We start from the raw sequence: 144,179 nt of genomic DNA on the forward strand, positions 1-144,179 counted from the left end.
AGAGAAAATCACGATAGGAGGCACTAGCAGGACTCTGGGTAAGGCTTGCCGATGGGGCAGGATCCAGTCTGCTGTTTCTGTAGCGTGAGGCATCTTGATGTAGAAGTACACTCACTGGGACAGGATGCTGTGGTAGCCTGGTGGTTAGAGGGTTGGGCCAAGGTTGCTGGATCGAATCCCCGAGCTGACAAGGTAAAAACCTGTCGTTCTGCCCCTGAGCAAAGCAGTTAACCCACTGTTCCCTGGGCGTCAAAGACGTGGATGTCGATTAAGGCAGACCCCCGCACCTCCCTGAATTAGAGGGGTTGGGTTAAATGCGGAGACATTTCAGTTGAATGCATTCAGTTGGACAGGATGCTGTGGTAGCCTGGTGGTTAGAGGGTTGGGCCAAGGTTGCTGGATCGAATCCCCGAGCTGACAAGGTAAAAACCTGTCGTTCTGCCCCTGAGCAAAGCAGTTAACCCACTGTTCCCTGGGCGTCAAAGACGTGGATGTCGATTAAGGCAGACCCCCGCACCTCCCTGAATTAGAGGGGTTGGGTTAAATGCGGAGACATTTCAGTTGAATGCATTCAGTTGGACAACTGACTAGGTATCCCCCTTTCCCTTTCCCTGTGGGATCAGTAGTCATATTAGTGCTGTGGAAAGAGAGGCCTGAGATGATGTGTATTTATTATGGATCCACATTAGTTCCTGCCAAGGCAGCAGCTACTCTTCCTGGGGTCCATTAGTTCCTGCCAAGGCAGCGGCTACTCTTCCTGGGGTCCATTAGTTCCTGCCAAGGCAGCGGCTACTCTTCCTGGGGTCCATTAGTTCCTGCCAAGGCAGCGGCTACTCTTCCTGGGGTCCATTAGTTCCTGCCAAGGCATCAGCTACTCTTCCTGGGGTCCATTAGTTCCTGCCAAGGCATCAGCTACTCTTCCTGGGGTCCATTAGTTCCTGCCAAGGCAGCAGCTACTCTTCCTGGGGTCCATTAGTTCCTGCCAAGGCAGCGGCTACTCTTCCTGGGGTCCATTAGTTCCTGCCAAGGCAGCAGCTACTCTTCCTGGGGTCCATTAGCCTCTCCTACCTTATCTTAATTCTCAACACCTCACCTCTCGTCCCCTCCCGTCCCCTCCCGTCCCCTCTCGTCTCTTTAACTTGCGTCACCTCAACTGTCCTACCTTACTTCACCTCTCCTCTCCCTCACCTCAACTCTCCTGTTAGAGGACAAGATACCGAGGGCTCACCTCAACACTCCTGTTAGAGGACAAGACACCGAGGGCTCATCTCAACTCTCCTGTTAGAGGACAAGATACAGAGGGCTCATCTCAACTCTCCTCAACACTCCTGTTAGAGGACAAGACACCGAGGGCTCATCTCAACTCTCCTGTTAGAGGACAAGATACAGAGGGCTCATCTCAACTCTCCTGTTAGAGGACAAGATACCGAGGGCTCATCTCAACTCTCCTGTTAGAGGACAAGATACAGAGGGCTCATCTCAACTCTCCTGTTAGAGGACAAGATACCGAGGGCTCATCTCAACTCTCCTGTTAGAGGACAAGACACCGAGGGCTCATCTCAACTCTCCTGTTAGAGGACAAGATACAGAGGGCTCATCTCAACTCTCCTCAACACTCCTGTTAGAGGACAAGACACCGAGGGCTCATCTCAACTCTCCTGTTAGAGGACAAGATACCGAGGGCTCATCTCAACTCTCCTGTTAGAGGACAAGATACAGAGGGCTCATCTCAACTCTCCTCAACACTCCTGTTAGAGGACAAGACACCGAGGGCTCATCTCAACTCTCCTGTTAGAGGACAAGATACCGAGGGCTCATCTCAACTCTCCTGTTAGAGGACAAGATACAGAGGGCTCACCTCAACTCTCCTGTTAGAGGACAAGATACAGAGGGCTCATCTCAACTCTCCTCAACACTCCTGTTAGAGGACAAGACACCGAGGGCTCATCTCAACTCTCCTGTTAGAGGACAAGATACAGAGGGCTCATCTCAACTCTCCTGTTAGAGGACAAGATACCGAGGGCTCATCTCAACTCTCCTGTTAGAGGACAAGACACCGAGGGCTCATTTCAACTCTCCTGTTAGAGGACAAGATACAGAGGGCTCATCTCAACTCTCCTGTTAGAGGACAAGACACCGAGGGCTCATCTCAACTCTCCTGTTAGAGGACAAGATACCGAGGGCTCATCTCAACTCTCCTGTTAGAGGACAAGATACCGAGGGCTCATCTCAACTCTCCTGTTACAGGACAAGACACCGAGGGCTCATCTCAACTCTCCTGTTAGAGGACAAGACACCGAGGGCTCATCTCAACTCTCCTGTTAGAGGACAAGATACCGAGGGCTCATCTCAACTCTCCTGTTAGAGGACAAGACACCGAGGGCTCATCTCAACTCTCCTGTTAGAGGACAAGATACCGAGGGCTCATCTCAACTCTCCTGTTAGAGGACAAGACACCGAGGGCTCACCTCAACTCTCCTGTTAGAGGACAAGATACCGAGGGCTCACCTCAACTCTCCTGTTAGAGGACAAGATACAGAGGGCTCATCTCAACTCTCCTGTTAGAGGACAAGATACCGAGGGCTCACCTCAACTCTCCTGTTAGAGGACAAGACACCGAGGGCTCACCTCAACTCTCCTGTTAGAGGACAAGATACCGAGGGCTCACCTCAACTCTCCTGTTAGAGGACAAGATACAGAGGGCTCATCTCAACTCTCCTGTTAGAGGACAAGATACCGAGGGCTCATCTCAACTCTCCTGTTAGAGGACAAGATACCGAGGGCTCACCTCAACTCTCCTGTTAGAGGACAAGATACCGAGGGCTCACCTCAACTCTCCTGTTAGAGGACAAGATACCGAGGGCTCACCTCAACTCTCCTGTTAGAGGACAAGATACCGAGGGCTCACCTCAACTCTCCTGTTAGAGGACAAGACACCGAGGGCTCACCTCAACTCTCCTGTTAGAGGACAAGACACCGAGGGCTCACCTCAACTCTCCTGTTAGAGGACAAGACACCGAGGGCTCACCTCAACTCTCCTGTTAGAGGACAAGATACAGAGGGCTCACCTCAACTCTCCTGTTAGAGGACAGGATACCGAGGGCTCTCAGCACTATGACCATCCGTAACACAGAGTTGGTTCAACACAGCAACATTCACACGTACAGCAAGCTGCACACATCATACACAACACATGCATTCATAACGCAGGGATAAAGGATGGAAGTTTGAACACTGATGATTAAACGCAACCTAAAACAGTAGTCCGGCATGTGAAGAGTCATGATGAGAAGAGAAGAATCATTATGAGAAGAGTCATGATGAGAAGAGTCATGATGAGAAGAGTCATGATGAGAAGAGTCATGATGAGAAGAGGAGAATCATGATGAGAAGAGTCAGGATGAGAAGAGGAGAATCATGATGAGAAGAGTCATGATGAGAAGAGGAGAATCATGATGAGAAGAGTCATGATGAGAAGAGTCATGATGAGAAGAGACATGATGAGAAGAGGAGAATCATTATGAGAAGAGTCATGATGAGAAGAGTCATGATGAGAAGAGGAGAATCATTATGAGAAGAGTCATGATGAGAAGAGTCATGATGAGAAGAGGAGAATCATGATGAGAAGAGTCATGATGAGAAGAGTCATGATGAGAGGTATCATGATGAGAAGAGTCATGATGAGAAGAGGGGAATCATTATGGGAAGAGTCATGATGAGAAGAGGGGAATCATTATGGGAAGAGTCATGATGAGAAGAGGGGAATCATTATGAGAAGAGTCATGATGAGAAGAGAAGAGTCATGATGAGAAGAAAAGAGTCATGATGAGAAGAGTCATGATGAGAAGAGTCATGATGAGAAGAGTCATGATGAGAAGAGTCAGGATGAGAAGAGTCAGGATGAGAAGAGTCAGGATGAGAAGAGTCAGGATGAGAAGAGGAGAATCATGATGAGAAGAGTCATGATGAGAAGAGGAGAATCATGATGAGAAGAGTCATGATGAGAAGAGGAGAATCATGATGAGAAGAGTCATGATGAGAAGAGACATGATGAGAAGAGGAGAATCATGATGAGAAGAGTCATGATGAGAAGAGGAGAATCATTATGAGAAGAGTCATGATGAGAAGAGTCATGATGAGAAGAGTCATGATGAGAAGAGGAGAATCATGATGAGAAGAGTCATGATGAGAAGAGTCATGATGAGAAGAGTCATGATGAGAGGTATCATGATGAGAAGAGTCATGATGAGAAGAGGGGAATCATTATGAGAAGAGTCATGATGAGAAGAGAAGAGTCATGATGAGAAGAGAAGAGTCATGATGAGAAGAGAAGAGTCATGATGAGAAGAGAAGAGTCATGATGAGAAGAGAAGAGTCATGATGAGAAGAGAAGAGTCATGATGAGAAGAGGAGAATCATGATGAGAAGAGTCATGATGAGAAGAGTCATGATGAGAAGAGTCATGATGAGAAGAGTCATGATGAGAAGAGTCATGATGAGAAGAGTCATGATGAGAAGAGGAGAATCATTATGAGAAGAGTCATGATGAGAAGAGTCATGATGAGAAGAGTCATGATGAGAGGTATCATGATGAGAAGAGGGGAATCATTATGAGAAGAGTCATGATGAGAAGAGGGGAATCATTATGAGAAGAGTCATGATGAGAAGAGAAGAGTCATGATGAGAAGAGAAGAGTCATGATGAGAAGAGAAGAGTCATGATGAGAAGCGAAGAGTCATGATGAGAAGAGGAGAATCATGAAGAGAAGAGTCATGATGAGAAGAGTCATGATGAGAAGAGTCATGATGAGAAGAGTCATGATGAGAAGAGTCATGATGAGAAGAGTCATGATGAGAAGAGGAGAATCATTATGAGAAGAGTCATGATGAGAAGAGTCATGATGAGAAGAGTCATGATGAGAGGTATCATGATGAGAAGAGTCATGATGAGAAGAGGGGAATCATTATGAGAAGAGTCATGATGAGAAGAGGGGAATCATTATGAGAAGAGTCATGATGAGAAGAGAAGAGTCATGATGAGAAGAGAAGAGTCATGATGAGAAGAAAAGAGTCATGATGAGAAGAAAAGAGTCATGATGAGAAGAGTCATGATGAGAAGAGTCATGATGAGAAGAGTCATGATGAGAAGAGTCATGATGAGAAGAGTCATGATGAGAAGAGTCATGATGAGAAGAGTCATGATGAGAAGAGTCATTATGAGAAGAGTCATTATGAGAAGAGATGAGTCATGATGAGAAGAGAAGAGTCATGATGAGAAGAGAAGAGTCATGATGAGAAGAGAAGAGTTATGATGAGAAGAGAAGAGTCATGATGAGAAGGGTCATGATGAGAAGAGTCATTATGAGAAGAGAAGAGTCATGATGAGAAGAGAAGAGTCATGATGAGAAGAGAAGAGTCATTATGAGAAGAGAAGTCATTATGAGAAGAGAAGTCATTATGAGAAGAGTCATGATGAGAAGAGAAGAGTCATTATGAGAAGAGTCATTATGAGAAGAGTCATTATGAGAAGAGTCATTATGAGAAGAGTCATTATGAGAACAGAAGAGTCATTATGAGAACAGAAGAGTCATTATGAGAACAGAAGTGTCATTATGAGAAGAGTCATTATGAGATGAGTCATTATGAGCCAGGCTATTAAGAGTGATGGATGGAGAGGCTGGTCTGCCACTGTGGCTGCACAACACACTGATGTTTATGTGAACCATTAAATCTCCTCTGTACTTAGTGCTATAATGACATGTGTTTCAGAGAGACCAAACCACCAGAGACCAAACCACTCAGAACAGGTCCAGCTCTGTCTCCATTAGGGCTGCAAACTGTTCAAAAGAGAAACGAGAAAGAAAGAGAGGGAGAGAAAAGAAAAGCTGTCCTCCAAACATTCAGCTCCATGTTCAGTACTGTGTACTACTAGACAGTACTGCATGTTCAAACCATCAGGTGAACACTAGGGTTGGGTGGGAACCCGATGTTCATATGGTCCTATGTGGCTCAGTTGGTAGAGCGTGGCATTTGCAACACCAGGGTTGTGGGTTTGGTTCTCACCGGTACGAACAAATATGAAAATGTATGCACTCACTACTGTAGGTTGCTCTGGATAGGAGCTTCTGCTAAATGACCAAAATGTAATATGTCTTTCTCATACATCCTTAAGGTTATGACTGGCTTTGTACATAAGGGGGTGCTAAAACACACAGAAAAAAACTGTTGGGTGTATATTACCAGAACGCTAACAAGTACTAGCACAAGTACTAGTGCATTTCCATAGAAGCTGCTAGCTAAAAAACGATTTGGCCTAATTAGGCTAGGCAACCACTACATATGTCCAGTATCACATTTTCCTAAAGGAAACCTTGGGGTACACGCTGTGACTGTGTTGAGTCGCTAGGGCAACAGGCCTAACTGCTTGGAGAAGGTGGGGGGCAGACTGAGGGAACAGAGGAGAGAAAAACGCAAGGAAATCAAGATAGCAGTGGCAGCTGTATAAATAACTCTTCCAAAGCAATTTGACTTCTCAAATAGGGCAGAAAGCTAACACTATATGATGCCCCGTCTCTTTATTCATTCAGCCACCTACTGAACATAGCTAGCTAAGGCTGTAACGTAACAATGTGTAAAAAGTCAAGGGGTCTGAATACTTTCCGAAGGCACTGTATATGGTTTAACTGCCAGCAGCATACTGCATACCACTGCTGGCTTGCTTCTGAAGCTAAGCAGGGTTGGTCCTGGTCAGTCCCTGGATGGGAGACCAGATGCTGCTGGAAGTGGTGTTGGAGGGCCAGTAGGAGGCACTCTTTCCTCTGGTCTAAAAAATATCCCAATGCCCCAGGGCAGTGAATGGGGACATTGACCTATGTAGGGTGCCGTCTTTCGGATGGGACGTTAAATGGGTGTCCTGACTCTCTGAGGTCATTAAATATCCCATGGCACTTATCGTAAGAGTAGGAGTGTTAACCCCGGTGTCCTGGCTAAATTCCCAATCTGGCCCTCATACCATCATGGCCACCTAATAATCCCCAGTTTACAATTGGCTCATTCATCCCCCTCCTCTCCCCTGTAACTATTCCCCAGGTCCTTGCTGTAAATGAGAACGTGTTCTCAGTCAACTTACCTGGTAAAATAACGGTAAAAAAATAAATAAATGAACACTGGCAAGCTAGCTATTCAGACTGCTTGACCTTTAACACATTTTGTTACGTTACAGCCTTATTCTAAAATTGATTAAATAAATACAAATCCTCCTCAATCTACACACAATACCCCAAAATGACAAAGTGAAAACAGGTTTTTAGAAATTTTTGCAAATGTATTTCAAATAAAAAACAGAAATACCTTATTTACATAACTATTCAGACCCTTTGCTATGAGACTCGAAATTGATCTCAGGTGCATCCTGTTTCCATTGATCATCCTTGAGATGTTCGAGGGAGAAGGGTCAGGGAGGTGACCAAGAATCCGATGGTCACTCTGACAGAGCTCCAGAGTTCCTCTGTGGAGATGGGAGAACCTTCCAGAAGGACAACCATCTCTGCAGCACTCCACCAATCAGGCTTTTATGGTAGATTGACCAGACGGAAGCCACTCCTCCGTAAAACACACGACAGGCCACTCGGAGTCTGCAAAAAGGCACCTAAAGACTCTCAGACCATGAGAAACAAGATTCACTGGTCTGATGAACCAAGATTTAACTCTTTAGCATGAGCGTCATGTCTAGAGGAAACCTGGCACCATCCCTACGGTGCAGCATAGTGGTGGCAGCATCATGCTGTGGGGATGTTTTTCAGCGGCAGGGACTGGGAGACTAGTCAGGATCGAGACAAAGATGAACGGAGCAATATACAGAGAGATCTTTGATATACACTGCTCAAAAAAATAAAGGGAACACTTAAACAACACAATGTAACTCCAAGTCAATCACTCTTCTGTGAAATCAAACTGTCCACTTAGGAAGCAACACTGATTGACAATAAATTTAACATGCTGTTGTGCAAATGGAATAGACAAAAGGTGGAAATTATAGGCAATAAGTAAGACACCCCCAAAAAAGGAATGGTTCTGCAGGTGGTGACCACAGACCACTTCTCAGTTCCTATGCTTCCTGGCTGATGTTTTGGTCACTTTTGAATGCTGGCGGTGCTCTCACTCTAGTGGTAGCATGAGACGGAGTCTACAACCCACACAAGTGGCTCAGGTAGTGCAGCTCATCCAGGATGGCACATCAATGCGAGCTGTGGCAAGAAGGTTTGCTGTGTCTGTCAGCGTAGTGTCCAGAGCATGGAGGCGCTACCAGGAGACAGGCCAGTACATCAGGAGACGTGGAGGAGCCCGTAGGAGGGCAACAACCCAGCAGCAGGACCGCTACCTCCGCCTTTGTGCAAGGAGGTGCACTGCCAGAGCCCTGCAAAATGACCTCCAGCAGGCCACAAATGTGCATGTGTCAGCATATGGTCTCACAAGGGGTCTAAGGATCTCATCTCGGTACCTAATGGCAGTCAGGCTTCCTCTGGCGAGCACATGGAGGGCTGTGCGGCCCCACAAAGAAATGCCACCCCACACCATGACTGTCCCACCGCCAAACCGGTCATGCTGGAGGATGTTGCAGGCAGCAGAACGTTCTCCACGGCGTCTCCAGACTCTGTCACGTCTGTCACATGTGCTCATGTGCTCAGTGTGAACCTGCTTTCATCTGTGAAGAGCACAGGGCGCCAGTGGCGAATTTGCCAATATTGGTGTTCTCTGGCAAATGCCAAACATCCTGCACGGTGTTGGGCTGTAAGCACAACCCCCACCTGTGGACGTCGGGCCCTCATACCACCCTCATGGAGTCTGTTTCTGACCGTTTGAGCAGACACATGCACATTTGTGGCCTGTTGGAGGTCACTTTGCAGGGCTCTGGCAGTGCACCTCCTTGCACAAAGGCGGAGGTAGCGGTCCTGCTGCTGGGTTGTTGCCCTCCTACGGGCTCCTCCACGTCTCCTGATGTACTGGCCTGTCTCCTGGTAGCGCCTCCATGCTCTGGACACTACGCTGACAGACACAGCAAACCTTCTTGCCACAGCTCGCATTGATGTGCCATCCTGGATGAGCTGCACTACCTGAGCCACTTGTGTGGGTTGTAGACTCCGTCTCATGCTACCACTAGAGTGAGAGCACCGCCAGCATTCAAAAGTGACCAAAACATCAGCCAGGAAGCATAGGAACTGAGAAGTGGTCTGTGGTCACCACCTGCAGAACCATTCCTTTTTGGGGGGTGTCTTACTAATTGCCTATAATTTCCACCTTTTGTCTATTCCATTTGCACAACAGCATGTTAAATTTATTGTCAATCAGTGTTGCTTCCTAAGTGGACAGTTTGATTTCACAGAATTGTGATTGACTTGGAGTTACATTGTGTTGTTTAAGTGTTCCCTTTATTTTTTTGAGCAGTGTTTTTATTATGGATCCCCATTAGCATAGAGTCCAGCAAAATGAAGGCAGTTAATACAATTTTTTTTAAATGACAAGATACAGAGGAGAGGAGAGGAGAGGAGAGAAGAGGAGAGGAGAGGAGAGGGGAGGAGGGAGGGGAGGAGAGGAGGGGGGAGCGGAGAGGAGGAAAGGAGGGAGGGGAGGAAAGGAGGGAGGGGAGGAGGGAGGAGAGGAGGAGGGAGGAGGGAGGAGAGGAGGAGGGAGGAGGGAGGAGAGGAGGGAGAGGAGGAGGGAGGAGGGAGGAGAGGAGGGAGGGGAGGAGGGAGGAGAGGAGGGAGGAGAGGAGGAGGTATGGGCGGATCCATACGATGCTGCATCAGTCAGTCTCTGAAGCAACAAGGTAACAAGACATAATCCTAACACTGAGGAACATAGCCAGGAGAGGAGGGAGACATACGATGCCATATCTGGGACACAACCGTGGTTCAAGAGTCATCTACACTTAAGGCCCCACATTAAAACTCAATGCTGCCTGCCTGCTATATCTGGCTGCATTTATCACATCATCTAAAAGACAGACCTCATCCAACACCATCACAGTAAAGCCAATAGGAGGTATGCATTCCAAATGGCACCCTATACCCTATGTAGTTTACTACGGTACTTTGGACCAGGGCCCATAGGGCACTATATAGGGAATAGGTTGCCATTTGGGACGCATATGCATTCCAAATGGCACCCTATACCCTATGTAGTTTACTACGGTACTTTGGACCAGGGCCCATAGGGCACTATATAGGGAATAGGTTGCCATTTGGGACGCATGCAAGGGTGCATATACAATAGATATGAAGTTGATAGTACACTCTCACACACAGTGTTTATCATATTATGTAGGATACTATCCTAATAATTATCATTTGGTGGGTTTGTATTTGTCCTATTTTATACATGTACAAGTGTGTATCAACACTCACAACCTAATACCCAGCTTCATATCCCACCTCTCCCTGACACACCTTGGAGAATGAGGTCACGGCCTAATACCCAGCTTCATATCCCACCTCTCCCTGAAACACCTTGGAGAGTGAGGTCACGGCCTAATACCCAGCTTCATATCCCACCTCTCCCTGAAACACCTTGGAGAGTGAGGTCACGGCCTAATACCCAGCTTCATATCCCACCTCTCCCTGAAACACCTTGAAGAGTGAGGTCACGGCCTAATACCCAGCTTCATATCCCACCTCTCCCTGAAACACCTTGGAGAGTGAGGTCACGGCCTAATACCCAGCTTCATATCCCAGCTCTCCCTGAAACACCTTGGAGAGTGAGGTCACGGCCTAATACCCAGCTTCATATCCCACCTCTCCCTGAAACACCTTGGAGAGTGAGGTCACGGCCTAATACCCAGCTTCATATCCCACCTCTCCCTGAAACACCTTGGAGAGTGAGGTCACGGCCTAATACCCAGCTTCATATCCCACCTCTCCCTGAAACACCTTGGAGAGTGAGGTCACGGCCTAATACCCAGCTTCATATCCCACCTCTCCCTGAAACACCTTGAAGAGTGAGGTCACGGCCTAATACCCAGCTTCATATCCCACCTCTCCCTGAAACACCTTGGAGAGTGAGGTCACGGCCTAATACCCAGCTTCATATCCCACCTCTCCCTGAAACACCTTGGAGAGTGAGAAACGGCCTAATACCCAGCTTCATATCCCACCTCTCCCTGAAACACCTTGGAGAGTGAGGTCACGGCCTAATACCCAGCTTCATATCCCACCTCTCCCTGAAACACCTTGGAGAGTGAGGTCACGGCCTAATACCCAGCTTCATATCCCACCTCTCCCTGAAACACCTTGGAGAATGAGGTCACGGCCATGCACCATGGGTGCGTGTATTTCATGATACTTGGGTGCATGTATTTCATAATAGTTGGGTGCATGTATTTCAAGATACGTGGGTGCATGTATTTCAAGATACTTGGGTGCATGTATTTCAAGATACTTGGGTGCATGCATTTCATGATACTTGGGTGCATGCATTTCATGATACTTGGGTGCATGCATTTCATGATACTTGGGTGCATGTATTTCAAGATACTCGTTTGCCACAAAACCTTGCTGAAACAAGGAGCATCAACCCTGTAAAGAGTCCATGTTACAATGGGAATGGACTCAACCAGCACGTCTTCAGTCAGCTGTTCCTTCCACAACACAAAATGCTAAAACTGGCTAGGTTTACCTCTCCTTATCTCGGCATTTAGATGTGAACCACGCTTACTTTTACTTTACTTCTTTTGGGTAAAGTTTCTCGACTTGAAAATGAACTTCATAATTTTTTTAATCCATAACTGCCGGTTACACGATTATATAATTACAAAACTCTCCATTAGAAATGTGTTGTGTAGAACAGAAATGATCTGTCAGCTATAGTCATTCTGTTCCTATCGGCAACGTTCCATTTCACTGAACACACCCCTGATGTCCCTGTCTGATGAGAAGAGAGCCTTCAGGCTGTGTCTGTCTCCGGAGAAGCAACGAGGTGATAGACAGACACAACCCTGACACATTACAGGCAAGATGACAACACACCGAGGACATTAGCCCGGAGAGGAATGTTAGCTGTATCAAAACACTACAGTCAAACGCGGACCTAAGCACATATCACTGCACAACTGATGAATTATCTTGACCATAACTGTGAGAGATGCACCAAGACAATTGGTTTTTGGTAGGGATGGTTTAGCCTACTGCTGGGGTGAGGTTTGTCCTTGAACAGTAGTATGATGTACTGGTGGAGTGCAGATGGGCCTTCCAATAATGGACTCCAACTGAGTGGCCGGCTGTGTTCTCATAAAGTGCACGTGCCGTGCATACCCACTACCCAGCCAAAGCACTGGGTTTGGTTCTGGACAGCCAGGCACTGGGTTTGGTTCTGGACAGCCAGGCACTGGGTTTGGTTCTGGACAGCCAGGCACTGGGTTTGGTTCTGGACAGCCAGGCACTAGGTTTGGTTCTGGACAGCACGGCACTAGGTTTGGTTCTGGACAGCCAGGCACTGGGTTTGGTTCTGGACAGCCAGGCACTGGGTTTGGTTCTGGACAGCACGGCACTAGGTTTGGTTCTGGACAGCACGGCACTAGGTTTGGTTCTGGACAGCCAGGCACTAGGTTTGGTTCTGGACAGCCAGGCACTGGGTTTGGTTCTGGACAGCCAGGTAGATGGCAGTCTGTATATAATCCTACAATTGCAGAGCAAACCCAGTTCAACAGCCTCACCCACTGGGCAGCCAGACTAAACTATTATGCATGGTTTCTATTATGAATACTTGTTTCCCCTGCCAGTCACTCTGCCCTCCTTGCCCTGGCACGAACCAGACCCGTCATTGGCTGGAGTGGTTGTCCTTCACTGCAGCACCACAGAGGATGGAGGTCTATCTGTCTGCCTGTCTGTCTGTCTGTCTGCCTGTCAGATCCCATTACTCCATGTCTACAGAGGCACAGCAGAGCAACAAGGTCAGCTGAGGCCACCCATGATGCCCTGTGGATGCTCAGAGTAGAGGTTGCCCCTAGCCCCACAGCTGTAGGATCAGCTGAGTTTACCCAAACACTGACATTAAGGAATGAGGGGCCCACACAGCACACAGAATATTCCTGCACCCAAATATAGGATTCAACTTCACATAAGTCTTACCCAAATGCAACCATAACCATTAAGGAGGAAAACACAAAGACTGACCTTGGATCAGTATACAGGGCAATGTCCTACTCATCTTACCCTCCTATGGGAAACCTAGGATGCTTCCTGTCATTTGGGACGCAGGCTAATTAAGGCAAGAATACGCAGTGGTTTAGTTAGCCTTCCACTCTGATGTCAGAGATAACCGTCAACACACCAGAACACAGGACCCCATACAGTCCATAATACCATAGATCATCTCTCTGTAGTACCACACACGGGAGCCATGACGACCAACGTGCAAGGGGAGGAGTGGCCTTTCTCCTTGGGAATGGGACTACCCATAGAATTAGATTCTATATTCTAGATCTATGGGACTACCACACAGACAGGACTACCCATAGAATTAGATTCTAGATCTATGGGACTACCACACAGACAGGACTACCCATAGAATTAGATTCTAGATCTATGGGACTACCACACAGACAGGACTAGCCATAGAATTAGATTCTATATCTATGGGACTACCACACAGACAGGACTACCTTTAGAATTAGATTATATATTCTAGATCTATGGGACTACCACACAGACAGGACTACCTATAGAATTAGATTCTATATTCTAATTCTAGATCTATGGGACTACCACACAGACAGCACTACCTATGTTACTGCAGTTGCTGAGTTCCCCAGCAAGTGACACAGCTTGTCCCACACGGTGGAAAGTACTGGGAACCCAACAGCCGTCACAGGCCAATGAAAAGACATATTATTGTCCGTCATGTATTAATGATGGCTTGTGCTGTACTGCATGTGTGGGTACCAAGTACAATGTCACTGTGTTGTGCGTCAGTGGGTAGATGAGGCTGTCGGTCCACTGTGGACCATGACTCATGAGGTTAGCCTGTGGATTGGGATCAGTTCAGTGGACCACAGACAACTACTACCACAGGCAGAGACCTGACATATGGAGACCTGGACAGTAGACAATACTATTGCAGGCCAAGGCACAGAGGCAGAGAGACGAGGAGAGAAAACATGCAGTTAGTGGGAGTAGATCAGAGCAGTAGTGCTGGTCTATAGGGTAGACTACAGAGATGATGGAGTGGTAGATCAGAGCAGTAGTGCTGGTCTATAGGGTAGACTACAGAGATGATGGAGTGGTAGATCAGAGCAGTAGTGTTGGTCTATAGGGTAGACTACAGAGATGATGGAGTGGTAGATCAGAGCAGTAGTGTTGGTCTATAGGGTAGACTACAGAGATGATGGAGTGGTAGATCAGAGCAGTAGTGCTGGTCTATAGGGTAGACTACAGAGATGATGGAGTGGTAGATCAGAGCAGTAGTGTTGGTCTATAGGGTAGACTACAGAGATGATGGAGTGGTAGATCAGAGCAGTAGTGCTGGTCTATAGGGTAGACTACAGAGATGATGGAGTGGTAGATCAGAGCAGTAGTGCTGGTCTATAGGGTAGACTACAGAGATGATGGAGTGGTAGATCAGAGCAGTAGTGCTGGTCTATAGGGTAGACTACAGAGATGATGGAGTGGTAGATCAGAGCAGTAGTGTTGGTCTATAGGGTAGACTACAGAGATGATGGAGTGGTAGATCAGAGCAGTAGTGCTGGTCTATAGGGTAGACTACAGAGATGATGGAGTGGTAGATCAGAGCAGTAGTGCTGGTCTATAGGGTAGACTACAGAGATGATGGAGTGGTAGATCAGAGCAGTAGTGTTGGTCTATAGGGTAGACTACAGAGATGATGGAGTGGTAGATCAGAGCAGTAGTGCTGGTCTATAGGGTAGACTACAGAGATGATGGAGTGGTAGATCAGAGCAGTAGTGTTGGTCTATAGGGTAGACTACAGAGATGATGGAGTGGTAGATCAGAGCAGTAGTGCTGGTCTATAGGGTAGACTACAGAGATGATGGAGTGGTAGATCAGAGCAGTAGTGCTGGTCTATAGGGTAGACTACAGAGATGATGGAGTGGTAGATCAGAGCAGTAGTGCTGGTCTATAGGGTAGACTACAGAGATGATGGAGTGGTAGATCAGAGCAGTAGTGCTGGTCTATAGGGTAGACTACAGAGATGATGGAGTGGTAGATCAGAGCAGTAGTGCTGGTCTATAGGGTAGACTACAGAGATGATGGAGTGGTAGATCAGAGCAGTAGTGCTGGTCTATAGGGTAGACTACAGAGATGATGGAGTGGTAGATCAGAGCAGTAGTGCTGGTCTATAGGGTAGACTACAGAGATGATGGAGTGGTAGATCAGAGCAGTAGTGCTGGTCTATAGGGTAGACTACAGAGATGATGGAGTGGTAGATCAGAGCAGTAGTGCTGGTCTATAGGGTAGACTACAGAGATGATGGAGTGTGCCTGTCAGGCATTCATGTCAGACAGACACACAGACAACGGTTCCTCACAGACAGACGTAAAGGCTATGAGGTCATAGAAGAGAGAGTGGGCACTGGAAAAGACAGTGAGTCATGACTGGACCAAGACATGACAAGAGGCTTGTTCTTCTGGACAACAGAACAACATGGCCATTAACCCTCTAGAGTCTAAGCCGGGGGGGGTTCTAAGCTAACACATGGAATTGTTTTAAGATGGTCATTCCAATGATCATTTAGCTATTTGATTTGAAATATCAGAGATATAAGAAAGATCAGGAAACTATTCATGTTTTTACACGTATTTATTCCCTTATTTTAGAAACTAAACTACATGACCAAAAGTATGTGCTCATCTCATTCCAAAATCAGGGGCATTAATATGAAGTTGGTCCCCCCTTTTCCACTATAACAGCCTCCACTCTTCTGGGAAGACTTGCCACTAGATGTTGGAACATTGCTATGGGGATTGCTTCCATTCAGCTACAAAAGCATTAGTGAGGTCGGGCACTGATGTTGGGTGATTAGGCCTGGCTTTCAGCCAATTCATCCCTAAGGTGTTCAATGTGGTTGATGTCAGGGTTCAGTGCAGGCCAGTCAAGTTCTTCCCCACAGATCTCGACAAACCATTTCTGTATGATCTCCCTTGGTGCACAGGGACATTGTCATGCTGAAAGAGGGAAGGCCGTCCCCAAACTGTTGCCACAAAGTCACAAGCACTGCATCGTCTCCAGAATGGCATTGTATGCTGTAATGTTAAGATTTCCCTTCACTGGAAACAAGAGGCCTAGCCAGAACCATGGAAAACAGCCCGAACCATGGAAAACAGCCCGAACCATGGAAAACAGCCCGAACCATGGAAAACAGCCCGAACCATGGAAAACAGCCCGAACCATAGAAAACAGCCCGAACCATAGAAAACAGCCCGAACCATAGAAAACAGCCCGAACCATGGAAAACAGCCCGAACCATGGAAAACAGCCCGAACCATGGAAAACAGCCCGAACCATGGAAAACAGCCCGAACCATGGAAAACAGCCCGAACCATGAAAAACAGCCCGAACCATGGAAAACAGCCCGAACCATGGAAAACAGCCCGAACCATGGAAAACAGCCCGAACCATGGAAAACTGTGGACTTCAGGAAACAGCAGAGGGAGCACCCCCCTATCCATATCGACGGGACAGTAGTGGAGAAGGTGGAAAGTTTTAAGTTCCTCGGTGTACACATCACGGACAAACTGAATTGGTCCACCCACACAGACAGCGTTGTGAAGAAGGCGCAGCAGCGCCTCTTCAACCTCAGGAGGCTGAAGAAATTCGGCTTGTCACCAAAAGCACTCACAAACTTCTACAGATGCACAATCGAGAGCATCCTGTCGGGCTGTATCACCGCCTGGTACGGCAACTGCTCCGCCCACAACCGTAAGGCTCTCCAGAGGGTAGTGAGGTCTGCACAACGCATCACCGGGGGCAAACTACCTGCCCTCCAGGACACCTACACCACCCGATGTCACAGGAAGGCCATAAAGATCATCAAGGACAACAACCACCCGAGCCACTGCCTGTTCACCCCGCTATCATCCAGAAGGCGAGGTCAGTACAGGTGCATCAAAGCAGGGACCGAGAGACTGAAAAACAGCTTCTATCTCAAGGCCATCAGACTGTTAAACAGCCACCACTAACATTTAGTGGCCGCTGCCAACATACTGACTCAACTCCAGCCACTTTAATAATGGGAATTGATGGAAATGATGTAAAAATGTATCACTAGCCACTTTAAACAATGCCACTTAATATAATGTTTACATACCCTACATTACTCATCTCATATGTATATGTATATACTGTACTCTATATCATCTACTGCATCTTGCCATCTTTATGTAATACATGTATCACTAGCCACTTTAAACTATGCCACTTTATGTTTACATACCCTACATTACTCATCTCATATGTATATACTGTACTCTATACCATCTACTGCATCTTGCCTATGCCGTTCTGTACCATCACTCATTCATATATCTTTATGTACATATTCTTTATCCCTTTACACTTGTGTGTATAAGGTAGTAGTTGTGGAATTGTTAGGTTAGATTACTTGTTGGTTATTACTGCATTGTCGGAACTAGAAGCACAAGCATTTCGCTACACTCGCATTAACATCTGCTAACCATGTGATTGTGACAAATAAAATTTGATTTGATTTGAACCATGGAAAACAGCCCGAACCATGGAAAACAGCCCGAACCATGGAAAACAGCCCGAACCATGGAAAACAGACCATTATTCCTCCTCCACCAAAATTTACAGTTGGCACTATGCATTGGGGCAGGTAGCATTCTCTTGGCACCCATCAAACCTAGATTAGTACGTCAGACTGCCAGATGGTGAAGCGTGATTCATTACCCCAGAGAACGTGTTTCCACTACTTCAGAGTCCAATGCCGGCGAGCTTTATGCAACTCCAGCCAACACTTGGCATTGCGCATGGTGATCTTAGGCTTGTCTGCAGCTGCTCAGCCACGGAAATCCAGTTCATGAAGCTCCAGACGAACAGTTATTGTGCTGACCTTGCTTCCAGAGGCGGTTTGGAACTCGTTTGTGAGTGTTTCAACAGAGGACAGATGACTTTACGTGCTCCACACTTCAGCACTTGGTGGTTCTGTTCTGTGAGCTTGTGTGGTCTACCACTTCCTGGCTGAGCTGTTGCTCCTAGACATTTCCACTTCACAATAACAGCACTTACAGTTGACTGAAGCAGCTCTAGCAGGGCACAGATTTGACAAACTGACTTGTTAGAAAGGTGGTATCCTATGACGATGCCACGTTGAAAGTCACTGAGCTCTTCAGTAAGGCCATTCTACTGCCAATGTTTGTCTATGGAGATTGCATGGCTGTGTGCTCGATTTTATACACCGTCAGCAACGGGTGTAGCTGAAATAGCTGAATCCACTCATTTGAAGGGGTGTCCACATACACTATATATACAAAAGTATCTCCATATATACTTCCATGCATTTTTTTAAATGGTACCGGGGACCCTCAGTCGAGTCTTGTGAGGATTGTGGGTGTCCTAGAGCAAAAGGGAGAGCGCCATCGTGTTGGTGAGAGTCATCTTTCCATAGAGTGGTCATAATACTTTTTAGGCCAAACAGACGTTTTTGTGAGAAGACCCGATTTTCAAGATGTCTCCTGGTCTGTCAAACACCGCTCTGCCACCTTTCACCTCAGATGGGATGTCTCCTGGTCTGACAAACCCCGCTCTGCCACCTTTCACCTCAGACGGAGAAGGGTGATATCGGCGGATGCGGTGGATTGAGACGCAGCCCATGCAAAAACAGATATCGCTAGCTTAGACAGATTTTGATGGGGATGTTAATTAGATTTCCACATGGGTGTGGAAATTGTAGGCTAAGGGTTTTAAAGGACTTCATCAAGACAAATAGCTACTATACTCTACCTACTATAATTACTGACAAGATGACTGGAGCTGGACTGCCCTGTGTGCATAAAATATCACATTTTCCAAATAATTAAGCAATTTTAATTTTCACCCTTTGATTCACATGCACAGCAGCATCAGACTTGTTAGGTTAGCAGTGTTTCTGTAGCACACATGTAATTGCAGAGTTTGCAAAACAAATCGCCACTGGATTGATGCAAATAAGGTAGGCTAGTTTGTAGTTAGGATTTAATTGATAAGGTTATTGGGAAAGCCTTTCATCTATCAGAATACCGTCATTATTAGCATCATCGCTAACGGCTACACACAGACCGGGGCATTCCTGCATTATTAGCATCATCGCTAACGGCTACACACAGACCGGGGCATTCCTGCATTATTAGCATCATCGCTAACGGCTACACACAGTCCGGGGCATTCCTGCATTATTAGCATCATCGCTAACGGCTACACACAGACAGGGGCATTCCTGCATTATTAGCATCATCGCTAACGGCTACACACAGACAGGGGCATTCCTGCATTACTAGCATCATCGCTAACGGCTACACACAAACCGGGGCATTCCTGCATTACTAGCATCATCGCTAACGGCTACACACAGACCGGGGCATTCCTGCATTATTAGCATCATCGCTAACGGCTACACACAGACAGGGGCATTCCTGCATTATTAGCATCGTCGCTAACGGCTACACACAGACAGGGGCATTCCTGCATTATTAGCATCATCGCTAACGGCTACACACAGACAGGGGCATTCCTGCATTACTGGAATCATCGCTAACGGCTACACACAGACAGGGGCATTCCTGCATTATTGGAATCATCGCTAACGGCTACACACAGACCGGGGCATTCCTGCATTATTAGCATCATCGCTAACGGCTACACACAGACCGGGTCAATCCTGCATTTCCTCTTCAGAAAGTTAAAAAGGAAAATACGAATCAATGATGCATTTTGTTCATGTCTTTTGATAAGTTTGGGCTAATTCATTTTCTAATAAGTTAGTTGATTTCCTACTAAGTGCAATAAATTTTTGAATATTGTTGAATTCCATTTTAATGTCTGGATTCCGTGATTCCGTCCACATTCTCTGTATCACGGATTTTAAAAGGGTCCTTCGATACGTATTGCGATTCTCACGTTTCTATATGTATTGAGATTCGATACTGCAACTGTATTGTGATTTGATGTTCCAAACATACGGCTCACCACAGCCTGTCTGCTGCAGAGGCCAGAGAGCATGAGAAAACAAGTTTTGATCAGTTATGGGGAAAAAAAAGTGCTGAAAACATGTTGGCTCACTATTTAAAAAGAAGCTAGGATGAGTATTGGCGGAGGTACAGCCGACTAGCGCTAGCTAACGCTACCTAGCAAACAAACAAAATCAAAGTGTAAATAATTACATCGTCCACAATAATATCGACCCCCCCATCACTAAAGATTGAGGACACTGCAGTGGTGCTTCACAAAACGTTTCTCATGTCAACTGCACAGAAACTCACACCACATAAAAACACACCCTACAGGGAACACAAACACACTAACGACCTACAGAAAGATGAGTGAAAGGAATCTACAGTAGGCCATCTTAAGATTCCTGGCATTACTCAACAGTTGGCCAGACTTCACATAGGAGTACATGCTGTCTGTCAGGTCCTGTGACAGCTATCAACAACACAGCAACATGTGCTGAGAGGCCAAACAGTGCAGTGCAGTGCAGGAGAGCAGAGCACAGCATGATATGGCACGGAATGACAGGGTTCAACGACAAACAGCTCAGAATCACATTATAATCACAGCTGCCAACAACCGGATCCAAACCGGATGTGGAAACTCCACTGAGGTGTTTTCTTTACCACTTGTCCACATGACTTCTCTTCAAATAGGGAAGCTTATTAGCAGGAAGACCCACAGGCACTGTCAGTCTTCAACAGACTGACATGAAATATAAAGAGGCATTGCCTGACAAAGAAAAGGAAAGGAAGGGAGGGAGGGAGGGAGAGAGGAGAAAGAGCGGAAAGAGTGATATTGACAGAGAATGATTGTAAGAGAGTAATTGGCTAAAGGTTGAGGAAGGCTAAAGCTTTACAGGTAGGTTAGGGTCCCTGGCTGTTTCCCTCTGGTGCCACCACCCGGGAGATAGCCCAGCTACCACCCGGGAGATAGCCCAGCTACCACCCAGGAGATAGCCCAGCTACCACCCAGGAGATAGCCCAGCTACCACCCAGGAGATAGCCCAGCTACCACCCAGGAGATAGCCCAGCTACCACCCAGGAGATAGCCTAGCTACCACCCAGGAGATAGCCTAGCTACCACCCAGGAGATAGCCTAGCTACCACCCAGGAGATAGCCTAGCTACCTCTTTGTAGATAGCCTAGCTACCACCCAGGAGATAGCCTAGCTACATCTCTGTAGATAGCCTAGCTCCATAACTGTGGAAGCAGGGAATATGCAGTACAGGAAGCTGAATATTCTGCTAGGTTACAAGATGTCTGAGCTGTGATTGCACAGTGGAATGAATGTACTCCTTATACAGCCTCACTATGCTTCTCTCCAGGGACATATAACGCATAGACACTATAAAGATATGAAGACTGTCAGGTACTGCTGGCTCTGCTGACTGGCTGGGCTGGAAGCTTCAGTTGAGCCAGAGACACTCAGTCCTTTCTCATAAAGCAGTGGCTTGGCCTGATGCCGTGTCAGACGTGCACCATAAAATGTGTGTGTGTGTGTGTGTGTGTGTGTGTGTGTGTGTGTGTGAGGTCAGGAACAGGCTTCTATCACTCGTCTTCATTGAGCTAGGTTTCTATTTTTAGCCTTGATTTCGACTTATCTGTAGCAGGAGTACAGGAGTACAGTACAGTCTTTGTGCCTCTGCCCACAGTACCTAGACACTGCAAAAGCGATTCCTGTTGAATTTCCATGCTAGGGTTTAGCACAGCTACATTCCCTGTTACTGTAGCTGCATCCTGACAACTGAGCCAACACTTTGGACTTGCTCAACTGGTTTTGAGGAGTTTGTTCTGTGTTGCCGTCTCAGAGACCAGATAGTAATGCGTTTTGTTCTATTAACACGCTAGACCAGAAATACAGGTTTGACAGTCGAATGACAGAAATGGATAGAGAACCGTTTTCAAGGACTGGCAGACAGTTGGGATTTGAAAGCGCATGAATGACTATGAACACAAATCAAAGTCTTGAAGTATTGCAAACCTTGACTGACTGCCTACGATGTCCATTTTACTCCAGGTCAAAAAAAGCCCATGGTAAAACTGCTTCATAACCTAGCCTCTACTTTTACTACGCAATCTGCATCTCAACTGGTACTCTATTCCCTTTATAGTGCCAAACTTTTACCCAGAGTTCATAGCACGATAGAGACAATCGGGTGCCATTTGAGATGCACCATAACGGTGTATCAGATTAACGAGAGTAGCGCGATGGGATAGAGAGAGAACGCCTAATCTTCCCCCTCTGTTCTGTAGTGTCTCACTGCAGCCAGCCTCACAGCCCCAGCCTCTTGATGTAGCCTAGCAACACAGTAGTTCTGTCCGTCAGCAGACTGAGGAGATGGGGGTGGAGTCAGCAGCACTGAGCAGCAAAAGAACAGGAAGTGGAGACTGTTGAGAGACACTGCCCCAGTACTTCTTTGTATCTGGGTGTATCCCAATGGCTCCCTATTCCCTATATAGTGCACAACTTTTGACCAGGGCCCATAGCACCCTATTCCCTATATAGTGCACAACTTTTGACCAGGGCCCATAGCACCCTATTCCCTATATAGTGCACAACTTTTGACCAGGGCCCATAGCACCCTATTCCCTATATAGTGCACTACTTTTGACCAGGGCCCATAAGGGATAGTGTATCATTTGGTTAGCAGCCTCCGTGTCTGTCACCAGCATCTCAGCCTTGGTGCTGCTGCTGTGTTTTGACAAGAGCCTGTTAATCAGCGGCCTGAATGTCCCTGAGTGGGAATACCTCCCTCCTACTCAGACCAAGAGATAGAGAAAACACGAGAGAAAGAGAGAGAGAAAACACGAGAGAGAGAGAGAGAGTAAACACGAGAGAGAGAGAGAGAGAGAGAGACAGAGAGAGTGTGATATGTTCCAGGTTCAGCCGATAAAAGGATTTGCTCCTAATATCTAGCATAATATATCATATGTCAAATGATTTAGACATTTGAGAAATTTGAGAAATTTGACATTTGAGAAATTTGAGAAATTTGAGGAAGATGAACTAAAAATATAAAATCCTAACAATTTTTAGACTGACAAGTCAACTGGATAGCTAACAAGCTAAACAGTTGTTTATTGCTAGGGAGTTGCTAAGAGAGTTTCTTGTGTCTGGCTACCTGCTGTGAGCTAAAAACCCAGCTAACAAATAACAAAAACGACAATCAAAAACAGCAAAGGACAGGAAAACAAGTACATAAACTTACACAAGCAAGAGAAAACTATTCAGACAGAAAACAAGGTCGGCTTTGTTTACATTCCATAACCCCTAGCTACAACTAGCCAAGTGTAAACCAGCTGTAACATCTGCTACAACTAGCCAAGTGTAAACCAGCTGTAACATCTGCTACAACTAGCCAAGTGTAAACCAGCTGTAACATCTGCTACAACTAGCCAAGTGTAAACCAGCTGTAACATCTGCTACAACTAGCCAAGTGTAAACCAGCTGTAACATCTACTACAACTAGCCAAGTGTAAACCAGCTGTAACATCTGCTACAACTAGCCAAGTGTAAACCAGCTGTAACATCTGCTACAACTAGCCAAGTGTAAACCAGCTGTAACATCTGCTACAACTAGCCAAGTGTAAACCAGCTGTAACATCTGCTACAACTAGCCAAGTGTAAACCAGCTGTAACATCTACTACAACTAGCCAAGTGTAAACCAGCTGTAACATCTGCTACAACTAGCCAAGTGTAAACCAGCTGTAACATCTGCTACAACTAGCCAAGTGTAAACCAGCTGTAACATCTGCTACATCCAGCTGTAACATCTGCTACATCCAGCTGTAACATCTGCTACAACTAGCCAAGTGTAAACCAGCTGTAACATCTACTACACCCAGCTGTAACATCTACTACATCCAGCTGTAACATCTACCACATCCAGCTGTAACATCTACCACATCCAGCTGTAACATCTACCACATCCAGCTGTAACATCTACCACATCCAGCTGTAACCTCTACTACACCCAGCTGTAACATCTACTACACCCAGCTGTAACATCTACCACATCCAGCTGTAACATCTACCACATCCAGCTGTAACATCTACCACATCCAGCTGTAACATCTACCACATCCAGCTGTAACCTCTACTACATCCAGCTGTAACCTCTACTACACCCAGCTGTAACCTCTACCACATCCAGCTGTAACATCTACCACATCCAGCTGTAACATCTACTACACCCAGCTGTAACATCTACCACACCCAGCTGTAACATCTACCACACCCAGCTGTAACATCTACCACATCCAGCTGTAACATCTACCACATCCACCTGTAACATCTACCACACCCACCTGTAACATCTGCTACACCCAGCTGTAACATCTGCTACACCCAGCTGTAACATCTGCCACACCCAGCTGTAACATCTACCACACCCAGCTGTAACATCTACCACACCCAGCTGTAACCTCTACCACACCCAGCTGTAACCTCTACCACACCCAGCTGTAACCTCTACCACACCCAGCTGTAACATCTACCACACCCAGCTGTAACATCTACCACATCCAGCTGTAACATCTACTACATCCAGCTGTAACATCTACCACACCCAGCTGTAACATCTACCACATCCAGCTGTAACATCTACCACATCCAGCTGTAACATCTACCACATCCAGCTGTAACATCTACCACATCCAGCTGTAACATCTACCACGCCCAGCTGTAACATCTACCACACCCAGCTGTAACATCTACCACATCCAGCTGTAACATCTACCACATCCAGCTGTAACCTCTACCACATCCAGCTGTAACATCTACCATGCCCAGCTGTAACATCTAATACATCCAGCTGTAACATCTACTACACCCAGCTGTAACATCTACTACATCCAGCTGTAACATCTACTACATCCAGCTGTAACATCTACTACACCCAGCTGTAACATCTACCACACCCAGCTGTAACATCTACCACATCCAGCTGTAACATCTACCACATCCAGCTGTAACATCTACCACACCCAGCTGTAACATCTACCACACCCAGCTGTAACATCTACTACATCCAGCTGTAACATCTACCACATCCAGCTGTAACATCTAATACATCCAGCTGTAACATCTACTACATCCAGCTGTAACATCTACTACACCCAGCTGTAACATCTACTACATCCAGCTGTAACATCTACCACACCCAGCTGTAACATCTACCACACCCAGCTGTAACATCTAATACATCCAGCTGTAACATCTACTACACCCAGCTGTAACATCTACTACACCCAGCTGTAACATCTACTACACCCAGCTGTAACATCTACTACACCCAGCTGTAACATCTACTACACCCAGCTGTAACATCTACTACACCCAGCTGTAACATCTACTACATCCAGCTGTAACATCTACTACACCCAGCTGTAACCTCTACTACACCCAGCTGTAACCTCTACTACACCCAGCTGTAACATCTACCACACCCAGCTGTAACATCTACCACACCCAGCTGTAACATCTACTACACCCAGCTGTAACATCTACCACACCCAGCTGTAACATCTACCACACCCAGCTGTAACATCTACCACACCCAGCTGTAACCTCTACCACATCCAGCTGTAACATCTACCACATCCAGCTGTAATCAACTAAGATGGATACATTTACATGCTCCAAGCTCAGCAACCTTACAGTCAAATATGCAGCCGGCCTACCCTGACCTGTCAACCTCCCAGCCTGCCACAGCCGACCCCGACCTGTCAACCTCCCAGCCTGCCACAGCCAACCCTGGCCTGCCACAGCCGACCCCGACCTGTCAACCTCCCAGCCTGCCACAGCCAACCCTGACCTGTCAACCTCCCAGCCTGCCACAGCCGACCCCGACCTGTCAACCTCCCAGCCTGCCACAGCCAACCCTGACCTGTCAACCTCCCAGCCTGCCACAGCCGACCCTGACCTGTCAACCTCCCAGCCTGCCACAGCCTACCCTGACCTGCCAACCTGCCACAGCCTACCCTGTCAACCTCCCAGCCTGCCACAGCCTACCCTGACCTGTCAACCTCCCAGCCTGCCACAGCCTACCCTGACCTGTCAACCTCCCAGCCTGCCACAGCCGACCCTGACCTGTCAACCTCACAGCCTGCCACAGCCGACCCTGACCTGCCAACCTCCCAGCCTGCCACAGGCTACCCTGACCTGCCAACCTCCCAGCCTGCCACAGCCGACCCTGACCTGCCACAGCCGACCCTGACCTGCCACAGCCGACCCTGACCTGCCAACCTGCCACAGCCGACCCTGAACTGCCAACCTGCCACAGCCGACCCTGAACTGCCACAGCCGACCCTGACCTGCCACAGCCGACCTGACCTGTCAACCTCCCAGCCTGCCACAGCCGACCCTGACCTGCCAACCTGCCACAGCCGACCCTGACCTGCCAACCTGCCACAGCCGACCCTGACCTGCCACAGCCGACCTGACCTGTCAACCTCCCAGCCTGCCACAGCCGACCCTGACCTGCCAACCTGCCACAGCCGACCCTGACCTGCCAACCTGCCACAGCCGACCCTGACCTGCCAACCTGCCACAGCCGACCCTGACCTGCCAACCTGCCACAGCCGACCCTGACCTGCCAACCTGCCACAGCCGACCCTGACCTGCCAACCTGCCACAAAACAGGGCAGGGACTAGGGAGGAATGATCATGTGGTATACAACAGGGCAGGGACTAGGGAGGAATGATCATGTGGTATAAAACAGGGCAGGGACTAGGGAGGAATGATCATGTGGTATAAAACAGGGCAGGGACTAGGGAGGAATGATCATGTGGTATAAAACAGGGCAGGGACTAGGGAGGAATGATCATGTGGTATAAAACAGGGCAGGAACTAGGGAGGATTGATCATGTGGTATAAAACAGGGCAGGGACTAGGGAGGAATGATCATGTGGTATAAAACAGGGCATGATCATGTGGTATAAAACTTGGGAGGAATGATCATCTTTTCACCAGGGTCCATAGTCCCATGGTCAAAAGTAGTGCACTATATAGGGAATAGAGTGCCATTCCAGACTCAGCCTCAGTCTGCCCTGAGAATCAACCATCACCAGTCCTCATCTGGAGGAGCAGCCAGCTGGACCAGCCAACAACCCCCCTGAGAATAAACCATCACCAGTCCTCATCTGGAGGAGCAGCCAGATGGACCAGCCAACAACCCCCCTGAGAATCAACCATCACCAGTCCTCATCTGGAGGAGCAGCCAGATGGACCAGCCAACAACCCCCCTGAGAATCAACCATCACCAGTCCTCATCTGGAGGAGCAGCCAGCTGGACCAGCCAACAACCCCCCTGAGAATAAACCATCACCAGTCCTCATCTGGAGGAGCAGCCAGATGGACCAGCCAACAACCCCCCTGAGAATCAACCATCACCAGTCCTCATCTGGAGGAGCAGCCAGATGGACCAGCCAACAACCCCCCTGAGAATCAACCATCACCAGTCCTCATCTGGAGGAGCAGCCAGATGGACCAGCCAACAACCCCCCTGCCTACTGCTTTCTCCCTTCATTCAATTACTTTATTTTCTCCTTTTTCAATTAAACTTTTCTGCTGAGCTCTTTCATTTGTATTCCTTATTTAACTAGGCAAGTCAGTTAAGAACAAATTCTTATTTACAATGATGGCCTTCAAAAAGGCAAAAGGTCTCCTGCGGGGACGGGGGCCTGGGAAAAAAAAAAATACTAATAAAATATTGGACAAATCACACCAACAACAAGAGAGACAACACAACACTACATAAAGAGAGACCTAAGACAACAACATAGCAAGGCAGCAACACATGACAACACAACATGGTAGCAACACAACATGGTAGCAGCACAAAACATGGTACAAACATTAATTGGGCACAGACAACAACACAAAGGTCAAGAAGGTAGAGACAACAATACATCACACAAAGCAGCCACAACTGTCAGTAAGAGTGTCCACGATTGAGTCTTTGAATGAAGAGATTGAGATAAAACTGTCCGGTTCGAGTGTTTGTTGCAGCTTGTTCCAGTCGCTAAAATTGGTACATGGTGTTAAAATAGCCGTGGTAATACTAGAACCATGCTCTGCATACCCCTGCACTACTAGCCACTACTCTAAAGGCCTTCACTAAGGACTGTTTATCTCCACCTGGCTGAGGTGGGGCCCCTAGCGGCTATGAATCACTACATATTTTACTCTTAGTCCAACAGGCGTGCCACGTTTCCCCCCTAAATTCCTCTGTTATGCCTCCTCAAATGTTTTAGAAGGCAAGGTCTGACTTGGCCCATCTGCGTTCCAAATGGAACCCTTTCCCCTATATAGTGCACTACTTTTGAGCAGGGCCCATAGAGCTGTAGTCTAAAGTAGTGCACTATATAGGGAACAGGGTGCCATTTGGGACACAAGTTTAATCGTTTTCCCGTCCTCATACCATCCCTCTCTCCTCCTGTACTAAAGGTAGGGGTGTGCCGTTATAACCTGCCAGTGGATAGGGAGGGAGGGAGGGAGGGAGGGAGGGAGGGAGGGAGGGAGGGAGGGAGGGAGGGAGGGAGGGAGGGAGGGAGGGACACATCTTTCTCTGTTGCTGGAGGTGATGTTCCCTCACCTTTTCTCTTCATTCTTTCAGAAGAGGGGGACAAGTTGATGCATGAAGCAGTTAGGACGGGCAGAAGAGTGAAAAAAATGGCTCATGGAAGAGTAACTTCGAGAGAGATAGAGAAGATCGACTAGACTGAGGACGTCTCTCTTCCGCCCGCCAGCCAGCCAGCGCTGCGTTGTTGCTGACAGGAGAGGCCCACCTACGCTCACACTGCAGTGCCTCTGAACACAGATAGACTAGTGTCCCAAAGGAATGGGACAGGTCCCAAAAGACCCAGAGATGAACTAGACAAAGAATGAACAGTGTGTTGTAAAGTGGTCCCATAAATGGCCCACGAGGATCAGGAGGAAGAAGGCAAGCCTAATAGAATAATCTACTAATCTGATCTAAGATTGAGTCAGGTGATTTGACCAGGAGGGACCTGGCAATGTACCAATCAGACAGCAGACCAGTCACTTCCTGACTATAAACCAATCAGACAGCAAACACGGACCAGTCACTTCCCTCACTGGGATGTCACATGTCTCTCTGTTCATACGTTGCACATTAACTTTTCAAAGAAGAAGATTCCCGGATCAGTGTGTCTTTACCCTATCACCCAATATGTGCTGAGACAGAGTCAAGGATCATCCCTTATGTCACCTCAGTCCGATGAATAGACTGGGCTCTTCTCATCCCACGACCCTTGACCTTGCGTGGTCATAATATTGCTCAGGCTGGACGCCTGGCATTCATTGACTCCCCCTCCACACGTCCGATACAGTAATCTGTGGCAGTGACTCAGTGACAGTAGCAGTTGGGGGGGTCAGGTGGTAATGACGTCAATAAGACTCTCAGAATCTCCCTAAGCTGAGTGATAACTAGACCTTTATAATTGAAAGATAAAACCCAGTCAAAATACTGAGGACTGCCGCTCTTCAATCAAGCTGCAGCCAGAAACAGTCACACAATCAGAGAACGTAGCGAGCTCAGAGGACGTGAGTTACGACAGGGAGGAAGGAATAAGGCAGGCAGAAATAGATGTGGACAAGCCTGGTGCCACATCTGTTTTTAACTGCCAGTTCTATACGTGTTGATTACTTGCTCTGCAACTGCAGTTTTAAAATAACTGATTTGCAACTTCATTGCGTGTGTGAGTGTGTGTGTATATTGTGTGTGTGTGTGTGTGTATATATATTGTGTGTGTGTGTAGTGTGTGTGTGTATAGTGTGTGTGTATATATTGTGTGTGTGTGTGTGTATAGTGTGTGTGTGTGTATATTGTGTGTGTGTGTGTGTGTGTGTGTGTGTGTGTGTGTGTGTGTATATAGTGTGTGTGTGTGCGTGTGTGTGTGTATATTGTGTGTGTGTGTGTATATATTGTGTGTGTGTGTAATGTGTGTGTGTATATTGTGTGTGTGTGTGTGTAATGCATGACTGTAGAGCACCACTAAGCTTAAAGTTACATGTACACTGAGTGTACAAAACATTAAGAACACCTGCTCTTTCCATGACAGACTGACCAGGTAAAAGCTATGATCCTTTATTGATGTCCCCTGTTAAATCCACTTCAATCAGTGTAGATGAAGGGGAGGAGACAGGTTAAAGAAAGATTTTTAAGCCTTGAGACAATTGAGACATGGATTGTGTGTATGTGTGCCATTCAGAGGGTGAATCATTCAGAGGGTGAATGGTAGGAACAAGAAGGTGAATGGTATTTACAAGAGGGTGAATGGTAGGGACAAGAGGGTGGAATCATTCAGAGGGTGAATGGTAGGAACAAGAGGGTGAACGGAAGGGTTTTTCACGCTCAACAGTTTCCCGTGTGTATTAAGAATGTTCCAGCCCTCTAAGGACATCCAGCCAACTTGACACAACTGTGGGAAGCGTTGGAGTCAACATGGACCAGCATCCCTGTGGAACACATGACACCTTGTAGAGTCCATGCCCTGACGAATTGAGGCTGTTCTGAGGGGGACTCAATATGAGGAAGGTGTCCTTAATGTTTTGTACACTCAGTATATACATGCTAACAGAGCTTGTGTATAATAATGTGGTATTTTATGTCATACATGAAGTATTATAAAATACTGTAGCAGCCCAATTCTGATAAATGGTCTAGTGCTCAGAGTGCAGAGAGAGACAGTACACCTTCATTTGAAAGTGCCAGCTGGCTTGTTGTGCATCCGTTTCATTTGTTGTCGACGGTCCTCGGTGCTGCCGACGGTCCTCGGTGCTGCCGACGGTCCTCGGTGCTGCCGACGGTCCTCGGTGCTGCCGACGGTCCCCGGTGCTGCCGACGGTCCCCGCTGCTGTCGACGGTCCCCGGTGCTGTCGACGGTCCCCGGTGCTGTCGACGGTCCTCGGTGCTGCCGACGGTCCCCGGTGCTGTCGACGGTCCCCGGTGCTGTCGACGGTCCTCGGTGCTGTCGACGGTCCTCGGTGCTGTCGACTTTACTCTGTTGTTCCTGTTTGCTATTGTTCATGCTATTGATAGCCATGTGTGTGTGTGTGTGTGTGTGTGTGTGTGTGTGTGTGTGTGTGTGTGTGTGTGTGTGTGTGTGTGTGTGTGTGTGTGTGTGTGTGTGTGTGTGTGTGTGTGTGAGAGATGAAGCCAGCATTCTTACCGTAACTGTCTCGTCGGTTGGGTACATGGCGTCCCTATTAGAGTGATGCAGTGATCTATCCTGTAGTGCTGTTGCAGAGGAGAGCCAAAACCCCACTGCAGCCCCCGTTCCCTCTCACCGACTAACCCTGAGGAACGCTAGATAGGTACTGCTGCAATAGGGAAGGACAGCCAGCTACAAACACATTGACACAGTCCAATACACTGTCATAGAAAAAAAGAGCATGCCATCTGAGCTCAATGTCTCTCCTCTCTCTGTCTGGCACAACATACTCTCTGTCTCTCCTCTGTTTGTCTGGCACAACAGACTTTGTCTCTCCTCTATCTGGCACAACATACTCTCTGTCTCTCCTCTCTCTGTCTGGCACAACAGTCTCAATGCATCTCCTCTCTCTGTCTGGCACAACAGATGTTCTGTCTCTCCTCTATCTGGCACAACAGTCTCAATGTATCTCCTCTCTCTGTCTGGCACAACAGTCTCAATGTATCTCCTCTCTCCGTCTGGCACAACAGTCTCTGTCTGGCACAACAGACTTTCTGTCTCCCCTCTCTCTGTCTGGCACAACAGTATCTCTGTCTGGCACAACAGACTTTCTGTCTCTCCTCTCTATGTCTGGCACAACAGTCTCTCTGTCTGGCACAACAGACTTTCTGTCTCTCCTCTTTCTGTCTGGCACAACAGTCTCTCTGTCTCTCCTCTCTCTGTCTGGCATAACAGACTCAATGTTTCTCCTCTGTCTGGCACAACATACTCTCTGTCTCAATCTGACACAACAGTTGTTCTGTCTCTCCTTTCTCTGTCTGGCACAACAGACTCTCTTGTCTCTCCTCTGTCTGGCACAACAGTTTCTCTGTCTCCTCACTCTGTCTGGCACAACAGTCTCTCTGTTTTTCCTCCCTCTGTCTGGCACAACAGTCTCTCCTCTCTCTGTCTGGCACAACAGACTCTCTGTCTCTCCTCTGTCTCAACAGACTCTCCTCTCTCCTCTGGCACAACAGACTCTCTGTCTCTCCTCTGGCACAACAGACTCTCCTCTCTCCTCTGTCTCAAAAGTCTCTCTGTCTCTCCTCTGGCACAACAGACTCTCTGTCTCTCCTCTGGCACAACAGACTCTCTGTCTCTCCTCTGGCACAACAGACTCTCTGTCTCTCCTCTGGCACAACAGACTCTTCCCCCACCGACCCACGCCCGTCACTTCCCCCACCGACCCACGCCCGTCACTTCCCCCACCGACCCACGCCCGTCACTTCCCCCACCGACCCATGCCCGTCACGCTCCCTACTCACCCCCCACGCCCGTCACTTCCACCTCCACCGACCCACGCCCGTCACTTCCCCCACCGACCCACGCCCGTCACTTCCCCCACCGACCCACGCCCGTCACTTCCCCCACCGACCCACGCCCGTCACGCTCCCTACTCACCCCCCACTTCCACCTCCACCCCTCCTCTCTCCCACAGTCACTCTCCCCCCCCTCCACGCTCCCTACTCCCCTCCACGCCCGTCACTCTCCCTCCCCCACACCCGTCACTCTCTCCCCACCCTCACACCCGTCACTCCCCTCCACGCCGGTCACTCTCCCTCCCCCCCCGCCCGTCACCCTCTCCCCACGCCCGTCACTCTCTCCCCACGCCCGTCACTCTCTCCCCACGCCCGTCACTCTCCCTCCTCCCCCCACCCCTCACTCTCTAACCTCCCACCATCTACCTCCCCGTCTCCACTATGCTAAGCTCCTGAGCCCAGCTGTCTCCACTATGCTAAGCCCCTGAGCCCAGCCTTCTCCACTATGCTAAGCTCCTGAGCCCAGCTGTCTCCACTATGCTAAGCCCCTGAGCCCAGCCTTCTCCACTATGCTAAGCCCAGCCTTCTCCACTATGCTAAGCCCCTGAGCCCAGCCTTCTCCACTATGCTAAGCCCCTGAGCCCAGCCTTCTCCACTATGCTAAGCCCCTGAGCCCAGCCTTCTCCACTATGCTAAGCCCCTGAGCCCAGCCTTCTCCACTATGCTAAGCCCCTGAGCCCAGCCTTCTCCACTACGCTAAGCCCCTGAGCCCAGCCTTCTCCACTACGCTAAGCCCCTGAGCCCAGCCTTCTCCACTACGCTAAGCCCCTGAGCCCAGCCTTCTCCACTACGCTAAGCCCCTGAGCCCAGCCTTCTCCACTATGCTAAGCGCCTGAGCCCAGCCTTCTCCACTACGCTAAGCCCCTGAGCCCAGCCTTCTCCACTACGCTAAGCCCCTGAGCCCAGCCTTCTCCACTACGCTAAGCCCCTGAGCCCAGCCTTCTCCACTACGCTAAGCCCCTGAGCCCAGCCTTCTCCACTATGCTAAGCGCCTGAGCCCAGCCTTCTCCACTATGCTAAGCGCCTGAGCCCAGCCTTCTCCACTATGCTAAGCGCCTGAGTCCAGCCTTCTCCACTATGCTAACCCCAGCCTTCACCACTATACTAAGCTCCTGAGCCCAGCCTTCTTCACTATGCTAAGCCCAGCCTTTGGTCTCTTACATATATGTGCGTGAGTGAGAGAGAGAGCACAACACAGGAGTGGGCAGAGTGCCAGAGTCTCTCCCAAGAAAACAGAACATACCCCTCAGCCTTTACAAATCAGTCAGCCGCAGAGGAGGACAGCAGAGGAGAGGAGAGGACAGCAGAGGAGAGGAGAGCAGAGGAGAGGACAGCAGAGGAGGGGACAGCAGAGGAGAGGACAGCAGAGCCAGCAGAGGAGAACATAAAGTTCCTACAGACTGACATTCAACATGACTCACTGCTACAGTAGTGCACTGTAGTACAAAACAGTGCAGGGGTTGTACTGTATTTATCAAGCGTCTCAGAGTAAGACTGCTGATCTAGGATCAGTTCTCCTTTTTAGATCATACTGAATAAGATTACATGGACGGGGGGTGGGGGGGGGAACTAAATCGCCCTATCACAGAGGGAAAAGACACCTGGCAACCAAGACTGCAGAGTCATTCCAGCATTAGGCTACATCCCAGGCCAAAACAGAACCCGGTCCCTGTTCCCACTGCGTGTCCCCTTTAGAAAGCCCATACATCCCCCCGCCCTCATGTCACATAATAAACCTTTTAAAAAGAGAATGAGCAACATGACTGCAGCTGGCCAATCTCTGGCACATCTCAGCTCCCTCAGAGGGGTTCAGTGTCTGTCTGTCTGTCTGTCTGTCTGTCTGTCTGTCTGTCTGTCTGTCTGTCTGTCTGTCTGTCTGTCTGTCTGTCTGTCTGTCTGTCTGTGTCTGTCTGTGTCTGTCTGTGTGTGTGTGTGTGTGTGTGTGGTGTCCCCCTCTGCTACACAGGCAGAGAGAGTTGATTGAAATGTTTATTACAGCTGCCTGCCAGGAGAGATAGAGGAGAGTGATGGGGGATAAACTAGAGAGAGTGAGGAAGAGGAGAGGAGGAAGTGTGAGGGAGAGATAGAGGAGAGAGATGGGAGATAAACCAGAGAGAGGGAGGAAGAGGAGAGGAGGAAGTGTGAGGGAGAGATAGAGGAGAGAGATGGGAGATAAACCAGAGAGAGTGAGGAAGAGGAGAGGAGGAAGTGTGAGGGAGAGATAGAGGAGAGTGATGGGAGATAAACCAGAGAGAGTGAGGAAGAGGAGAGGAGGAAGTGTGAGGGAGAGATAGAGGAGAGAGATGGGAGATAAACCAGAGAGAGTGAGGAAGAGGAGAGGAGGAAGAGTGAGGGAGAGATAGAGGAGAGAGATGGGAGATAAACCAGAGAGAGGGAGGGGCTCGTTGACCGTTCTGATTAGACTACAAATATTGTCCTTAGTGCTTCTTTGACAGGAAAAAAAAGAGAGAGAGGGAGGAAGAGAGAGGCAGGGAGAGGAGGAAGAGAGATGGAGGGGAGGAAGAGAGTGAGGGAGAGGAGGAGAGAGGAAGAGAGGTTGTCTTTCTGCTGACTCACTGCCTTGGTAAAAATAACACATAGAAGGGCTGAGCAGGTTGAAAGAGGATAGAGAACAGAGGGATATGGAGGGAGGGTGTTAACTTGAACAATATGCCTAACAAGCATCTAGGGGACTTCCTGTTGCGTCCACGATAAGATACAATACCGTATTTCTCTAAGAACATGACTTAAAACAATGCACTCTATACATTACCCTTCATTATCTAGAATGATCTGCAAGTCATGTTGAAATCAGTTTCATTCAAAGCTAATGTTGATAAAAATGCTCTGTTTGCTACAGGAAACAGAAATATGGATTGAGCAACAGTTCTGCAGCATGCTTACTAAGGTTGCAATATTCCAGTAACATTCCCAAAATGCCCAGGTTTTAGGACAAAAGGTTTTAGGACAAAATATGTGAATCCTCCAACCAGGACTTCTGGAAAACCCGGGAATTATGGGAAATTTCCCTGAATTTCACAACCATATTCAAGTCATATAAATCTTGATAGATTATTATACTGCATTCTCAAAGTCCTTCCCAAGTGTTAGAAAAACAATAGCCTTCAGAAAAAAGGAAATCGATAATGGGCACTGATGCAGCAAATGAACAGAGGCAAGGAGACCTTGAGAACGTCTTTAGAGGAGCTGGATGGGGGGAAAATAGCATTCTGCAAGGATAAACACCACAATATATTATAATGACCTTTTTGATATCAAGAAACGTACACTAAAGTCTGAGTCCATGTCGGCAATATGGATTGGGCAACAGCAGGGTCTCCCAGGGATGAGTTCAACACAGGGTTGTCAGAATCTTGAGTCCATGTCGCTATTTGAGGATGAATCTGGAGACATTTCCTGAATACAACAGTGAGAAAATCTAAGAAAAGTTGGAGCCAGGCTAAGCTCCTAAAATATAGTGTTTAGAGCCCCCCCCCCTGTTATCCACTGAAGTGGGATACACGGGAGAGAGAAAGAGAGGAGAAAGACAGACAGAGAGAGAAAGGAGAAAGACAGACAGACCGACAGAGAGAGAGAGAAAGGAGAAAGACAGAGAGAGAGAGAAGAGAGAGAGAAAGGAGAAAGACAGAGAGAGAGAGAAGAGAGAGAGAGAAGAGAGAGAGAAGAGATAGAGAGAGAGAGAGAAGAGCGAGAGAGAGAGAGAGAAAGAGAGGAGAGAGAGAAAGAAAGAGAGGAGAGAGAGAAAGAAAGAAAGAGAGGAGAGAGAGAGACAGAGACAGACAGTACATCTCAAATGACCACCTATTCATTATGAAGTGCACTACTTTAGACCAGATCTCTATAGGCCCTGGTTAAAGTAGTGCATTAGATAGAGGATAGGGTGCCATTTTGGAAAGTGGTGGCAAACTAGGTCACAGTTTCTCCTCAAATACAGCTGATAAGAGAAATATACCAATGTTGGGAGGTCAGACAGATGTACACAGAGAGACCAGGGGGAAACAAACAGTAGTGCATTGAAACTAGGGCAGTCAGGCAGTCACTCAGTGTCAAACAGCTACAGCCTCTGAAGCGCCAACACACACACGTCCCTGAGACGGTCAGAGTGCAGCGCCAACACAGAGCTGATCAAGAGTTTAACTCACAAACAACCTGATTGTTTGTAATGCATGATTTGCCTCGGTGTACTTTTTTATACTCCCCCCCCCCCCCCCCCCCCTCCATATCCTCCAAACTCTGAACCTTTTCGTCTGGATCTTCACAACTAGCTAGCCGCCTACTCCTGGCTAGCGTTTCCATCCCGGAGCAAGCACCAATTAGCCTGAAGCTAGCCCGGGTAGGGCTCCTGTGCTACCACCGGAGCCCACTCCTGGGCTACAATATCCGGGACCCCTTCTACTGCCGGTACGGGGCACGGAAACCCACCGATCCTCTACGACTTGAATAACGACATAATTTGCCCGAGGATTCCAACAGGCCCCTCAGGCGTGACGTCCGCTGAAGGCCCATTCTGCTAACCGCGGCCTGCTAGCTACCTAGAGCTACTTGGAACACTACTAATCCACGACTGGTCTATCGACGTCACCGCACGGAGAGGCAAAAACAGACTCACCTCCATCGCGACATCCCCCAAAGGCGCTTCTGCTAATTTGCTAGTCCCGGTCTGCTAACTGCTAGCCTGCTTGCCCCGGTCTGCTAACTGCTTGCTTGCTAACCTGGTCTGCTAACTGCAAGCCACCTGTTTTGCTAACTGCTAGCTTGCTTGCCCCGGTCTGCTAACTGCTAGCTTGCTTGCCCCGGTCTGCTAACTGCTTGCTTGCTTGCCCTGGGCTGCTAACTGTTTGCTTGCTTGCCCCGGTCTGCTAACTGCTAGCTTGCTAGCCCCAGTCTGCTAACTGCTAGCTTGTTTAGCCCCGGCCTACTAACTGCTAGCTAACTGCTAGCTTGTTAGCACCGGCCTGCTAACTGTCTGAATCGCCGTGTCCCCAGCCAGCCCAACCACTCTCTGGACCCATATGTTCACTTGGCTACGCATGCCTCTCTCTAATATCAATATGCCTCGTCCATTACTGTCCTGGTTAGTGATTACTGTCTTACTTCACTGCTAGCGGAACCCCTCGCCAACAGCCAATAAAATTGCAGGGAGCCAAATACAAATCAACAGAAATCTCAGATCTAATTTCTCAAACATACAAGTATTAGGCATAATTTTAAAGATGAAATTCTTGTTAATCCAGCCACAGTGTCTGATTTCAAAAATGCTTTACGCCGAAAGCTCCACAAACAGATTATGTTAGGTCACCACCAAGTCACAGATAAACCCAGCCATTTTTCCCGCCAAAGAGAGGAGTCACAAAAAGCACAAAGAGATAAAATTAATCACTAACCTTTGATGAACTTCATCAGATGCCACTCATAGATTCAGTAGTTCCAAAACATGCAGTGATATTGCAGAGAGCCACATGAATTCACAGAAATACTCATAATAAATGTCGATGAAAATACAGCTATTATACATGAAACTTTAGATACACTTCTCCTTAATTCAACCGCTGTGTCAGATTTCAAAAAAACTTTACGGAAAAGCATTATCTGAGAACGGCGCTCAGAGCCCAAACCAGCCAGAGAAATATCCGCCATGTTGGGTAGTCAACATTATTCATATATAAATATTCATTTACCTTTGATGATCTTCATCAGAATGCACTCCCAGGAATCGCAGTTCCACAATAAATGCTTGTTTTGTTCGATAATGTCCATCATTTATGTCCATTTATGTCCAATAGCTTCTTTTGTTAGGGCGTTTGATAAAAAAGCGCGATCTGGTCCATTCGGACGAAACATTCAAAAAGTTATATTACAGGTCGAAGAAACTTGTCAAACTAAGTATAGAATCAATCTTTAGGATGTTTTTATCATAAAAGTTCAATACTGTTCCAACCGGAGAATTCCAATGTCTGTAGAATAGCACTGGAACGAGAGCAACCTCTCAAGTGAAAGCGCGTGACTGAGAACAAGGCTGTAGGCAGACCCCTTAGTAAAACATCTCCCATCCGGCCCCCCTTCACATGAGCAGCCTGAAACCACGTTCTAAAGACGGTTGACATCTAGTGGAAGCCTTAGGAAATGAAGAATAACCCATATCCCACTGTGTATTCGATAGGGGTAAGTTCAAAAACTACAAACCTCAGATTTACCACTTCCTGTTTGGATTTTTTCTCAGGTTTTTGCCTGCCATATGAGTTCTGTTATACTCACAGACATCATTCAAACAGTTTTAGAAACTTCAGAGTTTTTTTCCATCCAATAATAATAATATGCATATATTAGCATCTGGGACTGAGTAGGAGGCAGTTCACTCTGGGCATGCTATTCATCCAAAAGTGAAAAAAATACTGCCCCCTATCCCAAACAAGTTAAACATCTCTAGAGACTATATCTCTCTCATCAGTAATCAATGCCTAGGTTTACCGCCAATGTACTCACATCCTACCTTACATCCTACCTTGTCTGTACACTATGCCTTGAATCTATGCTATCGTGCCCAGAAACCTGCTCCTTTTACTCTCTGTTTCGAACGTGCTAGAAGGCCAGTTCGCATAGCCTTTAGCCGTACCCTTATCCTACTTCTCCTCTGGAGACCCGGATATTTTAGCCGTGTCTGAATCCTGGCTTAGGAAGACCACCAAAAACCCTGAAATCTCCATCCCTAACTATAACATTTTCCGCAAAGATAGAACTGCCAAAGGGGGCGGTGTTGCAATCTACTGCAAAGATAGCCTGCAGAGTTCTGTATTACTATCCAAGTCTGTACCCAAACAATTCGAGCTTCTACTTCTAAAAATTCACCTTTCCAGAAACAAGTCTCTCACTGTTGCCACTTGCTATAGACCACCTTCTGTCCCCAGCTGTACCCTCGACACCATATGTGAATTGATTGCCCCCTAACTATCTTCTGAGCTCGTGATACTAGGTGACCTAAACTGGGACATGCTTAACACCCCGGCCATCCTACAATCTAAGCTTGATGCCCTAAATCTCACACAAATTAGCAATGAACCTACCAGGTACAACCCCAAATCCGTAAACACGGGCACCCTCATAGATATCATCCTAACTAACTCGCCCTCCAAATACACCTCTGCTGTTTTCAATCAAGATCTCAGCCTCATTGCCTGCATCCGTAATGGGTCTGCGACCAAACGACCACCCCTCATCACTGTCAAACGCTCCCTAAAACACTTCAGCGAGCAGGCCTTTCTAATCGACCTGGCCCGGGTATCCTGAAATGACATTGACCTCATCCCGTCAGTAGATGATGCCTGGTTATTCTTTAAAAGTGCCTTCCTCACCATCTTAAATAAACATTCCCCATTCAAAAAATGTAGAACTAGGAATAGATATAGTCCTTGGTTCACTCCAGATCCGTCTGCCCTTGACCAGCACAAAAACATCCTGTGGCGTTCTGCATTACCATTGAATAGCCCCTGTGATATGCAACTTTTCAGGGAACAAATATACACAGGCAGTTTGAAAAAGCTAGCCTTAGCTTTCCTAAACAGAAATTTGCATCCTTTAGTACAAACTCAAAAAAGTTCTGTGACACTGTAAAGTCCATGGAGAATAAGAGCACCTCCTCCCAGCTGCCCACTGCTCTGAGGATAGGAAACACTGTCACCACCGATAAATTCACTATAAGTGAGAATATCAATAAGCATTTCCCTACGGCTGGCCATGCTTTCCACCTGGCTACCCCTACCCCGGTCAACTGCCCGGCACCCTCCACAGCAACCTGCCAAAGCCCCCACCATTTCTCCTTCACCCAAATCCAGATAGCTGATGTTCTGAAAGAGCTGCAAAATCTGGACCCCTACAAATCAGCCGGGCTAGACAATCTGGACCCTCTCTTTCTAAAATGATCTGCCAAAATTGTTGCAACCCCTATATATAGACCCAAACTGCTACAGACCTATATCTATCCTACCCTGTCTTTCTAAGGTCTTCGAAAGCCAAGTTAACAAAACAGATGACCGACCATTTCGAATCCCACCGTACCTTCTCCGCTATGCAATCTGGTTTCAGAGCTGGTCATGGGTGCACCTCAGCCACGCTCAAAGTCCTAAACGACATCATAACCGCCATCGATAAGAGACATTACTGTGCAGCCGTATTCATCGATCTGGCCAAGGCTTTCGACTCTGTCAATCACCACATTCTAATTGGCAGACTCGACAGCCTTGGATTCTCAAATGATTACCTCGCCTGGTTTAGCAACTACTTCTTTGATAGAGTTCAGTGTGTCAAATCGAAGGGCCTGTTGTCTGGACCTCTGACCTCTGTGTTAACTAACCTCCAGACGAGAATCAATGCCATACAACTCTCCTTCCGTGGCCTCCAACTGCTCTTAAATGCAAGTAAAACTAAATGCATGCTATTCAATCGATCACTGCCCGCACGTCCAGCATCACTACTCTGGACAGCTCTGACTTAGAATACGTGGACAACTACAAATACCTAGGTGTCTGGTTAGACTGTAAACTCTCCTTCCAGACTCACATTAACTTCTCTAGGGTAGGGGGCAGCATTTTCACGTTTGGATGAAAAGCATACCCAAATTCAACTGCCAGCTACTCATCCCCAGAAGATAAGATATGCATATTGTTAGTAGATTGATAGTTTTAGAAACTTCAGAGTGACTTCTGTTTGAATCATGTCTGTCAGTATAACAGAACTTATTTAGCAGGCGAAACCTCGAGGACAAACCATTCAGATTTTTTTTTTTTTGAGGTCACTCTCTTTTCAATGAGTTTTCATTGGGAAACCTACTTGCAGTTCCTACGGCTTCCACTGGATGTCAACAGTCTTGAGAAATTGGTTGAGGTTATTCCTTTGTGTAATGAAGAAGTATGGCCATCTTGAAGTCGAGTCACTCGAGGTGTCCTGTTAGATAGAAGCGCGTGAGCAGAAAGCTGGCTTTAGTTGGTTTTAATCCTGTATTGAACACAGATCATCCCGTCTTCAATTTTATCGATTATTAACGTTAAAAAATGCCTAAAGTTGTATTACAAAAGTAGTTTGAATTTTTTTGGCAAAGTTTACAGGTAGCCTTTGAGATATTTTGTAGTCACGTTTGAGCAATTTAGAAGCTGTGTTTTTCTGGATCAAACGCGCCAAATAAAATGGACATTTTGGATATATATCGACGGAATTAATCGAACAAAAGGACCATTTGTGATGTTTATGGGACATATTGGAGTGCCAACAACAGAAGCTCGTCAAAGGTAAGGCATGAATTATATTTTTATTTCTGCGTTTTGTGTCGCGCCTGCAGGGTTGAAATATGCTTATCTCTCTTTGTTTACAATGGTGCTATCCTCAGATAATAGCATCGTATGCTTTCGCCAAAAAAGCCTATTTGAATTCTGACATGTTGGCTGGATTCACAACCAGTGTAGCTTTAATTTAGTATCTTTCATGTGTGATTTAATGAAAGTTTGATTTTATAGTAATTTTCATAGTAATTCCTTTGAATTTGACGCTCTGTATTTTCTCAGGCTTTTTGCCAAGTGAGACAGTAGCGTCCCGCCTAAACTCATATTTTTGGATATAAATATGAACTTTACCGAACAAAACATACATGTATTGTGTAACATGAAGTCCTATGAGTGTCATCTGATGAAGATCAAAGGTTAGTGATTCATTTTATCTCTATTTCTGCTTTTTGTTACTGCTCTCTTTGGCTGGAAAAATGGCTGTCTTTTTCTGTGCTCATACCTAACATAATTGTTTGGTGTGCTTTCGTCGTAAAACCTTTTTGAAATCGGACACTTGCTGGATTTACAACAAGTGTATCTTTAAAATGGTGTAAAATACCTGTATGTTTGAGGAATTAAAATTATGGGATTTCTGTTGTTTTGAATTTTGCGCCCTGCAGTTTCACTGGCTGTTGACGAGGTGGGACGCTACCGTCCCACATACCCTAGAGAAGTTAAGCATCTCCAATCCAAAATTAAATCTAGAATCGGCTTCCTATATCGCAACAAAGCATCCTCCACTCATGTTGCCTAACATACCCTCGTAAAACTGACCATCCTACCGATCCTCGACTTCAGCGATGTCATCTGTAAAATAGCCTCCAACACTCTACTCAACAAATTGCTTTGTCACCAAAGCCCCATACACTACCCACCACTGCGACCTGTAAGCTCTCGTTGGTTGGCCCTTGCTTCATACTCGTCGCCAAACCCACTGGCTACAGGTTATCTACAAGTCTCTGCTAGGTAAAGCACCGCCTTATCTCAGCTCACTGGTCACCATAGCAGCACCCACTCGTAGCACGCGCTCCAGCAGGTATATCTCACTGGTCACCCCCAAAGCCAATTCCTCCTTTGGTCGCCTTTCCTTCCAGTTCTCTGCTGCCAATGACTGGAACGAACTGCAAAAATCACTGAAGCTGGAGAATCACATCTCCCTCACTAGCTTTAAGCACCAGCTATCAGAGCAGCTCATAGATCACTGCACCTGTACATAGGCTGTTTACAGATGGGCTATCTACCTCATCCCCATAATGTATTTATTTATCTTGCTCCTTTGCACCCCAGTATCTCAATGCACATTCATCTTCTGCACATCTACCATTCCAGTGTTTAATTGCTATATTGTAATTACTTCGCCACAATGGCCTATTTATTGCCTTAACTCCCTTATCTTACCTCATTTGCACTCACTGTATATATACTTTTTGTTTTCTTTTTTTCTACTGTATTATTGACTGTATGTTTTGTTTATTCCATGTGTAACTCTGTGTTGTTGTATGTGTCGAATTGCTATGCTTTATCTTGGCCAGGTCGCAGATGCAAATGAGAACTTGTTCTCAACTAGCCTACCTGCTTAAATAAAGGTGAAATAAAATAAATAAAAAGTTGAACACCCTGTACATAAGAATCAAATCAAATTTTATCGGTCTCTCACACACACACACAGACACACACACACACTTAGCAGATGTTATTGTGGGTGTAGCAAAATGCTAGTGTTCCTAGCTCCAACATGAGAATCAATCAAATAGATTTAAATCTTTTTTGACATGAGCAGTTGTCACTAAGTGCTTTACAGTTCCCTGACTAAGACAAGTCCAGACACTTTTAGCAGTGCAGAGAGAGAGATAGAGAAACAAAGCGAGTGATTGACTGAGGATAGATTAGAGCTGGGCTCTTGGCTTGCTGTCTTGCTCTTGGCTTGCTGTCTTGCTCTTGGCTTGCTGTCTTGCTCTTGGCTTGCTGTCTTGCTCTTGGCTTGCTGTCTTGCTCTTGGCTTGCTCTTGGCTTGCACTTGGCTTGCTGTCGGCTTGCACTTGGCTTGCTGTCGGCTTGCTCTTGGCTTGCTGTCTTGCTCTTGGCTTGCTGTCTTGCTCTTGGCTTGCTGTCTTGCTCTTGGCTTGCTGGCTTGCACTTGGCTTGCTGTCTTGCTCTTGGCTTGCACTTGGCTTGCTGTCTTGCTCTTGGCTTGCTGTCTTGCTCTTGGCCTGCTGTCTTGCTCTTGGCTTGCTGTCTTGCTCTTGGCTTGCTGTCTTGCTCTTGGCTTGCTGTCTTGCTCTTGGCTTGCTGTCTTGCTCTTGGCTTGCTGTCTTGCTCTTGGCTTGCTGTCTTGCTCTTGGCTTGCTGTCTTGCTCTTGGCTTGCTGCCTACACAACCAGAACTGGCTGGACTATGTTGACCTTTATCTTGGGCAGTATTTCAATGGTCACTTAAAGGCTTTAGGAACTCCCCTCTGGAGCTGACAAACATGTTGTTTTCTTTCAAATAACATTTCTTCCTGTTAAAAAGTCACCTACTGACTCAGCATTAAATCCTTTTAAAAAAAAAAGTTCAATATGCAAAAATCGCACCGCCATTTCCTGGTTGCTAAAATTCTAAATCCTTCGCCTAATTTAAGTTTGTGTGACAAATCAAGACGTCATTGTGTAGAGAATCATTGTACCATCTAAACCGCTGTGAAATATAATTTCCATAAGCAAAAACATTGTATTTTCAGCTGTTTGAATCTGGTGTACAACAGAAAGTAAAAAACAGAAACAAAACTTAATGAGAAATATAAATAGTGCACATAGAACTGATCGACTACTTCTTAGACATGCTTAAATGAGAATGACAGATCTAGAAATAACATTTCTATGTTTATTTGGTTGTCACCCAAAAAGTTACATATGGCAGCATTAAGTCAGTGTTTGTTTTGCTCGTCTCTGAAAAAAACAGAAACAACTTTGAAATTCTTGCATTTAAAAAAACATTTGGGTATAATTTTTAATTGAAATGTATTTGTAATTTTTTATGTCTTGTTTTTTTTGTTGTTAATTATGTATGTTTAGGAATTTTTTGCAGACCCCAACTGAATAGTAGCCTACACACCCAGATAGTGGTTTTGTTTGGGAGATCCATCTATGAACTGAGCGGGCCTGTATCCCCCACCCACACAGCCCCTGTTGCCCATTCACACAGTGGCCCAGTACTGCACCAATGTGACCCAGTTTCTATTCACTCACTGGCCCCTTTGTTCTGCTGTAAACACTCCAATAAAGCTCCAACAGAGCCAGCCGGGTGGCATGGCAACACAAGCCCCAGCAGCCAGGCCTGCCCTAGTGGCACCCTAATCCTTTTATAGTGCACTACTTTTGACCAGGGCCCATAGTAGTGCACTTTGTAGGACACAGGGTGCCATTTGGGACACAGGACATCTAATAGAGCCGGGTGGCATGGGAACAAAGGCCATACCAGCCACTAAGGTACGCGTACCCATTAAGCCCATTACCATCTTTGGATTCAAATAATAATACAAATAAATACAAAATGTTCTGCTGTTTAATGTTTCAATCAATTCATGTGGTTGCTATATCCATAAAAGTGTATATTCTAAGCCAATCAGACGTTTTATTATTAAATGATTGACAGTTGTGTGTAAGTTCCTACTAGTGGTCAATTTCAAAGCTGAAAAAAAAACTGTTGGCTGTTCAGGCGACCCTCGGATAAACACATTTAAAAACTATTTTGTATACCTTCTAAAATAAGTGATCATACTTCATGTAAAATGAAGAGATTGATGTGCTGATGAATGCCAATGACAGCATATTTCAATGGCATTCATTACCATTAAAAATATTTTTTTCATGCTAGCAGTTGAGGCTGCATGTCTCAGTCACACAGTAGCAAACATAACCTGGTGAACTACAACAATACAACAAGATAAAAGATTTCAGGCATTTGCAGCTTACATTTTTAAATGCATTTTGTCTTATTTTACTGTTAAATGAGCCTTGTATTGTTATACATAGATGTCATTTTTGTAAAATTTGACATTTATCTCAGCTGGGCTTAAAAGGTGCATTATGCAAAAACATTTTTTATTTTATTTTATTTTTAATCGCTCCTCCATTTTCTGGTTGCTAAAACTGTAATAGTTCTCCTAATTTCAGTTTACGTGACAAAAACAAGCAATGTACTGTATAGTGTAGAGAATCAGTGTACCATCTAAACTGCTGTGAAATATCTGTTCAGTAACTACATTTAAAAAAAAAAATATTCTGGTGTTTGAAGCTGCTGTACAAAACCGAAAGACAACACAAAAACAAAACTTAAGAACGGGAAGCATAGTAATAGCACCCTTAGAACAGATATACTGCTTCTTAGACTTGCTTTCAATGAAAATAACAGATCCATAACTCATATTTCTATGTGAATTTGGTCAGGTCACCCAAAGGTAAATATTGCAGCTTGAAAGGGGTACAGTAGCACACTCCCGCTACACAGAATGTAAATGACAATAAATAAATATTACTCAATATGATCAATACTAACTTTGCATAATATTGTATATTTATACCCCAAACCATTCGTTTCTAAATATTTTACGAGTAGAGTTTTCTATTCTGTCTTTTTCACCATAAATCACCATTGTTAGGGCTCCCGAATGGCACAGCGGTCTAAGACACTGCATCTCAGTGCAAGAGGCGTCACTACAGTCCCTGGATCGAATCAAGGCTGTATCACATCCGGCCTTAAATGGGAGTCCTATAGGGCGGCACACAATTGGCCCAGCGTCGCCCGGGTTTGGCCGGGGCAAGCCGTCATTGTAAATAAGAATTTGTTCTTAACCTTTATTTAACTAGGCAAGTGTGATGCAGAGAGAGAAGAAGAAGATCAGGGTTGAGGAATATCAGGGATAGAATACCTACAAGTGATGGACAAAAAATACAAACAAATGAGGGACAAGAAGATGGCTTCTTATCCACATGTAACGGATGTGAAATGGCTAGCTAGTTAGCGGTGGTGTGCGCTAATAGCCTTTCAATCAGTTACGTCACTTGCTCTGAGACCTTGAAGTAGTGGTTCCCCTTACTCTGCAAGGGCCGCGGCTTTTGTGGAGCGATGGGTAACGATGCTTCGTGGGTGACTGTTGTTGATGTGTGCAGAGGGTCCCTGGTTCACGCCCGGGTTGGGGCGAGGGGACGGACTAAAGTTAAACTGTTACACACAGAGGGACAGTGAGGGTGAAGGGTTACATGGCTTCTTATCCACAGAGGGACAGTGAGGGTGCAGGGTTACATGGCTTCTTATCCACAGAGGGACAGTGAGGGTGCAGGGTTACATGGCTTCTTATCCACAGAGGGACAGTGAGGGTGCAGGGTTACATGACTTCTTATCCACAGAGGGACAGTGAGGGTGCAGGGTTACATGGCTTCTTATCCACAGAGGGACAGTGAGGGTGAAGGGTTACATGACTTCTTATCCACAGAGGGACAGTGAGGGTGCAGGGTTACATGGCTTCTTATCCACAGAGGGACAGTGAGGGTGCAGGGTTACATGACTTCTTATCCACAGAGGGACAGTGAGGGTGAAGGGTTGTGATGCTTCTTATCCTGGTACTATGAACCCCCTGGTACTATGAACCCCCTGGTACTATGAACCCCTGGTACTATGAACCCCTGGTAATATGAAACCCCTGGTAATATGAACCCCTGGTAATATGAACCCCTGGTACTATGAAACCCCTGGTACTATGAAACCCCTGGTACTATGAAACCCCTGGTAATATGAAACCCCTGGTAATATGAAACCCCTGGTAATATGAAACCCCTGGTAATATGAACCCCTGGTACTATGAACCCCCTGGTACTATGAACCCCCTGGTACTATGAACCCCCTGGTACTATGAACCCCCTGGTACTATGAAACCCCTGGTACTATGAAACCCCTGGTAATATGAACCCCTGGTACTATGAAACCCCTGGTACTATGAAACCCCTGGTACTATGAAACCCCTGGTACTATGAAACCCCTGGTACTATGAAACCCCTGGTACTATGAAACCCCTGGTACTATGAAACCCCTGGTACTATGAAACCCCTGGTACTATGAACCCCCTGGTACTATGAACCCCTGGTAATATGAACCCCTGGTACTATGAAACCCCTGGTAATATGAAACCCCTGGTAATATGAAACCCCTGGTAATATGAAACCCCTGGTACTATGAACCCCTGGTAATATGAAACCCCTGGTACTATGAACCCCTGGTAATATGAAACCCCTGGTAATATGAAACCCCTGGTAATATGAAACCCCTGGTAATATGAAACCCCTGGTACTATGAAACCCCTGGTACTATGAACCCCTGGTACTATGAAACCCCTGGTAATATGAACCCCTGGTACTATGAAACCCCTGGTACTATGAAACCCCTGGTAATATGAAACCCCTGGTAATATGAAACCCCTGGTAATATGAAACCCCTGGTACTATGAAACCCCTGGTAATATGAACCCCTGGTAATATGAACCCCTGGTACTATGAACCCCTGGTACTATGAACCCCTGGTACTATGAAACCCCTGGTAATATGAAACCCCTGGTAATATGAAACCCCTGGTACTATGAAACCCCTGGTACTATGAACCCCTGGTACTATGAACCCCTGGTAATATGAACCCCTGGTAATATGAACCCCTGGTACTATGAACCAAGCTCAATTGTATTTATTTGATTTCAGAGTTTTCTCGCGACCCCATTTTCAAATCAGGCGACCCCTAGTTTGGGAAACGATGCACTACACCCAGGCCCTAATCATTCAGCCACTACACCCAGGCCCTAATCATTCAGCCACTACACCCAGGCCCTAATCAGTCAGCCACTACACCCAGGCCCTAATCGGCCAGCCACTACACCCAGGCCCTAATCAGTCATCCACTACACCCAGGCCCTAATCAGTCATCCACTACACCCAGGCCCTAATCCGCCAGCCACTACACCCAGGCCCTAATCCGCCAGCCACTACACCCAGGCCCTAATCAGCCAGCCACTACACCCAGGCCCTAATCAGCCAGCCACTACAGAGAACAACAGGGTGTATTCATTAGTACCATAGTAAAATAATTCAGTTCAGGTAGTACCTCATACTGTGCTACCTAAAAGAAAGAACACTTGCAGTAGGCTCAGATGACTTTCCCATCACCACCACTGCACACGGACAGCAGGAAAACATGTCAAAATATTCACCGACAGGAGCAAAAGACCTAAACATCACCAGCTTTTGTCATTCAACAAGAATTACCTGAGAGAGATGGAGAGACCTTAACAGAGAGAGAGAGAGATGGAGAGACCTTAACAGAGAGAGAGAGAGATGGAGAGACCTTAACAGAGAGAGAGAGAGATGGAGAGACCTTAACAGAGAGAGAGAGAGATGGAGAGACCTTAACAGAGAGAGAGAGAGATGGAGAGACCTTAACAGAGAGAGAGAGAGATGGAGAGACCTTAACAGAGAGAGAGAGAGATGGAGACCTTAACAGAGAGAGAGAGAGAGATGGAGAGACCTTAACAGAGAGAGAGAGAGAGATGGAGAGACCTTAACAGAGAGAGAGAGAGAGATGGAGAGACCTTAACAGAGAGAGAGAGAGAGATGGAGAGACCTTAACAGAGAGAGAGAGAGAGATGGAGAGACCTTAACAGAGAGAGAGAGAGAGATGGAGAGACCTTAACAGAGAGAGAGAGAGAGATGGAGAGACCTTAACAGAGAGAGAGAGAGAGATGGAGAGACCTTAACAGAGAGAGAGAGAGAGATGGAGAGACCTTAACAGAGAGAGAGAGAGAGATGGAGAGACCTTAACAGAGAGAGAGAGAGAGATGGAGAGACCTTAACAGAGAGAGAGAGAGAGATGGAGAGACCTTAACAGAGAGAGAGAGAGAGAGATGGAGAGACCTTAACAGAGAGAGAGAGAGAGATGGAGAGACCTTAACAGAGAGAGAGAGAGAGATGGAGAGACCTTAACAGAGAGAGAGAGAGAGATGGAGAGACCTTAACAGAGAGAGAGAGAGAGATGGAGAGACCTTAACAGAGAGAGAGAGAGAGATGGAGAGACCTTAACAGAGAGAGAGAGACTACAGAGAGAGAGAGAGAGAGAGACCTTAACAGAGAGAGAGAGAGACCTTAACAGAGAGAGAGAGAGAGAGAGAGAGAGACCTTAACAGAGAGAGAGAGAGACCTTAACAGAGAGAGAGAGAGAGAGAGAGAGAGAGAGAGAGAGAGAGAGAGAGAGAGAGAGAGAGAGAGATGGAGAGACCTTAACAGAGAGAGAGAGAGAGAGATGGAGAGACCTTAACAGAGAGAGAGAGAGAGAGATGGAGAGACCTTAACAGAGAGAGAGAGATGGAGAGACCTTAACAGAGAGAGAGAGAGAGAGATGGAGAGACCTTAACAGAGAGAGAGAGAGAGAGATGGAGAGACCTTAGAGAGAGAGAGAGAGAGAGATGGAGAGACCTTAACAGAGAGAGAGAGAGAGAGAGAGAGAGATGGAGAGACCTTAACAGAGAGAGAGAGAGAGAGAGAGAGAGAGAGATGGAGAGACCTTAACAGAGAGAGAGAGAGAGAGAGAGAGATGGAGAGACCTTAACAGAGAGAGAGAGAGAGAGAGAGAGAGATGGAGAGACCTTAACAGAGAGAGAGAGAGAGATGGAGAGACCTTAACAGAGAGAGAGAGATGGAGAGACCTTAACAGAGAGAGAGAGATGGAGAGACCTTAACAGAGAGAGAGAGAGAGAGAGAGATGGAGAGACCTTAACAGAGAGAGAGAGAGAGATGGAGAGACCTTAACAGAGAGAGAGAGAGAGAGATGGAGAGACCTTAACAGAGAGAGAGAGAGAGATGGAGAGACCTTAACAGAGAGAGAGAGAGAGATGGAGAGACCTTAACAGAGAGAGAGAGAGAGAGATGGAGAGACCTTAACAGAGAGAGAGAGAGAGATGGAGAGACCTTAACAGAGAGAGAGATGGAGAGACCTTAACAGAGAGAGAGAGATGGAGAGACCTTAACTGAGAGAGAGATGGAGAGATCGATGGAGAGAGAGATGGAGAGATCGATGGAGAGACCTTAACTGAGAGAGAGGTGGAGAGACCTTAACTGGGAGAGATGGAGAGACCTTAACTGAGAGAGAGATGGAGAGACCTTAACTGAGAGAGAGATGGAGAGACCTTAACTGAGAGAGAGATGGAGAGACCTTAACTGAGAGAGAGATGGAGAGACCTTAACTGAGAGAGAGAGATGGAGAGATCGATGGAGAGAGAGATGGAGAGATCGATGGAGAGACCTTAACTGAGAGAGAGATGGAGAGACCTTAACTGAGAGAGAGATGGAGAGACCTTAACTGAGAGAGAGATGGAGAGACCTTAACTGAGAGAGAGATGGAGAGACCTTAACTGAGAGAGAGATGGAGAGACCTTAACTGAGAGAGAGAGATGGAGAGACCTTAACTGAGAGAGAGAGATGGAGAGATCGATGGAGAGAGAGATGGAGAGATCGATGGAGAGACCTTAACTGAGAGAGAGGTGGAGAGACCTTAACTGGGAGAGATGGAGAGACCTTAACTGAGAGAGAGATGGAGAGACCTTAACTGAGAGAGAGATGGAGAGACCTTAACTGAGAGAGAGATGGAGAGACCTTAACTGAGAGAGAGATGGAGAGACCTTAACTGAGAGAGAGATGGAGAGACCTTAACTGAGAGAGAGATGGAGAGACCTTAACTGAGAGAGAGATGGAGAGACCTTAACTGAGAGAGAGATGGAGAGACCTTAACTGAGAGAGAGATGGAGAGACCTTAACTGAGAGAGAGATGGAGAGACCTTAACTGAGAGAGAGGTGGAGAGACCTTAACTGAGAGAGAGGTGGAGAGACCTTAACTGAGAGAAAGGTGGAGAGACCTTAACTGAGAGAGAGGTGGAGAGACCTTAACTGAGAGAGAGGTGGAGAGACCTTAACTGAGAGAGAGGTGGAGAGACCTTAACTGAGAGAGAGGTGGAGAGACCTTAACTGAGAGAGAGGTGGAGAGACCTTAACTGAGAGAGAGGTGGAGAGACCTTAACTGAGAGAGAGGTGGAGAGACCTTAACTGAGAGAGAGGTGGAGAGACCTTAACTGAGAGAGAGGTGGAGAGACCTTAACTGAGAGAGAGGTGGAGAGACCTTAACTGAGAGAGAGGTGGAGAGACCTTAACTGAGAGAGAGGTGGAGAGACCTTAACTGAGAGAGAGGTGGAGAGACCTTAACTGAGAGAGAGGTGGAGAGACGAGACCTTAACTGAGAGAGAGGTGGAGAGACCTTAACTGAGAGAGAGGTGGAGAGACCTTAACTGAGAGAGAGATGGAGAGACCTTAACTGAGAGAGAGATGGAGAGACCTTAACTGAGAGAGAGATGGAGAGACCTTAACTGAGAGAGAGATGGAGAGACCTTAACTGAGAGAGAGATGGAGACCTTAACAGAGAGAGAGATGGAGAGACCTTAACAGAGAGAGAGATGGAGAGAACTTAACAGAGAGAGAGATGGAGAGACCTTAACAGAGAGAGAGATGGAGAGACCTTAACAGAGAGAGAGATGGAGAGACCTTAACAGAGAGAGAGAGATGGAGAGACCTTAACAGAGAGAGAGAGATGGAGAGACCTTAACAGAGAGAGAGAGATGGAGAGACCTTAACAGAGAGAGAGAGATGGAGAGACCTTAACTGAGAGAGAGATGGAGACCTTAACTGAGAGAGAGATGGAGAGACCTTAACTGAGAGAGATGGAGAGACCTTAACTGAGAGAGAGGTGGAGAGACCTTAACTGAGAGAGAGGTGGAGAGACCTTAACTGAGAGAGAGGTGGAGAGACCTTAACTGAGAGAGAGGTGGAGAGACCTTAACTGAGAGAGAGGTGGAAAGACCTTAACTGAGAGAGAGATGGAGAGACCTTAACTGAGAGAGAGATGGAGAGACCTTAACTGAGAGAGAGATGGAGAGACCTTAACTGAGAGAGAGATGGAGAGATCGATGGAGAGACCTTAACTGAGAGAGAGATGGAGAGATCGATGTTGAGACCTTAACTGAGAGAGAGGTGGAGAGACCTTAACTGAGAGAGATGGAGAGACCTTAACAGAGAGAGAGATGGAGAGACCTTAACAGAGAGAGAGATGGAGAGACCTTACCTGCAAGTGTTCACTTGAACCGCTGCTCAGCTCATCTCCAGACTCTGAGTCGTTGCGTCTCTCCGACCCCTCCGAGTCACAGGGCCCCGGAGGCATGTCCACGTCCAGGGGTGCCCTGCGGAGCTCAGGGGAGGTTGCACGGGCACGGGGCAGCGTGTTACATCCCCGTCCAGGAACGTGAGGGTGGGTGTTTTGGAGGACATCTACCAAGGCCCTGTCGTGGTCGGTGGGGCTGCCAGGGTCTCTACCAGGGTTCTGGTTGGCATCCCTGTGCTGCCTCGGAGGGGTGAGGGCTGCCCCCGACGAGGAAGAGGGAGAGGGTGAGGAGGGAGAGGGCCGACTGAAACTGGTCACATTCAGGCTCTCGTTAGATCTGCCCATGTCCAGGACGATGGGCTTGACCCGCACCGGGTTCCCCCCGCTCCCCCCACGGTGATGCCCCAGGTGCAGGGGCTTGGGAGGCGGCATGAGGGCCTTGCGGACCTCCCTGACGTACTGCGCTGGGACATAGAAGGCCTTGGCCCCCTCCTCCTTCTTGACCTGCCACCAGTCCCCGTTGGTCTTTTTCACCAGCATGTAACACTCTCCCTGGTGGATGGAGACCTGGCGCTCCTTGGACTTGTAATTGTAGTCATACTCCACCTCGATGTACACCTGGCCCGGGGCGATGGGCAGCTCACACCCCCGCCCATCCCGCTCTGCTGCCATCACGGTGAAAACGTTGGCTGGTGCTGGAGCTCACCGTTGCAGGCACACAGGCTGGCTCTGCATGGCCCACCGTACAGCTGGAGAGGAGAGAGAATAGGCCTAGTTAATCATAACATTAGTTTATATACACACTAGGTTTGCAAAATTCCAGTAAAAGATTTCTGGAATCAGGAGAGAATTAGCAAGAAATCCAGAATCCTTCAACTCCAAGATTTCTGTGCTTGCGTAGTTTAGACACTCACAATATAGAACGGAGGGATGGGACGAGGGAGCATAGACTGACTGGTAATCCCCTTCCCCACATCTATGTACACTGTAAACAGTAAGAGTTGTACTCCTAGCCTAGGAAGCAGCCTGGAACAGGTCGATAAGATTACAGGAACACACACAGTCAAGAGAAAAGACTGAAGACGGGGCTGGGTAAACCCATCCACAAGGCTCTCTGGTCGATAAGATTACAGGAACACACACAGTCAAGAGAAAAGACTGAAGACGGGGCTGGGTAAACCCATCCACAAGGCTCTCTGGTGTTATACAGGAAGAGCTGCTCCAAGGCAGAGAGACAGATAACATTAGAGGGAGTGTGACTAATACGACTCACGTGTTCCTCTTTACCCCACTCACACACGGACTTTCAATCTGAGCAAGCAGCTCTGACTGACTGGCCCCAGACCTGCAGCTCTGACTGACTGGCCCCAGACCTGCAGCTCTGACTGACTGGCCCCAGACCTGCAGCTCTGACTGACTGGCCCCAGACCTGCAGCTCTGACTGACTGGCCCCAGACCTGCAACTCTGACTGACTGGCCCCAGACCTGCAGCACAGTGCCATTCGTTGTTCTGATTACTCAACCCACACATACTTCCCTCATGATGCCACACATACCTGAAACTAGGGACATAAAATGAGCTCAGTCATGTGTAGCTTGTTGCACAATCTGACCTTTGATGAGCAGCTTCACCTAAGAGAGACATTCACTAACCTGGAATCCAAAATGAATTGCTCCATTTCACTTTTGAAATTCCCACAACTGGTCCAGAAAAGAAGTTGACAATCAGTACAAGTATTTGAGCTTCTCACAATCCAACCTAAAACCCTGTGCCAGCGCAGTGATAATGTTTAATGTCCTGATGTTATGCCGACGGGCTAAACTGTACTCCAGAAGGGGAAGTTTGTGATTTGCCCCGCCTGAGGCCCTTGCTGATTTGCCCCGCCTGAGGCCCTTGCTGATTTGCCCCGCCTGAGGCCCTTGCTGATTTGCCCCGCCTGAGGCCCTTGCTGGTTTGCCCCGCCTGAGGCCCTTGCTGGTTTGCCGAGCCTCAAAGTTAGGCCATGTTTCATGTACAGTATTTGAATGAACTTTACCCAGGCTAGTTAAGATAGTCATCATCACACAAACATGGTGTCATTGCTCTCAAATTTCCCCCATTTCTGTCCACCAAACCATCCTTTTCAGAAACATTGGTTTTGAGTAGCTGAGTTACTAGGGACTTAAGAAAAGGGTGCCCACAAGAGAACCACAGTGAGCCAAACTGCTTAGAGTATTTATACCCTGTCGCCACTGAGCCAGCCAACACCCAGCTAGAGCCTGGCCTTGTGGCCTTGTGGTTAGTGTCCGCCCTGAGATTGGAAGGTTGGGGGGTTTGATCCCCGGTCGAGTCGTACCAGAGCATGGCGCTTGCAACGCCAAGGATTGTGGGTTTGATTTTCACTTGGACCACCCATACCAAAAATGTCCAGGGGGGTGTACTTGTTCATCAAGCTGCCGCACGCTACAGAAACAGGCTCAGACAAGCCGTACCGAAAAGGGTCCTAAAGCAGAACCCTCATTAACAAAGCAACAAAGTCCACCGCCTGCTCTCTTCATAGGGGTGACTGTGGGATAGGCCAGTCCAGCCTTGAGGTGGCTCAGTGTGCACTGTTTGGATTTATTCTCATCCTTTATTTAACTTGCCTAGTTAAATAAACGTTAAATACAATTTTTTTTAAGCAGAGCGGCGTGAAGATAAAACCCCCAGAATTCATTACCACTGAACACTCAGATGGATCACACATCACACGCTACAGAAGAACAAGAAGCCAGGGAGAGGATCCAAATAAACAACAAGGTGTCTCATGGGTAATTTAAATTCAAACCCAATAACCCACTGTGGTAAACAAACAGACGGTGGTTTTATGAATCACAATTCGCTAGGCCTAGGTTGCACCCTATTTCGTAGTGCACTATATATAGGAAACTAGGTGCCATTTCAGACACAGATAAAATGTGTTCTCAATCAACATCTGTCTACACAGTCTACAATAGGATATTATAGCAGTATCTCTCCAGCCATTCCTAGTTTGTCCCAAATGGCACCCCTTACCCTTTCTAACAAACTACTTTTGACCAGGACCTTTACGGGCTTCAAAAGGAAATAGGTTGCCATTTGGGATGTAGGTAAGTCTGCAGTCCTTCCCAGTAGATCATTACCTTAACACACAGACAGACCGTGAGACTAACTAACTCCCCTGATACCTCAGCCAGAACAGCCATATCACTCTCCCTGGATTACCACAACCACACACTCCATGGCTAATAATCCCACCAAACATCCATGCTTTACCGAATGATAAATCAAAGCTGAGCTGAGCCACTGGCCAGCATATTCATTCTATAGTATTGGACACTGAATAGGGGCCAGATGTGACAACTGTGGATTCATCCTAAATGGCAACCTATTCCCTATTTCAGTGTTCTCCTTTTGACCAGACCTATGTGGGCCCTGGTCAAAAGCAGTGCACTATATAGGGTATGGGTGACATTTAGGATGGAGACTTGGTCTGATTGATTTCCTAGCTGCATCTCCTGACAGACAGTTTCGGCAGGCGAGAATGACAGGAAGATGTAGCCGTTCTCTCTGTCCAGACTAATCCTTATTTTGAGGAGATATGGAGGGCGGCCAAGACAAGACGCCAGTCTCTTCTAGCGACCTAGCTTCCCAGAGGCTTTTCAGGTGTCTCTGACACACTTTTTCGTAGCTGGTTTGGAGAACTTATACAGCAGACTAGGAGAATTAAAGTAGCAGGTTAGGAGACTCAGGTTAAGGTTAGGAAAAGGGTTAGAAAAAATGCTTTCCTAACCTGCTACGAAAATCACTTATCAAAAGTGGCGGGAACAGAGTATGTCCCTAGCAGCATCCCTTAAAAGGACAGTGTGACATTTGGGCAATTAAACCCGTTTTTCTACATACAAATAATATCCATAAATTATTCTGACTGGGTATGTCTCTGCGAGCAGCTTGAAGGAAGTTGAAGGCAGTTTCTGGAGGCATTGCTAACCAGCGTTGGAAGTCTACAGGAACAAGTACCGTGCTGATTGTTCAAATGTCACACTATCACTTTAACACGGCTGGCTTTGATCCGCATCGGTCTGCCTGCAGAGAGCCAAAAGACACAGCATTGACTTTTAAATGCCACTTGTATTCTGTGACAATAAGGGGATGGGATTTACAATGGAGGTGCTTTAGGGCGGGCCCTATGTTCCTCCAGGAACAAAGAGGATTAAGTAAGTATAATGAGGTATGGGGTGGGACTTGGAGGGAGGGGCAGTTTCAATGGTACTGAACACAAACAAGGGTCACAGAGAGAATAGCTAGAGGACAGAAGTCAGGCCAAGTTAGGAATGCTGGGACTCTGTGTGAGAATCCCAAATAGCACCCTATTCCCTATGTAGTGCACTACTTTTGACCAGAGCCCATAGCACCCTATTCCCTATGTAGTGCACTACTTTTGACCAGAGCCCATAGCACCCTATTCCCTATGTAGTGCACTACTTTTGACCAAGGCCCATAGCACCCTATTCCCTATGTAGAGCACTACTTTTGACCAGAGCCCATAGCACCCTATTCCCTATATAGTGCACTACTTTTGACCAGGACCCATAGCACCCTATTCCCTATGTAGTGCACTACTTTTGACCAGTGCCCATAGCACCCTATTCCCTATGTAGTGCACTACTTTAACCCCATTCCTTATGTAGTGCACTACTTTAACCCAGGCCCATTCCTTATGTAGTGCACTACTTTAACCCAGGCCCAGTCCTTATGTAGTGCACTACTTTTGACCAGGACCCACAGCACCCTATTCCTTATGTAGAGCACTACTTTTGACCAGGACCCACAGCACCCTATTCCTTATGTAGAGCACTACTTTTGACCAGGACCCACAGCACCCTATTCCTTATGTAGTGCACTACTTTTGACCAGGACCCACAGCACCCTATTCCTTACGTAGAGCACTACTTTTGACCAGGACCCACAGCACCCTATTCCTTATGTAGAGCACTACTTTTGACCAGGACCCACAGCACCCTATTCCTTACGTAGAGCACTACTTTCGACCAGGACCCACAGCACCCTATTCCTTATGTAGTGCACTACTTTTGACCAGGACCCACAGCACCCTATTCCTTACGTAGAGCACTACTTTTGACCAGGACCCACAGCACCCTATTCCTTACGTAGAGCACTACTTTTGACCAGGACCCACAGCACCCTATTCCTTACGTAGAGCACTACTTTCGACCAGGACCCACAGCACCCTATTCCTTACGTAGAGCACTACTTTTGACCAGGACCCATAGCACCCTATTCCCTATGTAGTGCACTACTTTTGACCAGTGCCCATAGCACCCTATTCCCTATGTAGTGCACTACTTTAACCCCATTCCTTATGTAGTGCACTACTTTAACCCAGGCCCATTCCTTATGTAGTGCACTACTTTAACCCAGGCCCATTCCTTATGTAGTGCACTACTTTTGACCAGGACCCACAGCACCCTATTCCTTATGTAGAGCACTACTTTTGACCAGGACCCACAGCACCCTATTCCTTATGTAGTGCACTACTTTTGACCAGGACCCACAGCACCCTATTCCTTACGTAGAGCACTACTTTTGACCAGGACCCACAGCACCCTATTCCTTATGTAGTGCACTACTTTTGACCAGGACCCACAGCACCCTATTCCTTACGTAGAGCACTACTTTTGACCAGGACCCACAGCACCCTATTCCTTACGTAGAGCACTACTTTTGACCAGGACCCACAGCACCCTATTCCTTATGTAGAGCACTACTTTTGACCAGGACCCACAGCACCCTATTCCTTATGTAGAGCACTACTTTTGACCAGGACCCACAGCACCCTATTCCTTATGTAGTGCACTACTTTTGACCAGGACCCACAGCACCCTATTCCTTACGTAGAGCACTACTTTTGACCAGGACCCACAGCACCCTATTCCTTATGTAGAGCACTACTTTTGACCAGGACCCACAGCACCCTATTCCTTACGTAGAGCACTACTTTCGACCAGGACCCACAGCACCCTATTCCTTATGTAGTGCACTACTTTTGACCAGGACCCACAGCACCCTATTCCTTACGTAGAGCACTACTTTTGACCAGGACCCACAGCACCCTATTCCTTACGTAGAGCACTACTTTTGACCAGGACCCACAGCACCCTATTCCTTACGTAGAGCACTACTTTCGACCAGGACCCACAGCACCCTATTCCTTACGTAGAGCACTACTTTTGACCAGGACCCATAGCACCCTATTCCCTATGTAGTGCACTACTTTTGACCAGTGCCCATAGCACCCTATTCCCTATGTAGTGCACTACTTTAACCCCATTCCTTATGTAGTGCACTACTTTAACCCAGGCCCATTCCTTATGTAGTGCACTACTTTAACCCAGGCCCATTCCTTATGTAGTGCACTACTTTTGACCAGGACCCACAGCACCCTATTCCTTATGTAGAGCACTACTTTTGACCAGGACCCACAGCACCCTATTCCTTATGTAGAGCACTACTTTTGACCAGGACCCACAGCACCCTATTCCTTATGTAGTGCACTACTTTTGACCAGGACCCACAGCACCCTATTCCTTACGTAGAGCACTACTTTTGACCAGGACCCACAGCACCCTATTCCTTATGTAGAGCACTACTTTTGACCAGGACCCACAGCACCCTATTCCTTACGTAGAGCACTACTTTTGACCAGGACCCACAGCACCCTATTCCTTATGTAGAGCACTACTTTTGACCAGGACCCACAGCACCCTATTCCTTATGTAGAGCACTACTTTTGACCAGGACCCACAGCACCCTATTCCTTATGTAGAGCACTACTTTTGACCAGGACCCACAGCACCCTATTCCTTATGTAGTGCACTACTTTTGACCAGGACCCACAGCACCCTATTCCTTACGTAGAGCACTACTTTTGACCAGGACCCACAGCACCCTATTCCTTATGTAGTGCACTACTTTTGACCAGGACCCACAGCACCCTATTCCTTACGTAGAGCACTACTTTTGACCAGGACCCACAGCACCCTATTCCTTACGTAGAGCACTACTTTTGACCAGGACCCACAGCACCCTATTCCTTATGTAGAGCACTACTTTTGACCAGGACCCTGTCTCTTCATCTAATAATCAATGCCAGACACCATGGTAATGACTGATACACTGCATTACCACGTTTTTATGTTCCCCCCACTTCATTGAAATCACACTTCAGTTATCATAAAACATTATTTTCCATGTTTTAAACGATAGGTTATAAAGGCCTGGGGAAGACTGTAATTGAAATAAAACCAGAGAGGAAGACGTGAACTTTAGGCTACTTGGTGAATTTAAAACATGCATGACAAGACATTGCGAGACGCAGATTACCAAAACATATGAACATCTTTCGTCTGCCTCTCTCTCTCCGGCTAATAATGGAGGTGTATGTGTATCCTAGCGTATTCATGGCACCGATGTCTTAGGGACAGTCCTGCAAGCACAGAGTATCCTTCTCTTCATTTTACTCATTACAGTAGGCTACCAGTAGCATGTATTGATTACGCTTTCCAGACTAGAGGTCGACCGATTATGATTTTTCAACGCCGATACCGATACCGATTATTGGAGGACCAAAAAAGCCGACACCGATTAATCGGCCGATTTTTAAAAATGTATTTGTAATAATGACAATTACAACAATACTGAATGAACAATTATTTTAACTTAATATAATACATCAATAAAATCTATTTAGCCTCAAATAAATAATGAAACATGTTCAATTTGGTTTAAATAATGCAAAAACAAAGTGTTGGAGAAGAAAGTAAAAGTGCAATATGTGCCATGTAAGAAAGCTAACGTTTAAGTTCCTTGCTCAGAACATGAGAACATATGAAAGCTGGTGGTTCCTTTTAACATGAGTCTTCAATATTCCCAGGTAAGAAGTTTTAGGTTGTAGTTATTATAGGAATTATAGGACTATTTCTCTCTATACCATTTGTATTTCATTAACATTTGACTATGGGATGTTCTTATAGGCACTTTAGTATTGCCAGTGTAACAGTATAGCTTCCATCCCTCTCCTCGCTCCTCCCTGGGCTCGAACCAGGAACACATCGACAACAGCCACCCTCGAAGCAGCGTTACCCATGCAGAGCAATGGGAATAACTACTCCAAGTCTCAGAGCGAGTGACATTTGAAACACTATTAGCGCGCACCCCGCTAATTAGCTAGCCATTTCACATCGGTTACACCAGCCTCATCTCGGGAGTTGATAGGCTTGAAGCACAGCGAAGAGCTTCTGGCAAAACGCAGGAAAGTGCTGTTTGAATGAATGCTTATGAGCCTGCTGCTGCCTACCACCGCTCAGTCAGACTGCTCTATCAAATCATAGACTTAGTTATAACATAATAACACACAGAAATACGAGCCGTAGGTCATTAATATGGTCGAATCCGGAAACTATCATCTCGAAAACAAGACGTTTATTCTTTCAGTGAAATACGGAACCGTTCCGTATTTTATCTAACGGGTGGCATCCATAAGTCTAAATATTCCTGTTACATTGCACAACCTTCAATGTTGTCATAATTACGTAAAATTCTGGCTAATTAGGCAGCCCAAACTGTTGCATATACACTGACTCTGCGTGACACAATTTCACCTGGTTAATATTGCCTGCTAACCTGGATTTCTTTTAGCTAAATATGCAGGTTTAAAAATATATACTTCTGTGTATTGATTTTAAGAAAGACATTGATGTTTATGGTTAGGTACACATTGGAGCAACGATACGCACCGCATCGATTATATGCAACGCAGGACACGCTACATAAACTAGTAATATCATCAACCATGTGTAGTTAACTAGTGATTATGATTGATTGATTATTTTTTATAAGATAAGTTTAATGCTAGCTAGCAACCTTGGCTTCTACTGCATTCGCGTAACAGGCAGGCTACTCGTGGAGTGCAACGTAATCAGGTGGTTAGAGCGTTGGACTAGTTAACTGTAAGGTTGCAAGATTGAATCCCCCGAGCTGACAAGGTAAAAATCTGTCATTCTGCCCCTGAAAGAGGCAGTTAACCCACCGTTCCTAGGCCGTCATTGAAAATAAGAATGTGTTCTTAACTGACTTGCCTAGTTAAATAAAGATTAAATAGTTTTTTTTTTAATACAAATTTTAAAATCTGCCAAATTGGTGTCCAAAAATACCGATTTCCGATTGTTATGAAAACTTGAAATCGGCCCTAATTAATCGGCCATTCCGATTAATCGGTTGACCTCTAGTACAGATACCCCATAAAGTACTACTTAAGTAAAATACTTAAAAACTACTTAAGTACTTTACACCACTGCTGAGTATACAAAACATTAAGAACACCTGCTCTTTCCATGACAGACAGACTGACCAGGTAAAAGATATGATCCCTTATTGATGTCACTTGTTAAATCCACTTCAGATGAAAGGGAGGAGACTGGTTAAAGCAGGATTCTTAAGCCTTGAGACAATTGAGACATGGATTGTGTATGTGTGCCATTCAGAGGGTGAATGGGCAAGACAAAAAATGTAATGTGCCTTTGAACGGGGTATGGTAGAAGGTGCCAGGCGCACCGGTTTGTGTCAAGAACTGCAACGCTGCTGGGTTTTTCACGCTCAACAGTTTCCTGTGTGTACCAGGAATGGTCCACCACCCAAAGGACATCCAGTCAACTTGACACAACTGTGGGAAGCATTGAAGTCAACATGGGGCAGCATCCCTGTGGAACACTTTGGACACCTTGTAGAGTCCATGCCCTGAAGAATTGAGGCTGTTCTGAGGGGATAAGACGGGTGTGCACATCAGTTCATTTACGAAAATAACAATCCATATAAAGTACAGTAATTTGTTAAATTAGAGGCACGCGTGGAAGTGAAACCATTGTTGACACACTATAAAAGACTGCGATAATGGGAAATCCAATGAGATGGCTGATCTCACTCTGATGGAAGATTCGGCACAAGCTGCATTTCGCATAGAGCTCATTTTTAGAGACAGGTGGGACATTTTTGATGGAAAGTACAGATTGGCTCATCAGATAAAATGTCTCAAAACCAATCTTCAAAGATTTTTTGCGAGAATTTTTGATTTTCTTTCCATTTTTTTATTTCACCTTTATTTAACCAGGTAGGTCAGTTGAGAGCAAGTTCTCATTTACAACTGCGACCTGGCAAAGATAAAGCAAAGCAGTACGACACAAACAACTACACAGAGTTATACATGGAATAAACAAACGTGCAGTCAATAATACAATAGAAAAAAATCTATATACAGTGTGTGCAAATGAGGTAAGATTAGGGAGGTAAAGCAATAAATAGGCCGTAATGGCGAAGTAATTACAATTTAGCAATTAAACACTGGAGTGATAGATGTGCTGAAGATGAGTGAACAAGTAGAGATACTGGGGTGCAAAGGAGAAGAAAAAAAAAATAACAACATGGGGATGAGGTAGTTGGATGGACTATTTACAGATAGACTATGTACAGGTGCAGTGATCTGTGAGCTGCTCTGACAGCTGGTGCTTAAAGTTAGTGAGGGAGATGAGTCTCCAGCTTCAGTGATTTTTGCAATTCGTTCCAGTCATTGGCAGCAGAGAACTGGAAAGGCGGCCAAAGGGGGAATAGGCATTGGGGATGACGAGTGAAATATACCTGCTGGAGCACGTGCTACGGGTGGGTGCTGCTATGGTGACCAGTGAGCTGAGATAAGGCGGTGCTTTACCTAGCAAAGACTTATAGATGACCTGGAGCCAGTGGGTTTGGCGACGAATATGAAGCGAGGACCAGCCAACGAGAGCACACAGGTCGCAGTGGTGGGTAGTATATGGGGCTTTGGTGACAAAACGGATGGCACTGTGATAGCAAATTGGATGCACTCTGAGTAGAGTGTTGGAGGCTATTTTGTAAATTACATCGCCGAAGTCGAGGATCGGTAGGATAGTCAGTTTTACGAGGGTATGTTTGGCAGCATGAGTGAAGGATGCTTTGTTGCGATATAGGAAGCCGATTCTAGAATTAATTTGGGATTGGAGATGCTTAATGTGAGTCTGGATTTGAGACCTACTTTAGAAAGGCAAGCGCATGCCATTCCCCGGTGCACATCCAAGTGCTATCCACCCTCAGGATCTGGCAACGGGCACTTTTCAGAGTTGACGACAAGAGAGGTTTCTTTGGGAACCTTTTGGGAACCTAATGGGTTCCCAAATATGACTAAACTCTTTAGTCCTTTAAAAAAACATACTTTATCTCATATATTGTGTGCTATAGCTTGGAAGGAAGCGTGATTCTGGGTGACAACATAAGGCTGCTTGTCTCCAGCATTAGGACTGCTTCAGGTTTTGTTTCCTTTCCACGTTACCTCTGGGTAGACGACCCGACATTTGAAGAATATTTGCCGTTGCTAAAGCAACTAATTGGTCCTCTCTTTGTAGCTATGTTTACTGGTCAAGCCACAACTGAGCGAGACAAATTAAAAACCTTTTGGTTGTACTTAATCTCTGACACCTCTATTTCATGGTACGTCGTTGTATATTTCCCCCCGAGCTTTAAAGGGATGATTTTAACCATATATGGTTAATTAGGGGCATTTCAAAATGCAAATAGCCAAGGTTGTACACAAACACCGAGGCTGAAAACAATTAGTATTTATCAAATGGTGATCGCCTACCGGTGTGCATATGACGATCATAGGATTGTTTGATAAATCACACTTTTCCTATCCATTCTAAATTCCATTCGTAAGTAGTATTTTGGAATAATTTGATGCCCCAGGACTACAACATACAGAGAGCTTCTTGATGGTATTGCCATGGTGCCCAACTCATCTCGTCCCCAAACGGCGCTCTGGCAATTGAGCCTGTGGATGTCTGAGGTTATGCTGCAACATCCAATGGATGCTAAATGACCTGGTCATGCTAAATAAACTACATCCTTCTCTAGCCGGGGAAGGATGGGCTGAGTCTGGTTCTTCTGAAGGTTCCTTCCTCTCTGGGCCTGACTGCTGCTGCTGGCATTACATATAAATCAATATCATATGGAAGGTAGAGAGAGAAGCCCAGAGAAATTATCAAACCGTAACCCAGGGATCATCAACTAGACACAGGCGCGGCCCAATTTATTTCTTGAGCAGATGGTCAGGGGGCCAGAACATAATTTCAAATCATTTGTAGACTGCAAACTGACCGGAAGAAGCCCAAACAGATATAATATTTGACTAAAATAATCATTTCAAACCTTGCTTACATTTGTATATGAACACATCTCTCTCTATTATGCGTGGGAATACTTTGAAGACAGGAGAACACGCAGTGCCTCAGAAGGTATTCACACCCCTTAACTTTCCCCACATTTTGTTGTGTTACGGCCATCACCGACCTACCCACAATACCCCATAATGTCAAAGTGGAATTATGTTTTTCGACATTTTTACAAATTAATCAAAAATGAAAAGCTGAAATGTCGAGTCTAAGTATTCAACCCCTTTGTTATGGCAAGCCTAAATACATTCAGGAATAACAACTTGCTTTAACAAGTCACATAATAGGTTGCATCGACTCACACTGCGTGCAATAATAGTCTTTAACATGATTTTTGAATGACTGTCTCACCTCTGTACCCCACACATACAATTATCTGTCAGGTCCCTCAGTAAATTCAAAAACACATTCTACCACACACCAGGGAGTTTTACCACTGGCTCACAAAGGGCACCTATTGGTAGATGGGTTAAAAAGCAAACATTGAGTATCCCTTTGAGCATGGTAAAGTTATTCATTACACTTCAGATGGTGTATCAATACACCCAGTCACTAAAAAGATACCGGCGTCCTGCCTAACTCAGTTGCCGGAGAGGAAGGAAACCACTCAGGGATTTCACCATGAGGCCAATGGTGATTTTAAAACTGTTACAGAGTTTAATGGCTGTTATAGGAGAAAACTGAAGATGGATCAACAACACTGTAGGTTCTCCACAATACTAACCTAATTGACAGAGTGAAAAGAAGGATGCCTGTACACAGGGATGCAAACTGCTGAGGGCCCAAAAAGGTGACACTTTGTTTTGTGTTGCACTGAAGGGGGAGATGCAGGTGAACTAATTAAATAACAAAGAATATGATCTACATGATCAGTCTCTGTGTGTAAAATTAAAAGTGGTTCATGTGAACCTAACTCACAGCTAAAAAATGTAAAGAAAGCAATCCAATGTTATTTGTTGCCTAGACTTTACTGCAAAATGACATAAGTCTTTAGAAAAAACAATATTGCAGTTAGCCACGACAGCCTTTACAATAGAACGCTTGTGACCACGACAGCCTTTACAATAGAACGCTTGTGACCACGACAGCCTTTACAATAGAACGCTTGTGACCACGACAGCCGTTACAATAGAACGCTTGTGACCACGACAGCCTTTACAATAGAACGCTTGTGACCACGACAGCCTTCACAATAGAACGCTTGTGACCACGACAGCCTTCACAATAGAACGCTTGTGACCACGACAGCCGTTACAATAGAACGCTTGTGACCACGACAGCCGTTACAATAGAACGCTTGTGACCACGACAGCCGTTACAATAGAACGCTTGTGACCACGACAGCCGTTACAATAGAACGCTTGTGACCACGACAGCCGTTACAATAGAACGCTTGTGACCACGACAGCCGTTACAATAGAACGCTTGTGACCACGACAGCCTTTACAATAGAACGCTTGTGACCACGACAGCCTTTACGATAGAACGCTTGTTACCACGACAGCCTTTACAATAGAACGCTTGTTACCACGACAGCCTTTACAATAGAACGCTTGTTACCACGACAGCCTTTATAATAGAACGCTTGTTACCACGACAGCCTTTACAATATAGAACGGTTGTTACCACGACAGCCTTTATAATAGAATGCTTGTGACAACACATAAATATTGCACTTGGGGGGAAAAACATCTTAAAAGCAAAAATAGAATGAAACAGGCATTCTATTTTTGCTCTATTATAGTAGCCACTATAGACATTGATCAAGTGCACAAGGTTACATGTGTGCAAAAATAACGTTCACTGAGTATAAAAAATTATAATCCCCCCTCACTCACACGTGTTACTGTCAAGACAACAAAAACTATATATTTGGGCTACACTGCACATTATTACATAGTTTACATAGTATACTTTCTGCCTGTGGACATCTGTTCTACAATGTGCCAGCAAAAGTGAGAAAGAGGGAAAGTGTTTTGTGTTCCTTTCACCTCTATAGTGGCATCCAGCTTAAACCAGGCCCAACTCCAGCTACACTTGATCCCACTTGTTTAACAAGCAATGCCTCATTTTCACCTAATTCTCTCATTCTGAAAATGTACCACATACTGTAGAGGGAAAAGATTAGTTAATAGACAGTGGTTAGTTCGTTAGCTAGTTAACATTTCACACAGATTGCCGGGGTCCAGTAAGCAACTAACGCGTTATAACTTGAAAAACGGCAAGGAGTCGTATAGTTAATACAATAGCAAATTGGTTAGGTTACTAATGTTAGCTCATCTGATGTTGTAACGTTAGCTAGCTAACGTTAGCTGTCTGACTTTATTAGCAAGCTAATTCTCATACCATAAACTCAATTATTTGATCAGGTGAGTTGGCTAATGTTGCTCAACATTTCTCTGGCTAGCTAACGGACAATTCGATACAGTTAGCAAGATACTTAACAATGCTAATACTTGTTCCACCACACTTTTCTCCCTCACCTCAAACTTTCCAAATGTTTTTTTGGTTACAGTGATTAGTTTGGTGGCTAGTTTGTGTACAGAATAAGAAATATTCCAAAACATGCATCCTGTTTGCAACAAGGCACTAAAGTTAAACTGCAACAACAACAAAAACATGACAAAGAAATTCACTTTTTGTCCGGAATACAAAGTGTTACATTTGGCGCAAATCCAATAAAACACATTACTGAGAACCACTCTTTATATTTTCTAGAATAGTGGTGGCTGCGTCATGTTATTTGTATTTATTACAGATCCCCATTAGTTCTTGCCAAGACAGTAGCTACTCTTCCAGGGTCCAAACACACCAAAGCGTCCACATTACATAGAAAACAACAGATAAAACAGTGAACTATGTTTGTACTGAATGAGCTAAAGATAAAACCGTACATCATATAACATCCCCACACCACCACATATCCACAACATGTTCAATACCACCATACAACAATATCACAATGTGTGTGTATGCATTTATCTGTACCTGTGTGTGTCTCTTCACAGACCTTGTTGTTCCATAAGGTGTATTTTTACCTGCTTTTTAAATCCGATTCTACTGCTTGAATCAGTTACCTGATGTGGAATAGAGTTCCATGTAGTCATGGCTCTATGTAGTACTGTGCGCCTCCCATAGGCTGCCTCCCTCCCTCTCTCTCTGTCTTGTGGGGTGTCCGAGCTGTTTAAACTACTAGCACACAGCTCAGTACATTCAGCTTGTCAACACATCTTACAAAAACAAGTAGTGATGAAGACAATCTCTCTTCCACTTTGAGCCATGAGAGATTGACATGCATGTCATTAATGTTAGCTCTCTGTGTACTTTTAAGGGCCAGCCGTGCTACCCTGTTCTGAGCCAACTGCAATTTTCCCAAATCCTTCTTTGTTGTACCTGACCACACTACTGAACAGTAGTCCAGGTGCACCAAAACTAGGGCCAGTAGGACCTGCCTTGTTGAGTGTTGTTAAGAAGGCAGAGCAGCGCTTTATTATGGACAGACTTCTCCCCATCTTAGCTACTGTTGTATCAATATGTTTTGACCATGACAGTTTACAATCCAGGGTTACTCCAAGCAGTTTAGTCACCTCAACTTGCTCAATTTCCACATTATTCATTATGAGACATAGTTGAGGTTTAATGTTCAGTGAATGATTTGTCCCAAATACAATGCTTTTCGTTTTGGAAATATTTAGGAAGAACTTATTGGTATGCTTGTAATCGGACTGGGGTGTTTTTCAGGACAAAAATAGAAACAGAATAGAGCCAAGCAATCCTAGAGGAAAACTCGGTTCAGTCTGCTTTCCACCAGACACTGGGATATAAATTCACCTTTCAGTAGGACTGAACAAGGCCAAATCTACACTGGACTTGCATACCAAGAAGACAGTGAATGTTCTGAGTGGCCGAGTTACAGTTTTGACTTAAATCTGCTGGAAAATCTGTGGCAAGACTTTTAAAATGGTTGTCTAGCAATGATCAACAACCAAATTGACAGAGCCTGAATATTTTAGAAAATAATAAAATGGGCAAATATTGTACTATCCAGGTGTGCAAAGCTCTTAGAGACTTACCCAGAATGACTCACAGCTGTAATCGCTGACAAAGGTGACTCTAACATGTATTGACTCAGGGCCAAGGGTGTGAATACTTACGTAAATTAGATGATTTTAATTTTCAATAATAATAACATTTTTAAAAATATACACTTTCCACTTTGTTATTATGAGGTATTTTGTGTCGATGGGTGAGAAAAAAAAATATTTAATCAATTTGGAATTCAGGCTGTAACACAAAATGTGGAATAAGTCAAGTGGTATGAATACTTTCTGAAGGTAATGTAACTCGATTCGATTGTGTATAACACCAAATAAACTATTTTGTTAGCAAGCTGCAGTTGTCTTACTAGTTATGGGTACTTCTTCATGTAGGAACATGCCAAGAAGTTGTCTGGACACCTGATTTTGAATTGCATATAATTCAACATCGAGCAGAAATGAGCATTTGAATCAGGAAAGTTTCCTCTCACCTCTGCATGCCAGAATGTTGAATAAAATTACATTTTAATGTACTTTACCAGTTGTCTGTGCTGTTGGTCGGTTGGAATGTGACAATAGATCCACAGAAAAGTAAAATTATAAAACTTTTCAAAGGGGAAGTGGGTTCACATTTCTATCACCTGAAACACGCGCAGAAACATGTAAACAAGTGCACGAGCTCCGCAGGTAGCCGTGTATCTCCTGCATGTACTTTAATATTGTGCGCATGCTTCATGTAATATACATCTGAAAGCACTACCAGTGGTTTGAAAAGTTGCCTTAATGATACTTTCCTGTGGGTATACTGTCTCACATTCCTACCGCCAAAAGGACCAACCGCACGGACAACCGGTAATGTCTGATCAAATATAATTGTATTCAACATTATGGCTTGTAGAGGTCGTGTGCGGTTTCCCGATTCAAAAGCTCATTTGTGCCCGACGTAGAATTCAATGCAATTCAACGTTGGGTTCCCAGCCAAGAAGCCACTGAGCAGCTTCCTGGAATATTCATGCCTCCTCTCCCCCCTAGGTTAGGTAGCTAGTGTGGGATTATTAGGAGTAACAGCGTACAATATTTCTCTATTTCACATTCTAAGGGCACGAAATAAGGAACTCTACCTGGTTTTGGTGTTTCCTCCTAACGCCAGGTACAAGTTCTCATCTAACCTGTAACTTGCTAGTCGACAATATCCAACCACCAGAATATATCGTGCCGTGGATCAGCGAGTCGGAACAGGTTGCTTCTCATTTCAAAGGCCAGTGGCTCGTTTTGCTCGCTGAAAGTAAAACTCAATGTGTGGGAAGACGCGCTAGTTAGTTAGTTAGTTAGTTAGTTAGCAGGATTAACTACCTAGCAAACTAGAACAGTAAATAATACATTTTTCATTCTCCTGGGAAAGACAACCAGTCATACTCGACATACCTTGTCTTCTGGCCGTAATAATCCTTGTTTTGTCAAAGTAAGCAATTGTGAAGAGGGTATAATTCCATAAACTTTTCGTCTTGTCTTTTCGCCTCGACCTCCCTGTCGACACTACACCGTCATCAGTTACAACACTTCTAGCAAGGTATCCGCACTAACTACACACTTTCTCCGCCTTGTTCCACTTTTCCCTGACGTTCCCGTCTGTGCTCGCTCCCGCTTTTGCCTATCTGCCAATTTCGTCAGCTAGCTACCGCTCAAGACAGTCCGCAACCATTTTTGATTGAGAGAGGAGTGTTGTTGAACTGGCTCCACCTTGTGGCATAAGGGAAAAGGGCTCCAAACACCTTCGGCGAGCAATGGTGAATTTTGAAACTGCTTCTATCAAGGTTACATACACCCCATTACAACTGAAATGTATGCTGCCCTACAAATGCAAAACGCAGTAACCACGAATTTGGTCAAATGTCTTTGGTCTGTTGTAATGGCCAGGTATTTTATCTGATTCATGTGGTGTTTAGTTTCCTGACACAAGAACAAGCCAGTTGATCAGAATATATCATGGAGTATCAGAAATTGCTGTCTGTCTAGAGTCTAGATTGAAGTCCGATGTTGCCGTAAAAATAAAATGTAGTTGCTGCGTTTTGCCTTTGTAGGGCAGTATGGAGGCATTCAAAATGGTTGGTAGGAAATGGTATACAACACCAAGAAGTGATTTCAATAATCACTAAGAATTCTCAGTGGCATGAAAAATATAACAAATATGGTGTAATGCAAAATTGGAAAAAGGTTTTATGCTGGCAAGGTTAATTTGTATCACTTTTGAACACTAGTCAATATCAACATCAATAGATCTCTTCAACATCTATGGGGGTGCAGGGTAGGGCATTGCCCTCACAAACTGTCATGTTGCCCACCCAAATGATTATGCTTGAGCCATATTAAAATGTAAAAATTGCAGGATATTAGCTCAGAAACAGCCAACAAATATCTGTACAATAAGAACGCTTGGAGGAGACTGAACGGTTTGAGCACAGAATGAGAATGACACCAGATATGTTTTTCTCATAACGATTTAATCACACATACATTTACATCATGCAGTCAATCCAAAAAGGTGATATCATTAACCTTTAACCTCCCCTCCTCCTCCAATCAGAGCGCTGCGATTGTGGCCCAGTTCTCTATGGTTCCGTCCCAAATGGAACCCTATTCCCTATGTACCAGAGCCCTAGGGGCCCTGGTCAAAAGTAGTGCACTACATAGGAAATAGGATGCCAGTTGGGACAGACCCAGTACCTTTGTCATTATCTGTAAATTAGAAATTGTTGAGTTACTATTACACAGTAATAAAAAAGTGGCTACGCTTTTCTTTAGAATCAATGCAAACTAATTCATTTGGTTGGTAAACACCATGGACGAATGGCTGTTGATGTGCTTCTTGATCTAGACTTTTACAGTGTTTTACTTGCTATATTGTATTTACTTTGCCACCATGGCCTTTTTTTGCCTTCACCTCCCCTATCTCACCTCACTTGCTCACATTGTATATAGACTTATTGTTCTACTGTATTATTGACTGTATGTTTGTTTTACTCCATGTGTAACTCTGTGTTGTTGTATGTGTCGAACTGCTTTGCTTTATCTTGGCCAGGTCGCAATTGTAAATGAGAACGTGTTCTCAACTTGCCTACCTGGTTAAATAAAGGTGAAATAAAATAAAAAATATATTTAAAAAATATCAGTAGAACCCTGGGCAGGTAAGGATAAGGTACTAAGCACTTCGAAGACCATGTTGCAAAGCGTTTACTGTTCTAAAAGTTACAAAGAGGAAAACTTGATAGACGCAAAGCATTGTCCTGTCATAGGTATAGGCTACCTACCTCTCCCAAACTAGCCTCTAATAACAGAAAATAGACCACTATACCAATCATGTAAACAAAGTTACATACATTTAAGTTACATTTATCAGACTTTTGAAAATGCTTTACACTTCCCCCTCATAAGTTACCACAGGTATGAAGTGTTTTAAAAACGAACCTAAGTTTAGGTTTACGTTAAAGCGCAAGTGTATCTGGTGACGAGTTCTGAAGTGCTATCCATTTTTATGTATAATCCTTCCAAGACAACAAACGTTAATTTCATAAACACCATCACCTTGTCATGGCTAAAGACTATTAAAAAGATTTAACCCTGGTCACACCTAACAATATATTGTTGATATACAGTATAATCATATTGGACTCACAAGATGTCGGTGGTGTGATTCATGCTGAGCTTCAATCACAGCGATGTTTTTGCAAATGTTTCAGAATTTACACCAGGACATAAAATCAAGGGAAAACGTTTTACTCTCATATAAAAGGGGATTCGGGAAGACATTTAAAAAATGCAAGAAGAGAAAAAGTGTAAAATATATCTGTATAGTCCTTGGCTCCTGACTAGATATTTGATGAATAAACCTTTCCAAAAGACTGACTTCTTTAGGATAGGCTGAGTATGAAAGCCCACTATATAGGGAATAGGCTGCTATTTCACACAAAGCCCTAGTTTACCAGCAGACTAAACCAAACTATGTTCCCCACCCGCTCCAGGGTGACGTTGTCCCTAGGTACAGATCTAGGATCAGCTTCCCCTCCCCGAATCCTAACCTTTACCATCAGTGGGGGAAATATAAGACTGGATCAGCAGCTCTTTCACCCTATTCTCCTTCCTAACCCAAGGCCCCGCTCATCTGACTGGCTGATCAGTGGCAAAGGTGGGCCAATCAAACACTGCCATCCAAACCAACCAATCCAGATCCAATTGACTTGTCTAACTAGGGAACAGTTAGACAGATACAGTACAGCAATCCACAGTGAGGTTACATGTGCACCTGACTTTACCGATAAGTAGTAAGTAACTGTTAGCCTTAGAGCTGACTCTATGGATAGTAACTGTTAGCCTTAGAGCTGACTCTATGGGTAGTAACTGTTAGCCTTAGAGCTGACTCTATGGGTAGTAACTGTTAGCCTTAGAGCTGACTCTATGGGTAGTAACTGTTAGCCTTAGAGCTGACTCTATGGGTAGTAACTGTTAGCCTTAGAGCTGACTCTATGGGTAGTAACTGTTAGCCTTAGAGCTGACTCTATGGGTAGTAACTGTTAGCCTTAGAGCTGACTCTATGGGTAGTACTGTTAGCCTTAGAGCTGACTCTATGGTTTGTAACTGTTAGCCTTAGAGCTGACTCTATGGGTAGTAACTGTTAGCCTTAGAGCTGACTCTATGGGTAGTAACTGTTAGCCTTAGAGCTGACTCTATGGGTAGTAACTGTTAGCCTTAGAGCTGACTCTATGGGTAGTAACTGTTAGCCTTAGAGCTGACTCTATGGGTAGTAACTGTTAGCCTTAGAGCTGACTCTATGGGTAGTAACTGTTAGCCTTAGAGCTGACTCTATGGGTAGTAACTGTTAGCCTTAGAGCTGACTCTATGGGTAGTAACTGTTAGCCTTAGAGCTGACTCGATGGGTAGTAACTGTTAGCCTTAGAGCTGACTCTATGGGTAGTAACTGTTAGCCTTAGAGCTGACTCTATGGGTAGTAACTGTTAGCCTTAGAGCTGACTCTATGGTTTGTAACTGTTAGCCTTAGAGCTGACTCTATGGGTAGTAACTGTTAGCCTTAGAGCTGACTCTATGGGTAGTACTGTTAGCCTTAGAGCTGACTCTATGGGTAGTAACTGTTAGCCTTAGAGCTGACTCTATGGGTAGTAACTGTTAGCCTTAGAGCTGACTCTATGGGTAGTACTGTTAGCCTTAGAGATACAGATAATTGAAAAAATATATTTTTGGAAAAGTCTCATTCTCAATATAAGGCTCTGGGAAAAGTATTGATTCAAACAAAATAGATGGATAAAATATAGCAGTATCCAATAGCATAGTTGATTAACTTTGTTTAATCCACTTCACATGACAGGGAGGGGATCCCCTTGATAACAATAAGATACTAGAAACAGACAATGTAAAACAGCAACCAGCCAATATCCTTGGTTTGTTTAGAGAGGAGGTCAGGGCAAAGGTGATGAATGGATGAGAAGACCTAGCTAGGACAGGACAAGCATGTGTGAGCCATCTATCTCAGTGGACCAGTAGTCTATGCATGTGCTCCTATGTGCAGATGGATAAATAACAACCGGCATTTAAAACCGCTAAAAACAGCTCATTAAATTGACTGAATAGGCTGTGATAAGGTATAGGTAGTGTCCCAAATATAACCATATTCATTATATAGTGCACTACTTTTGAACAGAGCCCTATTGGTCCTGTTCAAAAGAAGTGCACTATATAAGGGAAAGGCTGTCATTTTGGACGCAGACATGACAGCTCGCTCCTGATCGGACTCCTCTTTCCTTCTCACATACGTTTAATGTAGCCACCTCACCAGCATGTCGCTTTATTTTCCTTACAGTAAAAACAATGGCCACCACAGGTATTCTGTCATGAAATAAATCCACACTGTAGTCCACCTCTTGGCATTTCAAATCCAAACACCTCATAAGGAGGCAGGTACAGAGCCATGTTACACCTGTACAATAGGACAGTAGTGCTCGATAGCCATCTATTCGGTTCAGACTTTTTAACAAGCTTGTCAAATCTATTCAGAGAAAGAAGTGTTGTACAACCAAGAGGATAATAAGGAAATGTGCTGTACAAGAGATTAGTGAAATAACATCTGTGTCATCAATCATCTTTTTCTTTCTTTTTTCCCCCAGTCGCTTTTTATGTTTTCCTTTATGAGATCCTGGTTACAGTACATTCAACTTGGCACAGTGCAGACTAAACCTTAAGACACAGATGACAACAAACTGTGCAACGAAACAAAGCTACACATTCAAGTCACATGTCATTCATAACACCAAGACTGTGGTTGGTGGATGTTGTGTTGTTTTGTATATTAAATTCATTTCTGTAGTTGTTGTTCATGTTTGTTTCAGAGAGAAGAAACATGAGGGGAGGTGGATCTGTACAGGCAAGGAATATTTATATATTTATATTAGAACTCCTCCCTCACTCTAATATATACCCTGCAAGGAGCCAATGGCTGTAATGGGATGACAGGTTGTCAGGGTGATATCCTTCTGCTTCTTCTGTGGTCACACCCCATCCTGTCCTCAGCTGCTTCAGAGGCGAGAGGAGGAGAGGAAAATGTGAGAGAGGGGGAGAAGTGGGGGAGAGATAGAGGGGGGAGATGAGAAGATAAGGTGGGAAGAGGGAATATGGGGAGGAGAGGGAAGGTAGGAGAGGGAGAGAGGGCTGTTAGTGGACTTCACCAAGAGATTATTAACACAAATTCTTACTGGCATCTTCCTAGAGTGATGTACATGTGGTAATGTGATCAGCACGGGTTAGCAAAAAACAAACATGACTCATATCACCACGGAATCCTTGCTAGCTATGTCCTCCAGAAAAGTCAAGGCCTTTCAACCACACAGCAGTTTTCTTCAAAGCTTTACTATTTCTAATCTGTTCATCTATGGTAGGAAATCCTTCCAAAAGACTTCTAAACTCCCAGGCTCTGTGCAGCAGGTTAGCTGTCACTCACACAAGCCTCACCCATTAAAAGGGTAGTTCACCCAAATTGCTAAGTGACATATGTTTCCTCACCCGGCAAGCAGTCTGTGGATAAGGTAAGACAGCAACCCATGCTTTGCTTTGTTATGTGTTATGGCTATCATGCCGGCAGTGACCTGTCTGTCTCATCTTTGTATCAGTTCCTGTCTCTACTCTAGCCCCCTGACCTCTGACCTGACCTCAGCGGTCTGAGACCAGACTCTCCCTCTGTTCCTCATATTCTACAGTATATTATCCTCATTGAGGCAGCAGTCTCAGTCACTCACTTCTGGTCTGGCTTCACGCCTCCTCCTCCCCTGATGGCCACGGTCTGGCTGTTCTGGTAGAAACCCCCTCCGCTGCGGTTCACATTGGGGTGGGTGGGGGACGCCACTGGGGGCTGGCCAGGACGAATGGGTTTGGCTGTAGAGGGGGTGGAGGGAGGAACACAAGAGTTTAGGAACGGCATCCATTCATATACTGAACAACAATTTGTTGTAAAAGACGCACTGCATTATGGGAGGTGTGTGTGTCTCTCCTCACCGATCTGAGCGGAGTGGCCCCTCCTGGCCATGTTCTTGGCCCTGACGGCCTCTTTGATGCGGTCCACCTCCTGCTGGTAGCGTTTGCGGTCGCGTGCAGCGTTCTCTTTGGCCTCCTTCAGGGCCGACTCCAGGGCCTTGACCCGCTCAGCCGTAGCACGCAGACGCTTCTCCAGTTTAGGAAGCTCACAGCGCAGGTCTGCATTATCACGCACCAGCTGAGAAAAGGAGGGAGGGAGAACACAACAAGTTAGTGATCTCCTAAAGCACTAGAAGTGTAGCCTGAGTGCCAGTCTGTTAGTGCTAGCATGTCAACTGCTCGCCACTCACGGTCATGTTTGGCTTGACAAGGACAGCAATGGAGTTGGCAACAGCACAAACAGATCTGGGACCAGACTATGGAGGGTGGGGTGGGGTGGTGATCTGGGACCAGGCTATGGAGGGTGGGGTGGGGTGGTGATCTGGGACCAGGCTATGGGGGTGGGGTGGGGTGGTGATCTGGGACCAGGCTATGGGGGGTGGGGTGGTGATCTGGGACCAGGCTATGGGGGGTAGGGTGGGGTGGTGATCTGGGACCAGGCTATGGGGGGTGGGGTGGGGTGGTGATCTGGGACCAGGCTATGGGGGGTAGGTGGGGTGGTGATCTGGGACCAGGCTATGGAGGGTGGGGTGGGGTGGTGATCTGGGACCAGGCTATGGAGGGTGGGGTGTTGATCTGGGACCAGGCTATGGGGGGTGGGGTGGGGTGGTGATCTGGGACCAGGCTATGGAGGGTGGGGTGGGGTGGTGATCTGGGACCAGGCTATGGAGGGTGGGGTGGGGTGGTGATCTGGGACCAGGCTATGGAGGGTGGGGTGGGGTGGTGATCTGGGACCAGGCTATGGAGGGTGGGGTGGGGTGGTGATCTGGGACCAGGCTATGGAGGGTGGGGTGTTGATCTGGGACCAGGCTATGGGGGGTGGGGTGGGGTGGTGATCTGGGACCAGGCTATGGAGGGTGGGGTGTTGATCTGGGACCAGGCTATGGGGGGTGGGGTGGGGTGGTGATCTGGGACCAGGCTATGGAGGGTGGGGTGGGGTGTTGATCTGGGACCAGGCTATGGTGGGTGGGGTGTGGTGGTGATCTGGGACCAGGTTACAAGAAGTGGTATGATTTCAGTGTATTTGGGTCTGTTAGTTGGGTTCATAGGCGAGTTGAGTACATACTTGTTTGTACAGCACAGAGTACATACCTGTTTGTACAGTACAGAGTACATACATGTTTGTACAGTAGTACAGAGTACATACCTGTTTGTACAGTAGTACAGACTACATACCTGTTTGTACAGTACAGAGTACATACCTGTTTGTACAGCACAGAGTACATACATGTTTGTACAATACAGAGTACATACATGTTTGTACAGTAGTACAGAGTACATACCTGTTTGTACAGTAGTACAGAGTACATACCTGTTTGTACAGTACAGAGTACATACCTGTTTGTACAGTACAGAGTACATACATGTTTGTACAATACAGAGTACATACCTGTTTGTACAATACAGAGTACATACCTGTTTGTACAGTACAGAGTACATACCTGTTTGTACAGTACAGAGTACATACCTGTTTGTACAGTAGTACAGAGTACATACCTGTTTGTACAGTAGTACAGAGTACATACCTGTTTGTACAGTAGTACAGAGTACATACCTGTTTGTACAGTAGTACAGAGTACAGACCTGTTTGTGAACCTTGGTAAGCTGCTCCAGGTTGTTCTCCAGAAAGGAGATCTTCTGTTTCTGAGCAGCGCTGCCTCCCGTGTCATCAGAGTCCATCTCAGCACTCTTCTTCACTCGGGTAGCCAGGTCCTGGACAAACAGCTTCCTCAGGTTGTGCAGGGTCTGGAGCTCCTTGGCCTGGGAAGGGGGACAACGAGAGACAAGAGGTTTTAAAGGTATTTCTATGGGAGCGATCCGTTGTTGGATATATCAACGGAGGCGATTGTCCATTAAAAACACACAAACAGTTATCTTTTTACGTATGCAACTGGTCTGAAAATAGTTGATTTGAGTTGTACTTTTGATGGACAAAAACGGACCATGTACAGTAGGTCATTTAGGATTTAATCCGTGTTCATGTGCCTGAGTGTGTCTGCAGTGGAAGGAGAAAGCAGGTGCAGTTATAGACGTCTACTCACCACAGTCTCCTCCAGTCCCTTCAGGTCCTGTCTGGCCTGCTCTCTCCTGTCCTGCATCACCCTGCACAGCACACACAGCCATTAGCCACAGCTTCACTATAGTAATATTGGACAGGTCATAGTGCTAAACAAAGCTAACCAGAAGTGACACTTCTATAGTAAGCATGTTAGGTGGGCCCTAGTGAACGACATCATTGTATATGGTGTGGTAGGTAGCCTAGTGGTTAGAGTGTTGGGTCAGTAACCGAAAGGTTGCTGGATCGAATCCCCGAGCTGACAAGGTAACAATCTGTCGTTCTGCCCCTGAACAAGGCAGTTAACCCACTGTTCCCCGGTAGGCCGTCATTGTAAATAAGAATTTGTTCTTAACTGACTTGCCTAGTTAAATAAAGGTTAAATAATAAAACATAAAATAATTCATACGCCACAGTACTTTATCCATCACATATTTTGAACATGCCCGCTGTCTGTAGGTGTATGTAGGTGTCTGTGGGTGTATGTAGGTGTCTGCAGGTGTCTGTAGGTGTATGTAGGTGTATGTAGGTGTCTGTAGGTGTCTGTAGGTGTCTGTGGGTGTATGTAGGTGTATGTAGGTGTATGCAGGTGTATGCAGGCGTATGCAGGTGTATGCAGGTGTCTGTTGGTGTATGTAGGTGTCTGTGGGTGTATGTAGGTGTATGGCTGTCTGTAGGTGTATGCAGGTGTCTGTAGGTGTCTGTAGGTGTATGGCTGTCTGTGGGTGTCTAAGTGTCTGTAGGTGTATGCAGGTGTCTGTGGGTGTCTGTAGGTGTCTGTAGGTGTCTGTAGGTGTATGTAGGTGTCTGTAGGTGTATGTAGGTGTCTGTAGGTGTCTGTAGGTGTATGTAGGTGTATGTAGCTGTCTGTAGGTGTATGCAGGTGTCTGTAGGTGTCTGTAGGTGTATGTAGGTGTCTGTGGGTGTATGTATGTGTATGTAGGTGTCTGTAGGTGTCTGTAGGTGTCTGTAGGTGTATGTAGGTGTCTGTAGGTGTATGTAGGTGTCTGCAGGTGTCTGTAGGTGTATGTAGGTGTCTGCAGGTGTATGTAGGTGTCTGCAGGTGTATGTAGGTGTCTGTAGGTGTATGTAGGTGTCTGTAGGTGTCTGTAGGTGTATGTAGGTGTATGGCTGTCTGTAGGTGTCTGTAGGTGTATGGCTGTCTGTGGGTGTCTAAGTGTCTGTAGGTGTATGCAGGTGTCTGTGGGTGTCTGTAGGTGTCTGTAGGTGTCTGTAGGTGTATGTAGGTGTCTGTAGGTGTATGTAGGTGTCTGTAGGTGTCTGTAGGTGTATGTAGGTGTATGTAGCTGTCTGTAGGTGTATGCAGGTGTCTGTAGGTGTCTGTAGGTGTATGTAGGTGTCTGTGGGTGTATGTATGTGTATGTAGGTGTATGTAGGTGTATGTAGGTGTCTGTAGGTGTCTGTAGGTGTCTGTAGGTGTATGTAGGTGTCTGTAGGTGTATGTAGGTGTCTGCAGGTGTCTGTAGGTGTATGTAGGTGTCTGCAGGTGTATGTAGGTGTCTGCAGGTGTATGTAGGTGTCTGTAGGTGTATGTAGGTGTCTGTAGGTGTCTGTAGGTGTATGTAGGTGTATGTAGGTGTATGTAGGTGTATGTAGGTGTCTGTAGGTGTATGTAGGTGTCTGTAGGTGTCTGTGGGTGTATGTGGGTGTCTGCAGGTGTATGTAGGTGTCTGTAGGTGTCTGTAGGTGTATGTAGGTGTCTGTAGGTGTCTGTAGGTGTATGTAGGTGTATGTAGGTGTATGTAGGTGTAGGTGTATGTAGGTGTATGTAGGTGTCTGTAGGTGTCTGTAGGTGTCTGTAGGTGTCTGTAGGTGTCTGTAGGTGTCTGTAGGTGTCTGTAGGTGTATGTAGGTGTCTGTAGGTGTCTGTAGGTGTCTGTAGGTGTATGTAGGTGTCTGTAGGTGTATGTAGGTGTCTGCAGGTGTCTGTGGGTGTATGTGGGTGTCTGTGGGTGTCTGCGGGTGTATGTGGGTGTCTGTAGGTGTCTGCAGGTGTATGTAGGTGTCTGTAGGTGTATGTAGGTGTCTGTAGGTGTATGTAGGTGTCTGTGGGTGTATGTGGGTGTCTGTGGGTGTCTGCGGGTGTATGTGGGTGTCTGTAGGTGTCTGCAGGTGTATGTAGGTGTCTGTAGGTGTATGTAGGTGTATGTAGGTGTATGTAGGTGTGGGTGTATGTATGTGTATGTAGGTGTATGTAGGTGTCTGTAGGTGTCTGTAGGTGTATGTAGGTGTATGTAGGTGTCTGTAGGTGTATCTAGGTGTATGTAGGTGTCTGTAGGTGTCTGTAGGTGTCTGTAGGTGTCTGTGGGTGTATGTGGGTGTCTGTAGGTGTATGTAGGTGTATGTAGGTGTCTGTAGGTGTCTGTAGGTGTATGGCTGTCTGTGGGTGTCTAAGTGTCTGTAGGTGTATGCAGGTGTCTGTGTGTGTCTGTGGGTGTCTGTAGGTGTATGTAGGTGTCTGTAGGTGTATGTAGGTGTCTGTAGGTGTCTGTGGGTGTATGTGGGTGTCTGTAGGTGTCTGCAGGTGTATGTAGGTGTCTGTAGGTGTATGTAGGTGTATGCAGGTGTCTGTAGGTGTCTGTAGGTGTCTGCAGGTGTATGTAGGTGTATGTAGGTGTAGGTGTATGTAGGTGTATGTAGGTGTGGGTGTATGTAGGTGTAGGTGTATGTAGGTGTATGTAGGTGTATGTAGGTGTATGTAGGTGTATGTAGGTGTATGTAGGTGTAGGTGTATGTAGGTGTATGTAGGTGTATGTAGGTGTATGTAGGTGTAGGTGTATGTAGGTGTATGTAGGTGTAGGTGTATGTAGGTGTATGTAGGTGTAGGTGTATGTAGGTGTATGTAGGTGTCTGTAGGTGTATGTAGGTGTATGTAGGTGTATGTAACGTACGTGAGCTCGTGCAGCTTCCGGCTCTTCTCCTGGTCAGTGGACTTGAGTTTGTCGTGTTCCACCCTGAGGCGCTCCTGTTCCAGCATGATCTTCTGGTTCAGACTGGAGGAGAACAACAACACGGTGAGCCCAGCGTGGGACAACACAGTTATCTCCTTATGGCACCCTATTCCCTTTACAGTGCACTACTACCCTCACTATGGGCCCTGGTCAAATGTAATACACTGATGGCACCCTATTCCCTTTACAGTGCACTACTACCCTCACTATGGGCCCTGGTCAAATGTAATACACTGATGGCACCCTATTCCCTTTACAGTGCACTACTACCCTCACTATGGGCCCTGGTCAAATGTAATACACTGTAATGGAAATAGGGTGACATTTAGTATGTGACCACAACAGTTAACAGTAGACAGTGTGTGTGTGTGTCTGTGTGTCTGTGGACCTGTTTATTCTTGTGGGGACTAGAAGTCCCCACAAGAATAGTAAACAAACAAAAATTTGACCAACTGGGGACATTTTGTTAGCCCCCAGAAGGTCACATGCTATTTCTAGAAGTTTAGGGTAAAGGTTAGAATTAGTGTTAGGGTTAGAATTAGGTTTAGGAGCTAGAGTTAGTTTTAGGGTTAGGGTTAGGAGCTAGGGTTAGGTTTAAGGTTAGGTTTAGGGTAAGAGTAAGGGTTAGGGTTAAGTTTAGGGTCAGGGGTTCGGGAAAATAGGATTTGAATGGGACTGAATTGTGTGTCCCCACAAGGTTAGCTGTACAAGACTGTGTGTGTGTGTGTGTGTGTGTGTGTGTGTGTGTGTGTGTGTGTGTGTGTGTGTGTGTGTGTGTGTGTGTGTGTGTGTGTGTGTGTGTGTGTGTGTGTGTGTGTCTCTCTTACTCCTGCAGTTCAGTCATGAGGTGTTCCTTCCTGTCCAGTTCATCTCTCAGACTGCTGATCTGTTTCTGATGGGCCTCACGGTGACCAGCGATCTGCTGCTCCACAGCCTCCTGGGGATGCCAGACACAGGTCAATAGGTCAACAATCATCTGGACGACAGAAACAACAGCTCCTGACGCCACGAAAGGCGGAAAGGAAAGTCAGAATGCTCCAAACTGTAATTTACATACAATCGATGATACTTAGACATCCCGCGTCTCCCCAATATATATTATATTATATATATATAAACCATAACATATGATCATAGTAGGCAGTTCTATAGTATGAACAGGGTGACATACCTTGACCTCATTAGCAGATTGGATCTCATTCTCCTTCTCCATGGCTGTGACTTTCTCTGCAAAAACAAAAACATTTGACCTTGGTCACTAGATGGCACTATTTGTTCTAAAACCGTTTTAGAGATGTTTATAAGGAATGTATTCTATTATGTGTCACCGATGCATACAGAGCAGCAGGGTGTGTCTGTTACAGCGGCAGGGTGTGTCTGTTACAGCGGCAGGGTGTGTCTGTTACAGCGGCAGGGTGTGTCTGTTACAGCGGCAGGGTGTGTCTGTTACAGCGGCAGGGTGTGTCTGTTACAGCGGCAGGGTGTGTCTGTTACAGCGGCAGGGTGTGTCTGTTACAACGGCAGGGTGTGTCTGTTACAGCGGCAGGGTGTGTCTGTTACAGCGGCAGGGTGTGTCTGTTACAGCGGCAGGGTGTGTCTGTTACAGCGGCAGGGTGTGTCTGTTACAGCGGCAGGGTGTGTCTGTTACAGCGGCAGGGTGTGTCTGTTACAACGGCAGGGTGTGTCTGTTACAGCGGCAGGGTGTGTCTGTTACAACGGCAGGGTGTGTCTGTTACAGCGGCAGGGTGTGTCTGTTACAGCGGCAGGGTGTGTCTGTTACAGCGGCAGGGTGTGTCTGTTACAACGGCAGGGTGTGTCTGTTACAGCGGCAGGGTGTGTCTGTTACAACGGCAGGGTGTGTCTGTTACAGCGGCAGGGTGTGTCTGTTACAGCGGCAGGGTGTGTCTGTTACAGCGGCAGGGTGTGTCTGTTACATCGGCTGGGGGTGTGTTACAGCGGCTGGGGGCGTGTTACAGTGGCTGGGGGCGTGTTACAGCGGCTGGGGGCGTGTTACAGCGGCTGGGGGCGTGTTACAGCGGCTGGGGGCGTGTTACAGCGGCTGGGGGCGTGTTACAGCGGCTGGGGGTGTGTTACAGCGGCTGGGGGTATGTTACAGCAGCTGGGGGCGTGTTACAGCAGCTGGGGGTGTGTTAGAGCAGCTGGGCGGCTGGGGGTGTGTTACAGCGGCTGGGGGTGTGTTACAGCGGCTGGGGGTGTGTTACAGCGGCTGGGGGTGTGTTACAGCAGCTGGGGGTGTGTTACAGCAGCTGGGGGTGTGTTACAGCAGCTGGGGGTGTGTTACAGCAGCTGGGGGTGTGTTACAGCGGCTGGGGGTATGTTACAGCAGCTGGGGGTGTGTTACAGCAGCTGGGGGTGTGTTACAGCAGCTGGGGGTGTGTTACCCTGGGCACTGATCTTGACCAGTTCCTCGTTCAGAGAGTCAACGTTCTCCTCCAGCTGTCTCTTCTTCTGCTCCACGTTCTGAAGGTACTCTGTCAGGGACTTGATCTTAGCCTCGTGCTGCAGGGGGAGATTACTACAGCATTATTACATTTCATTATTATGTTACTACATTATTATATTATTACATTACTATATATTATTACTACATTAATATAGTATTACTACATTACTATATTATATTACTACATTATAATATTGCATTACTGCATTATTATATTACTACATTATTATATTACTACATTACTATATTATATTTCTACATTATATTACTACATTATTATATAATATTACTATATTATATTACTACATTATATTACTATATTACATAACTACATTATATTAGTATATTATATTACTACATGACTATATTATATTACTACATTATATTAGTATATTATATTACTACATTACTATATTATATTACTACATTATATTAGTATATTATATTACTACATGACTATATTATATTACTACATTATATTAGTATATTATATTACTACATTACTATATTATATGATATTACTACATTATATTACTACATGACTACAGCAGGTAGCCTTGTGGTTAGAGTGTGGGGCCAGTAACCGAAAGGTTGCTGTATTGAATCTCCGAGCTGACAAGGTAAAAATCTGTCGTTCTGCTCCTGAGAAAGGCAGTTAACCCACTGTTCCCCGGGCGCCGAAGACGTGGATGTTGATTAAGGCAGCCCCCCACACCTCTCTGATTCAGATGCATTCAGTTGTACAACTGACTAGGTATCCCCCTTTCCCTTTACTATACTACAGTATATTACCACGATACAGGGTCTTTATAGAGAAGGGGTTCAATCAGATGCAGATAATTCTGTTGGATTCTTTTGGAGGTCTAACTGTCAATTTGTGAAACTAGCACAATATTGTTGGATTTCAAGAGGCAGTGGGTGAGAAGTAACAGGATAATGATGGCGAGTAGCCACTGTTGTACCTGAGAGTTGTTACACGACACAACCTGCAACAGAATTGCTTCTTGATTGCTTTGTGAACCCCCCCCCCCCCCCCCGTAACTAATAAGCAACTCATCTTTTCAACTTAGTGCAAGCAACAGCCAATCAAAAACGAATGCTTTTGTCACATGATCCATTCGAAGGTTCGGACACAGATATAACAAGGAGCCAGATAAACTCAGCAAAAAAAGAAACGGCCCTTTTTCAGGACCCTGTCTTTCAAAGATAATTCGTAAAAATTTAAATAACTTCACAGATCTTCATTGTAAAGGGTATAAACACTGTTTCCCATGATTGTTCAATGAACCATAAACAATTAATGAACATGCACCTGTGGAACGGTCCTTAAGACACTAACAGCTTACAGACGGTAGGCAATTAAGGTCACAGTTATGAAAACTTAGGACACTAAACAGGCCTTTCTACTGACTCTGAAAAACACCAAAAGAAAGATTCCCAGGGTCCCTGCTCATCTGCGTGAACGTGCCTTAGGCATGCTGCAAGGAGGCATGAGGACTGCAGATGTGGCCAGGGCAATAAATTGCAATGATCGTACTGTGAGACGCCTAAGACAGCGCTACAGGGAGACAGGACGGACAGCTGATCATCCTCGCAGTGGCAGACCACGTGTAACAACACCTGCACAGGATCGGTATATCCGAACATCACACCTGCGGGACAGGTACAGGATGGCAACAACAACTGCCCGAGTTACACCAGGAAAGCACAATCCCTCCATCAGTGCTCAGACTGTCCGCAATAGGCTGAGAGAGGCTGGACTGAGGGCTTGTAGGCCTGTTGTAAGGCAGGTCCTCACCAGACATCACCGGCAACATCGTCGCCTATGGGCACAAACCCACCGTCGCTGGACCAGACAGGACTGGCAAAAAGTGCTCTTCACTGACGAGTCGTGGTTTTGTCTCTCTCACCAGGGGTGATGGTCGGATTTGTGTTTATCGTCGAAGGAATGAGCGTTACACCGAGGCCTGTACTCTGGAGCGGGATCGATTTGGAGGTGGAGGGTCCGTCATGGTCTGGGGCGGTGTGTCAGAGCATCATCGGACTGAGCTTGTTGTCATTGCAGGCAATCTCAACGCTGTGCGTTACAGGGACAACATCCTCCTCCCTCATGTGGTACCCTTCCTGCAGGCTCATCCTGACATGACCCTCCAGCATGACAATGCCACCAGCCATACTGCTCGTTCTGTGCGTGATTTCCTGCAAGGCAGGAATGTCAGTGTTCTGCCATGGCCAGCGAAGAGCCCGGATCGCAATCCCATTGAGCACGTCTGGGACCTGTTGGATCGGAGGTTGAGGGCTAGGGCCATTGGTGGAAGAGTGGGGTAACATCTCACAGCAAGAACTAGCAAATCTGGTGCAGTCCATGAGGGGGAGATGCACTGCATTACTTAATGCAGCTGGTGGCCACACCAGATACTGACTGTTACTGTTGATTTTGACCCCCCCTTTGTTCAGGGACACATTATTCAATTTCTGTTAGTCACATGTCTGTGGAACTTGTTCAGTTTATGTCTCAGTTGTTGAATCTTGTTATGTTCATACAAATATTTACACATGTTAAGTTTGCTGAAAATAAACGCAGTTGACAGTGAGAGGACGTTTCTTTTTATGCTGAGTTTATTTTACCGCATGTATAATCTGAAGCATCTGGCTGGAATTTCCCCTACCCACCAAATATGGTGATGAGAGGAAGCCCCAAGGCCGGCAGTGCACTACGTTTTCTGTTCCCAAAGCTACAATCTGTTATGAACACAGTGCACTACGTTTTCTGTTCCCAAAGCTACAATCTGTTATGAACAGAGTGCACTACGTTTTCTGTTCCCAAAGCTACAATCTGTTATGAACACAGTGCACTACGTTTTCTGTTCCCAAAGCTACAATCTGTTATGAACAGAGTGCACTACGTTTTCTGTTTCCAAAGCTACAATCTGTTATGAACAGAGTGCACTACGTTTTCTGTTCCCAAAGCTACAATCTGTTATGAACAGAGTGCACTACGTTTTCTGTTCCCAAAGCTACAATCTGTTATGAACAGAGTGCACTACGTTTTCTGTTCCCAAAGCTACAATCTGTTATGAACAGAGTGCACTACGTTTTCTGTTCCCAAAGCTACAATCTGTTATGAACAGAGTGCACTACGTTTTCTGTTTCCAAAGCTACAGTCTGTTATGAACAGAGTGCACTACGTTTTCTGTTCCCAAAGCTACAGTCTGTTATGAACAGAGTGCACTACGTTTTCTGTTCCCAAAGCTACAGTCTGTTATGAACAGAGTGCACTACGTTTTCTGTTCCCAAAGCTACAGTCTGTTATGAACAGAGTGCACTACGTTTTCTGTTTCCAAAGCTACAATCTGTTATGAACAGAGTGCACTACGTTTTCTGTTCCCAAAGCTACAATCTGTTATGAACAGAGTGCACTACGTTTTCTGTTCCCAAAGCTACAATCTGTTATGAACAGAGTGCACTACGTTTTCTGTTTCCAAAGCTACAATCTGTTATGAACAGAGTGCACTACGTTTTCTGTTCCCAAAGCTACAATCTGTTATGAACAGAGTGCACTACGTTTTCTGTTTCCAAAGCTACAATCTGTTATGAACAGAGTGCACTACGTTTTCTGTTCCCAAAGCTACAATCTGTTATGAACAGAGTGCACTACGTTTTCTGTTCCCAAAGCTACAATCTGTTATGAACAGAGTGCACTACGTTTTCTGTTCCCAAAGCTACAGTCTGTTATGAACAGAGTGCACTACGTTTTCTGTTCCCAAAGCTACAGTCTGTTATGAACACAGTGCACTACGTTTTGTAAACGTGACCCTTTGCCAAAGTCTCCATTTTTTTTTTTATATAGGATTGCAAGGGCGAATCGAGTTGTTGCACAGTCACACTTCACAGAGGTGTTCGGAAATATGCAAATACATGCTAGAACTCGCTAGCTCCTTGCCTGGCTCTGCCCACCTCCTTGCTGCCCACTGTGCTTCATTTGCTTCCATTGAAAACAACACAGATGAACTATCTTGGGTTAGTTATAAATATCTATGGGTCAGAACTCCTACCCAGTTGCCATGTCAACAACACAGCTGCCAGTGCTGTGGGAACCGTGATGAAGGTGGACAGAAGAGAGATTTGCTATACGGGAGCTGTATAAATAAATATTGGCATCAAAGCTAGTAAAGATTTATGTACATGGTTTGGCAGCCAATAAATGTCATTTCTGAAGTGAACTCAGGCCTCTCTCTAAACAGTGTCAACTGAAATTGTTCAACATGAACTGCGCCACTAGCTAGCTAGCTTAGTTTGTTGCTAGCTAGCTTAGTTTGTTGCTAGCTTGGTTAGATGGTTGCTAGCTAGCTAGCTTGATAAAACAGTGCTGTCAATTTCATTTTGGCTCGCTATCAAAATTGTACAGCCAGAATGCTGTCTAAATCGATCCTTATACAATAACTAAATGGTTGGATAAACAATTACATTTGTGAAAATCACAATTTAATGCAGCAGATGACATTGGGTGGGTTTAGAGTTCCCAAACCATGTGGAATGATATGACAAAACAAAAGCAGCTTCAATTTGATTGGCTGTTGCATGTCATTTTAGTTGCGTTTGAGTTGCTTCATGTATCAGCAAAGTTGCTTGAAATGATGTCACTTACAACGGCAACAAAAACTGGTGTGAAAGTTGCGTGGTATAACTCCAGCCTAAGAATGGAGTGTGTTGGACGTTAACTACTGTATGATAAGTAGCAGGCTAATACCTGTTGTATCCTCAGCTGACAGGCGGCCAGCTCCTGGTCGTTCTCGTCCATCTTCTGGTTGCTCTCTGACTGGGTGCTCTCCAGCTGCCTACAGCGTTTCACCATGGTCTTCACCTCCGACTTCATCTTACTGATGTACAGACGAGCCACCGTGAACTCCTCGTCTATCAGACCACTGCCCTCGTGTTGCTGGGGGAGGGAGGGAGAAAAGAGAGAGACAGAGGTAGAAAGAAAGAAGGGCAAGGTTATCATTTTATTCAGGTTTAGGGGAAACAGATATTACATATTTCCTTTAGATGCTTATAAAATAATACCCATCTTTTGGAATGTCATGTGGTGACGTGTCATTTCCTGTTTACCTTGATGTCGTTGCTGCCCACGGCGATGCCAATCTCTGCCAGGTCTTTGAGTAGTGATGACATCATCTCACTGGTCCTCTTCTTCTGGTGGTTGGTCATCTCCTTCACTTTCTGCAGCTCAGAGTCAATGGACGTCAGGACGTTCTGGAAACAGACGGAGAAAAACATTTGCATATTTTAATATCATATGGACAAAAATAGAGGTATGACTGACTTATACAGATAACAAAAAACAACATGCAGGTCTTAAAACGTATTACAATATGAATAGACAGCTTTCTTCATGAGGAGTGGACATTGTCTCACTGATTTCTGGTTGAGTTCTTCGCTGAGCATCTCAAAGTCCGTGGTCTTCTGCTCCACCTCCTGACTCTTCTGGTCGTAGTTAACAGCCAGCTCCTCCAGGGCCTGCAGCACCTCCTTCACCTACAACACCACAGCATTAATAGTAACATTAACAATAACTATAGTAATAATAACAATATTATTATCCTTCACCTCATCCTTGGAAGCCTCGTTCTCAGCCTGCAGGCGGTTCAGCTCCGACTGCAGGTTGTCATGGTCGCGTCGCGATGACACCAGCAGCTACACACACACACACACACAAATGAAAAGTCAGACCATGACATAGATAGAAAGGTCATTTAGCTAACATACAGTTTGATTACTTTGATTGAGGTTCAATAGTCTTTAACCAGAATTACAGTAACAACAAGATGACAACAGCCCAACTCACCTCCTCCTGGTCCAACATCTGCTGCTTGAGCTTCTCAGCCAGCTGGCTCTGCTGGTTTATCTCATCATCCTGGACACACAGAGAGAGAGGACAGCAGGGAGAGAGAGGACCGCAGGGAGAGAGGACAGCAGGGAGAGAAAGGACAGCAGGGAGAGAGGACGGCAGGGAGAGAGAGGGCAGCAGGGAGAGAGGACAGCAGGGAGAGAGAGGACAGCAGGGAGAGAGGACAGCAGGGAGAGAGAGGACAGCAGGGAGAGAGGACAGCAGGGAGAGAGAGGACAGCAGGGAGAGAGGACAGCAGGGAGAGAGAGGACAGCAGGGAGAGAGAGGACAGCCGGGAGAGAGAGGACAGCAGGGAGAGAGAGGACAGCAGGGAGAGAGAGGACAGCAGGGAGAGAGAGGACAGCAGGGAGAGAGGGCAGCAGGGAGAGAGAGGACAGCAGGGAGAGAGAGGACAGCAGGGAGAGAGAGGACAGCAGGGAGAGAGGACAGGGTTAGCATCATCATTCAAACACACAGACAAACACACGCTCCAACATGGGGCGTCTCCCATGGACAGTCATCTACACTACATGACCAAAAGTATGTGGACACCTGCTCGTTGAACATCTCATTCCAAAATCATGGGCATTAATATGAAGTTGGTCCCCCCCCCCCTTTGCTGTTATAACAGCCTCCACTCTTCTGGGAAGGCTTTCCACTAGATGTTGGAACATTGCTGTGGGGACTTGCTTCCATTCAGCCACAACAGCATTAGGGAGGTTCGGCACTGATGTTGGGCAATTAGGCCTGGCTCGCAGTCGGTGTTCTAATTCATCCCAAAGGTGTTCGATGGGGTTGAGGTCAGGGCTCTGTGCAGGCCAGTCAAGTTCTTCCACCCCGAACTGGACAATCAATTTCTATATGTACCTCGCTTTGTGCACAGAGGCATTGTCATGCTGAAACAGAAAAGGGTCTTTCCCAAACTGTTGCCACAAAGTTGGAGGTCCTAAATCCTCCGTCGGACTGCCAGATGGTGAAGTGTGATTCATCACTCCAGAGAACACGTTTCCACTGCTCAGGAGTCCAATGGCAGAGAGCTTTACACCCATCCAGCCGACGCTTAGCATTGCGCATGGTTATCTTAGGCTTGTGTGCGGCTGCTCGGCCACGGAAACCCATTTCATGAAACTCCCAATGAGCAGTTCTTGTGCTGACGTTGCTTCCAGAGGCAGTTTGAAACTCGTTAGTGAGTGTTGCAACTGAGGACAGACAATTTTTACGCGCTTCAGCGCTCCCGTTCTGTGAGCTTGTGTGGACTACCACTTACCCACTTACAGTTGACCGAATGTTTGTCTATGGAGATTGCATGGCTGTGTGCTCAATTTTATACACCTGTCAGCAACGGGTGTGGCTGAAATAGCTGAATCCACCAATTTGAAGGGGTGTATAAATAGTGTATCTTGATGGATTGTTGTTCAACAACACACCTGCATCATGTCCAGTTGGCTTGTCCTAATATTTATATATTTTGTTAATTCCATTCTTTTACTTTTAGGTTTGTGTGTATTGTTGTGAATTGTTAGATATTACTGCACTATCGGAGCTAGAAACACAAGCATTTCGCTACACCCGCAATAACATCTGCTGAAGATGTGTATGTGACCAATAAAATGTGATTTGATTTGACCCGTGTGAGTGTCTTACTCAGCTCTTTCCCTTCAACTCATTAGTTGCATCCTAAATGGCACCCTATTCCCTATTGGGTCCTGTTTAAAAGTAGTACACAATATAGGGAATAGGGTGCAATTTATGACGTAGCCATTGGCTGTTGCTACTTCCTGCTGGATGCTGTGTGGCCGGTCTCTCTCACCTGATCATCCAGCTGCTTGCAGAGCTTGGTCAGCTCCCCCTCACACTTGTCTTTCTCAACACGCACAAACGCACACACACACACACACACACACGCTCTGTGGCCGGCCTCTCTCACCTTATCATCCAGCTGCTTGCAGAACTTGGTCAGCTCCCCCTCACACTTGTCCTTCTCAACACACACACACACACACACACACACACACACACACACACACACACACACACACACACACACACACACACACACACACACACACACACACACACACACACACACACACACACGCGCGCGCGCGCTCTGTGGCCGGCCTCTCTCACCTTATCATCCAGCTGCTTGTAAAGCTTGGCCAGCTCCCCGTCACACTTGTCCTTCTCTGCGTCGGACAGACGGAGCTGGGGCATGTTGGGGGTAGAGGCAGGCTTGTCGTTAGGCACATTGTCCAGGGCCAGCACCTCAGCCTGGGCCTTCTCCTTGTCAAACTGCTCGCCCACCGGTACACTCTCACCTGAAGGGGGCAGCGTGACAGTCACACAGAGAGGTCAGACACACCCTGCAGGGCTATGTCCCTCTCTCAAGAAAATGACATAAACACAAATCAGGGAGGTAGTAGTATGTGTACTTCTTCAATAAGAAACACTTATTTTCATTTTATATTGCAAACCATTTGAAATGTTTTGCTACGTTGTGCCTTAATGAACACGACCTTGCTGTTCTACTACGTCTGTACAGTAAAGATGAGGACCTAGCCAGCTGATAACTTTGGGCCTCTCCTCCTCACCGTTCCTCCAGCGGTTCAGCTCATTCTCCAGCCAGGTGATGGTGTTCCTCAGGGCCTTGCCCTTCTCCTTCTCCCTCTCGTACTTCTTCTTCCATTGTTCTGCCGTCAGCTCCACGTTCACACACACCGTGTTCTTAATGGTCTTCGCTCTGCAAACACCACAAACAGGACCAAACCGTTACACCCTATTTTAAATCAACAGCCCTGAATAGCTCACTAAATAGTGATTGTAGTAACTCATTGTGAATTGTTTATGTTTTTTGGGGAAAACGTGACTGTTGCCATGCATACTTGTGGGATTGTATTAACAGTGGACTACTACAAATATATTTTGGAGTGAACAATGCCTTTAGGAGCTAGTGAGTGAGCCCACCTCTGTCCAAACATGAGGGTGGACTTGGTCTCTGACTCGTTGTAGGCGGAGGGAGAGGCACAGATAACAATGGTGGTCCTACAGTTCCCCCCCAGAGAGTCCTGAAGGATTCTGGTCATTTTACTGTCTCTGTACGGGATATAACCCTGAAACAAAACAACGTTCACTAAGAGAAACAACAATAGAATTCCCATTCAAGATGTTACACTCTGAGAAAAGAAGAAACGAAACAAATCAATCTACGATTGAAACAAAAGGAGTGGAATTATACAACTGTGAATCAGCTAGAACCAAACCCCTGGCCTTTATTTATTTACATCTCTAAAATAATGACGGATACTGTTGATGTGAGGTATTGGGCTTTAGTGGGTCAACTCATCTTTACACCAACCAAACCAACAGTCACAGTATCTGTGATAGTAGAGGGATACTCACAGAGCCTTCTGCCAGGGCTGAGATGACGTTGCCCAGTGAAGACAGAGACTTATTAATGTTCTTGGCCTCGTCCAGCAGGGCTCCCTCCGCCCCCGTCTTACTGACCTGGGAAGAAAGAGACAGACAGGGACCGTCTGGTAAGATAGATCACATGTACAAACACTTGCTGTGCACCAGAGGCCTTAATAATATATTGGGATGGGTCAAACATGTGGTCTGGGTGACATAACCTAACAATGTTCATCAGTCTTGATAATATCAACAGATTAGACTACTGGGAAAAAATACATTGTGGGCTATGTACATTTACTCAGAGATAAATCTAGAGAGGGGGGGGGGGTATAAAAGAGAGTGCAGCAGAAGAGAACGAGAGAGAGAGAGGGTGAAAGAGAGCTAGAGAGTAGACGAGGGAGAGAAAGAAAGAAAGAGAGAGAGTCTATGGCAACCTAAATGCCAGAACCGGACAAGAACCTGACACCCTCAGCACACAGGGGGACAAACACCTGCCTGTAGGTGACAGCATTCCCTCCCCCATATGCCCCCATGACACAATTACGACAACATAACCAACAAAAACAGGTCACAACTCCTGCAGCTCTGTCGCATGCTGGGTATGTACATAGTCAATGGTAGGCTTTGGAGGGGACTCCTATGGAAGGTACACCTATAGCTCATCTCCTGGCAGTAATACTGTAGACTACTTTATCACTGACCTCAACCCAGAGTCTCTCAGAGCGTTCACAGTCAGCCCACTGACACCCCTATCAGATCACAGCAAAATCACAGTCTACTTGAACAGAGCAATCCTCAATCATGAGGCATCAAAGGCCAAAGCAACTGAATAATATTAACAAATGCTATTGATGGAAGGAAATTAGTGTGGAAATCTACCAAAAAACAATTTTCTTAGGTTGTCTGCTTGAAATGTTTAGATTTGACAGGGAAGCTGAGAGGTCAAATATACTGTTTAGTGTTTCTATTGGCAAGTTTACACCTTCACTATCTTTACTATTACAGTGAAACATTTTGTCCAGGAAGATGTCTAGAAGGTATTGAATTTGTTGTTGCCAAATTGATAGAATTTGTTGTTGCCTAATTAACAACAATGACAAATGGTTTGATGAAGAATGCAAAAACCTAAGAAAGAAATTGAGAAACCTATCCAACCAAAAACATAGAAACCCAGAACCTGAGTCTACGCCTTCACTATGGTGAATCACTAAAACAAAAGGGAAAGGGGGACACTAGTCAGTTGTACAACTGAATGCATTCTGTAATGTGTCTTCCACATTTAACCCAACCCCTCTGAATCAGAGAGGTGCGGGGGGCTGCAATAATCGACATCCACGTCTTCAGCGCCCGGGGAACAGTTAACTGCCTTGTTCAGGGGCAGAACGACAGACGTTTACCTTGTCAGCTCGAGGATTTGATCCAGCAATCTTTTGGTTACTGGCCCAACGCTCTAAACACTAGGCTACCTGCCGCCCCAATACAGAAATACATTATGGAAAAAGAAGGAACAGCACGGCAGAAATCAGCTCAATGTAATTGAAGAATCCATAGACTCTACCCACTTCTGGGAAAAACAAACAACAACACAAAGAGTTATCTATCCAAAATGGAGATATATGGGTAAACCACTTCTCCAATAACAAAGAACAAAACATATACATGATGAAATACAAATCTTAGAATAAACTATTAAAGACGACCAGAACCCACTGGATTCTCCAATTACATTGAATGAACGACAGGACAAAATACAAACCCTCCAACCCAAAAAGACCTGTGGGATTGATGGTATCCTAAATGAAATGATAAAATATACAGACAACAAATTCCAATTGACTACACTTAAACTCTTTAACATCATCCTCAGCTCTGGCATCTTCCCCAATATTTGCAACCAAGGACTGATCACTTTAATTGTCACACCCTGGCCTTTGTTATATTGATTTTCTTTATTAGTTTAGTTAGGTCAGGGTGTGACATGGGGGATGTTTGTGTGTTTTGTCTAGTTTAGGGTGTGTGTATTGTTTAGGGAGGTTTGTAGAGTGTATGGGGTTGTGTTAAGTGTAGAGGTTTAGGAAAGTCTATGGTTGCCTGGTTTGGTTCTCAATCAGAGACAGCTGTTTATTGTTGTCTCTGATTGGGAGCCATATTTAAGGCAGCCATAGGCTTTAGGTGATTGTGGGTAATTGTCTATGTTCTATGTTGCATGTGTGCACTTAGTTCGTTTTAGCTTCACGATCGTTTGTTTTTGTTCGTTTAGTAAGTGTTTGTTTTTCTTCATTAAAAGAAGATGTCTTTTTCCCACGCTGCGCCTTGGTCCACTCATTCGTCTCATAACGATCGTGACATTAATCCACAAAAGTGGAGACAAATTTGACCCCAATAACGACCGTGGGATATGCGTCAACACCAACCTTGGGAAAATCCTCTGCATTATCATTAACAGCAGACTCGTACATTTCCTCAGTGAAAACAATGTAGCTGAGCAAATGTCAAATTGGCATTTTACCAAATTACCGTACGACAGACCACGTATTCACCCTGCACACCCTAATTGACAAATAAACAGATCAAAACAAAGGCAAAGTTTTATCATGCTTTGTTGATTTCAAAAAAGCTTTCGACTCAATTTGGCAAGAGGGCCTGCTATACAAATTGATGGAAATTGGTGTTGGAGGAAAAACATACGAAATTATAAAACACATGTACACAAACAACAAGTGTGTGGTTAAAATGGGCAAAAAAAACACATTTCTTTCCACAGGGCCGGGGCTTGAGACAGGGACGCAGCTTAAGCCCCACCCTTTTCAACATGTATATCAACAAATTGGCGAGGGCACTAGAACAGTCTGCAGCCCTCGGCCTCACCCTACTAAAATGATCTGGTGCTTCTGTCCCCAACCAAGGAGGGCCTACAGCAGCACCTAGATCTTCTGCACAGGTTCTGCCAGACCTGGGCCCTGACAGTAAGTCTCAGTAAGACAAAAATAATGGTGTTCCAAAAAAGGTCCAGTTGCCAGGACCACGAATACAAATTCCATCTATACACCGTTGTCCTAGAGCACACAAACAACTATACATACCTTGGCCTAAACATCAGCGCCACAGGTAACTTCCACAAAGCTGTGAACGATCTGAGAGACAAGTCAAGAAGGGCCTTCTATGCCATCAAAAGGAACATAAACCAAGAATTCACAAAATGGGACAAACACCAAATTGAGACACTGCATGCAGATTTCTGCTAAAATATCCTCAGTGTACAACAATGTAAAACACAACATAAAACACCAAATAATGCATGCAGAGCACAATTAGGCCGATACCCGCTAATTATCAAAATCCAGAAAAGAGACGTTAAATTCTACAACCACCTAAAAGGAAGTGATTCCCAAACCTTCCATAACAAAGACATCACCTACAGAGAGATGAACCTGGAGAAGAGTCCCCTAAGCAAGCTGGTCCTGGGGCTCTGTTCACAAACACAAACAAACCCCACAGAGCCCCAGGACAGCAACACAATTAGACCCAACCAAATCATGAGAAAACAAAAAGATAATTACCTGATACATTGGAAAGAATTTACAAAAAAACTGAGCAAACTAGAATGCTATTTGGCCCTAAACAGAGAGTACACAGTAGCAGAATACCTGACCACTGTGACTGACCCAAACTTAAGGAAATCTTTGACTATGTACAGACTCAGTGAGCATTGCCTTGCTATTGAGAAAGGCCGCCGTAGGCAGACCTGGCTCTCAAGAGAAGACAGGCTATGTGCACACTGCCCACAAAATGAGGTGGAAACTGAGCTGCACTTCCCAACCTGCCAAATGTATGGCCGTATTAGAGACACATATTTCCCTCAGATTACACAGATCCACAACGACTTCGAAAACAAACCCAATTTTGATAAACTCCCATATCTACTGGGTGAAATTCCACAGTGTGACATCACAGCAGCAAGATTCGTGACCTGTTGCCACAAGAAAAGGGCAACCAGTGAAGAACAAACACCATTGTAAATACAACCCATATTTATGTTTATTTATTTTCCCTTTTGTACTTAACTATTTGCACATTACATTCGGGGCAGCAGGAAGTCTAGTGGTTAGAGCACATATGTCAGAGTCAAGGCCCGCGGGCCACATCCGGCCCGCGAGAAGGTTTTTTACGGCCCCTGGGATGATCTTGATTTATTATTAGAACCGGCCCGCAGACCGCAGCAAGCCGGCAGCCCGCAGATCTTTTACACGCACCAATACTACATTTCCCACAATGCAACGGTGACGCACCGAGCAGTAGGCTGCTTCATTTCAATATTTATTGGCACAGCAGTCGTCAGCATCACAGTAAAATTAACTTTCAGATACCCATCAAAAATGGCAAAACGGAAGGTGGACACTGAGAACCGGGGGTTTCAAACAAGGTGGGAGTCGGAGTATATGTTCACGGAGGTAGCTGGAAAACCTGTGTGTCTTCTGTGTGGAGAAAGTGTGGCGGTACTGAAAGAGTATAATCTGAGACGACATTATGAAACGAAACACGCGGACAAAAACAAGAATATGGACATGGAACAAAGGCTACAAAAGGCAGAGGAATTAAAACGAGGCCTCAAATCTCGACAGGCTCTGTTCAAAAAAGCCAAATCACAAGGCCAGGCTGCTGTCAAGGCCAGTTTTATTTTGGCAGAAGAGATCGCTAAATCAGCCCGGCCATTTACGGAGGGGGATTTCATCAAAAACTGCATGATTAAAGTTTGTGACGAAGTTTGCCCAGAAAAAAGGCAACTCTTTTTAAATGTGAGTCTGAGCAGAAACACCATTGCCGAGAGAGTAGACCAGTTGTCCATCAATCTAAAAGAGCAGCTTGTGAAAAAGGGAAAAGATTTCATTGCATATTCCTTGGCTGTGGATGAGAGCACCGACATTTCTGACATTGCCCAGTTGTCAATTTTCATCCGCGGAGTGGACTCCAGCCTAAGCGTGACAGAGGAGTTTTTGGCTTTACGTCCTATGCATGGCACAACTACGGGGCATGATTTGTATGAAGAGGTGTCAAGATGTGTAAATGAGATGGAGCTGCCTTGGGAAAAACTCGTGGGTTTGACAACCGACGGAGCACCTGCGATGTGTGGACACAGGAGCGGACTGGTGGCGAAGATACGGGAAAAGATGCAAGAGGAAAACGCGACAGGTGAGCTGACAGCTTATCATTGTATCATACACCAGGAAGCGTTGTGCGGTAAAGCCTTGAAAATGGAGCATGTAATGAGCATCATCACGCGCACAGTTAACTTTATCAGAGCCAAAGGTTTGAATCACCGCCAGTTCAAGGCATTTCTGACGGAGTTAGAAACGGAGCATGGTGATTTGCCTTATCACACAGAGGTGCGATGGCTAAGCCAGGGAAAGGTGCTTCAAAGATGTTTCGAGCTTCGTGAGGAGATTTGTCTGTTCTTGGACAGCAAAGGGAAAGACACAACACAACTCCGAGACGAAATGGAATATATTTGTTAGGTTTTCAGTAGGTTCAATTAGGTTCACTAGACTATATGCGTCATTTAAAAATTTTTCAATGAACATTCGAACAGTCCGGCCCTCGGCTTGTAGCTAAATTTTTTATTTGGCCCTCCGTCCATTTGACTTTGACACCCCTGGGTTAGAGTGTGGGGCCAGTAACCTAAAGGTTGCTAGATTGAATCCCCGAGCTGACAAGGTAAAAATCTGTCGTTCTGCCCCTGAACAAGGCAGTTAACCCAATGTTCCCCGGTAGGCCGTCATTGTAAATAAGAATTTGTTCTTAACTGACTTACCTAGTTAAATAAAGGTTCAATAAACTTTTTTAATTTTTAATTACAACACTGTATATAAACATAATATGACATTTGAAATGTCTTTATTCTTTTGGAACTATTGTGAATGTTAAGTTTTTATTGTTTATTTCACTTTTGTTTATTTCACTTGCTTTGGCAATGCTAACATATGTTTCCCATGATAATAAAGCCCCTTAAATTGAAATTGAATTGAGACAGAGAGCAGGAGAGAGAGAGAGAGAGCAGAAGAGAGAGAGCAGGAGAGAGAGAGAGAGCAGAAGAGAGAGAGCAGGAGAGAGAGAGAGAGCAGAAGAGAGAGAGCAGGAGAGAAAGAGAGAGCAGAAGAGAGAGAGCAGGAGAGAAAGAGAGAGCAGAAGAGAGAGAGCAGGAGAGAAAGAGAGAGCAGAAGAGAGAGAGCAGGAGAGAAAGAGAGAGCAGAAGAGAGAGAGCAGGAGAGAAAGAGAGAGCAGAAGAGAGAGAGCAGGAGAGAAAGAGCGCAACATAGAGAGGGAGTGAGAAGGAGGGTGAAAGAGAGAGAGTAGCAGAGAGAGAATTTGTGTCAGGGAGTTCTGTTTCCCTCAGACAGCAGGCAGTTAGTAGAGTCATGAGGGGCCAGATCAGGATGTTTTGACTCATACATGTTGTGTTGTTGTTGTACCTTTTCTCTAAAAAAAGGAAAGCCTGCACACTGCTCTTGCCAGTATCCCTTTACAAAAATGACATATCGGAATCGGTTGTCTGCCTTCATCAGAACAGGACCAGTGTGCAGGTTTCTCTTTCATTGTTTTATTCCTGAACCTGCAATAAGCTGCAATAAGCTAACCTCAGATAGTCTTTTCCTACCTTTTCACTTCCAGCCAGGTCGACAAGGTAGAGCTTTCCGCTCAGTTTCTGCTCTGTAGCAGTGTTCTCCTGCTTCACGTTGATCTGGAAGATACTGTGACTTCTGGAGCTGTGCTCATTCATGTCTGAGACAAGACAACAGGTCTGGGATCAGCACTGATCAGTTAAAATATTAATACTGTGACTTCTGGAGCTGTGCTCATTCATGTCTGAGACAAGACAACAGGTCTGGGATCAGCACTGATCAGGCAGGTAGAATAATAATACACAAATAGAGACTGATTGTGTCTGAAAAGGCACCCTATTCCCTTCATCGACCAGAGCCCTCAAAAGTAGTGCACTATAAAGGGAATAGGGCCCTGGGCCCTAGTCAAAAGTAGTGCATTATAAAGGGAATAGGGTGCCATATGGGATGGACTTTAGGGCGGACTCTTACTTGTAACTGCTACATGTCTGTTAGATTTGCCTTCATCAATGGTGTCCATGACTTCCTCTGGGCTGCAGACAAATCTCTCAGTGCATCCCTGTGGACAAAGAAAACCTGTGACGACACTGGACCATCTTATCAACTCTTAATGTAATCACAAAATGAAATGGCTTTAAGCAGTCACTTTTATCCAAAGAGAGTTAGAGTGATATAAATGGCTTTAAGCAGTCACTTTTATCTAAAGAGAGTTAGAGTGGTATAAATGGCTTTAAGCAGTCACTTTTATCCAACGAGAGTTAGCGTGATATAAATGGCTTTAAGCAGTCACTTTTATCCAAAGAGAGTTAGAGTGATATAAATGGCTTTAAGCAGTCACTTTTATCCAACGAGAGTTAGCGTGATATAAATGGCTTTAAGCAGTCACTTTTATCCAAAGAGAGTTAGAGTGATATAAATGGCTTTAAGCAGTCACTTTTATCCAACGAGAGTTAGAGTGATATAAATGGCTTTAAGCAGTCACTTTTATCCAACGAGAGTTAGAGTGATATAAATGGCTTTAAGCAGTCACTTTTATCCAACGAGAGTTAGAGTGATATAAATGGCTTTAAGCAGTCACTTTTATCCAACGAGAGTTAGAGTGATATAAATGGCTTTAAGCAGTCACTTTTATCCAACGAGAGTTGGAGTGATATAAATGGCTTTAAGCAGTCACTTTTATCCAACGAGAGTTAGAGTGATATAAATGGCTTTAAGCAGTCACTTTTATCCAACGAGAGTTAGAGTGATATAAATGGCTTTAAGCAGGCACTTTTATCCAGAGAGTTGAAGTGATATAAATGGCTTTAAGCAGTCACTTTTATCCAATGAGAGTTAGAGTGATATAAATGGCTTTAAGCAGTCACTTTTATCCAACGAGAGTTAGAGTGATATAAATGGCTTTAAGCAGTCACTTTTATCCAGAGAGTTGGAGTGATATAAATGGCTTTAAGCAGTCACTTTTATCCAAAGAGAGTTAGAGTGATATAAATGGCTTTAAGCAGTCACTTTTATCCAGAGAGTTAGTGGTATAAATGGCTTTAAGCAGTCACTTTTATCCAAAGAGAGTTAGAGTGATATAAATGGCTTTAAGCAGTCACTTTTATCCAACGAGAGTTAGAGTGATATAAATGGCTTTAAGCAGTCACTTTTATCCAAAGAGAGTTAGAGTGATATAAATGGCTTTAAGCAGTCACTTATATCCAACGAGAGTTAGAGTGATATAAATGGCTTTAATCAGTCACTTTTATCCAACGAGAGTTAGAGTGGTATAAATGGCTTTAAGCAGTCACTTTTATCCAACGAGAGTTAGAGTGATATAAATGGCTTTAAGCAGTCACTTTTATCCAAAGAGAGTTAGAGTGATATAAATGGCTTTAAGCAGTCACTTTTATCCAGAGAGTTAGAGTGATATAAATGGCTTTAAGCAGTCACTTTTATCCAACGAGAGTTAGTGATATAAATGGCTTTAAGCAGTCACTTTTATCCAAAGAGAGTTAGAGTGGTGCATGCATACAGTTGAGTAGCTTCAGAGCCTGTCTTTTCATAGGGAATCGCTACATTGTCTATGTCAGGTGACACCATGTTTTATGTTATTAGGTGGCTGCAGTCTTAACAGTTTATTGGGTGAGTAACTAAGTGAGGACGTTTAGCTCATTTCTGTATTGAAGACTCACCTTGACATAGGGAACTCTGTTTTTGTCTTCATGCACTGACAGGTTGGTCTTTGACACTGGAGAGAAGGAAACATGTAACATAGTCAAGACTCTAGACCAGGGGTGTCAAACTCATGCCACGGAGGGCTGAGTGTCTGCGGGTTTTCCTTCCTCCCTTGAACTCGATTGATGAATTAAGGTCACTAATTAGTAAGGAACTCCCCTCACCTGGTTGTCTAGATCTTAACTGAAGGGGAAAAAACTCAAACCTGCAGACACTAGTCCCTCAATGGAATGACTTAGACACTCCTACTGTAGACCTACTGTAGATAGTTCTAGAGCCAAGGCAGAAAGCCCGTCTTCTGCTGTTAAATGGAGATTGAACTAGCCATTTAAGTATCATTGCGTGTGTGTGAAGAAACCTCATGCTCAAACTGGGTGAGGAAAATGTATTTAAGGACCGATACAAATACACCATGTTTACAGAGCACAATGCAGACGTTCTTTCTCTTCAGTCCAAACATGAACAGGCGATTCATTCTAGTATCAGTAAACACATTTCCATCTGATGTCCTGAACACCACCATCCACCCTTTTCCTGTTTCAACAGGCAACATTTCATCAATCAGCTGCTTTTAACAGACAGCGATGTAAACTAGCCAATTATAAACACCAGCATGGCCACAAGCCAGGAGGAGAGGCACGCTATATATGACGTGTCCTAAATGACACCTTATTCCCTATGTAGTGCACTAGTTTTAACCAGGGCCCATAGGGCTATGGTCTAAAGTAGTGCACTACGTAGGTAATAGGCCGCCATTTAGGACACATGCTGTGTTCACTCTGCCTAAGACTTACTATCCAAGAGGTCCCGAATCTTGTCCAAGTAAATTTCATAATATGAAACCTGGAAAATAAGAGGAGTGTCTCATTAGAAAGTATCCACAGAGACAAATCAACAGGTTTTAAAACCCTGTCAACTAAAGTTATTCTACTGAATGTCTTTCAACCAGCTACTGTAAAGCAATTCAACTCTGACGTAGTAGAGCACTAGCCAGTCGCTACCCTGATGTGGAACTCTATGTTCTGACGTAGTAGAGCTCTAGCCAGTAGGTACCCTGATGTAGAACTCTATGTTCTGACGTAGTAGAGCTCTAGTCAGTAGCTACCCTGATGTAGAACTCTATGTTCTGACGTAGTAGAGCTCTAGCCAGTAGCTACCTTGATGTATAACTCTATGTTCTGACGTAGTAGAGCTCTAGCCAGTAGCTACCCTGATGTGGAACTCTATGTTCTGACGTAGTAGAGCTCTAGCCAGTAGCTACCTTGATGTATAACTCTATGTACTGACGTAGTAGAGCTCTAGCCAGTAGCTACCTTGATGTATAACTCTATGTTCTGACGTAGTAGAGCTCTAGCCAGTAGCTACCTTGATGTAGAACTCTATGTTCTGACGTAGTAGAGCTCTAGCCAGTAGCTACCTTGATGTAGAACTCTATGTTCTGACGTAGTAGAGCTCTAGCCAGTAGCTACCCTGATGTAGAACTCTATGTTCTGACGTAGTAGAGCACTAGCCAGTAGCTACCTTGATGTATAACTCTATGTACTGACGTAGTAGAGCTCTAGCCAGTAGCTACCTTGATGTAGAACTCTATGTTCTGACGTAGTAGAGCACTAGCCAGTAGCTACCTTGATGTATAACTCTATGTTCTGACGTAGTAGAGCTCTAGCCAGTAGCTACCTTGATGTAGAACTCTATGTTCTGACGTAGTAGAGCTCTAGCCAGTAGCTACCTTGATGTATAACTCTATGTTCTGACGTAGTAGAGCTCTAGCCAGTAGCTACCTTGATGTAGAACTCTATGTTCTGACGTAGTAGAGCTCTAGCCAGTAGCTACCTTGATGTAGAACTCTATGTTCTGACGTAGTAGAGCACTAGCCAGTAGCTACCTTGATGTAGAACTCTATGTTCTGACGTAGTAGAGCACTAGCCAGTCGCTACCTTGATGTATAACTCTATGTTCTGACGTAGTAGAGCTCTAGCCAGTAGCTACCCTGATGTAGAACTCTATGTTCTGACGTAGTAGAGCTCTAGTCAGTAGCTACCCTTGATGTATAACTCTATGTTCTGACGTAGTAGAGCTCTAGTCAGTAGCTACCTTGATGTATAACTCTATGTTCTGACGTAGTAGAGCTCTAGCCAGTAGCTACCTTGATGTAGAACTCTATGTTCTGACGTAGTAGAGCACTAGCCAGTCGCTACCTTGATGTATAACTCTATGTTCTGACGTAGTAGAGCTCTAGCCAGTAGCTACCTTGATGTATAACTCTATGTTCTGACGTAGTAGAGCTCTAGTCAGTAGCTACCCTTGATGTATAACTCTATGTTCTGACGTAGTAGAGCTCTAGCCAGTAGCTACCTTGATGTAGAACTCTATGTTCTGACGTAGTAGAGCTCTAGCCAGTAGCTACCTTGATGTATAACTCTATGTTCTGACGTAGTAGAGCTCTAGTCAGTAGCTACCCTGCTGTAGAACTCTATGTTCTGACGTAGTAGAGCTCTAGCCAGTAGCTACCTTGATGTATAACTCTATGTTCTGACGTAGTAGAGCTCTAGCCAGTAGCTACCTTGATGTAGAACTCTATGTTCTGACGTAGTAGAGCTCTAGCCAGTAGCTACCTTGATGTAGAACTCTATGTTCTGACGTAGTAGAGCACTAGCCAGTAGCTACCTTGATGTAGAACTCTATGTTCTGACGTAGTAGAGCTCTAGTCAGTAGCTACCTTGATGTAGAACTCTATGTTCTGACGTAGAGAGCTCTAGCCAGTAGCTACCCTGCTGTGGAACTCTATGTTCTGACGTAGTAGAGCACTAGCCAGTAGCTACCTTGATGTAGAACTCTATGTTCTGACGTAGTAGAGCACTAGCCAGTAGCTACCCTGCTGTGGAACTCTATGTTCTGACGTAGTAGAGCTCTAGCCAGTAGGTACCTTGATGTGGAACTCCAGGTTCTCGTCCATAGAGTAGATGTAGTTAAAGATGTCCTGCACTATCCTGGGGATGATCCCCATCCCATCTGTGTCATGAAGGTTTCCCTCCATCGTGTGGGTTTTGCCAGATGACGTCTGTCCATATGCAAATATTGTCCCGTTGTACCCCTCCAGAACATCTGGAAGAAGAAGAGGAGGAATCAATATTAATCCATACAAGATGGAAATGTACCCAACTCCTCCGAAACACACACACACACACACACACACACACACACACACACACACAAAGAAACACACACACATACACTACAGTTCAAAAGTGTGCGGTCACTTAGAAATGTCCCTGTTTTTGAAAGAAAAGCACTTTTTTTGTCCATTAAAATAACATCAAATTGGATCAGAAATACAGTGTAGATATTGTTAATGTTGTAAATGACTATTGTAGTTGGAAACTGCTGATTTTTAATGGAATATCTACATAGGCGTACAGAGGCCCATTATCAGCAACCATCACTCCTGTGTTCCAAAGGCACGTTGTGTTAGCTAATCCAAGTTTATAATTTTAAAAAGGCTAATTGATCATTAGAAAACCCTTTTGCAATTATGTTAGCACAGCTGATAACTGTTGTTCTGATTAAAGAAGCAATAAAACTGGCCTTTAGACTAGATGAGTATCTGGAGCATCAGCATTTGTTAGTTCGATTACAGGCTCAAAATGGCCAGAAACAAATACTTTCTTCTGAGACTCGTCCGTCTATTCTTATTCTAAGAAATTAAGGCTATTCCATGCGAGAAAATGCCAAGAAACTGAAGATCTCGTACAACGCTGTGTACTACTCCCTTCACAGAACAGCGCAAACTGGCTCTAACCAGAATAGAAAGAGGAGTGGGAGGCCCCGGTGCACAACTGAGCAAGAGGACAAGTACATTAGAGTGTCTAGTTTGAGAAACAGACGCCTCACAAGTCCTCAACTGGCAGCTTCATTAAATAGTACCCACAAAACACCAGTCTCAACGTCAACAGTGAAGAGGCGACTCCGGGATGCTGGACTTCTAGGCAGAGTTGCAAAAAAAAAGCCATATCTCAGACTGGCCAATAAAAATAAAAGATTAAGACGGGCAAAAGAACACAGACACTGGACAGAGGAACTTTGCGGGTACTATTTACATGTATTTAACCCAATATTTTGGGCATTAAACAGTCTCCATATACATTATACTTCCATAAATGTTTTAACTGGTACCGGGGGACCTTCAGATGAGTCTTGTGAGGCCTGTGGGCATCCTAGAGCAAAACAACCGACATGGACGTGTTCGTGATAGTCCCACCTTTGCACAGATTAATCATATTAGTGTGTAGCCCAAAAGGTTCGGATGCTACAGACAGAAGTTAGCAGATCGACTGTACCGACTTCAGACGAGTCCCAAGATGCTTGTTGGTGTCGTACAGCAAAACGGAGACCATCATCGTGTTTGTGAGAGTCTCATATCTCATAATAGTTTGTAAGCTAAACTGTTCAGACGCTACAGACGATTTTGTGAGAATTTTTTTGGGGGGGATGTCTCATGGTCTGACAAACACTGCTCTATCTCTGTCAGCTTTCACCGAAGATGCAGAAGTGCGACATGGTGGATGTGGTGGATTGAGACGCAATGCAAAAAAAACATCTCTGGCTTAAACTGACGCATTTTAATGGTGATTTTTGTATTATGCTAATTAGATTTCCGCGGGCGGACATCGACCTTAGGGGTTAACAGACATCTACAGTAGAACAGAGTGTTCATAAACCATGTCTGAGCAGAGCTCACCTTTGACGATCTTCTGGGCGCAGGCGTTGTATACTTGCTCCTGTGTCGTATTAGGCTGGAACACTCTGTCAAACTGGAACGGTTTGCTCTGCGAGGCAGAGACAGAGAGACAGAGAGAGAGAGAGAGAGAGAGAGAGAGAGAGAGAGAGAGAGAGAGAGAGAGAGAGAGAGAGAGAGAGAGAGAGACAGAGCGAGAGAGAGAGAGACAGAGAGAGAGAGAGAGAGAGAGACAGAGAGACAGAGAGAGACAGAGAGAGAGAAAGAAATTAGAGAATGAGTTTCACAACTGTCTGTCTGACATTCAATTTAAACCAACTGTATATGTAAAGACCAACTGTATATGTATATGTAAAAATCGGCCAATTAATCGGTATCGGCTTTTTTTTGGTCCTCCAATAATCGGTATCGGTATCCACGTTGAAAAATCCTAATTGGTCGAACTCTAGTGACTACATGATTCCATATTTGTTATTTCATAGTTTTGATGTCTTCACTATTATTCTACAATGTATAAAATATTAAAAATAAAGAAAAACCCTTGAATGAGTAGGAGGCCAAAACGTTTTGACTGGTCCTGTACACCAATGCAGCACAGTAGAACTACGAAAGGCAAATGTGGGTTTGTGCTCCGAGGAACCTCTCTATTCAGGACAGCAGCTATAACACTGCTCTCTGATCAGAACCACAGAGTTATCCGTACAGGACATCACCTGACCTGACCCACTGATCAGTCACAAGATGGGGCACAGCCAGCCACAACACAACCTAGCCAAACTGACACTGCAGTACTGACAACATTAAGCTGCAGTACTGACAACATTAGGCTGCAGTACTGACAACATTAGGCTGCAGTACTGACAACATTAGGCTGCAGTACTGACAACATTAGGCTGGGCCTATCCTCACTATCAGTAGTACAGACCAAGTTCAAAGTTCTCATGAGTCTGGAAGGCAGTGCTCCTTTACCTCCACTACACTGCAGCCTGAAAGAGTCATGATTACTCAGTGGAGATGACACAGTGAAACCATTGTTCTAGTATTTTTCAGTGATGTCTTTCACGGACACTACTACTGGCTTCTTGGTCTGCCTTGGGAAAATCTGATTTGTCTAGAATGTACAAACACATCTATTGAACAGGCCAGTGATAAATGCAAGATCACTCAGAGTGCAGAATAAACAGCCACAGGGGGATGGAAGTGCTTTAGCCAACTGGATTTCCCCCCCTATAGACTCTGTATTTACTAGGCAATAGAATGGTAATAACTGCCTGGAAAGTATATACCCAGTTTAAATTCCAATCATAGTGCTGCGCCGACGGAGATGGCCGCCTCGCTTCACGTTCTTAGTAAACTATGCAGTAATTTGTTTATTTATTTATTATTTCTTACATTTTTAGCCCAGAAAATCTCAAGTGTTATTACATACAGCCGCGAAAAACTATTGGATATAAAAGCGACGTCAATTTACCAACATTACGACCAGGAATAAGACTTCCCGAAGCGGATCCTTTATTCGCACCTCCACCCTGGACATTGGTTCTAATCCCAGAGGCCGATCCAAAACAACGTGGTCACCGCAGGAGAGGCAGACGGAGCGGCCTCCTGGTCAGACTTAGAAGGCGAGCACACCATCCACCGCTTCCAAGCATATTAGTCGCCAATGTCCAATCTCTAGACAACAAGGTGGACGAAATTAGGGCACGAGTCGCCTTCCAGAGAGACATTCTCTGTAACATTCTCTGTTTCACGGAAACATGGCTCACTCGGGATACGTTGTCAGAGTCGGTACAGCCACCTGGTTTTCTCCATGCATTGCGCCAACAGAAACAAACATCTCTCTGGTAAGAAGAAGGGCGGGGGTGTATGCCTCATGATTAACGAGTCATGGTGTAATCATAACAACATACAGGAACTCAAGTCCCTTTGTTCACCTGACCTAGAATTCCTTACAAGCAAATGCCGACCGCATTATCTTCCAAGAGAATTCTCTTAGATTATAGTCACAGCCATGTATATTCCCCCCCAAAGCAGATACCTGGGCGGCCCTGAAATAACTTCACTGGACCCTATGTAAACTGGAAACCATATATCCCTTCGGCAAATCTGACCATGACTCCATCTTGTTGCTCCCCTCCTATAGGCAGAAACTAAAACAGGACGTGTCCGTTCTCAGGTCTATCCAACGCTGGTCTGACCAATCGGATTCCACGCTTCAAGATTGCTTCGATCACACGGACTGGGATATGTTCCGGGTAGCCTCAAACAATAACATCGACGTGTACGCTGACTCGGTGAGTGAGTTCATTAGGAAGTGCATTGGAGATGTTGTACCCACTGTGACTATTAAAAGCTTCCCTTACCAGAAACCGTGGATTGATGGCAGCATTCGCGCAAAACTGAAAGTGCGAACCAACGCATTTAATCATGGCAAGGCGACTGGATTCATGACTGAATACAAACAGTGTAGCTATTCCCTGCGCAAGGCAATCAAACAAGCAAAGCATCAGTATAGAGACAAAGTAGAGTCGCAGTTCAACGGCTCAAACACGAGACCTATGTAGCAGGGTCTACAGACAATCACGGATTACAAAAAGAAAACCAGCCCCGTCGTGGACATCGACGTCTCGCACCCAGACAAATTAACTTTTTAGAGATAGGGGGCAGCATTTTCACTTTGGATGAATAGCGTGCCCAGAGTGAACTGCCTTCTACTCTGTCCCAAATGCTAATATATGCATATTATTATTACTATTGGATATAAAACACTCTGGAGTTTCTAAAACTGTTTGAATGATGTCTGTGAGTATAACAGAACTCATATGGCAGGAAAAAACCTGAGAAGAAATCCAAACAGGAAGTGAGAATTCTGAGGCTGGTCGATTTTCAACTCATCGCCTATTGAAATCCCAGTAAGTTATGGATCTGTTTGCACTTCCTACGCCTTCCACTAAATGTCAACAGTCTGTAGAACGTTGAATGAATATTCTACTGTGATGTGGAGCCGGATGGGAACTGTTTGAGTCAGTGGTCTGGCAGAGTGCCAGTTCCTGGTCACGCGCATTCCACATGATATCGACTTGCGTTCCATTACTTCTATAGGAATTCTCCGGTTGGAACGTTATTGAATATTTATGATAACAACATCCTGAAGATACTTAGTTTGACAAGTTTATTCGACCTGTAATATAACAGTGGTGGGCTTCTTTACCAATAACAACGAGACAGCCTACAGGGAGGAGGTGAGAGCCCTCGGAGTGTGGTGTCGGGAAAATAACCTCTCACTCAACGTCAACACAACAAAGGAGATGATCGTGGACTTCAGGAAACAACAGAGGGAGCACCCCCCTATCCACATTGACGGGACAGTAGTGGAAAAGGTGGAAAGTTTTAAGTTCCTCTGCGTACACATCACGGACAAACTGAAATGGTCCACCCACACACATAGCGTGGTGAAGAAGGCGCAACAGCACCTCTTCAACCTCAGGAGGCTGAAGAAATTTGGCTGGTCACCTAAAACCCTCAAAAACTTCTACAGATGCACAATCAAGAGCATCCTGTCGGGCTGTATCACCGCCTGGTACGGCAACTGCTCCGCCCACAACCGTAAGGCTCTCCAGAGGGTAGTGAGGTCTGCACAACGCATCACCGGGGGCAAACTACCTGCCCTCCAGGACACCTACACCACCTGATGTCACAGGAAGGCCAAAAAGATCATCAAGGACAACAACCAACCGAGCCACTGCCTGTTCACCCCGCTATCACCCAGAAGGCGAGGTCAGTACAGGTGCATCAAAGCTGGGACTGAGAGACTGAAAAATAGCTTCTATCTAAAGGCCATCAGACTGTTAAACAGCCATCACTAACATTGAGTGGCTGCTGCCAACATACAGACCCAAATCACTGGCCACTTTAATAAATGGAGTTAATAATGGTATCACTAGTCACTTTAAATAACGCCACTTCAATAATGTTTACATATCCTACATTACTCATCTCATATGTATATACTGTATTTTAGACCATCTATTGCATCTTGCCTATGCCGCACGGCCATTGAGCATCCATATCTTTATATGTATATATTCTTATTCCCTCCCCTTACATTGTGTGTATAAGGTAGTCGTTGTGAATTTGTTAGATTACTTGTTAGATATTACTGCACTGTCGGAACTAGAAGCACAAGCATTTCGCTACACTTGCATTGACATCTGCTAACCATGTGTATGTGACAAATAACATTTGATTTGATAGTGGAAGCCTCTCTCTCATCTCTTCTTCACTCCTCTTCCTCCCTCACTCCCCTTCCCTCCCTCCTCTTCCCTCCCTCCCTCCCTCCTCTTCCCTCCCCTCCCTCCCTCACTCCTCTTCCCTCCCTCCCCTCCTCTCCTCTTCCCTCCCTCACTCCTCTTCCCTCCCTCCTCTTCCCTCCCTCCCTCAGTCCTCTCTCCTGCACCTATCTTCAGTTAGTTTCCACTGCTGAAGCTAAAAGTAGCACACTCTCAGGGTGCTGTGTGTGTGTGTGTGTGTGTGTGTGTGTGTGTGTGTGTGTGTGTGTGTGTGTGTGTGTGTGTGTGTGTGTGTGTGTGTGTGTGTGTGTGTGTGTGTGTGTCTGTGTATAGCTGTATGGAGATGGTGGAATCATGTGACAGCATCCTACCCTGGGAGGCTGACGTGATCGCTCTCTCTGCGTGAGCAGCACCAGCAGCAGGACTGACAGTCAGGGCAGTAATAGAAGCCTGAATAATTCACCCCTGCATTTGCTATTCTAGATCTAGTGAACTACTCTCTCTCTGTGTCTCATCGGAGACTGGATGGAAGACTGTTGGGTTAGTTTCTTCCATCTCCAGTGCTGTACCAAGCTGACTGAGATTGTCGAGGCTACATCCTGGTTCTGTATAGTTGACTGGTTAAGGTTCAGCCTATCAGAACAGAGAAGTAAAAACATACAGTATGTTCAAGGTTCCAGGTGTAAGCATCATCTGTCCCTCCATCTCAGCTCCCCTGGTTTGCACTGTGCCAAGAACATCAGAGCAGAGATAATTGTCTGTGTAGTACTTGTCCCAAGCCTAGGGAGTGGACAGATGTTGCCGTTGAGGTTTTATATTTATACAGTGGATTGTTTCAAATAGATACAAAATATGAGCTAAGTGAGTTAGAGTCAGTCACCCTGGATAAGTGCATCCGTGAAACAAACAGGCATTATAATAATAATAATCACTAGACAGTCCCACCAACCCAGAGGAAGCACACAGCCGCGCCCAACAGAACTCTCTCTGATTGGTGGAACAGCTGGTTGCCAGGAGAAAGACAAGGGGATTACCCAGGGGGCCAGCGGTGTGTGTGTGTGTGTGTGTGTGTGTGTGTGTGTGTGTGTGTGTGTGTGTGTGTGTGTGTGTGTGTGTGTGTGTGTGTGTGTGTGTGTGTGTGTGTGTGTGTGTGTGTGTGTGTGTGTGTGTGTGTGTGTGTGTGTGTGTGTGTGTGTGCAATTGGGCAGAGAGAGAGGTCTAAGCTCTGATTGGACAGAGAGAGAGGTCTAAGCTCTGATCCTACAACTATCTGATAATACGCTGGGAAAGTAATGACATCACAAGCCCTGAAAATGTCAACAAAACAAGCACTGGCGACAACCATCACTTTCTATCGCTATAATAGATTATTGTCTTCAACATTGTGGCTGAATGATATAGGCAAATGGGCCAAGTTCCATTATGCCAGCTCAGATCCACCCCTGGCCCAAATATATACTATATATCTACACTGGCCATCCCTTTCAGTGGCCAATGGCCATGATGTCATCATACTGCGTTTCCCATGAATGATGATGTAATTCTTTATTCAGTCTCCAAATCAAATTGAATTTGTCACATGCGCCGAATACAACAGACTTTACAGTGAAATGCTTCCTTACAAACCCTTAACCAACAACACAGAGTTAAGAATAATACGTGTTCAGAAAGTATTTACTAAAATAAACTATAGGAAAAAATATTTTTTAAACATTTAAATTGAAAATAGAATAATAACAAATAATTAAAGAGCAACAATATAATAACAGTAGCGAGGCTATATACAGAGGGTACCCGTACAGAGTCAAATCTATGCCAAGTCCTACAAGCGTGATATTGTATAGTAGTGTTGTGTATAGTGGTGCTATGTACTACCCACATTTAAAATATACAAACTGACTGTGTTGTTTTTTACATTTTTTATTTAACTAGGCAAGTCAGTTAAGAACAAATTCTTATTTACAATGACGGCCTACACCGGCCAAATCCGGACGACGCTGGGCCAATTGTGCGCCGCCCTATGGGACTCCCAATCACGGCCGGTTGTGATACAGCCTGGTTTCGAACCAGGGTGTCTGTAGTGACGCCTCTAGAACTGAGATGCAGCGCCTTAGATGCTGCGCCACTCGGGAGTTTTAAAAGGGAGGTTGAAGATGAAGATGTGCAAGAACACACAGTGTAAATAAGTTACAGAACTACAACGTCTTGCTATTTGTAGCCTACTATATAAACCTTTATATACTTCATTATGTTGGCTTTGGTGAGGTGTGTCCAGACCAGGGATCAAAGTCCATGGCTCTGTTTGAACACTGACAAAGGGTGGTCATACCTCATCTAGTGCTTATTCTCTTCTGGCCTACAGTGCAAATATGAAAAGATGGCATGATATGACATGTACAGACAGTTCTTTTCAAACCAATTTCCCCACAGATCAAGGAAAGGGATTATGTCTAGAGAGAACAATATAAAAAAAAAAATGAACTTCAAACACCCCTTTGTGTGGAAGGGATTTCCTTCTTTTGTGATAACAGAGTGGCACCCATTTCATTATCCTTATTTGGTGTCAAGGCCGTGTCCCAAATGGCACCCTATTGCCTATATACACCCCATAGGGCTCTGGTCAAAAGTCGTGCACTACATAGAGAATATAGTGACATTTGAGTGCAGACGTGAGTCTACATTCCAAGATGACTAAAGAAAACAAACAAACTGCCATTTCCTGAATCCACTTAGTAATGGACCAGATATTTACAGAGATAATAACTAATGTAGCTACCTAAGTGCACTACACTAACTTGAAGAAAAATGTCACTACCCGCCGTTATAACAACATGAACAGACATTGTACAAACATCTACTAACGTAACGGTGGTTATGAATTAATTAAATGTGTTGTATCTGAATTGTAAATTCTGCTCTTCATACAGTACTGTACTTCGCTACTATAGTCTTGTAACGTACCGCACAACCGTCTTGGTTTGACTAGCTAAAATAAATCAAATGGGCTCAGGGGCAGTCATCGTAGCTGGCTTGTCAGTGATCTTGTTGATGAAACAGTTAGTTACAGTAGCTAGCTAGTCAAATTCTGCACCATCTTTGCGGCTGGGTGTAGCTAACTTTAGGCCAGCTAATCTGCCACTGCCATCTCAGCTGGCCAAGCGTTAGCTAAATAGCTAGATGAACTCCCAGCAGGTGTTGAGTGTTAACTGAAAAATGATGAGCATTTATTTTGAACGCAACGTTAGCTCATGTTGTTGGTACTGTAGTTAGCTAGCTAAAGTTAGCTAGCACTTGCCTGTCATTGTTGTTGTTGGATGACAGCTGACTGACCAGCTACAGTAGCTAACGTTACCTGACACGGCAAGATTAGTTCATTGCGACGACAAAGTTGACTCGGCAAAGCAGAGAAATACAGCTAGCAAACGATACAAACTTGACTGGCTAGCAATCAATAGTGTCCTGTTCCGATCGGTGATGGTGTGGGTGAACTAGCTTAGTGCTAACGTTAACGCTACACAGCTGATGTGGGTGGGCAGGTAGGTCAGTTAGCCAGCTAGCTAGCTACGCTAACGTAACTAGTGACACTGCTGGCCGAGCTGATCACCGTGTCAATGGCGCAGCGCAGACTGTCAGAGGGCACTCGCTTGCAGACAAAGAAATATGGCAAACCAACTTACCCCGACGACCACATGGTCTTCCCCTTGAAACTTAGGTATGTATTTGTCCCCTCTGGTCACCTCTGAACTATTCAAGGGCCTGAAACGGCACATCACTTTGATGGTGCACTCCGCCGGTACGTCGGCCATCTTCCACGATTTATGGATGAAAACTCACAATAAAAACACTGTAGATCCTCGTTCTAGAGGCGGTCGAGGGAGAGAAGAGGGCGGCACGGCTCCTCAGTCCCAATATGACACTAGAATGGGCACCGATTTTCAACAATGAATGGCTATTTCTTCTAGGGTGTGCTAAAAACACTTCATATCCAATGTGGAAGCCATGATGCCGGTGGATCACTGGCTTGCTCACCCCCTCTGTCCGTGGGACCCATATACCAAATTACGTCACCCTAAATCGTCAACACTCTCTGATGTAGCTCCTTAGTACACTATCCAGTCTGGTCAATTATGTTTCTGCGAGTTCATATCATTGACCTATATAAATGAATATACTATGGCAATAACCAATCAATAGACTAATTGTTGAGATCAGTTATTACTTAGCTATTACTCATGCATGAAGAGATAATGTTGGCTTTTCTTGATGGCAATGCATGGTTATTGATTATCCAGTATTGCCTCAGATCGTATGAATGATAAATGACAAAATGCATGAGTTTAGTTATCATTAAAAGTATTCGCACCCCTTGACTTTTTCCACATTTTGTTTTGTTACAGGCCTGAATTTGAAATGGATTAAATTGAGATTTTGTGTCATTGGCCTACACACAATACCCCATAATGTCAAAGTGGAATTATGTTTTTAGACATTTTTATAAATTAATTAAAAATGAAAAGCTGAAATGTCTTGAGTCAATAAGTATTCAACCACTTTGTTACGGCAAGCCTAAATACATTCAGGAGTAAATCATTTGCTTATCAAGTCACATAATAAGTTGCATGAACTCACTCTGTGTGCAATAATAGTGTTTAACATGATTTTTGAATGACTACCTCATCTCTGTACCCAACACATTTATCTGTAAGGGCCCTCAGTTGAGCAGTGAATTTCAAACACAGATTCAACCACAAAGACCAGGGAGGTTTTTCAATGCCTCACAAGGAAGGGCACCTATTAGTAGATGTATATCCCTTTAAGCATGGTGAAGTTTTTAATTACACTTTGGATGGTGTATCAGTAAACCCAGTCACTACAAAGATACAGACGTATCTCAGTTGCAGGAGAGGAAGGAAACCGCTCAGGGATTTCAACATGAGGCCAATAGTGACATTAAAACAGTTATAGCGTTTTATGGCTGTGATAGGATAAAACTGAGGATGGATCAACAACATTGTAGTTACTCCACAATACTAACCTAAATGACAGAGTGAAAAGAAGGAAGCCTGTACAGAATAAAAATATTCAAAAACATGCATCCTGTTTGCAGTAAGGCAGTAAAGTAAAACAGCAAAAAAATGTGGCAAAGAAATTAACTTTAAGTCCTGAACACAAAGCGTTATATTTGGGGCAAATCCAACACAACACATCACTGAGTACCAGTCTTTATATTTTCAAGCATGGTGGTGGCTGCATCATGTTATGGGTATGTTATGGGTATGCTTGACATTGGCAAGGACTAGATCGTTTTTTTAGGATAAAAACAAATGGAATAGAGCTAATCACAGGCAACATCCTAGAGGAAAACCTAGTTCAGTTGGCTTTCCTGTGTGTCTTATACACTGGGAGACAAATTCACATTTCAGCAGGACAATAATCTAAAACACAAGGCCAAATATACACTGGAGTTGCTTACCAAGATGACATTGAATGTTCCTGAGTGGCCTAGTTAAATTTTTTACTTAAATCGGCTTGAAATCTATGGCAAGACTTGAAAAGCAGTTGATCAACAACCAACTTCGACAGAGCTTGAGGATTTTTTAAAATAATAATGTGCAAATATTGTACAATCTAGGTGTGCAAAGCTCTTACATAATTACAGCTGTAATCGCTTCCAAAATTGAATCTAACATGTCAATCTAACATTGACACATGGGTGTAATACTTATGTAAATGACAAAATTCTGTTTCTAAAAACATGTTTTCCCTTTGTCATTATGGGGTATTGTGTGTAGATTTGATGAGAAAAAATATATATTTAATCAATTTTGAATTCAGGCTGTAACACAACAAAATGTGGAATAAGTCAATGGGGTATGAATACTTTCTGAAGGCACTGTGTGTAATATAGAAAAATTAGATGACTTTCTACATCATTCCCTGTAGACTTATAGACTCTCTGTTATAGCCTTTATAGCCTCCTCTCTCACACAACATATGACACAATGGAAAAATGCCAGGATAGTGTTTAAGCAGATTTCCTGGCTGCTGCTACCTGTAATAGCGAAGGATGGCAATTTTTTGGGATGTCTCAGCTCATTTAAATACTAGATCGGGTGGCTCTCTGTTTATTTTCTCAGAGTGAGAGTGAGTTAATAGGTGTGGTTGTGATAGACTGGATCATAGTCACTATTGTCACTAGGAAACAGAGGAGTCCCCAGGCTTAAACAGTGTCTCAAATGTCCCTATATACACTGCTCAAAAAAATAAAGGGAACACTTAAACAACACAATGTAACTCCAAGTCAATCACACTTCTGTGAAATCAAACTGTCCAATTAGGAAGCAACACTGATTGACAATACATTTCAAATGCTGTTGTGCAAATGGAATAGACAAAAGGTGGAAATTATAGGCAATTAGCAAGACACCCCCAAAAAAGGAGTGATTCTGCAGGTGGTGACCACAGACAACTTCTGTGGTCACCACCTGCAAAATGCTGGAGGTCATTTTGCAGGGGTCATTTTGCAGGGCTCTGGCAGTGCACCTCCTTGCACAAAGGCGGAGGTAGCGGTCCTGCTGCTGGGTTGTTGCCCTCCTACGGCCTCCTCCACGTCTCCCGATGTACTGGCCTGTCTCCTGGTAGCGCCTCCATGCTCTGGACACTACGCTGACAGACACAGCAAACCTTTTTGCCACAGCTCGCATTGATGTGCCATCCTGGATGAACTGCACTACCTGAGCCACTTGTGTGGGTTGTAGACTCCGTCTCATGCTACCACTAGAGTGAGAGCACCGCCAGCATTCAAAAGTGACCAAAACATCAGCCAGGAAGCATAGGAACTGAGAAGTGGTCTGTTGTCACCACCTGCAGAATCACTCCTTTTTTGGGGGTGTCTTGCTAATTGCCTATAATTTCCACCTTTTGTCTATTCCATTTGCACACCAGCATGTGAAATTTATTGTCAATCAGTGTTGCTTCCTAAGTGGACAGTTTGATTTCATAGAAGTGTGATTGACTTGGAGTTACATTGTGTTGTTTAAGTGTTCCCTTTATTTTTTTGAGCAGTGTAGTAAGGGGTGCCATTTGGGACTCAACCCATTCTTTCCCCTCTAACAGCAGTCTCACTTCACTGTCAACCTGCGAGAAATGCTGAGCAGCCTATATCGATGATGTCATCATTACCATCATAATCACTGCAGTAGTTAATTAGTAGAATCCTAATAATCACTTCACATAAGCAGCTTGACTGACAATATCAGAGTGGTGTTTTCATTCAGTACCAGAAGCAAGGTGTAATGACGGCCGGGAGAAAAACAGCAGAGCTACTCCTAATGGCATTAGGTTCAGGCTACGTTGTCCAGAACTGTTGTTTCTGGTTTTCGTGGGAAAAACATGACCGAGAAGGATCTCTCTCAAACCAGGATTACACAGAGTGCTTCCCAAATTGCACCTTTTTCACCCTATGATAGTGCACTACTTTTAACCAGAGCCTTATGGGCCCTGGTTAGAAGTAGTGCACTGAATAGGGTGCCTTTTGGAATGCTGGCCCAGAATCCTCAGTTTTATAAGATGATGATGTAGGTCTATCTTTTGCAGTGCTTGGGAGGCTGTAAAGATGGTTAATGATAATAAAGGCCTTATTACATGGAAAAAAAGACTGTGTTGGCAATAAGACAGCATGCATGCAGTCATTCAAGAGGTAAATCAAGTATCTGCATCAAAATTCAAAGAAACTCCCCAAAATATATTGTGTTATGTCATTATTTACATAATAATCATAATTGGAAAAACACTGTTGTTTGAGTGTGTGCTTGCATGAGTTGGTTTTAGGTTGGCATGTGACAACCAACATTTGATTGGATTTGAACAGTGGCATCAATTTAGTGGTCAATTTAGCTAATGAGAGGAAAATACTAGAAAATGATTTACAGAGAATGCTTCACAATGAAATGTCACTGTACTAGGCTACGTTTCAATTCATAAAACAGCAGAGGCAAGTCAATAACCTACCAAAGACATTAAAGATAATATCAAATGAAAGTGTCTGTAGGAAAACGGCTAAAAGATTATCAGGACTCATATATGTCAAGAAATACATACAAAAAGAGCCACAATCCAAGTAAATTCAATATATATACACACAGTTATGTATACAATAGTTTATGTCAATTATAAATATACATACAGTTTTACAATGGAAGCATTTCCGCAGCCACATTCCAAAACCGCCACAAGATGGCAAACTTATAGCTCATATGAGATTGTGTTCTGAGCAGCTTTTTCACATTGACTGAGAGACCTAACGTACCACATGAATGTCTCCAAGAGAACCAATGGTCAAATATGAAGGAACGGATTGAATGTGCAATATTTATACGAAATACAAATTCTAAAACTAAACTAGGTAAAGGAAAAATGCACAGACAGGGAGCTGCTCTGTTTCTTTCCAACTAAATGTACAAAGGAAAGCTGAAGGAGAACAAATAGTCAGACCAACGGAAGGACAGGAAACACTGCTGTACAAGTAGTAGCATAGTCTCTTTATGGAGTCATAATGGTGCCAACATAAATTGAATCTGAATTCAATCATCTTGAATTCATTCACATTTGTTGGCACTAATATGACTCCATACCTCTTTTTCTGGATTGTGAAAGTTCTGTGGCGATTATTATATCGGGAACTCTGTAGTAAAGATCAATATTTTGGTCTTGTAAATGTTGTAAAAGAAGAAGACAGTGGCAAAGTACAGTATGAAAACTGCTTCTCCAATAGAAATCACCGATCACACTTGTAGGCGATGTCATGGCGATGTTGGCTAGCTAAACTCACGCGTGGAAACACATCATCGGGTCTAACGTTCGTCTCGCAACGAACTGCGCATGTGCAGGCTGTTAAATCAAATCAAAGGTACTCCTTCGATATAAAGTTGTTTTGAGGAAAATGAAAACGTGTCAGTTTGTCACTTCCAAGAGGTTGGTGTAATAACATGTTCAACCACTGAAGACATTGGCTCTGATCGAAGGTTGTGCCTTTAGATTTTGAGAAAATTAACAACTAAGGAAGAATTCTGTCATTGACTTCTCAAACCCCAAACCCCGTCCCGGTGTGTTTGGTCTGTTTCACATGCTCTCCCAGAAGTCTCGCGATGTTGCGCCTTTGGGTTTAGAAACTCACTACAGGTGAACAGGAAGTTATTTGGGTCACATGATTCAAAAATCTAATCCCAGATTAAAAGACTAACGGCATATGTATAGGCCCCTATACACTCAGTGGCCAATTTATTAGGTACACCACCCCGTTCACGAAAATGGTTCGCTCCTACAGACATTGAGTCATGTGGCTGTGGCTAGCTATATAAAACAGGCAAACACATTGAGACATTCAGTTACTGTTCGATTGAACGTTAGAAAGGCCAAAACGAGTGACCTAAGCAACTTTGAGCGTGGTATGATCATCAATGCCAGGCACACCAGTTCCAGTATCACAGAAACACCTGGCCTCCTGGGCTATTTACGCATGACAGTGTCTAGGGTTTACCAAGAATGGTACGACAAACGAAAAATATACAGTCAGCGGCAGTCCTCTGTGGGAAAAAAGCTTGTTGATGAGAGGTCGAAGGAGAATTGGTGCGCAGAACGGCATCTTGGAACACACAACTCGTCAGTCCTTGTCATAAATGGGCTATAGCAGCAGACGACCACACCGTGTTCCACTCCTATCAGCTAAAAACAAGAAGAAGCAGCTCCAATGGGCACGCCATCACCAACACTGGACAATTGAGGAGTGGAAAAGCATCGCCTGGTCCGACGAAACCCGGTTCCTGTTGCGGTTTGGCATAAGCAGCATGAGTCCATTGCCCCATCCTGCCTGGTGTCAACGGTACAGGCTGGTGGCGGAGGTGTAATGGTGTGGGGAATGTTTTCCTGGCACACGTTAGGTCCCGTGATACCAATTGAGCAACGTTTTCATGCCACAAAGAATTCAAGCTGTTCTGGAGGCAAAGGGGGTCCGACCCAGTACTAGATTGGTGTCCCTAATAAACTTTCCACTTATTCTATGTATTGCCTGCAAATTAATTCCTGTGTATGTGCATTTTTGCGATGTACAGTATATAGAAGAGGAACAAGTTGGCTATTCTATATTTTGTCAACTGTCATACATTTTCACATGTATTGACTTAAATGTCTTGTATTCAGGATTGTAGGGGATTTTAATAAGGGTCAATAACCGTAGTAGATAGCCTTAGTCCCATTGTTCAACTGGAGTCGTGATTTGTTCCAATGAAACATTTCATTACTTGCCCAACTTTGGGCAGATATACTGTAAAGTCTAAAGCCAGTTTACATTCTTGTTAATGTGAATTATTTACACTCACCTTCTGTGAGAGCACAGCTCTGGTACACTGACAAATTCACTAATAGCATGAAGTATGAACTCTGTATGAAGCCTAGTCTCTCTAGACAGACGGGTTGCCTCCCACAATGCACCAGTGTTCCAGCTCTAGGTCTATATGAAGGATGATGCAGTTAAGATGTCAGACTGATACTGTTTTACGAACAGGGAACCCGAGTGTAGTTCCCTGTCTTCTTACATTTCCTTCTCCTGTTTTTTTGTATTCAACTCCCAACCAATCTCTGTCCAGTCCAATGCTCTGCTTACCACATCAGGCTACCATCGGTAGGCTGCCTTGTTACACGGTTAAGAAGATTTCTACATGGGTCATAGGGATATACAAAGTGCTTTGTCCCGAGTGTTTGTCTCTGAGGAACACATACAAATGTTATATCGTAATTTGATCACTCTGTTGTCGCAGGTAAATTTCCTGCACCACAGGAAATTTAAACTTCTAGTGTATTCGAGGTTTAAAAAAGCTTCTACAGTTTGTAATTTACACTTTCAAATTTTATACATGATTTACCGTAACAAAAAATGTATATACCCCAAAAAAATGTATTATAATCCACATAATAATTCCCATTTCCTGTTGCTGCAGGATTACTTTCCTACTGTAAAAAACTGTTCAAATGAAGATCCTACATCTGTACATTTCTTAGTTGTGTTGTCATACACCTAAACTACTGATGTACCTAAGGACAAGAGACAGTGTGGTGTACGGACTAATTTGACCACTCCTATTGTTGCTCAGGCTTTGCAATAGACTAGCGTCCTGTCTAAGTGCTGTACTTGTACAGTAAGCTGCCTCACACTGCAGAAACAGGAGATATAAGATGCCTCACACTGCAGAAACAGGAGATACGTAGACTCCTGCTCCAAAGAGCCGTTCTGGCTCAAGGCTAATTATTGTTTCTCATACTGTAACTATGTTGGGAGGGGAGGGGTTAATTTGATCAACGTTCAGGAAGATATACCAGTTGTACAGATGTAATACCTCATTTAAACCCAATTCATTTAAACCTATTTCATTTAAACCTATTTCATTTAAACCTATTTCATTTAAACCTATTTCATTTAAACCCAATTCATTTAAACCTATTTCATTTAAACCTATTTCATTTAAACTTATTACATCTTTGTTATCAACTTGTTTTTGGGGTCTTTTTCCTTCTCGTTTTTTTGTGGCTTACTGGCATTGTGACATCATCAGCTATGTGCAGGAGTCCCTTTCCTTATTTCTTTGTAATTTGGCCTTGAGAAATTATATCATGAAAGTCAAACTTTGTGATTGGTCAAAAAAAAATCATATTTGTATGTGTTAATTTCGTCTCATTCATAATTGCTATGGGGTATGGATTATTCAGATTCTTGTGAATGTGGAAATGCCTTTTGAATGAGAATGATTTTGAACTGTGTCTCTTTGTGTACAGTATGTTTAACACCTGCACTTTCTATCACAAACACAAAGAGTGACTAACACCATGGCTTGATTAGAATCATGTCTCAAAGCCAGCGTTTCTATGGCAACAAAGGCCAGGAGAGAGAGAGTGTGTGTGTGTGTGTGTGTGTGTGTGTGTGTGTGTGTGTGTGTGTGTGTGTGTGTGTATGTGTGTGTGTGTGTGTGTGTGTGTGTGTGTGTGTGTGTGTGTGTGTGTGTGTGTGTGTGTGTGTGTGTGTGTGTGTGTGTGTGTGTGTGTGTGTGTGTCTGTGGTGAGTGTCTCAAATTTGGAGATGACTGTGTGATGCCTGATGAATTGACGTGGACAGAACAAATCGTTCCAGGTTTTCCTCATTACATATTCCGTCGACTCCACTGCACCCTCACAGTCACTCATAACACCCTCACAGTCACTCATATGAGCTATAGTAAACAAAAGCCTTCCACTCCAACGCACAGGAAGTCAATTCCCATCATCCCCGGTAGACTAGTAACATTGTAGATCGATTGTATCAAGGCCTGGATCAACCCTTTATGAACATCAGGATCCTTCCAATACACAGGCTACATATGCAAACACATGTACGGTGCCAACATAATGGAGATGCAATACTGGGGATATAATCCTTTATCATTATTATCCCTCCTTCAGACCTCTCCCCTGACTGTCCCTCCTTCAGACCTGATCTCCTGACTGTCCCTCCTTCACACCTCTCCCCTGACTGTCCCTCCTTCAGACCTGATCTCCCCCGACTGGCCCTCCTTCAGACCTGATCTCCTCTGACTGTCCCTCCTTCAGACCTGATCTCCTGACTGTCCCTCCTTCAGACCTGATCTCATCTGACTGTCCCTCCTTCAGACCTGATCTCCTGACTGTCCCTCCTTCAGACCTGATCTCCTGACTCACCGCTCTAACACATTCTGTATTGGCCCACTGACCCTCTGACGCACACACATAGAGGAGTGTGTGTGTATCTGTGTGTGTGTGCGTGTGTGTGTGTGGATGTGTGTGTACGCATGTGCATGGAAGCTTGTCTCTCACCTACTTGTCTCTCTCCTCCCATCTCTCTCTCTCTCTCTCTCTCTCTCTCTCTCTCTCTCTCTCTCTCTCTCTCTCTCTCTCTCTCTCTCTCTCTCTCTCTCTCTCTCTCTCTCTCTCTCTCTCTCTCTCTCTCTCTCTCTCTCTCTCTCTCTCTCTCTCTCTCTCTCTCTCTCTCTCTCTCTCTCTCTCCTTCATTCTACTTCAATGACAATGCTCAGCCCACACTCTCAACAGCGTTCAAATACTTTTGTTGTTTGTTCTAACAATCAGACAAGACACCCACAGCCTGGCTCACACTTTCAAGGCTGTGCTGGGGCTGTGTTAGTCTATACTGGTCTGTGTTAGTCTATAGTGGGCTGTGTTAGTCTATACTGGGCTGTGCTGTGCTAGGGCTGTGTTAGTCTATACTGGGCTGTGCTGTGCTGGGGCTGTGTTAGTCTATACTGGGCTGTGCTGGGGCTGTGTTAGTCTATACTGGGCTGTGCTGTGCTGGGGCTGTGTTAGTCTATACTGGGCTGTGCTGTGCTGGGGCTGTGTTAGTCTATACTGGGCTGTGTTAGTCTATACTGGGGTGTGCTGTGCTAGGGCTGTGTTAGTTTATACTGTGCTGTGCTGGGGCTGTGTTAGTATATACTGGGGTGTGTTAGTATATACTGTGCTGTGCTAGGGCTGTGTTAGTCTATACTGGGCTGTGCTAGTCTATACTGTGCTGTGCTGGGGCTGTGTTAGTCTATACTGGGCTGTGTTAGTCTATACTGGGCTGTGCTGGGGCTGTGTTAGTCTATACTGGGCTGTGCTGGGGCTGTGTTAGTCTATACTGGGCTGTGCTGGGGCTGTGTTAGTCTATACTGGGCTGTGCTAGTCTATACTGTGCTGTGCTGGGGCTGTGTTAGTCTATACTGGGCTGTGTTAGTCTATACTGGGCTGTGCTGGGGCTGTGTTAGTCTATACTGGGCTGTGCTGGGGCTGTGTTAGTCTATACTGGGCTGTGCTGGGGCTGTGTTAGTCTATACTGGGCTGTGTTAGTCTATACTGGGCTGTGCTGGGCTGAGCTGTGTTGTGTTGGCTGGGCTGAGCTGTGTTGTGTTGTGTTGGCTGGGCTGAGCTGGGCGGAGCTGTATTGTGTTGTGTTGGCTGGGCTGAGCTGTATTGTGTTGTGTTGGCTGGGCTGAGCTGTGTTGGCTGTGCTGAGCTGTATTGTGTTGTGTTGGCTGGGCTGAGCTGTATTGTGTTGTGTTGGCTGGGCTGAGCTGTGTTGTGTTGGCTGGGCTGAGCTGTGTTGTGTTGTGTTGGCTGGGCTGAGCTGTATTGTGTTGTGTTGGCTGGGCTGAGCTGTGTTGTGTTGGCTGGGCTGAGCTGTGTTGTGTTGGCTGGGCTGAGCTGTGTTGTGTTGGCTGGGCTGAGCTGTGTTGTATTGTGTTGGCTGGGCTGGGCTGGGCTGGGCTGGGCTGTGTTGTATTGTGTTGGCTGGGCTGGGCTGGGCTGGGTTGGCTGGGCTGGGCTGTGTTTCACGCTGTGTGTAGGTTGAGGTGAAGGTTGGCTGCATGTGTGAGGTCATTAATGAGAGACTCAGGAGGGAGAGAGAGAGGGATGAGGGAGAGAGATAGGGATGAGGGAGGGTGAGATGGATGAGGGATGAGGGTGGGAGAGCGCTGAGAGAAAGGGGGTGAGGGTGGGGGAGGGAGGGAGGGAGGGAGGGAGGGAGGGGGGGGGGGGGAGGGAGGGAGGGAGGAGAGAGAGAGAGAGAGAGAGAGAGAGAGAGAGAGAGGGAGCGACTGATACGTCTGGCCGATGACTCACCGGTGCTGGGTATTTATAGAATGAGTGCGGGGGAGGTAGAGGGGGGAGTTAGGGGACGCAGAGGGGGGAGGCACAGGGGCAAACGCTTTGGGAGACAGCCCGAGTTTTATCATCACAGAAAGAGTGAGAGGAGAAGCCTAAGAAAAACAAGGGAGTGTGAAAGAAAGAGAAAGTAAGGAAGACAAGGAAAGAGGGGGAGAGAGGGATGGGCTGGGAAGAAAGGGTGGAGAGGTAGGAGAGGAAGAGGAGGGAGTGGGGGAGGGCTGTTTTGAAAATATCACTACAATAACAGATCCAGACATGGATCGGGGTGTGGCAGACTGCTGCTGGTTTGATGACTCAGAAAGCTGACGTGCGTGTGTGCAGATTTGTGTGTGTGTGTGTGTGTGTGTGTGTGTGTGTGTGTGTGTGTGTGTGTGTGTGTGTGTGTGTGTGTGTGTGTGTGTGTGTGTGTGTGTGTGTGTGTGTGTGTGTCCATTTCCGTCTGATTTCATGTGTGTACGTTTTTCTCTTTCCTGGTGTGTTGTCACATGCACATGCACACACACACACACACACACACACACACACACACACACACACACACACACACACACACACACACACACACACACACACACACACACACACACACACACACACACACACACACACACACACAATCACAGCTACACACAAACACTGCTACACACACACAGCTACACACACAGGCAGGTGTCCATAGTATAATGAGCTCTATATTCAGTATGGTCAAACCCTGGCATTTTCAACACTATCACATTTCTGACCATCGTTGACTCTTCTCCAGAACAACGCCTCCACAACCTCACACTGTGTTAAAGGAGAGAGGGAGAGATGGAGAGATGGGGGATGGAGAGAGGGAGAGATGGGGGATGGAGAGAGGGAGAGATGGGGGATGGAGAGAGGGAGAGATGGAGGGATGGAGAGAAGGAGAGATGGAGGGGATGGAGAGAGGGAGAGATGGAGGGAATGGAGAGAGGGAGAGATGGAGAGAGGGAGAGATGGAGGGATGGAGAGAGGGAGAGATGGAGGGATGGAGAGAGGGAGGGATGGAGAGAAGGAGAGATGGAGGGAATGGAGAGAGGGAGAGATGGAGGGATGGAGAGAGGGAGGGATGGAGAGAAGGAGAGATGGAGGGATGGAGAGAGGGAGAGATGGAGGGAATGGAGAGAAGGAGAGATGGGGGATGGAGAGATGGAGGGATGAGAGAAGGAGAGATGGAGGGGATGGAGAGAGGGAGAGATGGAGGGATGGAGAGAAGGACATAATGGAGGGATGGAGAGAAGGAGAGATGGAGGGGATGGAGAGAGGGAGAGATGGGGGATGGAGAGAGGGAGAGATGGAGGGATGGAGAGAGGGAGAGATGGAGAGAGGGAGAGATGGGGGGATGGAGAGAGGGAGAGATGGAGGGATGGAGAGATGGAGGGATGGAGAGAGGGAGGGGATGGAGAGAGGGAGGGAATGGAGAGATGGAGAGATGGAGGGAATGGAGAGAGGGAGAGATGGAGGGATGGAGAGATGGAGGGATGGAGAGAGGGAGAGATGGAGGGATGGAGAGAGGGAGGGATGGAGAGAGGGAGAGATGGAGGGATGGAGAGAGGGAGAGATGGGGGGATGGAGAGAGGGAGAGATGGAGGGATGGAGAGATGGAGGGATGGAGAGAGGGAGAGATGGAGGGATGGAGAGAGGGAGGGATGGAGAGAGAGAGAGATGGAGGGAATGGAGAGAGGGAGAGATGGGGGGATGGAGAGAGGGAGAGATGGAGGGATGGAGAGAGGGAGAGATGGGGGGATGGAGAGAGGGAGAGATGGAGGGATGGAGAGAAGGAGAGATGGAGGGGATGGAGAGAGGGAGAGATGGAGGGATGGGGGGATGGAGAGAGGGAGAGATGGAGGGATGGAGAGAAGGAGAGATGGAGGGGATGGAGAGAGGGAGGGAATAGAGAGAGGGAGAGATGGAGAGAGGAAGAGATGTAGAACTGTAATGAACAAAGCACCTCCCACAGTGTGCTGTGAGCTCTGCGTACCGAGGCCATTAGTCAGGCAGAAACTTGAACCCATGAATATAATTACAGAGAGAAATGGGTAGAATACACTGAACTGTGTGTCCTAAGATGTGTGAAAATATACACTTTTGCTCATTATCCAAATCCACTGTCTAAGATGTTATAAACAGTATGTATGCATAACCTAAGTCTGACAGTTCTGACCAAGTGAACCAAGTGCTCTTTAATAACTAATATATTAGGAGTCTTTATATAGAATGCTATTAAGCAACACTATTTGATATAACAATAACCATACATCAAAGTTCAGGGAGATGTTCCTAGCCACCGGGCTTCTATATCTGTATTGCTGTTTGGGGTTTTAGGCTGGGTTTCTGTATATGCACTTTGTGACATCTGCTGATGTAAAAACAAAAAGGGCTTTATAGATACACTACCGGTCAAACGTTTTAGAACACCTATTCATTCAAGGGTTTTTCTTGATTTCTACATTGTAGAATAATAGTGAAGACATCAAAACTATGAAATAACACATATGGAATAATGTAGTAACCAAAAAAAGTGTCAAACAAATCAAAACATATTTTATATTGTAGATTCTTCAAATAGCCACCCTTTGCCTTGATGACAGCATTGCACACTCTTGGCATTCTCTCAACCAGCTTCACCTGGAATGTTTTTCCAACAGCCTTGAAGGAGTTCCCACATACGCTGAGCACTTGTTGGCTGCTTTTCCTTCACTCTGTGTCCTGACTCATCCCAAACCATTTCAATTTGGTTGAGGTCGGGGGATTGTGGAGGCCAGGTCATCAATCAATCAAATTTATTTATAAAGATCTTCTACATGAGCTGATGTCACAAAGTGCTATACAGAAACCCAGCCTAAAACCCCAAACAGCAAGCAATGCAGATGTAGAAGCATGGTGGCTTGGAAAAACTCCCTAGAAAGACATGAACCTAGGAAGAAACCTAGAGAGGAACCAGGCAATGAGGGGTGGCCAGTCCTCTTCTGGCTGTGCCGGGTGGAGATTATAACAGAACATGGCCAAGATGTTCAAATGTTCATAGATGACCAGCAGGGTAAATAATAATAATCACTGTGGTTGTCGAGGGTGCAACAGGTCAGCACCTCAGGAGTAAATGTCAGTTGGCTTTTCATAGCCGATCATTCAGAGTATCTCTATCACTCCTGCGGTCTCTAGAGAGTTGAAAACAGCAGGTCTGGGACAGGTAGCACGTCCGGTGAACAGGTCAGGGTTCCATAGCCGCAGGCAGAGCTGCAGTCATCTGATGCAGCACACCATCACTCTCCTTCTTGGTCAAATAGCCCTTATACAGCCTGGAGGTGTGTTGGGTCATTGTCCTGTTGAAAAACAAATTATAGTCCCACTAAGCCAAAACCAGATCTGATGGCGTATCGCTGCAGAATACTGTGGTAGCCATGCTGGTTAAGTGTGCCTTGAATTCTAAATAAATCACAGACAGTGTCACCAGCAAAGCACCATCACACGTCCTGCATGCTTTACGGTTGGTACCACACATGCAGAGATCATCCATTCACCTACTCTGCGTCTCAAAGACACGGTGGTTGGAACCAAAAATCTCCAATTTGGGACTCCAGACCAAAGGACAGATTTCCACTGGTCTAATGTCCATTGCTCGTGTTTCTTGGCCCAAGCAAATCTCTTCTTATTATTGGTGTCCTTTAGTAGTGGTTTCTTTGCAGCAATTCGACCATGAAGGCCTGATTTACACAGTCTCCTCTGAACAGTTGATGTTGAGATGTGTCTGTTACTTGAACTCTGTGAAGCATTTATTTGGGCTGCAATTTCTGAGGCTGTTAACTCTAATGAACTTATCCTCTGCAGCAGAGGTAACTCTGGGTCTTCCTTTCCTGTGGCGGTCCTCATGAGAGCCAGTTTCATCATAGTGGTTGATGGTTTTTGCAAATGACCTTCTTGAAATGTTCCGTATTGACTGACCTTCATGTCTTAAAGTCATGATGGACTGTCATTTCTCTTTGCTTATTTGAGCTGTTCTTGCCGTAATATGGACTTGGTCTTTTACCAAATAGGGCTATCACAACACAACGTATTAAGAGGGAAAGAAATTCCACAAATTAACTTTTAAGAAGGCACACCTGTTAATTGAAATGCATTCCAGGTGACTACCTCATGAAGCTGGTTGAGAGAATGCCAAGAGTGTGCAAAGCTGCCATCAAGGCAACTGGTGGCTATTTGAAGAATCTCAAACATAAAATATATTTTGATTTGTTTAACACTTTTTTGGTTACTACATGATTCCATCTGTGTTATTTCATAGTTTTGATGTCTTCACTATTATTATACAATGTAGAAAATTTAAAAAAATAAAGAAAAACCCTTGAATGAGTAGGTGTTCTAAAACTTTTGACCGGTAGTGTACATTTGATTGACTGATAAGATACAGAACAATGGACTTCACTTATAGACAAAGAGGTACGCAAAGGGACAAGAAGAGACACACTGCTAGAAATATGTTTTTTCTTTTGCAGTTCTGTATTTAAGGAATAAGGCCTGAGGGGGTGTGGTATATGACCTTTATAAACTGGGCCACAAACCCCCGACGTGCCTTATTGATGTTATAATCTGGTTACCAACGTCATTAGAGCAGTAAAAAGTATTGTTTTGTCATACCCGTGGTATACGGTCTGTTATAAACTGGGTGGTTAGAGCCTTGAATGCTGATTGGCTGACAGCTGTGGAATATCAGACCGTATACCACGGGTATGACAAAACAATACTTTTTACTGCTCTAATTACGTTGGTAACCAATTTATAATAGCAATAAGGAAGGTTTGTGATATATGGCCAATATACCACGGCTAAGGACTGTGTCCAGGCACTCTGCATTGTGTCGTGTTTAAGAACAGCCCTTAGCCGTGGTATATTGACCATATACCACACACCCTCAGGCCGTATTGCTTAAATATACCACGGCTTTCTGCCAATCAGCATTCAGGGCTGAAACCACTCGGTTTATAATGATTTTTTAGGGCCCCCTATGAAGGGAGCAGTTGAACCCTTTCTCGTTATAGCACCCATTCTTTTGGAGATGATGGGAGGCGTTCCTTCCCCCCGGACAATAGATCTCCAGTAGCAGGTCTTCTTCATTCCTTTAAGTGGTGAAACAGTCTCTAAAGCTCGGCTGGATGGCAAGCCTCCCCCTCTCACTGCCCCTACGTCAGAGACTGCGTCACACTGCATCCCTCACACACACACACACACACACACACACACACACACACACACACACACACACACACACACACACACACACACACACACACACACACACACACACACACACACAAAGCCCGCTGTCGTACACACGCAGCACCTCTAACAGCAATGAGTCAGAGCCAAGGTGACACACACACTCACACACACATACAAGAGAGGGAGAGGTGGGGGGGTGTACAGGAGGAGAGAAAGATAGACAGAGGGGGAGAGAGACAGACAGAGAGGGGGAGGTAAAGGGGGGATGTATAGAAGGGATAGACAGGTGGAGAGGAATAGACAGGTGGAGAGGTAGAGACAGGTAGAGATGGTTGGAGACAGTTAGAGAGGTCTAGACAGGTTAGAGGTAGAGACGGGTAGAGAGGTAGACAGGTAGAGAGGTAGAGACAGGTGGAGAGGTAGAGACAGGTGGAGAGGTAGAGACAGGTGGAGAGGTAGAGACCGGTGGAGAGGTAGAGAGGTAGAGAGGTAGAGACAGGTAGAGAGGTAGAGACAGGTAGAGAGGTAGAGAGGTAGAGAGGTAGAGAGGTAGAGGCAGGTAGAGAGGTAGAGACCGGTGGAGAGGTAGAGACAGGTGGAGAGGTAGAGACCGGTGGAGAGGTAGAGACAGGTAGAGAGACAGGTGGAGAGGTAGAGACAGGTGGAGAGGTAGAGACAGGTAGAGAGGTAGAGACAGGTGGAGAGGTAGAGACAGGTAGAGAGGTAGAGACAGGTGGAGAGGTAGAGACCGGTGGAGAGGTAGAGAGGTAGAGACAGGTAGAGAGGTAGAGACAGGTAGAGAGGTAGAGAGGTAGAGAGGTAGAGAGGTAGAGAGGTAGAGGCAGGTAGAGAGGTAGAGACCGGTGGAGAGGTAGAGACAGGTGGAGAGGTAGAGACCGGTGGAGAGGTAGAGACAGGTAGAGAGGTAGAGACAGGTGGAGAGGTAGAGAGGTAGAGAGGTAGAGAGGTAGAGAGGTAGAGACAGGTAGAGAGGTAGAGACCGGTGGAGAGGTAGAGACAGGTGGAGAGGTAGAGACCGGTGGAGAGGTAGAGACAGGTAGAGAGGTAGAGACAGGTGTAGAGGTAGAGACAGGTAGAGAGGTAGAGACAGGTAGAGAGGTAGAGACAGGTAGAGAGGTAGAGAGACAGGTGGAGAGGTAGAGAGGTAGAGACAGGTAGAGAGGTAGAGACAGGTAGAGAGGTAGAGACAGGTAGAGAGGTAGAGACAGGTAGAGAGGTAGAGAGGTAGAGAGGTAGAGACAGGTAGAGAGGTAGAGACAGGTGGAGAGGTAGAGAGGTAGAGAGGTAGAGAGGTAGAGAGGTAGAGAGGTAGAGAGGTAGAGAGGTAGAGACAGGTGGACAGGTAGAGACAGGTGGAGAGGTAGAGAGGTAGAGAGGTAGAGAGGTAGAGAGGTAGAGAGGTAGAGAGGTAGAGACAGGTGGACAGGTAGAGACAGGTGGAGAGGTAGAGACAGGTGGAGAGGTAGAGAGGTAGAGACAGGTGGAGAGGTAGAGAGGTAGAGAGGTAGAGAGGTAGAGAGGTAGAGAGGTAGAGAGGTAGAGACAGGTAGAGAGGTAGAGACAGGTGGAGAGGTAGAGACAGGTGGAGAGGTAGAGAGGTAGAGACAGGTAGAGAGGTAGAGACAGGTGGAGAGGTAGAGAGGTAGAGAGGTAGAGACAGGTGGAGAGGTAGAGACAGGTGGAGAGGTAGAGAAAGGTAGAGAGGTAGAGACAGGTGGAGAGGTAGAGAGGTAGAGACAGGTGGAGAGGTAGAGAGGTAGAGACAGGTGGAGAGGTAGAGACAGGTGGAGAGGTAGAGAGGTAGAGACAGGTGGAGAGGTAGAGACAGGTAGAGAGGTAGAGACAGGTAGAGAGGTAGAGACAGGTGGAGAGGTAGAGAAAGGTAGAGAGGTAGAGAGGTAGAGAGGTAGAGACAGGTAGAGAGACAGGTGGAGAGGTAGAGACAGGTGGAGAGGTAGAGACAGGTAGAGAGGTAGAGACAGGTTAGAGGTAGAGAGGTAGAGACAGGTGGAGAGGTAGAGACAGGTGGAGAGGTAGAGACAGGTGGAGAGGTAGAGAAAGGTAGAGACAGATAGAAAGGTAGAGAGGTAGAGACAGGTAGAGAGACAGGTGGAGAGGTAGAGACAGATAGAAAGGTAGAGACAGGTAGAGAGACAGGTGGAGAGGTAGAGACAGGTAGAGAGGTAGAGACAGGTGGAGAGGTAGAGACAGGTAGGGAGGTAGAGAGACAGGTAGAGAGGTAGAGACAGGTGGAGAGGTAGAGACAGGTGGAGAGGTAGAGACAGGTGGAGAGGTAGAGAGGTAGAGAGGTAGAGAGGTAGAGACCGGTGGAGAGGTAGAGACAGGTGGAGAGGTAGAGACAGGTGGAGAGGTAGAGACAGGTGGAGAGGTAGAGACAGGTGGAGAGGTAGAGAGGTAGAGAGGTAGAGAGACAGGTAGAGAGGTAGAGACAGGTGGAGAGGTAGAGACAGGTGGAGAGGTAGAGACAGGTAGAGAGGTAGAGACAGGTAGAGAGGTAGAGACCGGTGGAGAGGTAGAGACAGGTGGAGAGGTAGAGACAGGTGGAGAGGTAGAGAGGTAGAGAGGTAGAGACAGGTGGAGAGGTAGAGACAGGTAGAGAGGTAGAGACAGGTGGAGAGGTAGAGACAGGTGGAGAGGTAGAGAGGTAGAGAGGTAGAGACCGGTGGAGAGGTAGAGACAGGTGGAGAGGTAGAGACAGGTGGAGAGGTAGAGACAGGTGGAGAGGTAGAGAGACAGGTGGAGAGGTAGAGAGACAGGTGGAGAGGTAGAGAGGTAGAGAGGTAGAGACCGGTGGAGAGGTAGACAGGTAGAGAGGTAGAGACAGGTGGAGAGGTAGAGACAGGTGGAGAGGTAGAGACAGGTGGAGAGGTAGAGAGACAGGTGGAGAGGTAGAGAGGTAGAGAGGTAGAGACCGGTGGAGAGGTAGACAGGTAGAGAGGTAGAGACAGGTGGAGAGGTAGAGACAGGTGGAGAGGTAGAGACAGGTAGAGAGGTAGAGACAGGTAGAGAGGTAGAGACAGGTGGAGAGGTAGAGACAGGTAGAGAGGTAGAGACAGGTGGAGAGGTAGAGACAGGTAGAGAGGTAGAGACAGGTAGAGAGGTAGAGACAGGTGGAGAGGTAGAGAGGTAGAGACAGGTTAGAGGTAGAGACAGGTAGAGAGGTAGAGACAGGTGGAGAGGTAGAGACAGGTGGAGAGGTAGAGACAGGTGGAGAGGTAGAGGCAGGTAGAGAGGTAGAGACAGGTAGAGAGGTAGAGACAGGTAGAGAGGTAGAGACAGGTGGAGAGGTAGAGACAGGTGGAGAGGTAGAGACAGGTAGAGAGGTAGAGACAGGTAGAGACAGGTAGAGAGGTAGAGACAGGTGGAGAGGTAGAGAGGTAGAGAGGTAGAGACAGGTGGAGAGGTAGAGAGGTAGAGACAGGTGGAGAGGTAGAGACAGGTGGAGAGGTAGAGACAGGTGGAGAGGTAGAGACAGGTAGAGAGACAGGTAGAGACAGGTAGAGAGGTAGAGAGGTAGAGACAGGTGGAGAGGTAGAGAGGTAGAGACAGGTGGAGAGGTAGAGACAGGTGGAGAGGTAGAGACAGGTGGAGAGGTAGAGACAGGTGGAGAGGTAGAGACAGGTAGAGAGGTAGAGACAGGTGGAGAGGTAGAGACAGGTGGAGAGGTAGAGACAGGTGGAGAGGTAGAGAAAGGTAGACAGGTAGAGACAGGTTAGAGGTAGAGACAGGTAGAGAGGTAGAGACAGGTAGAGAGACAGGTGGAGAGGTAGAGACAGGTGGAGAGGTAGAGATACAGTGGGGCAAAAAAGTATTTAGTCAGCCACCAATTGTGCAAGTTCTTCCACTTAAAAAGATGAGAGAGGCCTGTAATTTTCATCAAAGATACACTTCAACTATGACAGACAAAATGAGAAAAAAAATCCAGAAAATCACATTGTAGGATTTTTAATGAATTTATTTGCAAATTATGGTGGAAAATAAGTATTTGGTCACCTACAAACAAGCAAGATTTCTGGCTCTCACAGACCTGTAACTTCTTCTTTAAGAGGCTCCTCTGTCCTCCACTCGTTACCTGTATTAATGGCACCTGTTTGAACTTGTTATCAGTATAAAAGACACCTGTCCACAACCTCAAACAGTCACACTCCAAACTCCACTATGGCCAAGACCAAAGAGCTGTCAAAGGACACCAGAAACAAAATTGTAGACCTGCACCAGGCTGGGAAGACTGAATCTGCAATAGGTAAGCAGCTTGGTTTGAAGAAATCAACTGTGGGAGCAATTATTAGGAAATGGAAGACATACAAGACCACTGATAATCTCCCTCGATCTGGGGCTCCACGCAAGATCTCACCCCGTAGGGTCAAAATGATCACAAGAACGGTGAGCAAAAATCCCAGAACCACACAGGGGGACCTAGTGAATGACCTGCAGAGAGCTGGGTCCAAAGTAACAAAGCCTACCATCAGTAACACACTACGCCGCCAGGGACTCAAATCCTGCAGTGCCAGACGTGTCCCCCTGCTTAAGCCAGTACATGTCCAGGCCCGTCTGAAGTTTGCTAGAGAGCATTTGGATGATCCAGAAGAAGATTGGGAGAATGTCATATGGTCAGATGAAACCAAAATAGAACTTTTTGGTAAAAACTCAACTCGTCGTGTTTGGAGGACAAAGAATGCTGAGTTGCATTCAAAGAACACCATACCTACTGTGAAGCATGGGGGTGGAAACATCATGCTTTGGGGCTGTTTTTCTGCAAAGGGACCAGGACGACTGATCCGTGTAAAGGAAAGAATGAATGGGGCCATGTATCGTGAGATTTTGAGTGAAAACCTCCTTCCATCAGCAAGGGCATTGAAGATGAAACGTGGCTGGGTCTTTCAGCATGACAATGATCCCAAACACACCGCCCAGGCAACGAAGGAGTGGCTTCGTAAGAAGCATTTCAAGGTCCTGGAGTGGCCTAGCCAGTCTCCAGATCTCAACCCCATAGAAAATCTTTGGAGGGAGTTGAAAGTCTGTGTTGCCCAGCAACAGCCCCAAAACATCACTGCTCTAGAGGAGATCTGCATGGAGGAATGGGCCAAAATACCAGCAACAGTGTGTGAAGACCTTGTGAAGACTTACAGAAAACGTTTGACCTCTGTCATTGCCAACAAAGGGTATATAACAAAGTATTGAGATAAACTTTTGTTATTGACCAAATACTTATTTTCCACCATAATTTGCAAATAAATTCATTAAAAATCCTACAATGTGATTTTCTGGATTTTTTTCTTCTCATTTTGTCTGTCATAGTTGAAGTGTACCTATGATGAAAATTACAGGCCTCTCTCATCTTTTTAAGTGGGAGAACTTGCACAATTGGTGGCTGACTAAATACTTTTTTGCCCCACTGTAGGTATAAATGTAGAGAGATGTTAGAGGTGGAGACAGGTGGAAAGGAATAGACAGGTAGAGAGGTAGAGACAGGTGTAGAGGTAGAGACAGGTAGAGAGGTAGAGACAGGTGGAGAGGAATAGACAGGTGTAGAGGTAGAGACAGGTGTAGAGGTAGAGACAGGTGGAGAGGTAGAGACAGGTGTAGAGGTAGAGACAGGTAGAGAGGTAGAGACAGGTAGAGAGGTAGAGACAGGTAGAGAGGAATAGACAGGTAGAGAGGTAGAGACAGGTAGAGAGGAATAGACAGGTGTAGAGGTAGAAACAGGTGGAGAGGTAGAGACAGGTGGAGAGGTAGAGAGGTAGAGACAGGTTAGAGGTAGAGACAGGTGGAGAGGTAGAGACAGGTGTAGAGGTAGAGACAGGTAGAGAGGTAGAGACAGGTAGAGAGGTAGAGACAGGTAGAGAGGTAGAGACAGGTAGAGAGGTAGAGAGGTAGAGACAGGTGGAGAGGTAGAGAGGTAGAGACAGGTTAGAGGTAGAGACAGGTGGAGAGGTAGAGACAGGTGGAGAGGTAGAGACAGGTAGAGAGGTAGAGACAGGTGGAGAGGTAGAGACAGGTAGAGAGGTAGAGACAGGTAGAGAGGTAGAGAGGTAGAGAGGTAGAGACAGGTAGAGAGGTAGAGAGGTAGAGACAGGTAGAGACAGGTAGAGAGGTAGAGACAGGTAGAGAGGTAGAGACAGGTAGAGAGGTAGAGACAGGTAGAGAGGTAGAGACAGGTAGAGACAGGTAGAGACAGGTAGAGAGGTAGAGACAGGTAGAGAGGTAGAGACAGGTAGAGACAGGTAGAGACAGGTAGAGAGGTAGAGACAGGTAGAGAGGTAGAGACAGGTAGAGAGGTAGAGACAGGTGGAGAGGTAGAGACAGGTGGAGAGGTAGAGAGGTAGAGACAGGTTAGAGGTAGAGACAGGTGGAGAGGTAGAGACAGGTGGAGAGGTAGAGAGGTAGAGACAGGTTAGAGGTAGAGACAGGTGGAGAGGTAGAGACAGGTGGAGAGGTAGAGAGGTAGAGACAGGTTAGAGGTAGAGACAGGTTAGAGGTAGAGACAGGTGGAGAGGTAGAGACAGGTGGAGAGGTAGAGACAGGTGTAGAGGTAGAGAGGTAGAGACAGGTGGAGAGGTAGAGACAGGTAGAGAGGTAGAGACAGGTGGAGAGGTAGAGAGGTAGAGACAGGTTAGAGGTAGAGACAGGTGGAGAGGTAGAGACAGGTGGAGAGGTAGAGAGGTAGAGACAGGTTAGAGGTAGAGACAGGTGGAGAGGTAGAGACAGGTGGAGAGGTAGAGAGGTAGAGACAGGTTAGAGGTAGAGACAGGTTAGAGGTAGAGACAGGTGGAGAGGTAGAGACAGGTGGAGAGGTAGAGAGGTAGAGACAGGTTAGAGGTAGAGACAGGTGGAGAGGTAGAGACAGGTGGAGAGGTAGAGACAGGTGTAGAGGTAGAGAGGTAGAGACAGGTGGAGAGGTAGAGACAGGTAGAGAGGTAGAGACAGGTGGAGAGGTGGAGAGGTAGAGACAGGTTAGAGGTAGAGACAGGTGGAGAGGTAGAGACAGGTGGAGAGGTAGAGACAGGTGTAGAGGTAGAGACAGGTAGAGAGGAATAGACAGGTAGAGAGGAATAGACAGGTAGAGAGGTAGAGACAGGTGGAGAGGTAGAGACAGGTGGAGAGGTAGAGACAGGTTAGAGGTAGAGAGGTGGAGAGGTAGAGACAGGTCGAGAGGTAGAAACGGGTTAGAGGTAGAGACAGGTGGAGAGGTAGAGACAGGTGGAGAGGTAGAGAGGTAGAGAGGTAGAGACAGGTTAGAGGTAGAGAGGTGGAGAGGTAGAGACAGGTGGAGAGGTAAAGAGGTAGAGACAGGTTAGAGGTAGAGACAGGTGGAGAGGTAGAAACAAGTGGTGAGGTAGAGACAGGTGGAGAGGAATAGCCTGAAACACACTGTGGAATGAGTGAATGTGATAAAGTTATGTGGAGGAGGAGAGGAGGGGTGGAGGAGGAGAGGAGGGGTGGAGGAGGAGAGTGGGAGGAGAGGAGAGGAGATGAGAGGTGGAAGAGGAGAGGAGAGGTGGAGGAGAGGAGAGGAGAGGAGAGGTGGAGGAGGAGAGGAGGGGTGGAGGAGGAGAGGAGGGGTGGAGGAGGATGAATAGAGGAGGAATAGATAGGATTATTAAGAACACATAGAGAATGTCTGGAGACTGAGCAGACGAGACGAGCAGAGAACACTAAAAAGGCCAGCATCATATGGACATGGTCAACAACGAGAAAAAAACAGGGTTTACATTATAATTGACATCCTAACGCTCACTGACTGGAAAGATAAGGGGAATATATAGCAAATCTATTCCCAGATCTGCCATAGCATTTTGCAGGCATTAAACCCGCTGGGCTGTTCTTCAGTGAAAGGGTAAGTGTGCATAGGTGACTCACTGCAGGTAATGAGGTACAGAATGAGCATGTCTGTGAGACACTGTGAAAAGACATAAAGTCTCCTGCAGTCTACTGAGACACACCTCTCATCTCCTCCTCCACCCCTCCTCTCCTCCTCCACCCCTCCTCTCCTCCTCCACCTCTCATCTCCTCCTCCACCTCTCCTCTCCTCATCCACCTCTCATCTCCTCCTCCCATCATACAGCACATCAAACATTGACTCCCCTCCCCTGCTCCTCCTCCTCTCTCTTCCTCTCCTTCCCCTGCTCCTCCTCCTCTCTTCCTCTCCTTCCCCTGCTCCTTCTCCTCTCTCTTCCTCTCCTTCCCCTCCCTTCTCCTCTCTCTTCCTATCCTTCCCCTGCTCCTTCTCCTCTCTCTTCCTCTCCTTCCCCTCCCGTCTCCTCTCTCTTCCTCTCCTTCCCCTCCCTTCTCCTCTCTCTTCCTCTCCTTCCCCTCCCTTCTCCTCTCTCTTCCTATCCTTCCCCTGCTCCTTCTCCTCTCTCTTCCTCTCCTTCCCCTCTCTCTTCCTCTCCTTCCCCTCCCTTCTCCTCTCTCTTCCTCTCCTTCCCCTCCCTTCTCCTCTCATCTCCTTTTTATTTTCCTCCCTTTCCTCTTCTCTGGTTCCTTCTCCTCCTCTCCTTTCCTCTCCTCCTCCTCTCCTTTCCTTTCTCCTCTCTTCTCATTCTCGGTCCTCTCATCTTATCCTCTCCTCTTTTCTCTCCTCGTCAGTACGCTTCTGTGCTAATCACCTCATCAATGCAGCTCGTTAGGAACCACCTGCAACATAACGGACAGGAACACCGTTTCACCACGGACTGATAGGCCGAAGAGGGGGAGGAAGAGGAGGATGAGAGAGGGAGGAGGAGGAGAGCGGGAGGAGGAGGAGGAGAGAGGGTGGGCAGGAGGATACAGGGTGATAAAGAGAAAAATAATATACGTGAAAGAAAGTGACGAATGAATAGAGAGGATGAAGATATAGAGAGAGGATGAAAATATAGAGAGAGGATGAAGATATAGAAAGAGGATGAAGATATAGAGAGAGGATGATATAGAGAGGATGAAGATATAGAGAGGATGAAGATATAGAGAGAGGATGAAGATATAGAGAGAGGATGATATAGAGAGAGGATGAAGATATAGAGAGGATGAAGATATAGAGAGAGGATGAAAATATAGAGAGAGGATGAAGATATAGAGAGAGGATGAAGATATGGAGAGAGGATGATATAGAGAGAGGATGAAGATATAGAGAGGATGAAGATATAGAGAGAGGATGAATATATAGAGAGAGGATGATATAGAGAGGATGAAGATATAGAGAGAGGATGATACAGAGAGAGGATGAAGATATAGAGAGGATGAAAATAGAGAGAGGATGAAGATATAGAGAGGATGATATAGAGAGAGGATGAAGCTATAGAGAGAGGATGATATAGAGAGGATGAAGATATAGAGAGAGGATGAAGATATAGAGAGGATGAAGATAAAGAGAGAGGATGAAGTTATAGAGAGAGGATGATATAGAGAGGATGAAGATATAGAGAGAGGATGAAGATATATAGAGAGGATGAAGATATAGAGAGAGGATGATATATAGAGAGGATGAAGATATAGAGAGAGGATGAAGATATAATGAGAGGATGATATAGAGAGCGGATGAAGATATAGAGAGGATGAAGATATAGAGAGAGGATGAAGATATAGAGGATGAAGATAAAGAGAGAGGATGAAGATATAGAGAGAGGATGAAGATATAGAGAGAGGATGATATAGAGAGAGGATGAAGATATAGAGAGAGGATGATATAGAGAGGATGAAAATATAATGAGAGGATGATATAGAGAGCGGATGAAGATATAGAGAGAGGATGAAGGTATAGAGAGAGGATGAAAATATAGAGAGAGGATGAAGATATAGAGAGAGGATGAAGATATAGAGAGAGGATGATATAGAGAGAGGATGAAGATATAGAGAAAAAGAGTCAAGAGAGAGGTGTTGTGAGAAGGAATCACCATGGATACCTTAGTTCAAAGGAAGGTGAACCATGACAACTGTGTGCCATTCCTCCCCCTAGTTGCTGGGCCCCCGTGCCTCAGTGGCTATAGAAGGTTGTTGGGGGGCACGTGAGCAAAGCCACAACAATCCTCCATCATCTTGTCTACTTTCATCTATCTCTCATCATTCTCTCATCTATCTCTCATCTATCTCACCTTTCTATATGTCTAGCATATGTCTCTCTCTCTCCTCAACTCAAAGGGCTTTATTATCATGGGAAACACATGTTAACATTGCCAAAGCAAGTGAAATAAACAAAAGTGAAATAAATAATAAAAATGAACAGTAAACATTACACTTTACATTACACATTACACTTTGTTCCAAATGAACAAAGACATTAGAAATGTCATATTATGTGTGTTGTAACAATGTGTTGTAATGATGTGCAAATAGTTAAGGTACAAAAGGGAAAATACATGTAACGGCAGGTTTCCTCCTCTTCGTCTGAAGAGGAGGTGTAGCAGGGATGGGACCAAGACGCAGAGTGGTAAGTGTCCATGTTTTAATATAATCAACTGAACACGACAAAATATACAAAATAACAAAGTAACCTAACCGAAACAGTCCCGTGTGGCACGAACACAGACACAGGAAACAAACACCCACAAACCAACAGTGAAAACAGGCAACCTAAATATGGTTCCCAATCAGAAACAATGCAAAACACCTGTCTCTGATTGAGAACCGTATCAGGCCAATTGACAAACCTAAACATAGAAACACATAACATAGACTGCCCACCCCAACTCACGCCCTGACCATACTAACTAAAGACAAAACAAAGGAAAATAAAGGTCAGAACGTGACAATACATAAATATAGGTTGTATTTACAATGATGTTTGTTCTTCACTGGTTGCCCTTTTCTTGTGGTAACAGGTCACAAATCTTGCTGCTGTGATGCACACTGTGGTATTTCACTCATCTCTCTCCCTCTCAATTCAATAGACTTTATTAACATGGAAAGTAAAGCACATCCATTGTCAAAGTAAACATAAGAACGACGGTCAAAGACAGGAATAGACTAGACTGTTGGTGATGAAGCAATCATAATGATACGTGGTAATCATATTAACAGCAATTACAACCCAGAATCATAAAGAACAGGCTAATATGAATAATCACACTCTACTTGCTGTCTACTTCTCACTGTCTGTCCCTCAGGTTGTGGAAGGAGGCCACACATTTGGCTGATAAAACACAGCATTTTGTTTTTCACCAAGTACGTATTTAAATTTATCTTCATCATTTACAGTAAGTTTTCAAATTCTTCATATTGTTTTATAATTTTGGGGAAGAATTTGACAGAAAATGCAGCTCTGTCTATCTCTTCCTGCGGGCAGAATGAGCACAGGCTGTTCTCTTTAGGTAATCAGGTTTGTCTGTGACGACCGGTCTCTATAGCCAGACTGTGCTCACTGAGTCTGTACCTAGTCAGTGTTTTCCTCAGTTTTCTATCAGTCACAGTGGTCAGATAGTCTGCCACCATGTACTGTCTGTTTAGAGACAAATAGCATTGAAGTTTACTTAGATTTTTTTGTGGTGTCTTTCCAATAGGTGATATATTTTTATTTTTGTTTGGTTATAATTTTGTTGTGTCAAATTTTACTGAGTGCTGTCCTGAGGCTTTGTTGGGTTGGTAGTGGTTAGTGAACTTAGCGTCAGGATTAGCTGTCTGAGGGGACTTCTCCACAGTGTGCTCCTCTCTTGGCATTTCAGGACATTGTATTGGTAGGAGTGGGGGTCACTTGTTTTTAAATGATTATAACATTTGGTGGCTCTTTTTTGGATATTAATCAGAAGAGGGAATTGGCTGATTCTGCTCTGCATGCTTTGTTTGGAGTTGTCCTCTGTACTGTGAGGAGGCTCTTACAGAATTACACATGCAGCGTTTCAATTGGGTGTTTGTCCTATTTGGCAAATTCTTGCTTTGTAAGCGGACCCCCCATTTTGCTGCTGTATAGTGCAGTTGGTTCTATTACTAATTTGAATATTTTGAGCCAGATCCTAATATGGTATGTCGAATTCGATAGATATTTTAATGGCATAAAAAACCCTACCTGCTTTGTCTTTCAGTTCATTCACAGCCAGACTGAAGTTCCCCGTGGAGCTGATTTTAGTCCCAAATATGTGTATGTGTGTTCTATATCAGTGGAGCCAAGTAAACAGGTATATCGGTTTTTCCCTGACATCTAGACCTTTTCTGGAATATCATAATGTTTGTCCTTTTGAGATTGACTGTCAGAGCCCAGGTCGGACAGAACGGGTCGGACA

General features: G+C 45.5%; 4 protein-coding genes across 5 annotated transcripts in view; 1 reads left to right on the plus strand and 3 right to left on the minus strand.

Annotated features, from left to right (window-relative positions):
* The window catches only part of LOC120055416 (rho GTPase-activating protein 12-like), a 48,404-nt gene extending 45,282 nt beyond the window's left edge, over positions 1-3,122 (minus strand). The window contains exon 1 of the mRNA XM_039003279.1: positions 3,069-3,122. Coding sequence (XP_038859207.1) covers positions 3,069-3,122 — 54 coding nt within the window. The remainder of the gene's footprint in view (positions 1-3,068) is intronic.
* Positions 3,123-31,434: 28,312 nt separating this feature from the next.
* On the plus strand, positions 31,435-33,177 carry LOC120055417 (proline-rich extensin-like protein EPR1). The gene is made up of 2 exons (XM_039003280.1): positions 31,435-31,451; positions 32,547-33,177. The coding sequence occupies exons 1-2, from the start codon at positions 31,435-31,437 to the stop codon at positions 33,175-33,177; spliced, it is 648 nt and encodes a 215-aa protein (XP_038859208.1).
* Positions 33,178-49,248: 16,071 nt separating this feature from the next.
* LOC120055419 (rho GTPase-activating protein 12-like) lies at positions 49,249-71,269 on the minus strand. Its single transcript, XM_039003281.1, has 3 exons — positions 71,073-71,269; positions 53,258-54,047; positions 49,249-49,273 (listed from the first exon to the last, which is right to left on the minus strand). The coding sequence occupies exons 2-3, from the start codon at positions 53,968-53,970 to the stop codon at positions 49,249-49,251; spliced, it is 738 nt and encodes a 245-aa protein (XP_038859209.1). The 5' UTR covers positions 53,971-54,047; positions 71,073-71,269.
* Positions 71,270-74,661: 3,392 nt separating this feature from the next.
* On the minus strand, positions 74,662-115,992 carry LOC120056173 (kinesin-1 heavy chain-like). 2 transcript variants are annotated; one of them, XM_039004386.1, is made up of 25 exons: positions 115,665-115,992; positions 107,702-107,789; positions 105,890-106,068; positions 103,758-103,806; positions 102,921-102,976; positions 101,218-101,305; positions 100,782-100,906; positions 94,118-94,222; positions 93,683-93,828; positions 93,310-93,458; positions 92,849-93,036; positions 90,677-90,745; positions 90,439-90,525; positions 90,247-90,366; positions 89,941-90,084; positions 89,582-89,770; positions 84,770-84,887; positions 83,539-83,594; positions 83,195-83,304; positions 82,308-82,409; positions 79,382-79,442; positions 78,924-79,100; positions 77,202-77,418; positions 76,946-77,081; positions 74,662-76,223 (listed from the first exon to the last, which is right to left on the minus strand). In XM_039004386.1, exons 1-25 carry the CDS (start codon positions 115,791-115,793, stop codon positions 76,220-76,222), a joined length of 2,892 nt encoding a protein of 963 aa, XP_038860314.1. In that variant the 5' UTR covers positions 115,794-115,992; the 3' UTR covers positions 74,662-76,219. The 2 variants fall into 2 exon arrangements, with proteins under 2 accessions (XP_038860314.1, XP_038860313.1); XM_039004385.1 differs by having other exon boundaries at positions 74,662-76,226.
* Positions 115,993-144,179: the final 28,187 nt, after the last annotated feature.

Source organism: Salvelinus namaycush, chromosome 11 (genome assembly GCF_016432855.1).
Source record: "Salvelinus namaycush isolate Seneca chromosome 11, SaNama_1.0, whole genome shotgun sequence".
Taxonomy (NCBI): Eukaryota; Metazoa; Chordata; class Actinopteri; order Salmoniformes; family Salmonidae; genus Salvelinus; species Salvelinus namaycush.

What these genes read in the sequence shown, in the direction of transcription:
- LOC120055419 (XM_039003281.1), bottom strand. Translation starts at nt 53,970, where the DNA reads ATGGCAGCAGAGCGGGATGGGCGGGGGTGTGAGCTGCCCATCGCCCCG. An exon ending in AGTGAACACTTGCAGGTAAG is followed by an intron (nt 49,274 to 53,257) that starts GTCTCTCCATCT and finishes GTCCGTGTGCAG; the next exon opens with TGGTGGTGATGGGAAAGTCA.
- LOC120056173 (XM_039004385.1), bottom strand. Translation starts at nt 115,793, where the DNA reads ATGGCCGACGTACCGGCGGAGTGCACCATCAAAGTGATGTGCCGTTTC. An exon ending in CGCCCAGAAGATCGTCAAAG is followed by an intron (nt 106,069 to 107,701) that starts GTGAGCTCTGCT and finishes TTCTTCTTCCAG; the next exon opens with ATGTTCTGGAGGGGTACAAC. An exon ending in CAGACATGTAGCAGTTACAA is followed by an intron (nt 100,907 to 101,217) that starts GTAAGAGTCCGC and finishes GTCTTGTCTCAG; the next exon opens with ACATGAATGAGCACAGCTCC.